The sequence below is a fragment of the Quercus robur genome, chromosome 6 (genome assembly GCF_932294415.1).
Source record: "Quercus robur chromosome 6, dhQueRobu3.1, whole genome shotgun sequence".
NCBI classification, from domain to species: Eukaryota; Viridiplantae; Streptophyta; class Magnoliopsida; order Fagales; family Fagaceae; genus Quercus; species Quercus robur.
The window spans coordinates 15,444,267-15,588,445 of record NC_065539.1 but is presented as its reverse complement, the minus strand read 5'-3'; the positions used below and the strand labels follow the sequence as shown (position 1 = coordinate 15,588,445).

General features: G+C 34.8%; 12 protein-coding genes and 2 long non-coding RNA genes across 18 annotated transcripts in view; 8 read left to right on the top strand and 6 right to left on the bottom strand.

Moving 5' to 3' along the window:
• LOC126732967 (uncharacterized) overlaps positions 1–4,971 on the top strand; it is a 13,624-nt gene extending 8,653 nt beyond the window's left edge. The window contains exon 10 of the mRNA XM_050436059.1: positions 4,456–4,971. Within this exon, the coding sequence (XP_050292016.1) occupies positions 4,456–4,595 (140 nt within the window). The 3' untranslated portion in view covers positions 4,596–4,971. The remainder of the gene's footprint in view (positions 1–4,455) is intronic.
• Positions 4,972–17,526: 12,555 nt separating this feature from the next.
• On the top strand, positions 17,527–18,003 carry LOC126689899 (pathogenesis-related protein 1A-like). Its single transcript, XM_050385063.1, has one exon. It carries the CDS (start codon positions 17,527–17,529, stop codon positions 18,001–18,003), a length of 477 nt encoding a protein of 158 aa, XP_050241020.1.
• A 3,353-nt stretch (positions 18,004–21,356) lies between these two features.
• On the top strand, positions 21,357–28,898 carry LOC126732966 (protein CROWDED NUCLEI 4). Of its 2 annotated transcripts, none has more exons than XM_050436056.1 (8): positions 21,357–21,857; positions 22,635–22,844; positions 22,957–23,210; positions 24,792–25,062; positions 25,162–25,245; positions 25,461–27,319; positions 27,463–27,839; positions 28,314–28,898. In XM_050436056.1, the coding sequence occupies exons 1-8, from the start codon at positions 21,621–21,623 to the stop codon at positions 28,334–28,336; spliced, it is 3,315 nt and encodes a 1,104-aa protein (XP_050292013.1). In that variant the 5' UTR covers positions 21,357–21,620; the 3' UTR covers positions 28,337–28,898. The 2 variants fall into 2 exon arrangements, with proteins under 2 accessions (XP_050292013.1, XP_050292014.1); XM_050436057.1 differs by having other exon boundaries at positions 21,359–21,857; positions 27,463–27,808.
• Positions 28,899–33,127: 4,229 nt separating this feature from the next.
• On the bottom strand, positions 33,128–42,599 carry LOC126732965 (tryptophan--tRNA ligase, cytoplasmic). Of its 4 annotated transcripts, none has more exons than XM_050436052.1 (12): positions 42,215–42,599; positions 41,997–42,116; positions 41,210–41,395; positions 40,677–40,794; positions 40,070–40,156; positions 38,933–39,025; positions 38,504–38,584; positions 37,722–37,793; positions 37,202–37,270; positions 36,935–37,045; positions 34,304–34,372; positions 33,128–33,405 (listed from the first exon to the last, which is right to left on the bottom strand). In XM_050436052.1, the coding sequence occupies exons 1-11, from the start codon at positions 42,463–42,465 to the stop codon at positions 34,322–34,324; spliced, it is 1,239 nt and encodes a 412-aa protein (XP_050292009.1). In that variant the 5' UTR covers positions 42,466–42,599; the 3' UTR covers positions 33,128–33,405; positions 34,304–34,321. The 4 variants fall into 4 exon arrangements, with proteins under 4 accessions (XP_050292009.1, XP_050292011.1, XP_050292010.1 ...); XM_050436054.1 differs by having other exon boundaries at positions 33,128–33,399; XM_050436053.1 differs by having other exon boundaries at positions 33,128–33,356.
• Positions 42,600–56,591: 13,992 nt separating this feature from the next.
• On the top strand, positions 56,592–65,457 carry LOC126732964 (branched-chain amino acid aminotransferase 2, chloroplastic). The gene is made up of 11 exons (XM_050436050.1): positions 56,592–56,917; positions 57,006–57,094; positions 57,437–57,611; positions 59,325–59,501; positions 59,592–59,723; positions 61,382–61,480; positions 62,870–62,986; positions 63,242–63,337; positions 64,056–64,168; positions 64,441–64,554; positions 65,114–65,457. The coding sequence occupies exons 1-11, from the start codon at positions 56,780–56,782 to the stop codon at positions 65,115–65,117; spliced, it is 1,254 nt and encodes a 417-aa protein (XP_050292007.1). The 5' UTR covers positions 56,592–56,779; the 3' UTR covers positions 65,118–65,457.
• Positions 65,458–67,174: 1,717 nt separating this feature from the next.
• Positions 67,175–75,102, bottom strand: LOC126689898 (uncharacterized). The gene is made up of 3 exons (XM_050385062.1): positions 74,902–75,102; positions 74,572–74,782; positions 67,175–72,033 (listed from the first exon to the last, which is right to left on the bottom strand). The coding sequence occupies exons 1-3, from the start codon at positions 75,100–75,102 to the stop codon at positions 67,175–67,177; spliced, it is 5,271 nt and encodes a 1,756-aa protein (XP_050241019.1).
• Positions 75,103–81,460: 6,358 nt separating this feature from the next.
• On the bottom strand, positions 81,461–82,981 carry LOC126689897 (uncharacterized). Its single transcript, XM_050385061.1, has 2 exons — positions 82,649–82,981; positions 81,461–81,973 (listed from the first exon to the last, which is right to left on the bottom strand). Exons 1-2 carry the CDS (start codon positions 82,979–82,981, stop codon positions 81,461–81,463), a joined length of 846 nt encoding a protein of 281 aa, XP_050241018.1.
• A 314-nt stretch (positions 82,982–83,295) lies between these two features.
• On the bottom strand, positions 83,296–105,512 carry LOC126689896 (uncharacterized). The gene is made up of 5 exons (XM_050385060.1): positions 105,497–105,512; positions 100,525–105,348; positions 85,143–85,201; positions 83,853–84,078; positions 83,296–83,750 (listed from the first exon to the last, which is right to left on the bottom strand). The coding sequence occupies exons 1-5, from the start codon at positions 105,510–105,512 to the stop codon at positions 83,296–83,298; spliced, it is 5,580 nt and encodes a 1,859-aa protein (XP_050241017.1).
• Positions 105,513–109,972: 4,460 nt separating this feature from the next.
• On the bottom strand, positions 109,973–112,463 carry LOC126732963 (uncharacterized). Its single transcript, XR_007659582.1, has 3 exons — positions 112,292–112,463; positions 112,048–112,146; positions 109,973–110,043 (listed from the first exon to the last, which is right to left on the bottom strand). It is a non-coding gene; the product is annotated as an uncharacterized LOC126732963 (long non-coding RNA).
• A 4,130-nt stretch (positions 112,464–116,593) lies between these two features.
• Positions 116,594–117,611, top strand: LOC126732961 (vegetative cell wall protein gp1-like). Its single transcript, XM_050436048.1, has 2 exons — positions 116,594–117,420; positions 117,533–117,611. Exons 1-2 carry the CDS (start codon positions 116,606–116,608, stop codon positions 117,534–117,536), a joined length of 819 nt encoding a protein of 272 aa, XP_050292005.1. The 5' UTR covers positions 116,594–116,605; the 3' UTR covers positions 117,537–117,611.
• Positions 117,612–120,741: 3,130 nt separating this feature from the next.
• LOC126689895 (dynamin-related protein 3B-like) lies at positions 120,742–122,944 on the top strand. Its single transcript, XM_050385059.1, has 4 exons — positions 120,742–120,873; positions 120,973–121,110; positions 121,964–122,050; positions 122,329–122,944. The coding sequence occupies exons 1-4, from the start codon at positions 120,742–120,744 to the stop codon at positions 122,467–122,469; spliced, it is 498 nt and encodes a 165-aa protein (XP_050241016.1). The 3' UTR covers positions 122,470–122,944.
• A 330-nt stretch (positions 122,945–123,274) lies between these two features.
• LOC126732962 (DNA topoisomerase 2-like) lies at positions 123,275–123,995 on the top strand. Its single transcript, XM_050436049.1, has 2 exons — positions 123,275–123,813; positions 123,906–123,995. Exons 1-2 carry the CDS (start codon positions 123,406–123,408, stop codon positions 123,939–123,941), a joined length of 444 nt encoding a protein of 147 aa, XP_050292006.1. The 5' UTR covers positions 123,275–123,405; the 3' UTR covers positions 123,942–123,995.
• Positions 123,996–128,599: 4,604 nt separating this feature from the next.
• On the bottom strand, positions 128,600–130,048 carry LOC126689894 (uncharacterized). The gene has a single exon (XM_050385057.1). It carries the CDS (start codon positions 130,046–130,048, stop codon positions 128,600–128,602), a length of 1,449 nt encoding a protein of 482 aa, XP_050241014.1.
• Positions 130,049–140,370: 10,322 nt separating this feature from the next.
• On the top strand, positions 140,371–143,846 carry LOC126732960 (uncharacterized). Its single transcript, XR_007659581.1, has 3 exons — positions 140,371–140,627; positions 143,169–143,214; positions 143,451–143,846. It is a non-coding gene; the product is annotated as an uncharacterized LOC126732960 (long non-coding RNA).
• The last annotated feature ends 333 nt before the right edge of the window (positions 143,847–144,179 follow it).

Sequence of the window (144,179 nt, the reverse complement as noted above, 5' to 3'; positions counted from 1 at the left end):
GAAAAGTGGAATTTGTGGGTCTGTGAACAGTGCACTGTGCAAAAGTCAACAAATGCGCGCTGAACCAAAAAAAAAAAAGAGAAAACCGCAGAACAAAAACGCAGACGCCAGGAAACTTTGAATCCAAACGGGCACATTGTGCAAATCTATGACCAGGGCCGGCCCTAGGCTTAGGCCAATTAGGCCATTGCCTAGGGCCCCCTTACTAGAGAAGGCCCCAAATTTGGGGGCAATTTTTTTTTTTTTTTATATATAAATATTTTTGGGAGATATTAAAACATTTTAGTTTTTTTTTTTTTTTTTTTTTTTTTTTTTTTTTTTTTTTTTTTTTTTTTTTTTTTTACTATTAAGAAGGCTCAAAGAATTAAGTAATACTAGAGATACATATAAGACCAATTTAAATAAATAGGTCTTACAAATAGACGTGTTACTAGTTACAAGTAATTTAAATAGGAAAATGTTAAAAATACTATAAATTTTACTGCATAACTTTTATTTATTTAATTATTTTTATAAAATATAAAAATTATACTCTAACCTAATCTAAGTGTATATGTATGCGAAACTCTCTTCTAGAGACTTAAATCTTGACCATTACCCCCCATCCCACAAGAGCTTATACTTGTGGAGTAATCACTGCACCAAGGGTGCGTGGTGGTCTCCATAACTTTTATAATTTGATATGACAATGAATATGATAAGTAAATTTCAACAAACTATTAAATGCATTTTTGAATGAATATTTGTGATTGGTGATATATCTTTGTAATTCTCATGTTGTAAATTTTATAATATTTCTAGTATTTTTGTAAGCCTCATATCATTGATCACATTCATTACAACACCAGTTTATAGTAAAATTTGTTATAACTTTAACATTTTCTAAAAAAAAAAAATCATATTAAAGAGTAAAAAGAATGAATTTAAAAAAAATTATTATGTAAAATACTAATTAAATATTATTTAAGTGATAACATAAAGACCCCATTTGAAAATTTCGCCTTAAGCCTCGGAATCGCTTGGGCCAGCGCTGTCTATGACTAGTGTAGACTAAAAGATCAAAGGCTGAATCTTGCTATACACTCGGTACACACTCCCTATAAAATCATGTTTTGAAAACACGGCTCATATGGCAGTATGTGTATGATGAGTATGCAATAACCAATGTGTGATAATCATTACTCAAGATCAAATATTACGTGTCCCAACTCGCTATGGAACAATTGTGTGATTTGCTACAAACCTCAAATTATACACCCTTAATCCTAAAGTTTTCTAAAAAAAAATAATTTATACATTGATAGGCCAAAAACGTATTAAACCCTTGTGATAAATTAATTAATTAATTAGCCAAGTTTATTAATTAATCAAAGTAACATGCAATGTACGTGATAACACAAACAAATCACCAATTAAACTAAGTATGCAGCGGAAATTAAATTGACACAGTGATTTGTTTACGAATGGGGAAAACCTACATGGCAAAAACCCCACCTGGTGATTTTAAGATCACCACTCCCGAGAATCCACTATTATCACCACTCCCGAGAATCCACTATTATCACAACAAGCGGTTACAAGTAAAGGAATCCTAATACCTTATACCAACCTACAATTAAACTTTTACCTCAATACCTAATTGGACTTGTTCTGTAGTGACTATTTCTCCTTTTCAATACACGGATACCAGTACATGACTAATCAATTGCACGGATCCCAGTACGCAACTTCAATCACCAACTAGAAAAGGTTGTTGGCTGTAAAGTTCTTCAGTTCATCACACAATGAAGATCAAAAAGTTCCTTGGTTACAAAACCCTACGGTGCACAAACATAGCAGCTTCTTCACAAGAAAGATGAACTAGGACAAATTTTGTCTCCGGTCACAATTTGCTTAAACAAACTTTACTCAATTCTTGTGCAACTTGTATCACCTTTGATGGCCCTTAAAATAATCCTTTTATATGTTTAGGGTTGTGAGAAAAGAAAGCTCAAGCATACAATCATGAACTGGATGAAAAACAAACCAGAAATTCTGAATTTCATAAACCTTAACAGATACACGTCTATCGAGCAGCTGTTGAGCCACGGGCTAGAACAACTCTTCAAGTCTCAATAGATGCTAGCTGTTGAGCTAGCTGTCGAGTTTTAATGAACAATACTTTTCACACTTAAATCTTGGACAGACTTGCATGGCTTTAACACTTAAACTTGAAACCTTATTTCTTGTAGTATTAAACACATCCTAAATCTACCAAAATATAAGTAAAGTGCATTTTGTCAAAGAATTAGCCAATTACATAAAATAGTGACATATGGTCCTAACAAGTGAATCACATATGTCCTAACAATCTCCCCCTTTGGCAATCCGTGACAAAACCACAACTAACAAATGAAATATGAGAGAAGTCATAAATCACTCAACTCATATTCACTTGTTGAATACAATAAAATCTATCCTAATACAAACTCTTGAAAAACTTTGCAAGAAGATAGTCTATGGCAAGAAAGACTTTGACAACCTGTATTTCTGAAACACTTTAAACAAAACTCATCACAGAATCTTAGTGTGAAACAGAAATAATAAATTGCATACATAAAATAAGAAACATGTGTATAAAGAAAGAAAAGAAATAACACATGGAGAGATAGGTGAAAAGAAAAACATACATCACTATATAAGGAATATAAGAACAATGTATGTCAATAATGGTCACAAGACCCATGTACAAGAATAATGTATCTCAAATAGAAAGAAAAAAGATACATCAAGTCCTCACTACATCACTTAATGTGCACTCTCCCCCTAACAAAAATCTCCTATACTAACTTTCCCCCCTAACTATGACTACTCTCATAACCAAAACTACTCCCCCTTTTTGTCACGAATGACAAAGGGTAAGAGTGTCAAGTAGACATCTCATCAGTGCCAGAAGAGCTAGCATCTCCATCCTCATTATCATCATCGTCGTCGGAGTCGGAGTCGTCCTCGAATATCTTAGATGCCTCAAGAGGAGGAGAAGGAGACTCCACAAAGCCACTAAGGTGAGCCTGCTGTCTAGCAATACGGCCAACACGGATGTTCATCTGATACAACTCAGTAGAGAGTGTATCAAGGCAAGCATCCATGCGCTGAAGCTATGCCATGATTGCATCCAAAGTCACACCTCCCGCTGAAGTAGAGGGAGCGAAGGTGGATGGAGCAGAAGGAGTGGGAGGAGCTGTCGTACCAAACCGCCTTGAACGAAACTGCGCCTCGCTTTGTTTAACGATAGCAGCATCAATGGCACACATAACATGAAAGTGGTCGAAAACGGGAAAGGGAACTTAAAAATTGCTTAAGATCCTCGTGATAGTCGAAGGGAAGATGAGCTTATCATAGGACGCCAAATCCCTAGAGGCATCTATGATAGAAAAAATAAAATGAGAGGGAAAATTTATAGTGAGATGCTCTAACAAAGAAAGCAAAAATCGAGCATGAGCTCGGTAATTGAGTTATAATGAGAAAGGGGATGAAGAACAAAAGTCATAACTATGTTCAAAAACCGAGGGCCTTTAGCAAAGGCCAAACAGTAAGTGAACTGACGCTTACTCCAATCAGAAGGGCGCTCACAGAAAGCAGAAATAAGCTCGTCTTTGGACACAATCCTTAGACGCTCACAATTGGGGTAGTCAGGATGCTCTACCCTCGAAACATGGAGCACATCGGATACAATATCCGGTGTGACAACTATGGGCGTACCTCGAACGCAAGTAACAAAAAGAGGTACTAAATAATCATATCCATGTATGTTGGAGTAAAACTCCTGGATCAGCACGGATGGACAGGTGACCAGGATGTCACACAGTGACTCCCAACCTCGACTGTGAATGATAGTGGGTAGGTCAATGTCGGAGAAGTCCGACAAAATGACTTGGCATTCCGAATGAACACCTCGTCTAGAAAAGTTCTCCGAAAAGTCCTTTTGGGCTTGCTTATCACAAAACCGAACAAAAGAGAGGGTGGGATCAAAAGAATAAAAAGATGCCCCGGAACGAAGAGGGTTCCGGGACGGAGTAGACTTACGTTTTGGTGCCATGACACACTAACGTAAACTAGAGAGAGAGGGGGGGAGAAAGAAACACTCAGAAAAGTCCCAAAACAGTTCAAATATATAAAAATATATTGAAAAGAAAGTACGTATGCATGGGAATACATGAACATGTGACATGCAAAGGAAAATTGCATCATGGGCTCAGCCCAATCCAATCTACTAGCACACAATCAAATAACATATATAACACACATCTAAATGCATGAAAATATAATTATAATGCTCATGAGATGCAATGTATGAAGTTTTTAAGATCAAATCTTCAAAACCCATCCCAAAAATTTTGCAAAAACCTCTTTGATTTTCAAAAACCCCAAAATTTTCAAAAATCCCAAAAACTTAGGTTACAATCTCTATGTCAGGTGCCCATCACGTAGATTTACGTGCTGCAACTGCAGAGGATCCTGATTGGTTGGTAGAGCAGAGGGCAACTGAAATCAAGTTGATTGAAGGCTGGATAAATAACTACCATCAGGAAAGGAAAGTGATTTTCAATATGTAGAGGAAAGCTTGGTGGATGCAGATCTTTCTGCTAGATACTTCTTTAATCTTATTGTCTGTGTTAACCCTGCAGCCATCACCAGATGAACAGTGTAAGACTTATCTTTTTCTAATGTCAAGGCCATCATGTTCATCCTTACCACTTATAAACCTTGTCTGCAATAATTATGTATGTAAAAGGTTATGAATTGGCCCAAGAGGCCTAAATGTATTACTCAGTCCATGCAAACCTAACCCTAGACCCTACAGTTATTATATAAACCTAGTAGGGTCATTGTAATTTAATATATTGTTAATATCAAAGATGTAGCCAATAAGGACTTTATCCCATGAACATATCATGTAATTCCCTTTGTGTTTTATCTTTCTTTCTTTCTCTTGTTGTCTCCGCATCTCCTACAATATATATATATATATATATATATATTTTTTTTTTTTTTATTTCAACTATTCATTTCAACAATGTAAAAAACAAAATGTTGTAAATAAATGCTCATTACGATATGGCAGTTAAATTGAAACTGAATTTTTAGTGCACCAAACTCGAAAGAGATGCCAATTAGTACTTCGTGATTTTCCTGTCCGTTAACTGTCTTTTCCTCGTCGAAAAGCAAGCTCTGGGAGAGCTGATGATTGGAGATCGCAATGGATAGCAGTACCTTGAAATATTGGTTTAAATAGTTGCGTATTGGGTTGGCAAATGGGAAGCATGCAAAGATTTGAAATGTGGATCATGGTTCATGAAGTTTCCGGCTTCCTGCTCAGCTGTGTCATCTCAATTACTTTTCCTACGTTGATGAACTATAATATTGTTGACAATTTAAAGAGAATAATGAAGATGGCTCAACTGGTGGCCTTTATGGCTATTTCTAAATTTTTCTTTCACTGTTTAAAACTTACGTGCATCTGATTTGGTTTTGCCCATGCGGCTCCTTTTTGCCATGTTGAAAACTTGAAATTGTTGTTGGGAGAGCACGCATAAGATCAATTAATGGCCTTGATCGGCTTACATCCAAAAAAAAAAAAAAAAAAACGAGATATGTATCTTTGCTCAATAACATCTATGTTTGCATCCCAAAAAAAAATCTATGTTTATAATGATGGGTCTATATAATAGATTAATCCTAGCTAATCATCATATGGCTAACCTTAGATTTACAAAGGGCTGGTCCAACTTTAATTCTCTAACATCCCTCTTAAACTCAAGACGGAAGCTTGATGACAAGTTGAGTTTGAAAGGAAATTCTTCCAAATGGCAAGATAATTGGGAAATCTCATGAGGTGCATGGAAATGCATAATGAGCTGACCAACACTAAATTGAGTGAAGGTGTACGACCAAGAAAGGAAAAGAGTATAAAATATGCGAGTGTGTCCCCAACATGTGACAAAATGAGTTGCATAGAAACACAAGGTAGATAAGTAAGAGCATCACTATTGGTGGTGGTAAAATAGCTTTTTAGCTATTTTACCACCTCAAACTCCAATTAGTGCTCAACATTGGTGGAGCCAAAGGCAAATTTTTTGCCTTTTTGCTGCCGTGAACTACCAAGACTAGCCGTTCATTGTAGCAAGGAAGGCATAAAAATTTATTATTTTATCACTTATTGGGTTTTGTGGCAGAGAGGAAGAGACAAAGAAATAAATAAATAAAAATGAATAGTGTTAACTAATGGCAAAAATAAGAGTATTGATACAGGGTGCATTGTGAAATTGTGTGTTAAAATAGATAAAGTTGTTATTTGAAGTATTAAATGCTAAAATTTTTAGTTCTACCGATATGGATGCTCACCACCGAGTACCGAGATCAAACCTACATGTAAAAGCTTGTAGTTGCGGATGACACATGGAATGCGTCTCCAGAGTTGTAGAGAAGGTGATGCTTTAGGATGCATTAGATTACATGAGAATGATAAGGTGATGCACGTCGATGTACAACAAAACAAAAATAACTAGCTCTAGAAACATGTTAGAAAATGAGAGACATGGCTCATATACTTCGTTAAAAGTTAGGATTAGAAGAGAGAGAAAACACAGTAGTAATTACTGTGATTTGACTTCACAATCTACATCTATCACAAAATATCCTACCAGGTAGGATAGTTTTTGGTTATCACTTGTTTGACCTAGCAAGCCCAACCTCCTCCTTAGTTTCTAAACTAGCATAATTGTGAGACATAAAAGTAAGAATAAATTTTAAACATAAAGTAAAAATAAATTTCAAACATACTTTACATTATTCATAAAATATCTTGCCTCCTAGCAAGCCCAACCTTCTCATTAGTTTCTAAACTAGCATAATTGTGAGACATAAAAGTAAAAATAAATTTCAAACATACTCTACATTATTCATAAAATATCTTACCTCCTAGCGAGCCCAACCTTCTCCTTAGTTTCAAAACTAGCATAATTGTGAGACATAAAAGTAAAAATAAATTTCAAACATACTTTACATTATTCATAAAATATCTTGCCTCACATAATAATAAAATGTAAAATACATTATATTTCCTTTTAAAAAAAAATTATAAAAATTTAAAACACTTTCTTAATAATTGTATCAACTATACTTTATTAGAAAATAATCACATCATTTTAAAAAGAGTTTAGAATTAACACTTAAAAGTATAATTTAATATTTTCTTTTTTCACTTAACAAAAAAAATTCGTCAAAATTTTTCTACATATGGGTCCGTTTGGATTGAGCTTATTTTTGCTAAAACTGAAAACTGAAACTGAAAACACTGTAGCAAAATAATTTTTAAATATGTGAATAGTGCTGTGGGGTCCATTTTTAATGAAAAAGTTGCTGAAAAGTGGAATTTGTGGGTCCGTGAACAGTGCACGAATGCACTATTCACTGTGCAAAAGTCAACAAATGCGGGCTGAACCAAAAAAAAAAAAAAAAAAAAAAAAAAAAAAAAAAAAAAGAGAAAACCGCAGAACAAAAACGCAGACGCCAGGAAACTTTGAATCCAAACGGACACATTGTGCAAATCTATGACCAGGGCCGGCCCTAGGCTTAGGCCAATTAGGCCATTGCCTAGAGCCCCCTTACTAGAGAAGGCCCCAAATTTGGGGGCAATTTTTTTTTTATATATATAAATATTTTTGGGAGATATTAAAACATTTTAGTTTTTTTTTTTTTTTTTTTTTTTTTTTTTAATATTAAGAAGGCTCAAAGAATTAAGTAATACTAGAGATACATATAAGACCAATTTAAATAAATAGGTCTTACAAATAGACGTGTTACTAATCACAAGTAATTTAAATAGGAAAATGTTAAAAATACTATAAATTTTACTACATAACTTTTATTTATTTAATTATTTTTATAAAATATAAAAATTATACTCTAACCTAATCTAAGTGTATATGTATGCGAAACTCTGTTCTAGAGACTTAAATCTTGACCATTACCCCCCATCCCACAAGAGCTTATACTTGTGGAGTAATCACTGCACCAAGGGTGCGTGGTGGTCTCCATAACTTTTATAATTTGATATGACAATGAATATGATAAGTAAATTTCAACAAACTATTAAATGCATTTTTGAATGAATATTTGTGATTGGTGATATATCTTTGTAATTCTCATGTTGTAAATTTTATAATATTTCTAGTATTTTTGTAAGCCTCATATCATTGATCACATTCATTACAACACCAGTTTATAGTAAAATTTGTTATAACTTTAACATTTTCTAAAAAAAAAAAAAAATTATATTAAAGAGTAAAAAGAATGAATTTAAAAAAAATTATTATGTAAAATACTAATTAAATATTATTTAAGTGATAACATAAAGGCCCCATTTGAAAATTTCGCCTTAAGCCTCGGAATCGCTTGGGCCAGCGTTGTCTATGACTAGTGTAGACTAAAAGATCAAAGGCTAAATCTTGCTATACACTCGGTACACACTCCCTATAAAATCATGTTTTGAAAACACGACTCATATGGCAGTATGTGTATGATGAGTATGCAATAGCCAACGTGTGATAATCATTACTCAAGATCAAATATTACGTGTCCCAACTCGCTATGGAACAATTGTGTGATTTGCTACAAACCTCAAATTATACACCCTTAATCCTAAAGTTTTCTAAAAAAAAAATAATTTATACATTGATAGGCCAAAAACGTATTAAACCCTTGTGATAAATTAATTAATTAATTAGCCAAGTTTATTAATTAATCAAAGTAACATGCAATGTACGTGATAACACAAACAAATCACCAATTAAACTAAGTATGCAGCGGAAATTAAATTGACACGGTGATTTGTTTACGAATGGGGAAAACCTACATGGCAAAAACCCCACCTGGTGATTTTAAGATCACCACTCCCGAGAATCCACTATTATCACAACAAGCGGTTACAAGTAAAGGAATCCTAATACCTTATACCAACCTACAATTAAACTTTTACCTCAATACCTAATTGGACTTGTTCTGTAGTGACAATTTCTCCTTTTCAATGCACGGATACCAGTACATGACTAACCAATTGCACGGATCCCAGTACGCGACTTCAATCACCAACTAGAAAAGGTTGTTGGCTGTAAAGTTCTTCAGTTCATCACACAATGAAGATCAAAAAGTTCCTTGGTTACAAAACCCTACGGTGCACAAACATAGCAGCTTCTTCACAAGAAAGATGAACTAGGACAAATTTTGTCTCCGGTCACAATTTGCTTAAACAAACTTTACTCAATTCTTGTGCAACTTGTATCACCTTTGATGGCCCTTAAAATAATCCTTTTATATGTTTAGGGTTGTGAGAAAAGAAAGCTCAAGCATACAATCATGAACTGGATGAAAAACAAACCAGAAATTCTGAATTTCATAAACCTTAACAGATACACGTCTATCGAGCAGCTGTTGAGCCACGGGCTAGAACAGCTCTTCAAGTCTCGATAGATGCTAGCTGTTGAGCTAGCTGTCGAGTTTTAATGAACAATACTTTTCACACTTAAATCTTGGACAGACTTGCATGGCTTTAACACTTAAACTTGAAACCTTATTTCTTGTAGTATTAAACACATCCTAAATCTACCAAAATATAAGTAAAGTGCATTTTGTCAAAGAATTAGCCAATTACATAAAATAGTGACATATGGTCCTAACAAGTGAATCACATATGTCCTAACAATCTCCCCCTTTGGCAATCCGTGACAAAACCACAACTAACAAATGAGATATGAGAGAAGTCATAAATCACTCAACTCATATTCACTTGTTGAATACAATAAAATCTATCCTAATACAAACTCTTGAAAAACTTTGCAAGAAGATAGTCTATGGCAAGAAAGACTTTGACAACCTGTATTTCTGAAACACTTTAAACAAAACTCATCACAGAATCTTAGTGTGAAACAGAAATAATAAATTGCATACATAATATAAGAAACATGTGTATAAAGAAAGAAAAGAAATAACACATGGAGAGATAGGTGAAAAGAAAAACATACATCACTATATAAGGAATATAAGAACAATGTATGTCAATAATGGTCACAAGACCCATGTACAAGAATAATGTATCTCAAATAGAAAGAAAAAAGATACATCAAGTCCTCACTACATCACTTAATGTGCACTCTCCCCCTAACAAAAATCTCCTATACTAACTTTCCCCCCTAACTATGACTACTCTCATAACCAAAACTACTCCCCCTTTTTGTCACGAATGACAAAGGGTAAGAGTGTCAAGTAGACATCTCATCAGTGCCAGAAGAGCTAGCATCTCCATCCTCATTATCATCATCGTCGTCGGAGTCGGAGTCGTCCTCGAATATCTTAGATGCCTCAAGAGGAGGAGAAGGAGACTCCACAAAGCCACTAAGGCGAGCCTGCTGTCTAGCAATACGTCCAACACGGATGTTCACCTGATACAACTCAGTAGAGAGTGTATCAAGGCAAGCATCCATGCGCTGAAGCTATGCCATGATTGCATCCAAAGTCACACCTCCCGCTGAAGTAGAGGGAGCGAAGGTGGATGGAGCAGAAGGAGTGGGAGGAGCTGTCGTACCAAACCGCCTTGAACGAAACTGCGCCTCGCTTTGTTTAACGATAGCGGCATCAATGGCACACATAACATGAAAGTGGTCGAAAACGGGAAAGGGAACTTAAAAATTGCTTAAGATCCTCGTGATAGCCGAAGGGAAGATGAGCTTATCACAGGACGCCAAATCCCTAGAGGCATCTATGATAGAAAAAATAAAATGAGAGGGAAAATTTATAGTGAGATGCTCTAACAAAGAAAGCAAAAATCGAGCACGAGACTCGGTAATTGAGTTATAATGAGAAAGGGGATGAAGAACAAAAGTCATAACTATGTTCAAAAACCGAGGGCCTTTAGCAAAGGCCAAACAGTAAGTGAACTGACGCTTACCCCAATCAGAAGGGCGCTCACAGAAAGCAGAAATAAGCTCGTCTTTGGACACAATCCTTAGACGCTCACAATTGGGGTAGTCAGGATGCTCTACCCTCGAAACATGGAGCACATCGGATACAATATCCGGTGTGACAACTATGGGCGTACCTCGAACGCAAGTAACAAAAAGAGGTACTAAATAATCATATCCATGTATGTTGGAGTAAAACTCCTGGATCAGCACGGATGGACAGGTGACCAAGATGTCACACAGTGACTCCCAACCTCGACTGTGAATGATAGTGGGTAGGTCAATGTCGGAGAAGTCCGACAAAATGACTTGGCATTCCGAATGAACACCTCGTCTAGAAAAGTTCTCCGAAAAGTCCTTTTGGGCTTGCTTATCACAAAACCGAACAAAAGAGAGGGTGGGATCAAAAGAATAAAAAGATGCCCCGGAACGAAGAGGGTTCCGGGACGGAGTAGACTTACGTTTTGGTGCCATGACACACTAACGTAAACTAGAGAGAGAGGGGGGGAGAAAGAAACACTCAGAAAAGTCCCAAAACAGTTCAAATATATAAAAATATATTGAAAAGAAAGGACGTATGCATGGGAATGCATGAACATGTGACATGCAAAGGAAAATTGCATCATGGGCTCAGCCCAATCCAATCCTACTAGCACACAATCAAATAACATATATAACACACATCTAAATGCATGAAAATATAATTATAATGCTCATGAGATGCAATGTATGAAGTTTTTAAGATCAAATCTTCAAAACCCATCCCAAAAATTTTGCAAAAACCTCTTTGATTTTCAAAAACCCCAAAATTTTCAAAAATCCCAAAAACTTAGGTTAAAAATCATGAAATGCATGAATATGAGGGATTCAGATGCTTATCAGGTGAAAAATAACTTGATCTAGGCCGAAAACACCTTGAGGAAGAGGTTTGGGAGGTGAAAGGACAAGGATAGATCAAAAGAGATCGGGGAAAATGAATATCGAATCGCGCTGACCCTATATATAGGTGTTCAATAATTCTCAACAGATAGCAGGTGTCGAGAGGTGTCGAGCATTAAAAGGCTTCGACAGATCCAGCTATCGAGCAGGTGTCTAGAGGTGTCCACAGCAAAACAAGCTCAATGGATTGAGGTAGCTGTCGAGGAGCTATCGAGGGGATAGAAACTTTCTCGATCGATCCACCTAGCTATCGAAAGGTGTCAAGATTGTGAAAAAAAAAAAAAAAAAAAAAAAAAAAAAAAAAAAAAAAAAAAAAAAAACTAAAGAGCTCAATAGATAAGCCAGGTATCAAGAGTTGTCGAGGTCTTTAAAACAGTTTTTCAAGAAGAGAAACATAGATATGAATGCAATCAAATATACAACACAACCAAGAATCCAAACAACATTTTGACCTCTCAAAAACGTCTCTCAACAAAAAAAATGTTAAGCATTTTGATCCCAAAACACACACACACACACTAAATAAGTCTAACAAATTTTATATTTCAAAAACAAGTCAAGACAATTTAGTGAGCATACATTAACACATGTAAACCTTGTGATGGCCAAATCACATTGTATCTGCACATGTATCAAGAGTAATAAAGAATATTGTGTGTTATGTGTGAAAAACATTGCAAAATTACATAAGTGTCTACATGTTATGATGATTTTAGATATGAGAAAATCACTTTAACTCACACACAATCATAACTGTTTGATGGTAACTATCACCTTCGAGGGATATCTTATAACTTCTACATCTCCTAGAATACACGCTTGTAATCATATTTAAAGCATTTTATTCTTTTTGCTTTTTTATTTTTCTTTGCATATTTTTCTTTTAAGCAAATCATGCATGAGCATATAAGAGATAAAAAAGAAATACCCAATGATGTTAAGCTTTTGATATTGCATTTTTGCTATGCCGAAGCATACATACGTCATTTCATGATTGGCGGGCAACAGTGGTGAGATGGTTATTAATGTATTTCTCTTAGGATTTTCTAGTCCTTCCTGTCAAAAAGAGTGATACGAGTGTTAAGTATTAGAGATCACTTAACTTTACTCAGCACAAACACGAGCCACAAAGCTCACCATCTTAGTTGTGTATAAAAATGCTCATCTAAACTACAAAAGATACAAAGTTTAAAAAACTTTGTTTCGATGGCCATTCAAAGTACACAAGTATCAATGTACACATACACACTGTTTTTGTATTTTTCAATTTTTATTTATTTTTTTTATATGAAAAACAAAATAAACCAAAACTGAAAAGAAAACAAACAAAAACAAATTAAACAAAGCAATGCATAAAACTAGACCAACTCAAAATAATAAAGCAAAACACATAAGTAATGCAAACAAAAAAAAGAAGAGGAGAGAGAAAAAGTGACAGAATCACTTGGAGCCCTTTTCCTTCCACACCTTGGAAGAACCTTTTCGTTTGGCGAACCCTTGATCCGGTGGTGAGGGGAAAGAATTGAAACCATTCAAGTTCGAAAGGAACATGAGGGTTTTGAGAAGATCTCCAAGAGGAGCAAAAAAGGATGGAAACTAATTCTGGTTTCCCGATGCAATCATGTCGTTACTCTGTTGAGTGGCTAACCACTTATAGCAATTAGGTCGAGTATGACCGGCTGCTCCACAATGATGATAGAGATGCTACTTCTTCTATTTAGACTTTTGAGAGTTAGCCTTCTTAACCCTAGGGTTTTTAACTTCTTTCTTTTCTTGCTTAAGGGGTGCTCCTAAAATAGATTTACTCTTATCTATGTTCTCACTAGCTAAGTCATTTTTAACAACATTGTTATCAGTTTCAATATTATTAGTAGGAGGAACAAAAACAGTAGTATTAATAGAAGCAATACTAGGAGAAGAGAAATCATACCCTAAACCTATTCGATCAGAAGCAAATTTCTGAAGACTAAGCATCTCATCAAGTTTTGCACTTGAAATCCTCTCCAATTGAGCTCTGACTTGAAATAGCTCCACTTCAAGTTTCTTGGTCTTCTTGGCTAAGAAATTATTCTCAAATCTCAGTGCTCCAATAATCTAATTGACTTCATCAAACTTTGTGGAAAGCTCTTCTCGTTCCAGCTCTACATCACTAAGCTTCTTGGTGGTCAATCTATACATCTTCTCATACTTTTTTGAAACATTGTATAACTTTGCATAGGTTGTGTGAATGTCATCTTATTCATCCATCTTCTCAAATTTGGACTTCACCAATTCCTCTTTTTCATCCGCATCTTCAACAATCCCTTCAGTAGTATTGACAGTGGTAGTGAAGGCATTTAGGATTTTGTCATCCTCATTGTCGGAATCATCCTCAGGCTCAGTGTCACTCAATGTAGCAGCAAATGTCTTGCTCTTCCCAATGGTCTTGAGATATGTGGGGCACTCTTGTTTCATGTGACCAAAGCCTTGACACCTGAAGCACTTTGGTCCTGAGGGAACAATATGCTAACCGCCATCCCTAACATCATTCTTCATGAACTTCTTAAATTGTCTTGTAATATAGGACTTCATCTTAGAATCTTCATCGTCTGAAGACTCATCAGTATCACTACTCTTGGCCTTCAATGCCATGCTCTTGCCCTAACTCGACTTGCCAATTCTTGTTAAACCTAACTCATAGGTCTGCAGATTACCAACCAGCTCTGTTAAAGGAATCTTGTCGATATCCTTTGATTCCTCGATCACGGTGATCTTGGCATGGAATCTCTCGAGTAGAGATCTGAGCACCTTTCTCACAATCTTGGGTTTATGAATGGTTTCCCTAAGATTGAAAGCTGAGTTCACTATATTCTTGAGTTTGGCATAGAACTCATCGAACAACTCATCCTCCTCCATCTTGATATCTTCGAAGCTTGTAGTGAGCCTCTAAAATTTCGAATCCTTGACAACCTTAGTTCCTTCATAGGTTGTCTAGAGGATGGTCCATGCTTCCTTTATAGTTTCAGTGGAGGATATCTTCTTGAATTCCTCATTAGTGACTGCACTGAACAAAGCATTCAATGCCCTGCTTTAGAAGTTTGCCGTCTTGATCTTGGCATCATCCCAATCAACTGGCACTTCTTTTGGCTTGGTCCAGCCTATCTCCATAGCTTGCCACACTTTCTCATCTAGAAACTGCAAGAAAGCTCTCATGCGTACTTTCCAGTATGCATATTTAGTGCCATCAAATAAATAAGGTATAATGAGAGATTGTCCTCTATCCATGACAAACAGGGATCAATAGATCACACAGCAAAGATTAACCCTAATCAGAGTGTGTCTGCTCTGATACCACTTGATAAACCAAAAACGTATTGACCCCTTTTGATAAATTAATTGATTAATTAGCAAGTTTATTAATTAATCAAATTAATATACAATTAAACTAATCACCAATTAAACTAAGTGTACAGCGGAAATTAAATTAACACAGTAATTTATTTACGAATGGAGAAAACCTACATGGCAAAAACCCCACCGGGTGATTTTAAAGTCACCACTCTTGAGAATCCACTATTATCACAATAAGCGATTACATGTAAAAAAATTTCAGTACCTTATACCAACCTACAATTGAACCTTTACCCCAATACCCAATTAGACTTGTTCTGTAGTAACAATTCCTTATTTTCAATGCACGGCTCCCAATACGTGACTAACTAATTGCGCGAATCCTAGTACGCAACTTCAATCACCAACTAGAGAAGGTTGTTGACTGCAAAGTTCTTCAGTTCATCACACGATGAAGATCGAGAAGCTCCTTAGTTACAAAACCCTACGGTGCACAAACACAGTAACTTCTTCACAAAAAAGATGAACTAGGGCAAACTCTGTCTCCGGTCACAAACTTTACTCGAACAAACTTTACTCGAACAAACTTTGCTCCACACTTGTGCAACTTATATCACCTTTGACGGCCCTTAAAACAATCATTTTATATGTTTAGGGTTGTGAGAAAAGAAAGCCTAAACATACAATCACGGACTAGATGAAAAACAGACAAGAAATTCTGAGTTTCATAAATCTCGATAGATACCTGTCTGTCGAGCAGCTGTCGAGCCACGGGCTGGAACAGCTCTTCAAGTATTGATAGATGCTAGCTGTCGAGTTTTAATGGATCGCACTTTTCACACTTGAATCTTGGACAGACTTGCATGGCTTTAACACTTAAACTTGAAACTTTATTTCTTGAAGTATTAAATACATCCTAATAGCCTTGTGGATGCTCCTTGGTTTGCACAAGTAGGAACCCTTAAAACATTTCTCTGCAATAATCCTATTTCCTGCATCAGTCAGATGATGATCATATCCCATAATAGATTTGCTTCTCTCATTGTGCATGTACCTTCATTCGGGATGCATAAACCTAATGCATCATGTCCAACAGCACAACAAGGATTCCTCATTCCTATTTCCTGCAAACCAAAGTTGTGTCAAATTTTGGAGTATCACAGTTAGTTACTCATTATAAGTATAAATTAAACCCTCTACCCTTAATTTATTTGAATTAAATCATTGCAATTATGTATTTGAATTTAATTGAAAAATCTAATATATTATGTAAATTGCATTTTTTTAGAAACAATGTATATTGCATTTAAAGTACTATATCTAAGAGTAATGTTTATTACACATTTGCACATATAAGAATTGCATTGAAAACGTAAATTAAAGTCATTATTTTCAAGTTTAAAATAGAGACTTCAAAGTTATGATTTTAGTGCAATTTTTGGGTGTGTACAAATTTGTTTGTAACAAGGTATTTGCATCAATCATTTTCCTTTACTTAATGGGCAATGTTTACTACTGCACACACCGTCCAAATAAAACAATTAGAAAAACAATTTCAAACTTGAAAAATTATTTTGGATAATGTGTATTTGCACATATATACAACGGGTTTTTCCTTTACCTCATGAATGACAGCACCCTCCTCATTTCAGCACACCACTGCATCAATGTTCCATTTTACCTAGCCAGTTTCAGGTGGCTTCCAACCACAAATTGTAACCAAAACTGTTAAGAATATGTGTATTGAGCATGAACCTCTCTAAAAACAAACCAATCAATGAAGCACATTACTTAGTTTCTTTTCTCCTAATTAATTAAGACAATTAAAAAAAAAAACAATTGTCTGATATATATTTAGAGAAAATTCAGGTGGCTTCCAACCACAAATTGTAACCAAAACTGTTAAGAATATGTGTATTGAGCATGAACCTCTCTAAAAACAAACCAATCAATGAAGCACATTTACTTAGTTTCTTTTCTCCTAATTAATTAAGACAATTAAAAAAAAAAAACAATTGTCTGATATTTATTTAGAGAAAATGCAGCTGAAACTGTAGAGAATGTATGTATTAAACACAAATTAACTTACTAATAAAAGCACATATACTAGCTACAGCTAAGTTCTTTTTTCTACTTTTAGTAGTTGTAAGTTATTACAGATGCTAGGCTAGAGTTACCAACATTCATATCTACATATATTTGTGCTTGAAAGAGAATGAGTAGCCTGGTTTGCAACGTACAGACAAAAATATAGGATACCATGTCTAAGAAAGTTTTGCTTTGTGTTCTGGGTCTTGGCCTGGCTCTTATTTGCCATGCCCAAAACAGCACTCAAGTCTTCCTTGACCTCCATAACACCGCACGTAGAGCGGCTGGGGTTGGTCCCTTGCAGTGGAACTCAAGCCTAGAAGCATACGCTAGGAAATACGCAAATCAGAGATATGATTGCCAGCTGATTCACTCAGAAGGGCCTTACGGTGAAAACATCTACTGGGGCTATGGTGAGGGGTTCATGGACGCTGAGGCCGCAGTTAGATATTGGGTTGATGAGAAGGACTATTACGATTACAACACCAATTCTTGCTTGAAGGGCAAGGACTGCTTGCATTATACCCAAATAGTATGGAAGAATTCTAAAAATCTTGGTTGTGCTAGTTCCCATTGCTCTAATGGAGGAATGTTCACCACGTGTAACTACTATCCTCCAGGGAATTATGTTGGAGAAAGACCATATTGAAAAGAGCCAATTATGAAGCATACTGATGCTTCTACTATTTGTTTGATGAATAACAGCTAAAATGTTAATTGATAATGTGATGTATATTTGTTGTTTAAATTCATTGTTGGTATAGAAAGGCATATGACAATTTAACCTGTTTTTGTAATCATTTATTGAGTCCCAGACATTAATTACAGACTCCATAATCCAAATTTATTTGAATGCAATGGGTGGAACCAGCTCTTATTTCTCTGTGAATGCTTAAAGCTGTGAGCTTGGTATGATGTCATTGGAATTAGGTTTGCAACTTTACGTGAGTTCATTGGGCAAGGGTGTGGTTTAGCCGTTTAGGAAAGCCAACGAGAGGAGGTGGTATTATCTATTATGAGTGTGTTTGGCATGAGCTTATAAGCTCAGTTTTTAACTTTTAGTTTTTTAGCTTTTTTGTATAGTTTTTTATAATTTCTTTTTTTTTTTCGCATTTTCTCACATTTTCAATTTTTTTTTAAGGTACAAACATATTTTAGCACACTTTTTAACCTTTTTTTTGGTATTAAAGCAAAAATTTTCCTTTATGTGTAACTGTTGAATGCAACATCCCAAACTTTTACATAGAGGTTGATCCTAGTGTTGCATGCAATTATTTATATAAAATAATCAATCTAACGAGAGGATGTGTCCTGCAAATTAAAATGTCTTTCTTATGACTTATGAGGGACGGAATTATCAAGTAATCAAGTGGGACCATGACCCTTTTGAAAAAAATTATAAATGGTGTATTTTAATATATTTATTGTTTGAAAATTTTGGCTAAAAATTCATACTTGGGCCTACCTCCAAATGAAAATTAGTTCCTTCAAACCCAAAAATTGAAGTGGCCATCTATCCCATATATGCATGTGTTTGGTGGCCCTCCAAAACAAAAACATAAGATCCATTTTTCTTAACAAAACATAAACAAATCTCTTGTAAAATAAAATATAAAAAAAAAAAAAAACCCTGTTAAAAAAAGAAGAAAAAGAAAACACAAATGACTATAACTATGTGTTTTGTATGACATTTTGGTTATTTTCTTATTTGGAACCCAAATTTAAATGTTTGGGACTTCGAGAATTGAATGTTGTCGTGCTCTTTAGCTTTACCAAAAAAATTGTTTTTTTTATTATTATTTTTTAGCAAAATAAAATAACTTTACAACTGAGCATTATAATTTTCTCACATCATATTTTTCCTTAACTGGTAGAATAGATAATTCAATATAAATACACAATAATAATAAACACTTATCAATAACTACCACAATTATCAAATTTTATATTTAGACAAAATTTAAAAAATAGAAAAAAAAATTTGAACAATCACCATGCATTACATGGGTTACTTACTAGTTTTTAATAAAAGGGACGTCTTCTCAAACAAACAATATAAATTTTTAATAAAAATGTAGACAGTACAAACTCTGACAAACAAAGTGTAACCACTTACCATATAGACTATAGATACTTATATTTTGTTTGGGAGTTCATAAGGAAATGAAATTGAATGATACGAATAAATTATAAATGAGTGAAAATAAATGGAATAGAATGAAATGTATTTAAGTAATAGAAAAGAAAATAAAGGAAATTAATGGAATGAAATTAAAAAAATATTGTTAGGATTTTTTTTTATGAATGTTAGGATTTTTTAATATAAGTGAATGGAATGTTAGAAACCTTGTTTGTAAGTATTATTAGAAGGAATAGAACAAAATCATTTTATAACAACATTACTATTATATACTTATTTTAAAATAAATGGCTAAATGAATTAGGGTATTTTGAGAGTTTTAGTGAAAATTTCATTAAGCCTAATTTTGTTCCCTTTGATTCTTCCCAATTTTGGGGGAAATGAAAATTTTAGGTTTTGAGAGAAAATGGAGAAATGAGTATTCTTTCATATCCATTTCATTCCTCTACTTAAACTCCCAAATAAAGAATGATATTTCTATTTTTCTATTAAAACTCTCAAACAATGAAATAGAATAAATATTACAAAATAATTCTTTTCATTTCATTCATTTTCCTTCCTTTCCCTCATTGCACCCAACAACATGATGGTAACAAAAGGACAAATTTGATCATTTCTCAATAGTAATATATATTTAATTTCAAATAAAAACAAAATGAGATTTTTTTTTTTTTTTAAAGAGAGTGTGGGATTGTTCTATTTTAATCCAAAATTGAAGGAGCATTAATTTTGGATTTTTCTTAAAAGTAAATGTTAATTATTTCCTTTTACTCTAAGATTTGAAGATAAGGACATAGAATTAGGCGGGTAGTTGCTATAATTTGAAAATTAGTCTTCTTTTTTTTTTTTTTTTTTTATACATCAATATTTGGAGATGTAAGAATTTGAATCTTGAATGTATCCGTTGGAAATACCACGAAGTATCCTGTGAGTTTCAAGTCTCCTAGCATAACTAGGATTATTTTAAGTACAAATTTTTTCAAAAGTCAATTTATGGAAAATATATAATAGTAACCTAATGAATTATTTCAAAATCATAACTAAATATGGAAATTCCATTTAAAGTATGATACAAAAGGTTGAAAATATTAATAGCAACCATTATTTAGGTGTCCAAAACTTAAAAAATATATTCCATTTAAAGGAACCCATAATTGGGATACATGAATTATAAGAGGAAAAAAAAATTTTGGGGTGCATTTTATTTATTTTTAGATAATTGGCTACATTCTGGCCTACCATATATTTTCCTAAAATGAATTTTCAACCAACCAATTTATCAATATCAATCTTTTTTGTTTTTTGATAAATTTGATAAAATTATGACACTTAGTCTATGATAATTTTTTATTCAGCAACAAAAGACTAATTGGAACTCAACTTTACTAATTAAACAACTTAGAACCCAACAACATCAATCAATTCTAACACCTTTGAACATTTTATAAATTTTTTTATTTGTTAAAAATCTAAAGTAATGTAAAAAAATTGGAAGATTTTTTTTGTTTTTTTTTTTTTTGGGTGGGAAACTAATCAAAATAAGCTCAATAAATCACTAGGATTTTATTTTTATTTATTCCCGCTTGCCAAACGTAACTTTGGTAAGCTGACGTGGAAGGTTGACTCTCACCCTAGAAGCTTCCATGACAAGACTGGGTACTCTTTATTTTTAAAAATAAAAATAAAAGTTTAAAATTAAAAGGCGCAAAATTCCATTTCTACCAAACTCCAATGGAACGACGTCGTTGGCCAATTTCCGCTTGTTAAAAAAAAAAGAAAAAAAAAGTCCCAACTCATCAGCCAAATTCTAGTTTAATTTTGTCAGTCCCTAGTCCCTACACACTGCTACTCTTTAGTCTTTACACTCCTTCACTCTTACACTTTTATTTGTATAAAAAATGCGCTTTCATCGCAACAACAAAAGTTGAAAAAGCAAAAAAAAAAAAGCATACTCCGTAGTGACTCACACACGAACTGCGTTCACAGAATCAAATGTTGAATTGATTGGTGAGAAACAAAAGTGCCTCAAAAAGCAAGAAAAATATCAGATCAGATCAACAACAGCCAAGCACCGAAAACAAAGAAAAAGAGAGAGAATCTTATTAGGGTTTGAGAAGCTGGCGGAGATGGCGAGTCCTCAATCGGAACGACTCGCGATCGCTACTCCGACTACTCCGAGTTTTACAAGTATTACTACTACTACTAAGGCTTTGTCGATAACGCCTGGTTCTAGGGTTTTGAAAACCCCTCTCACTGACGAAGACATCTGGAAGCGCCTCAAGGAGGCTGGTTTCGATGAAGAATCCATCAAACGCAGAGACAAGGCTGCCCTCATAGCCTATATTGCAAAGCTCGAAGCTGAGGTTTCCTATTTTTCCCCAATTCTTTACAACTAAATTTTTTACTTTTTGTGCTTCTTGTTTTTTCAGAATATATGTAATTTTTGTTTGATATAGGCTTGGTTGGAATTTCTTGATTAATTAATAAGATGATGTATGAATGTGTAGAAATTTTGAAATTCTAATTGGTTGCTTTGTACTTTTAGAATGCATACTATTTGGACTAGTTGAGTTGATTTTTTTTTTTTTTTTTTAAATCTTGATATGTAAATAACTTTTTTAATTATATGATTTAATCATTCATAATAAAAGGAATGGTGTAATTAAGTGTAAGGTTTTCGTCTTTAATAATTACGAGGATAAGGAAAGTAATTATCAATGATATTAACATTGTCATAACTCTTATGTAGGACTTAATTTAATAGTTCTTGTTGACCGTAATTGTCAGTGGAAATTAATTTATGTGTGCTAGAGTGGGAATTTATTCACATTGTCTGTTTGTCTGACAGAGAATCTCAAGTGTTTTGTATTTTCATTTTGATTTTTTAGAGTTACTTTTGCAAGAATAAGAGTATCTTTTGATTACATCTCATTGATTTCATAAGAGTGACGATAAAGATGGTGGTATTTTACATAGATTATTCACATATATTTTATAATTGTGTTGTATTTTTGGATTTGGGGAAGCTGAATTTAGATCCCTTGCCTGGCACTAAATGTTGCCAGTGTACATAGGCTTTAATATATCTCTCCCATGTGGTGAATCCTCGCAATACCCATTTATAATTCTCTTTTATGTAGATCTTTGACCACCAACACCACATGGGGCTTCTCCTTTTGGAAAGAAAGGAATTAACTTCCAATTATGAGCAGATCAAAGCTTCTGAAGAAACGACTGAAATAATGCATAAGCGTGATCAAGCGATGCACCTATCTGCCTTAGCTGAGGCAAGAAAACGAGAAGAGAGGCTGAAGAAGGCTATAGGAGTCAAGGACGAGTGTATAGCAAGTGTAAGCTTATCAATTATGGTCATCCTTAAATTAAAGAAAGTGTGCCTTTCCCATATGACCCTATCATTGTAAATTTATCTTTTCTCGGGGTTTGTTTGATGGATTTCTGTAGCTTGAGAAGGCCTTGCATGAGATGCGTACAGAATCTGCTGAAATAAAGGTTTCAGCTGAGAGTAAATTGGCTGAAGGACACATTATGGTAGAGGATGCTCAGAAGAAATTTACTGAGGCTGAAGCAAAGCTGCATTCAGCAGAATCTTTACAAGCAGAAGCTACTCGGTATCACCGTGCTGCAGAAAGAAAGATGCAGGAAGTTGAAGCACGTGAAGATGAACTCAGGAGGCGTCTCATATCGTTCAAGTCTGAGTATGTGCCTTACTCATTTATAACATATCTTGTTGAAACCCACTTCCGTTAGCTTCCTGTGTTCAAGTTGGATTGGTTAATTTTAATTAGGAATATGTGCATAATAAAAAAAGGCTCAAAGAGCACCTTTTCTCATGAGATCCCTTGGCTCCTTTTTATTTATATTTATTTATTTGGTATTATGCTACATGCAGTGCAAACTTTAAAAGATTGGAAAGCAGACTGCATGATGGTTTTTTTCTTTTTGAACTTCATGGCTAAGCTCATTAATATGTCTAAGATAATCTACTCAAGTTTCATGTTACCTCTCCTTTGACTAGGATGGGCGACACCTAGGAAGTCTTTGTGTTGCATTTCTTTCTATACTTTTATATATATATATATATATATATATATATAAAATGTTACCTCTCCTTTGACTGTCTTGATCTATGTTTCCCTAAGAGTTCTCAATGAAGCATTTTGAGTAAATGGTATCTTTTGAACTGATCTAATACCTCCTAGGTCAACCCAAGGTCCTTAGACTTCGCTTGTTCAAGAGTAGAGAAAACAACAACAACAATACTGAATCAGAAAGAGGAGAATTAAGTTTTTAAATTCCTTTTTCACCCTTCCTTCCCTCAGTCATAGACCAAACAACTGACATAGGATGGAAGCTTGAATGAGCTCCCAATTTTGATGTAGGATCTTTAGGAATTCAGCACTTAATCAGATTTGTTGAACGGTTCTTGAATAAGGATTGATGTTTAAGGGTTTAAGTTAAGGAAAAATTGAATCTTGAATATGTTGATGGTTGTTTGGTGTTAAAACAGGGAATAGAACAAGAAATAAGATAGATAAAATGCTAGGCAATCACATCTAGGATTTCCTAAGCAATCACACTTAGGTAGGAGAAGGCATTCACACTCTCAATCCTTAAATTGAGCTGTTGGAATTTTATTAGAATTAATCTCACTATGACTATTATTGACTACAATAAAACCTTTATATAGTCTATTGTTAGATCCTTTTCTAGGACTAAAACTCTAAATAACCTATCCCTAGAAAAGGACTCTAAACATAAAATAAGACTCATGGGCCTCTAGGGCAGCCCATTCCAGAAAATGTAAAAATTACCAAACTACTATTTAAAAATAAATAAATAAATAAACCAGCAACTTTCTAACCTAAAAAAACTTAATGCTAAGACTCAATAATAACTAAAATAACCTATGAGATGTGCCAAGAAGGCCCTGCATCAAAACTAGACCACAATTCTCTAGTAACTCGACATTATTTTAATGTGAAGATTTGGCTTGTGCCTTAGTTCCAAGCCTTTCATAATGTAGTTCAAGGGAGAGCTACATGCAAGGTCATGAGATTGCTCTTCTTTTGGACTTGTTGTCTTGATGGTGAAACAGACCAAAACTTGTGAACATGCCTTCTTGCAATAAAAATTATGAGTTGTGCTGAATTCCATTATTCTGTTAACACCATGGTCGCCCAGTGATCATTTCAGAAGCTGCTCCTATAACGTATAAATTTTCAGGCAAGAAACCTGGTTGGGTAGTTTTGTAATGCCGTTGTTTTCTTATGTTTTAGTTGCGATGAAAAAGAGAAAGATATTATTCTTGAGAGGCAATCTTTAAGTGAAAGGCAGAAAGCTTTGCAGCTTGAACATGAAAGGTTACTTGAAGCCCAAGCTTTGCTGAATCAGAGGGAGGAATTCATTTTTAGTAGATCTCAAGAACTAAATCGAGTTGAAAAGGAGATAGAGGATTCAAAGGTGACTATTGAAAAGAAACTTAGAGATCTAAATGATGAGAGATTGAGTGTGGATCTGGCCAAGGCTTCCCTGTCAAAAAGGGAGGAGGTTAATTTCTTTGATTCCCTTTTTCTTTAATTGTATATAAGATTTTTACTTTGTTTGCAAGAAACTTTATTCATGTAGTTTCTCTTGTGAGTTTTGCAGGATGTCATTAAAAGGGAAGCTATGCTGAATAAGGAACGGCAAGACCTACTTGTTCTACAGGAAAAACTTGCAAGCAAGGAATCTGTGAGTTGTTTTTTCTTAGTAGCATTTTTTTTCTAATTAAATTATGGAGTGGAAGATGGTTTCAGCTAGGCCTTAGGTTTATCACCATTCTGAGAATGGCTGGTTACTTGGATCCTTTCAGCCAACTGCTACTAATATTTTACTATTGGGAAACTTTATTCTTCATAATTATCTTGTTGGTTTTTCTTATTTCATCTTTTGGATGGAAAATGCAGGATCAAATCCAGAAAGTTATTGCCAATCATGAAACTGCTTTGAGAACAACAAAGTCCGAATTTGATGCTGACCTGGAGAGGAGGCGAAAATCAGTTGAAGATGAAATTGAGACTAAGAGACGGGCTTGGGAGTTGGAGGAGATGGATCTTAGGCAACGGGAAAACCTAATTTCGGAAAGGGAGCATGACTTGGAGGTTCAGTCTAGGACATTAGCAGATAGGGAGAAAGAAGTGGCAGAGACATTGAATTTAATTGATGAGAAAGAAAAACGCCTAAGGGCTACTGAAAAAGAGTACGAGTTGAATAAAGCACAATTGCAAGAAGAGAAAGAAGAGATCAGCAAAATGAAAGTAGAGCTTCAGAATTCATTGGTTTCATTGGATGACAAAAAGAAGCTGGTTGATCAAGCAAAGGAGAAGCTAGAGGCCATGAAAACTGAAACAAGTGAGTTATCAGTTCTAGAGATGAATCTTAAAGAAGAAATAGATACGGTTAGGGCTCAAAAATTGGAGGTTATTGCTGATTCAGAAAAGTTGAAAGTAGAGAAGGCCAAGTTTGAAGCTGAATGGGAGTTAATTGATGAAAAAAGAGAGGAGTTACGGAATGAAGCAGAACAGGTAGCTCAAGAGAGAGTGGCCTTTTCCAAGTTTATTAAGGAAGAGCGTGACAGCCTTAAACTGGAAAAGGAAGCAATGCGAGAGCAGTATAAACAAGATGTTGAGGCACTTAGCCATGAACGGGAAGACTTTATGAATAAGATGGTACATGATCGTACTGAGTGGTTCAGCAAGATGCAGCAAGAACGTGCAGATTTCTTACTGGAGATCGAGATGCAAAAGAGAGAGTTGGAGAACTGTTTTGCAAAAAGACGTGAAGAATTAGAGAGTGATTTGACTGAGAGAGAGAAAGCCTTTGAGCATGAAAAGAAAAATGAACTTCAGTATATAAGCTCTCTTAAGGAAAAAACTGATAAAGAGTTGGAACAGGTTGCTTTAGAAATGAAAAGGCTCAATGCTGAGAGATTGGAGATAAATTTGGAACGTGAGCAACGAAACAGGGAGTGGGCAGAGCTAAATAATTGCATTGAGGATCTGAAGGTCCAAAGAGAGAAATTAAAAAAACAAAGGGAGCTATTGCATGCAGATAGAGAAGAGATACTTGCCCAGATTGAAGACCTTAAGAAGCTGCAGGATTTAAAATTTGCCTCAGATAGTATTGCTGAGATGCAGAAATTCGATTCTGAACTAGGCCAGCGGAAAGTTTCTGCAAAAAGAATTTTGAAGCAGAAAAGATTTATACCAAATGCGGAGGATTCACAGAAAGTGGTAGATATTACTGATGTTAGCAATAGGCTCAATTCTCCATCTATGCATAATCTGGATAGTGCTTCTCCTCATAGCTCTGCTCGATTTTCCTGGATTAAACGATGCGCAGAATTAATATTCAAACATTCTCCCGATAAGACTCCAATGAAGTATGAAGAAAGGTCTTTGTTATCTGACCCTGATAATGCAAGCAATGGGCAAAAGGACTTGGGAGAGGAGAAGTCAAGTAGAATTTTCAGAGAGAGACAGCAGGAGAAATATGCTATTTGTGAACCAAAAGAGATTGTTGAAGTGCCCCATGTAGGTGACATGGCAAAAGCAACACATGATAATGTGTCTGAAATTAAAGAATATGCCAGTGAAAAGTGTGCCCCTTCAATTTCTGAGCAACAGCTTCAGGCAGGAAGGAAAAGAAGAGTAAAACACTATATATCCAATGACAGTGTTAATTTACAGTCAGAGCAAAGGCAGAACAGAAAGAAAAGGAGGCAACAAGAGGATGCCACTGCAACTCAATGCGCTATTACTGAGAGGTAAAGCGTTAAGTTTTCCCCCATTTGATATAGTTTATCGCATTTTGAGTTGTTTAATTTCTGATTTTTGAAATGCACTAGTGGTTCTTAGAGACATAATTAATTTTTTTTTTCCTGGTAAATGTTTATTTATTTGGTTTCAGTGTAATTTCCACCCAAAAAAATGTTGCAGAGGATCAGCATGTATTGTTTTCATCCTCTAAACTTCAAGAAGGTGCTGAAGAGGCTAGTGTATTAGTTATAGATAAAATCATACAGATCTCAGAAGTGACTCATGAGAAAACTGACACTGACAACTTCACAAATGAAGACAAATTAGACTGCTTGTTAAATCCTGTAGCTGAATTGCAGCAGAATATTCTTCTTGGTAAAGGACTAAATGGTCGTGCAAATTCTTCACCTGTACAGAATGATGCCTTATCCTGTGGCACCAAGGAACCAGAAAAGCTTCTAGTACACAACGACGGAGAAGTTAGTGAGCATTATCAGGTGACTGCTGACTGCTGTTCGCTCAAATCTTGTATGTCTTGATGTTTTTTCATGTGGGTATATAAGATTGCATTATGGTATTTGTTCACTTTTAATCGTTTCTGTTTCATGTTCATTATTTTCTTTTTCATGTGGTACTGCAAGTATTTGTTCTTCTTGATGGACAATATTGTTTCCCAATCTAAAAGGCTTTTTGTTCCATGGCTAGCTGGTTATAGTATTTTGCTTTCTCTTGTCATTTTCAATTTATTCTCCTTTATTTGCAATTTGTTTGCTTTTTCCTGGTTATGGTATTTTGCTTTTTACTGCTACATGATGTGCTTTCCTTGACTGATGGCTTCTGCAACTGGTAAGAGTTGTGTGGACTTTTGAAGGGCTTCAACACTGGGGTCCCAATTTACAGGGACATAAAGCCCACATTCGATATGATTATTGCATGGTTGAGTAATTATCCGTTTATACTGCTGCCTTCTATTCTTTTCTAAATGCTTGTCTTGATTTGCAGACTCAGTGACGAGATATACCTAAATAGAGTAAACAAAAAGTTGAAGAGAATGGTGCTGCCAAATCATAATGAGAAGGTTAATTGAAAAAATTCAATAGTGGACAAGGTCAAAACAGAAGTAAAAGATTTCTAGCTTTTGGTTGGATGCACCTACAGTTTACCTACTGCAATGGACACACTGGCTTCACTCCTTTTGAAGTAGTTTTTGGCTGGTGACGTGTTTTTAAGTGGGCTAAACATGTAAATGACTGCTCACTGTGTTCTTATGAGAAATTTGTAAATGTTTTGTGCATCCTTAATTGCCTTTATGTGTGTAGATTTCATTAGGTTTCAGTAGGTCTGGTGATTGTTGCCAGTATTTGTTTTGGCATGGGGTGGTGTTTTAGCGTTTGTAAGATGGTATCCATTAGCATTTGTGGCTTTTTTTGGGTTGTCTGCTTTGCTTTATGATGAACTGTTTGTGAGAGCAATTTTAAGTCTTCATGCTATTGGGGGGTGGGGGGGTATTCTCACCTTTGACTAGTTTGGTAACTTGTAATAGCTGAAATTGTGAGAGTAAATATGTCCAATGTGCATTTTTAGTGACGGTTGCCTTGTTCTTTTCCTGCATACCCTTAACTAGCGGACAGGATTATCTGAAGGGGGAAGCGCACTTCATCGTGGTAATATATGCATGTCTGTCTAGGGCTTCATGACAGCTCTAATGAGACAAGCTGAATCTCAAGATTTGACTACAGGGGTGGCAGTGTGTAAAGGTAGTCCACAGTTTCTCATCTTTTATTTGTTGACGATAGTCTTATTTTTTGTTATGCAACCACTCAAAGAGGGAAGAATGTACTTGCTCTTCTAAAGCTTTATGGAAATGCCTAAGCCCACAAATTTATCGAGAGCAAAACTATGGTTTTCTTTGGTAAGAACGCTATGGTTGAAACACAAGGCCACTCAGAACTTCTGGGTTTAGAGAGTATACCAGTATATTACACTTCGAAAAGTATTTGGGGCTACCCCTATGGTTGGTACTTCCATAGGGGTAGCTCCAAATACTAAGAATCTACAAAATAGAATATAGGACTCGGTTTAATCTTTTTTTAAATAATATGAATCAAACTTTTTTAAAATAATATGAATCAACAAAGCCCCCTCTTTGATGAATGCAGGGACTTGGTTGGGGTACAAAAATAATACGAATTGACAAAATAGAAATTGATGAGTATTGAAAAAAAAAAAAAAGTAGAAAACATACAGGGTGTCAGGGACTTGGTTTGGGTACTTGGCAGATGTCATATGATTCCTCGTACCTCTGCTCGGCAAATGGGATTCATATGAAACAAACATCTTAGATTGAATACAATATATATATATATATATATATATATAAAATAAAAATATTTTGAAGAGAAAGGCAGAAAGCAAGAATAGAACAGAACAGACCGTGAGTGTCATGCGAGAGTGAGTGACAAAAAGTTTAGGCCAATAGTAACAGCTTGGGCTGGCGGTAAGATGGAGAGTGAGTGAGAGTGTGAGAAGAGAGTGAGCTGAAATGAGAGGGGCGGCTGGTGAGTGTGAGCTAAAATAAGAGGATTAATTTTAAGGTGTGTTCTGAGTCTTAACATAAGGGTCATAAACTAAAAGGGCCCTCAAAGATAGGTAAAGCCGAATCCGTAGGCTAAGGCCCACTTAAAATGAGTAAAAGGAGGTCCAAACCCATGAATGGACAAGCTTTGGGCCTCAAAAAAGGAAGGAAAAGAACAAAGGAGGCTTAGCCCAACCTTTATAAGGAGACTTTCCTGAGGAGCCCAGAAAGGGATTGGACCAGAATATCTTGGGACTGACCGAACCATGGGATACTCAGAAAATGCAAGAAGGGATCAGCTGGGATTTAAACAACTTAAGGGAGCATGCTTATGGACACAAGGAACGAAGATAGGCATGTCCCATCAGCCACCTATGGCTCAGAAAAAGGCTGATGACCTAGGAATAAGCACTTGATAAAAAGAAGTCTAATACCTTGGGAAACGCAAGAAAGTGGATCATGAAGGAAGGTGACTGAGGATCAGCTTGACAGTGAGGAATCTACCCATTTAAAGAAAGTGACAAAAGGAGAAGCAACCAAAAGGTGGGTCTGAAAATGAGCATTTAGAAGTTTTGGGAAAAGAGGATTGAAAGTCGGGCCTTAGGACCCCCAAAAAGAGAAAGGTCAGCTAGGGACTTTATAAAAGGAAATCTCAAAAGGAGAATATAGTGAGAAAATAAGGAAGGGACCAGCCACCAATGTTGTTGACACAACATTGGTTCTGGTACCCAAGTTAGCAAATGGAGGGAATCAATGGTACACCAAAAACTCTAGGAATGCACTATAAAAGGAGATGAAGCCATCAACAAAAACCATTCAACAATAACTAATCAAAGCTAAAAAGGCCCTTGAAAGACTTCTTTAAAATTCAAAAAGGGAGAAAAGAGGGAAAACACTGTGAGGGATCCTGAAATAAGCACTAGAGATACACTTGGATTCAAGGGGATTCAAATCTCACAAGTCTTAGAAGCTCATAAAGAGTGATCTAAGTCTGTGACTTTTGAACTTATTTAAACCTTGTGACATATCCCAGTGAAAAGGACCCAGTGTATTAAAACTCAATATAATGAAATATCATTTATTTTCTGAGGATCCTTGACATCCTTAATTGCTTTTTCTTTATTTCTTTACTGTTCCTTAGCTGTTTGCTTTGCAATATATATATATTTGCATGTATGAATGTTTATGTGTTGTAAGATCTATGTTTTGTGCACAACTTGATTCATAATTAGCTCAACACAACTGCGGTGAACCAATCCCAGTCCACCAAACCACAAGTACAAAACTCTTTGGGGGCCCAAGTTCCTTGATTCCACTTAGGCCTGAGTATTGTCCAAAAAAAAGAACACACACACATATATATGAGGGTTTTTGGTAATTTAACATGTAATCGGGTCGAGTCAAGTCCGGGTTTTACCAAAACTCGGACCCGCTTTTGGTTTTTTTTTTAAACCCAAACCCAACCATATTCTTTATTAAGCCAAGTAAAACCCGACCCATTAGGTTCGGATCGGGTATCCGCGGATTGGACAACAATTGCCATCCCTAGTTAGAAGAGAACGTAAAAGAGCTTTCTCATAAATCAAAGAAAGAGTTTGGGAGAAACTCCAAAATTGGCAAACTAAAATTCTTTCGCATGCCAAGAGGGAGATTCTTATTAAGGTAGTTGTCCAAGCAATTCTTACTTATTATTAAATCTGAATTTGACTTTTGAACATATGATTTGGCAAGAGACTAAATATTAATGAAGATAATCAATTAGCTAAGGTCTTCCAAATCAAACAAAGAATCCATTTAGAATAGGAAAGTTTGGATTGTCTTTATCTCTGAGCTTACATGGTTGTTTCACTTGCCCTCACATGCTAACATGCTTGGATGACTCACATGATTTTATTTCCTTTCTTCACTTCCTTTTATTTCACATACATAACATGCTTTGGTTGATTTACTTTCCTTTTGCTTGCAAAATCTAAACAAAAGAAAGGATATGAATAAGTGTTTTATAATACATTTTATCATGATAATAAACATGATAATCTCATATTTGCATATACTATTCAGGATTACACTCTTAAGTCCAACGAACCAATATCAATTTCATTGATTTTAATTTGTCAAAATTTTGTATGATGATATTCAAAAGTTGGGATATCAACCATTATAATGGTTGTTAAAGTTGCATCATCAGAATTGATTTTTGAATTATTTGCATTTTTTTTTTTTTTCAAAATTCAAATACTGTAGTTGGTTTTCCAACCATATTCAAATCAAATAAACTCTTATTTATAATCTTATCAACTATCCCATATCAATTACTGTTGCCAGGTGAAAAATAAATAAATAAATCCAAACACGTTAGTCCTTGTAGTGGTTGCCCGCTTCTGTAGCACCTCGACCATGGACAACCTACTAGTACTAACTACTAAAGTGGCAATAAACGGCAATTGCAGGCCCACAACGCTTATGGATTAGGGGAGAGTTTTTGTTGGTGTCAAGCTTTTATTAGTGATTTCTTTCTCAGGATTTATTAAAGGACAAAGTTTCAACCTAAACAGCTTAAAGCTACAACTTTACTCAATATTTTTTTATTGGATGTAAATTTTGACAAATTCATCATTAAATTACATTTTTTTCTTATATCCTCCATGTTTGCAAAATTCTTAGAAATTCAAAGATCAATAGTTATGTAATCAATCAATTGTTTAAATTGCAAGTTTTTATAGTCTAAAATTATTTATAAAAAATAACATCCAATTGGCACAAAATTTGAAATGTATATTAAGAACGTAAAAAACATGCAATTGAAAGCTACAACTAAGTTTGCAACCAAATTTTGCCCTTAAAGACTTTTTTTTTTTTTTTGAGGGGGGGGGCGGGGGTTGGTGTTAACATATATGGATCAAATTTTTTAGGCCTCTTCGGTTCAACATTCATCTCTATGATATTTTTGGATCCAATTTTAAACTTTCAGAGGTATAATAGATGATTTAAAAATAAAAAATTTAAATTGGGGGAGAGGGTCATGGCCTCCTTGCTCGTTAAAGAACCTTGGTAATATCATAAGAGCCCTCCTTATGCGAAAATTATCTCCTACCTTTGTTGCATGCAGCATGACTCTTACAGTACGTGTGGAATCCACACACCTATAGGACTCATGCTATGTGAGACCTACTACAAATATGAGATACCCCCTTCTTATGTAAATCTTTAAATCTTTAACCTTCTAGTGGATGCAAGATCATAAAGTGCAATAATTATCTCATCCATCCAGAATATATATCATCAATCTCAAAACCTCTTTAGAATTGCAACAAGATCATTTATGTTATGGCTCTCAACAGAAACAATATATTTGAGAATAAGCTCGAATAGCTTACAGCGTTGATCCAAAACGACTGAGCAGTGACCACTGACCATTGACAGGAACAAAAGACTTTCTGAACCACCTTGCAGATATAGTTTTGGTTGTTCTGGAGACATTACCATAAGAAATGGCAACATAATCTTCAGGGCCTGACTCTAGAATAACATAGATTTATATTTTTTTTTTCATTTGTATAATACAATAGCTAAAAAAGAAGAAGAAGAAGATGATGATGAAGAAGATGACCGTGGAACCTTGAAACATAAAGAATCATTGGCTCCACGTGCATTTAGAGAAAAGAGGGGTTAAAGATTCAGAGATCGCCACGCTCTCTTCCTCTGAGAGCATGTTCAATGTTTGATTGTTCATTTGAGGTAAAATCTATATTTTCATTTTTCATGTAACACTCCACAACTAATCTAGAAGAAAATGTCTAGAAGAGAAATATATAGGCTAATGTTTTAAAACTTTATAATAATAATTTTGTGCTTCATACTTTGTCAGAGATATTTTTCATTCTTTATCATTTCATTTAACTTCAAATTCATGTGATGGTAATTATAAACTCCATAAAAAAGGTAGAACCCTTTCTATGTCAAAAAGCGCAAGTTATATCTCAACAAACAAAATATCACCTTATATGAAATTAAAAGAACAGTATAATTATGACCATTTAAATTTTTAATATGTATCTCAAAAAAAAAAAAATTTTAATATGGATATTTAAGTATCCTTTCCAACTTATATTGCTACTCATCTAGAATAGCTGAAAACACAACCAAATGATAAACACAATAGCTAGTACTGCAAAATTCATATGACTCTTTTTTCTAAAGCTGACCATACTCACCCCAACAACTAATAAACTTGCCTTGAAAGACATTCTAGTGAAAGTTTTTAAGTATTATATATTTTTTGTTGAAATTTGTTTGACAAAGTCGAAACACTTCCCTAGTGTGAAATGAATGAAATTCAAGTATCTTGAAGTTGAGAAATGAATGTTATCCAAGGAAAAAGGAATTTGGGACAAAAACTTGGAGAGATCATTTTGACCTGTTCTACGTCTCAAAATTAGTTAAACATATTGGGAAGTGGTCTCACTGCCATAAATGCATCCACCATCTGTAAGAAGAAGAAAAAAAAAAAAAAGAAGACTATCAATATTATTCATTCACAATTTTGTACAGTATCAAACAGTACCAACATACAACAGAACAAGGGAAAAGGACAAAGATAACAACGGTTTCTGATAATCACAAATAAATTCATAGTCATCTTATGTAAAATTTAGAGCTGCATAAACTGATCTAGGTGTTAAACGGCACCAGGTAAATTAGCTTTATTATAAACGGCACCAGGTAAATTAGCTTTATTATAAAACAATTTATCCTAGAAAAATGACAAAACAGATATACACTTTTTATAAATTTTTAGTGAAACTTCAAACAGAAAAGAAAATGAACAAAACTTGCAGATAACTCAATTATCACCAGAAGAAAAGATGGAAAAAAATCTGTATAAAACAACTATGAACTATCGTATTTTGGAAAGTCAAAAATAATTGTATGACTTATGAATAATCAAAATAGTTGTTCCAAACTACATTTGATATTCTTTAGTAGGAGTGTATACCGAAGGTGCTTCGTTAACTTAAAGTAAAACCTTTTAGCTAGGAATTTTAAAGACAACAATGACATCTAGCTATAATATACAAATAAGCAGTAAGTGTATCAGAAAGAAGTCAGGAGTTTAAACTTCCTGAGCATTAATTATACCAGGTCTGAGGAAGATCATCTAGGGTACAGATTAGAAGGTTTAAGTCCTTTAATTGTTTGCTTATGAAGGAAAGTTTCATATTTCATATCCAATAAATGGATCTGAATACCATAAAAGACATCTTACAGTTTCTCTTAGCCCATTTTGAAATTTAAATGTACTTTTGAACCATACACATTTCTAATATACATTTTTGACAAGCAAAAACAAGATTGAGATAATAGGAATATAAACATTTCTAATATACATGTGCAGCTAATAAATCAATCGTTATGCATGCTGTTTCACCAGCCACTTTCCAGACTTCAATCTTTTCTCAAGTCCAAGCACATTATCATATTATTGTTTTCAGGTCACTAATTGGAACTTAATTGATAAATCTATTGTTAAGGAAAATTAGGGCTAAGGATGGCAGCAAATTGAGAAGGTGATATTGGGTATTGCAAACCCAGGCATCACAGCTAAGGCTCTTAACATCAAACCCAAGAGATGTATGCAATCTTTTTCCTTTTTCCCCCCAGAAAGATTATGTGACTTACACAGACCATTACCAACCAAACTAGGACTAGTTGGATGAATGAAGTGATCAAACTACAGCTGCTCAACTTTTCACTAACCAATCAATATTTTCATATCAAAATATTGTTCTTTGGTGCCAGTGGAGCAAAAGAAGTGCAGGACATACTAATCGTATCTACCCTAGAAATAAATGAATAAATCCATTGAATGAGAATAATATATGCACCACAGTTGTAGCAGGTTGTCGATCATTTGACAAATTCACACCATCCATTTCAGGTGAATTTTGTCCCACAGACACGCAAGCATTCAAACCCATAGGATTCTTTTATAGATATCCAGATAATAAAGGGATGGCAACAGGGCAGGATCCAATCAGGGGTGCCCCATTCCCACCCCGTTCCCTCTTCGGGACAAGAGCAGGGCAGGTCAAGGTCAGAGCGGGTTGGAGGGACTCTTCCATCGTTAATGAGATGGCCTCAATATTAATGAGATAGAGATGAAAGACAAAGAGGAGGGACAGTCTTGAGAGGATGAAGAGAGAGTAAACAAGTGTTTTGGGGAATGAAAATAGAAAATGTACAAAAAATAAATTATTAAATAGGATATATTTAAAAAGTAAAATTTTATATATATAATTATATATTAAATAAAACCATATACATACACATTTGGGGCAAGGCAGGGTGAGCAAAACCGGTCCCCTCCCCCCATCACCTCTACAGGGCAGGGAACTGTTTTTTGCCATCCTTGGTTGATAATAGCGAGATCTGTGAAAATTATAACCTAGAAACTACCAATTTTTGGATTTTTTTGATCATAGCATGATGGAATTGTAAACACAAAAGACCAAGAAAAAATTACCCAACTTGAGAGATAATGCTTAGAGAGAGAGAGAGAGAGAGAGATAAATAGGGCAACTATGCAGCTACTTGACCAAGACTGAGAAACCAAAATAACCCAAATAAAAAGAAATGTAAAAATACCCTAACATCCGCAAACTGCAGAAATTTTTCCAGTTGTCCTTGTTACATACTATGTGTCCTAATTGATGTAAAATGTTAAAGGGAATTTCCAAGTTTCCCAACTTTGAGATGAGAGAACCTTTCTATAAACATCATTCATTTCATTTTGCTGTTTCGATGGCCTTTTAAATTCAGCATCAGTCATTGTAAATTTACTGATAAAATTAAGAAATTGAGCAACATAAGATTTGTGGTGGTTTGCAAAATTATAGATCATAAGATTTGTGCTGGTTTGCAAACTTATAGATCCAGTCATCCACCGTATTGCCTGACAATCTAATTACAAATAACCTGCAACTAACAATGTCTATATCAAACTAAATAACTTAAAGCATCAATTTAGCAAACAATGGAGAAAGCTTACTTCATCAGTCACAGCAGCTCGAGCCCTACGATGTCTTTCTACCAATTTAGTTAAAACTTCAATAAGACGCTGCTTTACCTCACCTGTAAGCATCCGTCCAGCACCATACTCCTGTAAAAGGACAACACAATTATTCTTCAAAAATAACCTAAGCACAGAATTAATTTGTGTTACTTAGAAATAATTAGAAAGATGAAGATACTTGTATAAAACAACCAAAAAAATTCACCAGAGTAATAGTTAATCAACTAGAAAGAGAAACCTGACCTTTTTTGTGTGTTCAAGCTCAGCGTCATCCTCCAGGAAAAAACTTAGGTATTTAATTGGTATATCAACCTGGATAATGACCAAAAAAAAATTCCTTATCTATATACTAAAAGGTGTACACCACCAACAACAACAAGCCTTCATCCCAAATTTTGGGGTCGGCTACACTAAAAGCTGTACATTCACAAAGAATTCCTAACATAAGAAATCAAATTCAGCATTGTCCACTACAATATCATGCAAGTGCACTGAAAGATTAGCAGAATTGCCATATACTTTTCCCAGATAAATAAATAAAAACACCACCTAAATTTTTAATAATTTGGGAGGAAATGGGTAAGAACGGAACACTTTTTTTTTTCTTTGATCAGTTAAGAACGGAAAACTTATAGCAAGTAATCCATAAACTATTAGGGAGAAATACTTCAGAAACTATATGTGAAGCATAAGGGTTTGCTTGACCTTAAAAGCAATCTACTTCACATATGTTAGCAAAAGGGATGAACAGGAAACATAGTACCTCAAGATTAGCTCCAAGTTGGCGGTGTTTCTCTATTGAATCTTGGCCACCAGAGAATGCATATTTGTTTATCTATAGATAAAAACACATGTAATGTAAATGGTTAATATACTAAGAAGGGTTGCCAAAACCATTCATCAAATCATACAAATATAGCAGAAAAAAGGGATTTTAGCTCATCAAAGAGAGATCAAAGTCAATAAATATCCAATTGATAAATTACCGATTGTCCCAAAATCATAAACTATTCAGGAAGTGGTGAATTTAACCATTTATTCCTCTTTCTCCAAATACTCCACATGGACAAAAGTCCAGACAATGAGACAAACAAAAGATTATGTGGAAGCGGAACAAGAGAAAAGAGGCTGGAGCAGAGCTCAATAATTCCCATTATATTCAGATAAATAATTGGGACAGGAAACCTGATAAATGCCCACTGCACATACATTCAATTCTAAGATATTAATGCCAAAAGTACTATGTTTCTCACACACTCCTTAATACAGGAGTCAATTAAAGATATGCGTCTTATCCAGTGCATAAAAGTTAATTTGGGCAGGTATTGTCCTTATATATGTTAACAATTGTAGGAGTATTCAGTGTTAATCAACAATTTGTCCAAAACACCATGTGTCAACATGAGTATAAAGTCATGATGCCCACTGACAGGGATATTACGCATATATAAATTCTCTTGAACATTCATTGTCCATCATGGTGTGTCCATAAATGGATGTGATTGTCATTTTTAAACCAGCAAACTGGAATTTTCAGAGGCTAACCTTATTTTTTATGTCCTTCTCAGAATCAGTGACATATATGGCAGAATTTGGATCACTAGCAGACATTTTTCCTGTCTCCCCCTGCATGTAACCAGTTTCCACTAACAATCAGTTATGATTTCTTTGTGAGAAATCAATCATAAGCAGTATGAAGCAGAGACCTTAATCAGGATGAAACAGAAACCATACTTAGGTGTAAGAAAGGAAATTCCAGTAATAATTCTATTGCTAGACATCATTGTCTTCTGATCTTCAAGTATTGCATGGTTAAGATATTTGAAAATATAATTTAATAAAAAATATTGAATAGATTAATAGTCTCAAACACTCATTACTAGAAAAGGCAATCAACAAAACCCTTCTTAGAAATCATTGTCACTCCTTTATTCTTTAGTGCACAATTGGTTCTATGCGAAATCATATAAATACCTGCAGGGCAGGGAAGAATAATGACTCAATCAATGCAGGCTTGTGATATCCGATTCGAGGAGCAACGTCTCGTGTCATTCTAAAATAAGGATCCTGAACAACACAACAAAGAAAGCATACTATAAAAACAAATAACAGATGCACACACTGTAAACGTGCATAGAATTATCGTAAAACCATAAAAATATCCAACCTCATCACAAAATACAAAGAACAAAACAATCATAATCATATGACATGTATGAGAAAATTAAATTGAGCAGAACAAAAAGATTCCCTGTATTAACCTTCTTAATGATCACATGCATAGATCAGATAAAGTATATCATCAAGCTTCCAATAAATTCTAATATTTTATTCAAATTAAAAACTTACAAGCATTTCTAAAAGAGTTGTCCTTATTTATTTTCTATTGCTGAAGATAAAGATACTTTGTGCATTCTTGTTTATATTTTACTAGGATGGAAAGGCCTGTTCTTAGAATCTCAGGTTCATCCATACATTTCATTACTGGAAATTATAGGCAGTAGATTCTCTTTCTGATTTGCAATATTCTAATCCGCAAACAGAGATTACAATGGAAACTGAAACACGGTGGTCAATTTAACATTTGCTCTTATCATGACACATTAGGAAGTCATAATTGACACGATGGTCAATTGCATTTGGGACTGTTTCTTATACTTCTCTTGTAAACTTCATTGAATACCTTTGATTGTAATTCTTTAGAGGGTTCTTTTGCATACTTCCTGTATTCTTAGTTCTCTTCTTTTATTATTATTATTTTTTAAAACAGAAAAGCTATATTAGAAACTTGTTCACAACAAAATATACTTTTTAACATTTCAAAATGGAAACCAAATTATCGAAGTCTAATAATAATTTGCTATGGCCACTAGTAAAATATTTCTATTCCTTGTTTGTAGCTCCTTAGATTTTCAGCCCTCCAACAATTCCACTAATACAAAGGAAAATAACTAAGTACATATTACCAACTGAAAATATTCAGCTACTCTAATTAGATTTATGGCTCTAAATAACTTACATATGAAGCACACAATATTTTCATAAGCTTAAATAAATTAAATGCAAATTTAGAATGAAAAAGAAAAACAATAAACTATGATAGGAGTTGACCTGGTCAATTGCACAAGGAATTAAGCAACGGAGATTGTCCTTGCCAGAAAATAGGTGCGGAAATGAACTAGGAAATGAGGGAGCTGCCTGCAATAACACACAGTGAAGCATGTTGTATCACTTTCAAGGATATTCCAATGGTCTCTTAACCAACCATCATAGTGTCAAACAGGGATCTAACAACCACAGATGAAAACTGTTGCAAATTTTGCTAAATCTATAATTATATAGTATAATGTATATTTGCCTATGTGGATAAGGCAACGCATAAATTCCCATAATATATTCTCACTGTTAACCACACAGGCAATTTATGCTGAATGGACAGCTATTCAACTACGAACTATAGAGATCAGATTTCAAAGGCTAAATATAACCTGTAAAAGGTAATCTTGTCATCAAATACATATACATACATACATATATATATATATATATATATATATATAGAGAGAGAGAGAGAGAGAGGTGTTCAGTTGAGAACAAATATTTAAATCATGAACTGTTTTTGAAATGCACAAAAAAGTAATGACATAAAATATAATAGTCGACACCATGCACATGCCATTCACATGGTTTATGTCAACTAAGCAGCAAAGGTCTATACCTGTACAGGTGGAAAACTATATTTTCCAATATGATCTTCACCAATAAAACCAAAAATGCCCACAACTTGATTACATGTCACACGCTTTGAAATTTCCACCATATTCCTATAGAATGCACTGCACCCAAAAAAAAAAAAAAAAATCATAACAATCAGTGTGAGGATTCTAACTGTGCATGTAATACGCATGAAAAATATATTTTTTTCTCACTAGCATTGAAATGCTTGTCTAAGATTTGAGGTGCATAGCATAACCAACGCAGAACTGATATAAATCAATTTTTTTAAAATATCACTTAGAAAATATCACCAACAATAATAAAACTAATTCCCCTAAACTTTACTAATATTTTTGAAAGGTTTTCAAAGTATACTTTTGATATTAGTGGAGCACTTTAACTGGAGAAACCTGTGTATGCAGATCAACAACAAAAAGAGTTCATTGTGTTATGAGCTCCATCATGTCTAATCTAATACTAAAAACTAGTTTTCTTTTCTTTTTTAATTCATGTCAAAATTTATGTATTACTCACCCTCCAACATAATCAAAATCAGAAAAGATGAAGGTTCTCCTAATGTCAAAACCACAAGCAATGATGTCCTTAGCATTCTCCCTCGCTAGTCTCCTGCACTCCTCCACCGTCAGATTTTTCCACAGGAACTTCTCGTCATCAGTTAATTGTATAACAAGTGGAACCTTAAAGACCTCTTGCAAATATCTGCAGCCAAAATCACACACACACAGAAAATTTTCTCAATAAGCCTAACAACAATTACAATTTGTTCTAAAAGATATAACAAACCCATACATTTGCATCTCTGTACAGGCGTAAACTAGTAAAAATTAAGCAGTAAATTATTATTTTTCTTTTACCTTCAACTATTAATAACCAAACTGTAAAAGAAGCAGTAAAATTATTTGTTTGATGCCATAAAAATAACAAAAGGTCTTTTTTTTTTTTTATCTTATATTTTTCATGCACTTTCTCAGCAACAACAACAACAACAAAGCATTGGTTCCAAATTTTTTGGAGTTGGCTATGAATCCTCAACAGATTAGTTAGGGTCGAACACATATATTCTTTTCATCTATCTGCAGTCATACTCTTTATTACTTCCTTAATTGACGTGTTCACATAAGCTCGGTATATATTCCATTTAGTGGTAGTTAAGTTAAAAATAAATAAATTACTTTCCAAAAACATAGGAAGCAAAACAACAATAACTAATGCAGTATAACATTTAGTTTTTTTTTTTTTTTTTTGGTTTCAATAGCATTTACAAAGTTTCTCGGGAAACAAACAGAGTGGACATACTTACTGAGTGAACATAAAGGGAATCAAATGCCCTAAGTGCAAAGCTTCAGAGGAAGGTCCTCTTCCCGTGTATAGATAAAACTTCTCTCCCCTCTCGAATGCATCCAGTATATCATTGAAATCTCTGAAATTTAGTGAAAAAAATCCAACCGTCAAATTCCAAATTTACCCTCAACACATATATTAGAGTGAGTTAGAATTGGGAGGTAGGGGTAGGGGTACCGGTGGGCAAAGAAGACGCCGCGGCGGAGGAAGACGTGGGCGCGGCGGGAGGTGAGACGCTCGACGCGATCGATGAGGGAAGGGTCGAGCCTTTGACAGCCAAACTTGTCGATGAGCTTGTCGTAGTCGATCTTGCCTCCTTCTTTGGCCGAAACTTCCCATGGATTCACTACCTGTTCTTCTTGATCTTTATCTTGCTGCGTTTCATTTTCATTTTCTAATGCTCCTATCTCCGCCGCTTTTCTATCCATTTCTTTCTTTCTATTACTCTGATTTGAAAAACCAAACCGTTGCAGAAAATCGAGTTAATATTTAAAGGGTTGGACTCGGAGTCGAAGGCATGGACACGGTTGTCACTTTTCAGGATGGGTTGCCGCTTTTTTTTTTATTTTTTTCCCGGGTTGGAGTCTTGGCTATAGCCTATAGTCTATGAGTTTTAGGTTAGCCCAATTGGGGTTGGTCTTGGGCTTGAGCCTAGAAAGACCCAACCCAAGGGGGCATCAATAAACTTTTATGGGGGTGTGGTTAGTTGTGCACCAGTTCATATTACATACGCAATTAGGCATACATTAATGGACTGTTTGGATGGAGAGGGAAAAGAGGGAGAGTGGAGAGAAATAGAGTAAAGTCGGATAAAAATAAGTTAATTTTATGCTAAATCTACTCTACTCTCCCTCCCTCCCCCTCAATCTAAACGAATCATAATTGTTTTTCTAACTATCTAATAAATATGATATATAAAAATGGAGCCCTTAACCATTAATTATGCTCACTTATCCAAAAAATAAACATTAATTTTGCTTGCATCCTATTGGGCACCACAGATCCATTTCCTCTAATTAAATCATTTGCAACATGTGCTAAGGTGGAAGGTTAAATGAATAGTACTTATTTTCTTTTCAAAGAAGAGTGATCCATAACACTAATTAAAATATAAGGCGGAATGTTAAATGAAAAAATGCGTCACATGATAAAATCTCTTACTTTCACGCTTTAGATTTTTACTTTGTCTATAAATATATATATATATATATATATAATTGAAAATGTTGCTTTCTTAGTTTATTAGGGGTGAAAATGGTAGATTCAAATTTTTATTTCCTAGGGTCATATACAAGACATGTGTTTGTGGTTGTAATCGAGCTAAGCTGAGATAAGTAGTAAATGATTGAGTAAAGATCAACAATTAAAACAAAATGTTTATACTCAATATGAGCTTTAGTCAAACCTATAAACAATATTTGAACTTGAACTTGTCAAAAATCCCAAAAGGTCAAAAACTTTAACCATATTTGCCACCTAAAGGTGGGTAAGAAGAAGAGCTGCAAGGGGTAAAGTTTTATCTTCTTCTCGCTAATCCATTACATATTTTCTCAACATCAGTTGATGTAACTTGAAAATGTCTAATAACTATAAAATAGGTAGAAGCTTCAAGAAATTTAATCCAAAAATATAAATTTAAAGAAAGATAAGTTTATTTTGCTGGCTGTGGCCTGTAAGTGAAGATCGTGGCTTTATGAATGGCTTGAAGCGAATTAGGTGAGATTACATAGGGGGTAGATTGAGTGAAATCAATTTTCTTAGCCTTAGAGAGAGAGAGAGAGAGAGAGAGAGAGAGAGAGAGAGAGAGAGAGAGAGAGAGAGAGAGATTATCCTTAATTATGATAGAAAAATTGAAAGAAGATTGAAGATGAGGCTTATCAAAGAAGCTTTTGTAAGCATTTGTGAGCTTCTTAAGGAAGCTTACAACTCTAGGCGGTAAAGTGTAAACACTAGACATAGACACTTGAGGGTGACTACCTGATTGGGTAGAGGGAGGAATGAACAAAACATCATTGGAGGGGGGGGGGGGGGTTATTTTTATGGCATGATAAATGAGATTCAATGGTCCAAATGGGGCACATGGAGGAACAAACAAAACATCATTGGAGAGGGGGGGGGGGAGGGTGGGGTTATTTTTATGGCATGATAAATGAAATCCAGTGGTCCAAATGGGGCACATGGGGGAATAACAAAACATCATTGGGGGGGGGGGGGAGGGGGTTATTTTTATGGCATGATAAATGAGATTCAGTGGTCCAAATGGGGCACATGTATGATAAATTATGGTTTTATTATTCAAACTCATATCAAACCTAAACCCAACTTCTACTTCTTCTTTTTTCTTTTTTTTGTAGCAAGTTGTAATGTTCACAACTTTGTTCAAGTTTGACTTGTTTATATGAACAAAAAAACATAAATGAGTATTTAATAGACTCATTTTAGGAAAACTTTATCTAGTAATATTATCTATCTATCTATAATCTATAATCAATCAATCAATATATATATATATAAGCAAAGACCTCATGCGGGAAAGTATAAGGCTCTACCAAATGACGCTCTGATTTTGCATTTAGCTTTTTTTTTTTTTAACTCTTTTATTAAGTTTTTTTTACTGTTACACAAAAGTTCATATTAACTTATTTTACTATTATCTTATTAATATCTCATTAATTGCCTAACCTTACCCCACACCTTTCTCTATTTTTCATGTCTTTTGACATATCCACCGTTTTAGTATTTTTAAAAAAGCAAAAATAATAATAATAATAATAATTAAGGACTAATAGTAGTAACTAACCACATAAAACCTTGAAGAGAGATAGAAAGACACAAAAATGTTATAGATTGTTAAATAAAATGCATTGTTTCACTATATATTACCAAAATAAAAGACTTGAGACTGACAAAACTTTTGAAAGAGAGAGAAAAAGGAATCTGAGGGGTTACCACCTCCGTTATACTGGCCTCCCACCACCATCAAGGCGCCGAAACCCCTATGGGTAATTTTTTTTTTCTTTTTTCTTTTAAAAATTAGGGGCTTAAGTATGATTTAGGTTTAGGTAATTTGGTTGGATAATTTTTGTTTTGGGTATATAAGTGGAGAGAATATTTGGTGCGTAATGTAAAGTCATATTCTACCATGGTTTAATTTTAAATCATCTATAAGACACATGAATACACACTTGCCCACATCATGTCTTAATGTCGCACTATCGAAGAATAGAAGACCATGAGAGAGTTGGACATACTTTCATTTCATGGTATAAAATATGTGAACACAACACAAATTAGTTGATTTTTATGGTCCCGTTACTTTTTGCATTTATCTTTGGTTTCATGATTTTTTTTTTTTTTAAATTACCTTAAGAAGACTACAAATATACAATGAAGCTACTAAACTAATTTTTAATATTTCAAAATGCATATGTTTTTTTACTCTAATTTAGTTTACTTTTTCTTTATAATATATGTATAACATTATCCAAAACCGTCTTACATAAAATATCACAAAATTATCCGTGCATCACACGGACAACTTACTAGTATAATATAATAGATCCCAACACTAGAGGATGCACAGTACAATGCCATGTGTTTCTTTTTAAGCATACTATAAGGACTGGATTTGGATTGGACCCAATATAAGATTGAGTTTTAGCCCAATAAGTCCAAACAATGAATTTGTAGAGCGTGGGTGAAAAAACTAGTTCTAGTGAGTAAGAAAGATAGTATCCATTGTATATTTAGGAGGATCAAACACAAGTAATATAAGAAAATTTGTCCTCGGCACAGTCCGAGGAGCTCTATTATAAGGTCAAGTTGATGATCAAGGTTACAAGAGTTTAAAGGATTATTACAAAGATTTCTTTTTCTCAATCTACCTCTTTTTTAGGCCACATTTCCATGCTATATACTATAATTTTTGGTATCATTCCCACCATACACGTGTAGGTTAGGTTCTAGGAACTCCTTCTTGTCCTATCCAACACCTCCCAAAACCTTCAACTAGCAGCTGTAAGGTTGTTTCACCACTGTTCAGGTATCACCTCCACATTAATGCGGCTAGAGAGTTAGCTGAGATGTATTTAATGTGGAGGTAGCAGTTTTTGTAGATATTTGTTGCCTTCCTCTACTTCTCTTTTATCCAATGTCTGACTTCTAACTGTGATGCAACCTTGAAAGATGTTCAGTACGATAGGACATTCCTATTGACCTCGGATCCACATTTCCGATATGACTTTTCTCCTCGGACATATTTTGGACTATTATGTACAATCCTTATCTCTTCCCCTTCTACCATTCCCATAATAACATTATTTGATCATTCTCGGACAAGTAAATATCCTCGGACTGAGCCATAGGCCCAATATGTACAATTTTGACAGTACCTTCTGGCTAACTGGCCCCCACACATACCATAATGACATGTGGCAAATTCTTAATTTTTTTTTTGGGGGGATAAAAGCAAATTCTTACTTTTATTAACATTATATGGAAAATCTATAATCTAATACTATATATAAAAGCATAAGCATTTTTCTGCAATTAAGGAGGTGCTGCCATGTAGGAAAATATAAAATAAAAGTTAGATCCCAACACTGGTGGATGCATCGTACAATGCCATGCGTTTCTTTTTAAAGCATACTATAATGACATGTGGCAAATTCTTACTTTTATTAACATTACGTAGAAAAATAATGCCACATGTCAAAATATTATTTGTACATGTCAATATGGTGGTCATAATGTTGGACGCGTGCCATATAATTAAAATTTCTGAATAAAGTAAATGCATTTTTTTAATATGATATTTATGTTCATGTTTTTATTCTTATTTATGACTTCTTTTTTTTTTAATACAAGATAGAAATTTTACTCTAACCTAATCTTTTTTTTTTTTTTAGAGAATTTCAACCTATGGCGTCCGCTCCTGATGATAGCTCTTTATCATCAGACCAAGACACCAATCAGTATTTGGTATAGGCGGGGATTGAACCCCAGGTCTCTTATACAACCATTAGAGACTTTACCAGTTGAGCTAACTGGAACCCACTACTCTAACATAATCTATATGTATATGTATGTGAAATTCACTGCTGAATAATTGAACCCTGGCCCTTGCCCCCCACACCCCACAAAGCACTTATACTTGTGGATTGCTTCCTGCACCGCACCAAGGGTGCGCGGTGGTTTTATGACTATTAATTCTTAATTTGTCTTTCAACTTTTAATTTTACCAACCATTCACCTCCCAATGACTATTCAAATATTTTGTTGAAAATCATTTAATTAATAATACATGTGCAAAAAAAATACATAAAACTTGGAGTCTTAAATGCCTAATTATAAATTTTTTAAAAAAATTGGAAATGGAAATAAATACAACTTAAATAAAAGTAAAACTAACAATAAATATGGAAAGTGTCAAAATTTCCATAAAACTATAAGGCAGTCCAAAATCCCCCTATGACTTGCTATTATGCCACCACATAGTATTTGATTAGTTTTCAATTTTTTTTAAATCCTATCAAAACATACAAGGTCTCCTCTTCCTCCTCTTTCTTTTTTGATTCTCCCAGAAAAAGGAAAGGAAATGTCTCCTCCTTTTCCCCAACCTTTCCCCTCCCTCAATACCTCTTTATTATAATTTCTTTTCCTCCCTCTACTTATTTACATGTTTATGTATGTTCTCTTTTTATCTCTGTTATAACCAACAAGCTTAGTAGTTGTGATGGAAAAAATTTATTTTCCATTGCATTTTTGTTCTTAATCTCTACTATTAAAGGTACTCTCTCTCTCTCTCTCTCTCTCTCTCTCTCTCTCTCTCTCTCTCTCTCTCTCTCTCCATTTGATTTATCTACAATCTTAATTTTTTACTTGTTTTAATGTTTTGCATTTTATAAATTGCTTTCTTTGTACGTATATGAAAATTCAGGTTGAATGATTACTTAAAATTTCCACTACATTTTTGTTTTTGATCTCTACTATTAAAGGTACTCTCTCTTTCTCATTTCAATTTCTCTATAATTTTGATCTTTGATTTTTTTTAATTTTTATATAGGAATCTTGATCTTTGATTTGTTCTAATGCTCTGTGTTTTATAAATTGTTTTCTTTGTATACGATCATTTTGCAGCTAAAGATCTCTCTCTCTCCATTAATTTAAGTTTCCATTTTCTCTTTATTAAGACATTAATTTGAGTTTCCATTTTTATTTAATTCTTTGGCCATCCCACATCTCTATTTTTCCCTATTATAAAAGACCTTAATTTCCTTTTTCTTTTTTTAATTTGTTTTTTTTAGAAAAAAATTTAATTTGATCCTCTCCATGGTTAATTGACATGAAATAAAAGGAATTTTAATTTTAATTCAACCATCCCACTAATTTTTACATAACTCTAATTTCCTTTAGTTTTTAAGCATTCAACAATATGGAAGAAAACATTACTTACAACTTTCAACTCTAATTATTTGTTCCTAAATTTATGCAAAGGAGGAGAAGAATGAGAAATTATTAAGTCCACCAGAAGGATTGCTGAAGTGGTCTCCCTAACCAATTAAATAATTCTATTTATGCAAATACGTGAGTCAGATTCCTGATCACCTCATGAATTAAAAATAAATAAATAAATCACTAGGTGATGTCATGTTTGCATAAATTACAGCATTTTATTGGATAGAAGGACTAAGAGGACCATTTCAGCAATCCCCTCAGTAGACCTAATAATTTCTCGAGAAGAAGACTAAGGCAATAGTAAGACTAGAATAAAATTAGCAATCTCTCTTCAAATCTCTTAGTATTTCTTTTCCTTTTGATTTCACATTTAATTTGCATGCTCTATTTTCAGGCTTGAAATAATCATCACTCAAGAATGACGGGGAAAAAACGCAAATTCTCTACTTTCAAGGTAGAATGCTTTTAGTATTCTCTCTTCAATTTCAAATATATTTGTAATTAGTTAAGACTTTGTTTCTTTTTTAGGTGAAAATATGTAGAGGATAAAGATACTGTTATAATGATTTTCTCAAGATAAATTGTTAAAGTTAGATTCTATCAATAGTTAACTTTCTTATTGTTTACATTATTGTCATTTTCATTCATATAATTGGTTGATTTTATTTGTATTATTGATTTCAAATGTCAATATAACTTGAGTCTTATTTTTATTCATAGTAATATGGGAGGTCACTTAATATAAGACGGTTCTTCCCTTTTCATGGATTGGTACTTTGTTGAAGCTATATGTAAATGAATGGTCTAATATTTTCTAATGTATATTTGATAGATTAAGATATTGAATTGGTATGTAATTTCCTAATGTTCAATTTAAATATTATGCAAAAGAAAATTAGAAGTATTTTAGAATTGCTCTCTAATTTTTAGGGCTCCTTTTGCAAATTCAAGAATTTTAAAAGTAATGACAAAATCCATGTCATATGAAGATCATGAAATATAGAAATATTATTTATTTATATTAAAAATTGTAGAACTATAATTTAATACAGAAAAATACTAACAAAGTTTAGTGGTATATAATTTTGCATATCATTCAATTTAAACAAACAATAAAAACAATATTATTAACTTTTTTACATTTTATTATATTGTATAATTTAGTTATCAATAATAATCCATCATTTTGCATTGGAGCCATGCACATAATTAATATATATATATATATATATATATAAAGAGAGAGAGAGAGAGAGAGAGAGAAGAATAGAAAATTAATGCAATAAAATTCAACTTTTAGAAAATACTTAATATATTTCTTGGGGTATAATTATTATTTAAAAGAAAAGGAAAAATAAAACGCTAAACGTTTATAGACTAATATTTATAAATTTATAAATAAAAAAATCCGTGTAATGCATGGGCCAATAACTATTTTTAAGAAAATTTTAATACTACTTTTAAGGGAAATATAAAAAAATATCAAAAAAAACTAATTGCTTTTTTATTTTTCCATAAAAAATTTCATAAACCAATGCTTTAAGGTATCCATTAGCATTTTCCTATTAGTATTAAATTATAGAAGTACAACGCTTATCCATATCTCATCCCACGTTATCTTAAGACATTAGAAAAGACTTAGCTTACCTAAACCTTAGCTAGGCATGGCAATTTTGCCTTGCCCCGCTTGACCTGCTCCTCCCCGCTTCACCTCACGCGAATTTTCCTCGCCTCGCAAAGGTGGTAGGATGGGGATGGGGCGAGATTTTAGCCCCGCACCACGGGGTAGGGCGGGGATGGATTTAGATTTTTTAGACCCAACCTGCCCCGCCTTGCCCTATCCCTGCCCTGCCCTGCATTGATAAAAGTTAAATTGTATATTTTTCATACCCTAAAACCCTATTATTTAAACAAAAATATCCTTAACTTATTTTATTCTACTCAATAAGGCTTTTAGCCTCTCTTTTTTCTCTAAGAAAGTTGGAAATAAGGTACAAATTTTAACATTTTCTTTTGTCTTTATTATAAACAAATTTATATCCTATCGAATCATTGATTTTGTATTATGAGATTTTTGTTTTTGTTGTGATATTGTCTTGTTAAACACTTTAATAATATTATTCATTTTTTGCTAAAAATTATTTTGATTTGATCAGATAAATTTATTTGTAATTTCAAGTATATTTTTACTAACGAAATAGGTTTTATTAAAAATAATTGTAATAGATGTGGGAAAATTAACGAGAAGTAGAGTTTTATGGGGTGGGGCGGGGCTTCGCAGGGCCCCAAGGGGTGGGGAAGGGGCAAGAAATTTTCCTCCTCATGCGGGGCAGGGCGGGGATGGGGTAAGACAAAACCACGCGGGGTGGGGGTAAAAATCCCATCCTTCAGACCCACCATGTCCCATTGCCATCCCTTACTTAGCCCATAAACTTATTTTTTGTTTGCTTGCTAAATCTTATATGAAATAAAAAAAAATAAAAAAATAAAAACAAAAAATTAACATATATGGATAAAAGTCAATAAAAGGCTATAATTTTTGGCTAAGATCAGGTGCTTTGTCTGATTTATTATAGCCGCCTTTTTTTGACTTTTAACCATATATGTTAATTTTTTTATTTCTTTTCTCCCTCATTATGTGCTATTTAATTTTCCTTTTGTTGATGATCTTTGAGTCAAATAAAACTTCTAAATTCCAACCCCATAAGTGTGGATTGGCAATGGGGCGAGCGGGGTTGAAAGATGGGCTCTTTGCCCCCGTCCCTGTCATGTATGGTTTTGTCTTACCTCATCTCCACCTAGCTCTGCGTGCTGGAAAAAATTTTCTCGCCCCATCCCTGCCCCTTGGAGCTCCATGAAGTCTCGCCCCACCCCATAAACTCTACGTCTTGTTGATTTGTCCACAACTATTATAAAATTTTTTAATAAAACATGTTTCATTAATAAAAATATACTTAAAATTACAAATAAATTTATCCCATCAAATTAAACTAATTTTTAGCAAAAAATGAAAATATTATCCAAGTGTAGGGGTAAAATTCTCAAAGTCAACAATGGGCCTGGGGCCCCGCACGAAACCCAACCATGACCCAAAGGGAAAAGGGGGACCAAAAGACTTCTGACCCAATCTTGTTGAGCTCAGTTTGTTTTAAAAGACGTCCGAGGAGGAATGTCTCCTCGGACACACAAATATGGGCCCAATGTGCGTCCCCTCCACAGTGAAGAGTCATCCCAGACAAACGTGGGTAGTAGGATGAGCCTCACACAGCAGGAAATAGGAAAATGTAAGACGTCCAGGGAAAAGCCACACTGCCGCATTAAATGCAAGGAAGCTACTTTTTTAGCCGCATTAATGTGGAGAAGACAGGCGAACAGTGTTACATTGGCCAGTGCAACTCACAGAAAGATAAGGAAGATGTCTGATGGGACAGGCACTCAAGTAAAGGTCCAGATGGTTAACAAGTGTAAGGTCCTTATCAATTCAAGGAGGCTATATAAGAGAAGGAAATCCCCATGAAGAGGGGATCGGAGAATTTAGAGAAAAGAGAGAGAGAGAAGTTAAAGAATTCTGTAGTTTGTAACCAGAGCAAGAGGTGCATTTATACGTCTCCTCGGACCGGTATCCTGTGAACTTAAATGGAATATTCTCACGTTCAGACTGTTGCATGGCATACATTTAACTGACATTCACTTCGTCCAGCCCTAGTTCTGTAACCCGCTCTCTACAAATTCATTGTCTAGGGACTTTTGAGCCAGAACCACTTACTTGCTGGGCCTGGACCCCAAAAACCGCCCCTACACCAAGTGTTTAACAAGACAATATCATAATAAAAACAAAAATCTCATGGTACAAAATCAATGATTCAATAGTATATAAATTTGTTTCTAATAAAGATTTTAAAAAAAAAAAAACGTTAAAATTAGTACCTTATTTCCAACATTGCTAGAGAGAAAAAAAAGACAAAGAACCACGACATGGCGGGGCGGGGCCGAAGGATGGGATCTTCGTCCTTGCCCCGCATGGTTTTGTTTTGCCCTATCCTCGCCCCGCCCCACATGATAGGGAATACTTTCTCACCCCATCCTCGCCCCTTGGGGCCCCATGAAGCCCCGCCCCACCCCGTAAAACTCTACTTTTTGTTAATTTGCCCTACAACTAGTACAATTTTTTTAATGAAACTTATTTCACTAATAAAAATATACTTGAAATTACAACTAAATTTATCTCATCAAATCAAATCAATTTTTGGAAAAAATTGAATAATATATGCAAGTGTTTAACAAGACAATCATAAAAAATAAAAATAAAAAGCTCATAGTATAACACATAACAAAATAAAGGTAGAGAATCACATTGGGTAGAATAAAATATGCTAATATTAATATGTTTGTTTAAATAATAGGGTTTTAGGGTATGAAAAATTTACAATTATAACCCTTAATTAGTAACACGGGGCGGGGCGGGGACGGGGAGGGGTGGGGCGGGGTGGGTCTAAAAAGTCTAAACCCATCCCCGCCCCACCCCGTGGTGCGGGCCTAAAATCTTGCCCCATCCCCGTCTTACCGCCTTTGCGGGGCGGGGAGAAGCGGGGAGGGGCGGGTTAAGCAGGGCGGAGAAAAATTGCCATCCCTAAACCACGTCAGGTAGAATAAAATAAGCTAATAATATGTTTGTTTAAATAATAAGGTTTTAGGGTATGAAAAAATTACAATTTAATCCTTATCAACGCGGGGCGAGGTGAGAATGGGGTGAGGTAGGTCTAAAAAGTCTGAACCCATCCCAGCCCTGCCCCGTGATGTGGGGCTAAACCTTGCCCCATCCCTACCCCATCACCTTTGCTGGGCGAGGAAAACCCGCGCGGGGCGAAGCAGGGAGGGGCGGGGCAAAATTGCCATTCCTAATCGGTAGGTGAGGATAAGTGTATGCTCAATATAGATCTAAACTAGCCTGGTATATTTGCATCAAATATATTCCAATATATTTCAAATCCAATCTAACTTAAGGTCTTCAAATTTGAGACTAATCTAAATTTATTTGGTCAAAACTTATTATTGGTTTAAGTACTAATTTTTATGGGAAAATTACATTTTATCATCCTAACTATACCTCATATTACATTTTGCACCGTAAACTTTTTGAATGCACATTTTGTACCCTAAACTATGACTTTTGTTACACTTTGCACCCTGACGTTAAGTTTGCTATTAACTTGGATGAAAATTCAAAATTTAGGGTGTAAAGTATAATTAGGAGTATAGGTCAGGGTGGTAAAGTGTAATTTCTCCTTTATTTTTAAGATATTGAAAAGATGAACAATTAGTTTTTTTTCATGTGGTGCCATATTTTTCCATATAAGTTAACATTAAACTTAATGTTAGAGTGCGTATAACAAGTGTCATAGTTTAGGGTGCAAAATATAATTGAAAAGTTTAGGATGCAAAGTTTAATTAGAGCTATAGTTTAAAGTGGTAAAATGTAACTTTTTTTCAATTTTTATTGACAATATATTGTTCCAAATAATGAACCGTGCATTTTTCAATATATTTCTATGATGATGATTAAGTTTTAATAAAAATGGAATACAATTTAACAAAATCCATTGTAACAACAAAAATCATCTTAAGACATAAACTACGTAATATAAATAGGAGAACAAACTACCTTTTCTACAACTAAAATTGAGCAATCTAGAATGAACAATTTGCATATTAAAACAAATGGTATCTTCACATAAGTTTTTTCAATAATTGAGCACACACGTATTATTGGCGTTTGCCAAAGTATTGGTTATGTTCCAATACTGATCTCCGAAGGAGAACCAAAACAATTTGCATATTTGTTTTTGTTTTACGATTTATCTGGCATGTACTTTGAGAGGCTTATGCCTTACTTTGTTCCTTAGGTTTTTTTTTTTTTTTTTTTTTTCATTAATCTAATTCCTGATTTACCAAAAAAAAAGAAGGATATTGAAGAGGACAAAAATTGAGGTTGACAGACCCGTTCAAAAAAACTTGACAGTACTAATAAATTAATGGGTTATCAAAGATTCAAAATAGGACGACGACTTGAGATATTGGACGGAGAGATTACATGATGGATGGTCCCATATCATAGACGGATGGTCCTCCCACATGGATGGATTCTAGGTATGTGGGCCCGAGGCCGATGGATACTGAGACCACGTGGCACCCACATGGCTTAAGTAAACTCCAAGGAATCCTAAATGGAAATATCTTGAGCCCTATGATAGCCTCTGTTCAATAGAGTCCCTATATGGAAATGATCCCGCAAAATACGTACATTTATTAGAACCTTTTCTATAAGTAGAGATCTTTTTGCTCAAGAAACAAGAGTTGATTTTGTACTACTATAAAAGCCCCAAGCCCTCAAAAAACAAGGTACGCATAATTTATCCCAGCTCTGGCACTCTAAAGTTGTGAAAGTTCTCTAACTTAACCTTCGGAAGGTCAGCCAGGCTGGTATCACACCAGTACTCTCCTAAGGTCTTCTTTTTCTGTGTTATGCAGGTATTGTCATGAGCACGTGAGGACTATGTGACTTATTGACAATTTTCGGCATCATCAGTAATGTTCCAATACTTTAGTTTATTTGCATACTGTAACAAATCATCTATGTCTTGTTAGATAATTTTAAGTACCCAAATCAGTTGTATTAATCACTCATTGCATATTGATCATCACCCTTATTAGTGAGAGTTATATACAGACTCGATTTAACTCATAATCTTATCTTCTATTTCTTTGTCATGCTTTATCACTATAGCGGAAATGCCAATTACGTTAAAGTTATTTGGAAAAAAATTTCCAAGTAATTTTATTGGTTAGTGAAAATGAAATTTGTTTTCACCCTCAATCATACAATGCATTAACCTATCCCAAAAAAAAAAAAAAAAAAATAAAAAAAAAAAAATTCATATAATGCGATTTCAACCTTTAACTAAGTCAAAACATAATATCAACATTATATACATAAATTATTTATGAAAACAACCAACACATGAAGTCATTATATCAAATGCCATTAATCTACATGCACACATCTTCCCTTCATAAAGAAACATATTAAAGTATTTATTCTAAAGCTTTGATATATTGTTTAAATGTTAACACTGTTTTCTCCGCACACAAAAAAAAAAAAATTATTATAAAGAAAAGTAAACCCATCCTATAAATACTTATAATAAAGCACAAATATTAAGATGATGTGTCTTATGTTGTTAATGCATCATGAATTACATTCATTGTCACATTATTTATAAAATTTTTGTAGTAAAATAGTTTTTTTTTTTTTTTTGAGGGATTGTAGTAAAATAGTTAGTAGCTTTAACATATTTCCATAATAATATGTACCATTTATCCTATAGGCATAAGTTAATATGATAATGAATTTAATAAATTAACTATTTATATAATACTTCAAATAAAATGATAAATATATTACAAAATTTACCATGTAATCTTTATAAATTAATATGACAATGGATGTGGTTGGTGGATTAAAAAACATAATAAATGAATGTTTAAATTATTTTTTTGTAATTAGTGACACATTAGTTTGTAAATATTTTATAATAAAATTTGTAGTATTCCTATTATCACACGTATTTCAAAGTATGATAAGAAAAACATTAAATAGGAACAATAGTGCTTTGCTACATACTTTAAAAATAAAAATTGAGGGCATTTCATTTTCCTCTCAAATCTCATTTTTATTTCATTTATTATAACTATTACAAATTATAAAAAAGAAAAAGAAAAAACATTTATGTTGAGCACGGCCATTCTCATTAAACTGATAAATAACAGGGAGTAACGCTCGAATTACAATTTTTGTTAGAATTTTTGTCACAATTTATTCAGTATCATATTGTGATTGGTGAAATAAAAATGATGGGTCCACAATTTTGCTACTCATGATGGCTTACAAGCAGTCGTAACAAAAGTTGTGTTCGAAGAATTTTCCTCTTTTTTATTTTTTATTTATTTTTTTGATAAGCTTAGAATTTTCATCATTCGGGGGGTTTGGCAGGCTTGGTAGGCGTAGAATCTATCTATTTAAGTAGCTAGGTTTTATAAAAGTCAGCATTTAACAACAGCAAACAAAAACTGCAAGCAGTATCCCTTTGGATTGAGAATCCTAGCTCACAATAAAAAAACGCTCTTACCTTTGCACCCTACTACATTGCCCCCTTTTACACAGAGAGAGAGAGACACACACACACACACACGCAACAGAGCCGTTGGATAGAGAGAGAAAGAAGAGAAATGGAGAGAAGCGCCGCCTTGGGAGGGCTTCAGCCAAATTACCTCCTATGCCCCTCCCGCCGCTGCCCCTCCTCCCCTCCTCTCAATTCCTTACCACTACCCTTCGCCGACAATACACTTTCCTCTCTCAACTTCAAGGTACCCCTTTTCCCTTTCCTCTTTGATTTTTATTTTGGGGATAATTAAAATTAAATATATTTTTTTTGACTTTATTCATTTATTGCAGCTCCAAAAGAGGCTTCCTCTTGCTTCTCGAAATGTTCAAGCGGCTTCTTCTCTATTCAAGCGTGATGCCATTTTATCTGATACTTACAGGCACTTTTCTCTACTTTATTTTTGTTTTTTAAAATTTTTGCTCTCTCTATCTAAATTTTTGGGCTTTGAAATGATTTGTGGTGCAAACATATACATTTTCAGAATGACCCTCTTGTTATTCAAAATGACATAAATTAAAACTATTTAAATTTTAAAATATTTACAAAAGTTGCTGACTTTAGTTTTGGGGTTTATCCCAATGTAATTCAAGAATTAAAGAATTAATCTAACATGTAACAGTTATGTAATGATTGAAGTTTAAAAAATACGCGTATGCTGCTCTCTGAGTTGAATTTTTTTTTTTTTTGGGTATATTGATATTTTTTTGTTGAACAACTATAGTGAAACGGCTGAATTAGTTGACATGGACTGGGACAACCTTGGATTTGCGTTTCTCCCTACTGATTATATGTATATCATGAAATGTGCTCGAGGGGGGGACTTCTCTAAAGGGGAATTACAGCGTTTTGGGAACATTGAAATGAACCCTTCAGCTGGAGTCTTGAATTATGGGCAGGTTAGAACTTAAACCTTGATGGGCTTATCCCATCTTGTCTTTACTGAATCATATTATATCAGTTTTGGAGTTTTGGGTATCAGCTATTAATGCAAAATGTTTACTGGAATTTTGGAATTCATGTTTTTTATTTATTTATTATTATTATTTTTTAAATATTTATTATCCTACTATTCATTCTTATGAATTACATAATTATTTAAATTCTGATGGAACATTTTTTCCTTTATCAGTAAAAAAGTAAAAATTTCATTAAACTGAAAAAAAAGAGGTTGTAGTACCTAAGGAGTATACTATGGAGCACTCAAACAGAGAAAAAAATAAAAACAAGTCAACAAAGAAACATGCTATCTCGAAAAGACAATAAATTAGAACCGCAGTCAGGGTAAGGAGAGAAAGCATGGTTCCATGCGAATAAGTTCCTGTTAACTGTAATTTATTAAAAAAAAAGTTCCTGTTAACTGTGAATTAAGTTGGGGTACTGAGTAATCTTTATCTTCAAAATGCGAAAATTCCTCTCTCCAAACAGTCCCCATCAAACATGATGGAATTGCACTCCAAATTTCCAATCTGTTGTTCTTAACAGGAAGACCAGCCCAATACAACAGCAAAACTGATACCCATCTAGGCCACTGCTACACCCAATTCACACCAAGAAGACACCACATGAAACCCTATACAACAATGTAGAATTAAGTGATCGATTGTCTCCCCGACATACATGTGCTACTCCAATCAGAAAGAACAAGCCCCGTCTCTTTAAATTATCAGTTGTTAAGAGCCTGTCTTTCAAAGTCACCCGCATAAGGAAACCAACCCGAGGTGGAGCTCTCCAAATAGCTCGCCAGGGGAAAGAGGAATCCCCACTTGTTTGCAAAGCATGGTAGAAAGTGCTAACTTTAAATCCCTGAGCCTTAGGCAAACTTCAAGCCATCCTATTCTTGATACTAGAAGAACTAAACGGAGTACAAATTATCTAAAAATGAATCAAATGATTCCAATTCCCAATCATGTGCATCTCGAATAAAAATTGGGTGCCAATGAAGGGTAACATCTACACAGTCAAATAATCAGGCACTTTTGCCTCTTTATCTCTTGCAATCAGACACCATAGGTCTCTCCATAGGAGCTGAGCACCAACCACCCTATGAAAGCCCCATACTTAGTGGCTTAATTGATGGACTTGAGTGTCACTGGTATATGTGGCGTTTTCAATTTGTTTGCATGCAACTACACTTTCCCTATTATTTGTATTAAACAAAGTAGCTAAGGAATTCAACACTAGTTTATAAAATATTTAGATTCTCTAATATAATCTCTTTCCGGGACTATTCCAGTAAGCCCTTCTATGATGAACAAGGAGATAGATACTACAGAAAATTTACAAGTGTTTTGGTAAATTTTGAATGACCTCTGCACTGTTTTTGGACATGAACTGAAAGAACAAATACAAGAAGGGATTAGAAGAGTTGGAATGCTTCTATTGATTGAATATTTGGATAATCCAATCTTGGACTAGCTAGATAAACATCAAATTTGTGGATACTTAATATAATCAAATTTATTTGTATGTATATTAATGACGCTCTATCATCATTCGTCCTTAGGGTCCTAGTTATTTTTCATTGTTGTTTCAGTTGCATCAGTTCTGATGACAACCCCCCCCCCCCACCCCCCCCCCACCCCCCAAATTTCTCTCGCTTTTGTCTCTAGGGATTATTTGAAGGTTTGAAGGCCTATAGGACAAAAGATGGTAATATTCTACTTTTTCGTCCGGAGGAAAATGCAATACGGATGAGGCAGGGAGCAGAGCGGATGTGCATGCCATCACCAACAGTTGAACAATTCGTGGAAGCTGTAAAGGCCACTGTTTTAGCAAACAAACGTTGGGTAAAATGCTACCTAAATCTTAGTATATCCTGTTTGTTAATGATTGGCAGTACATGTCAGATTGGTAAGTATTTAATGTCTCATTTTCAGGTTCCACCTCCAGGTAAAGGTTCCTTGTACATCAGGCCATTGCTAATGGGGAGTGGAGCTGTTCTTGGCCTTGCACCTGCTCCAGAGTATACCTTTCTGATTTATGTGTCACCTGTTGGCAACTATTTTAAGGTTTGTAATCTTTAGGTGCATAGTGATATCTACCCGATTATGTTGCCACTTCACGATATTGTTATCACTTTTATTTCGATGTCTTATCCCTTGTTTTTCTTCATTACTTTCTTTTGGGATGCATAATTTTGTTAAAGATATAATATGAATAATTTTGAGATACTTTACGCCAATGAGCTCTAGCTCAAACGGAACTTCCTCCCTTGTAAGATCAAGGTTGTGAGTGAGGTCTTGGGTTCAAAACTCATTTGTTGTTTGTGTACAACCACAACAAGCCTTGATCCCAAATTCTTGGGGTCAGCTATTGAACCTCAACAAATTAGTTAGGGTTTGCCACAAGTTTTCTTTTCCTCCTTTCTATTCTATCTAAAGTCATATTGGCTGTTGTGAAACTTACCAATAAAAAAAGAAAGACAGTTTGATACTTTACTAATTATGCCTTTCTTGCACTGTGTAATATAATTAGTTTGATGTTGTGTGTGGAAATTCTTATGAGATGTTGCCAATAATGAGTCATAGCAGAGAATTCTATGACAAATTATTGTCCAACTCTTTATGAACCCTTGACAGCACTGTTGGAGTCGACAGGAGGTGCCAACTGAATCAACGGGTCATTGGTTAATACTTTCAAGGATATGGTTTATCAGTTTGATTTCTACCTTCTTTAAAACTATCAATGACCTGTCAATAGGTTGACTTATGTGTACAAGTAACTAGGATACCAATTTATGTCCATGTCTCACTGGCCAGTTGATCATGTTGGAAGCTTGTGGCTAGAGAAAGATCAGTGAGGTGACCAATGAATTGCAAAATTGTCTACGATGCATCTCTTGGTCCCTTTATATGGAAAAAGAGTTAAATAGTTAAGCATAATGATTTTTGGGATTGAATCATTTCACAGTTGACATGACATTCAGCCTTTTGGATTGTTTTCATTTTTCAAGTAGTCTAATTGCGAGTACATTTCCCCACTGGCAAAATTTTTCCTGGATGAACTTTTGTTAAAAATTTTATATAACCATATTCTTCTATTTGTCAGCATTATTCTTCAATTAACATAAATGATCTTTGGACTAAATGGCTACTCCTCCCATAAAAAATGATTGAAGGGTGATTGCACTTCAATCCCATATGGTTGCGGGAGTTGCTTTAACATACCCAAAAAAAAAAAAAAAAAATCTTCAATTTAAAATTATTTGCTCCTTGTCAAGTGGTGCTAATATCAAAATTTTGCCAAGCTGTTTCATATCTCAGTTTTTGTTAAAACAGAGCTATGGAGTTGAAAACATGTTTCATTTTAATTTGAATTTGAAATATGGTGATTTCTGTGCTAGGTAAAGGGTCTAAGGGGATAACACTCCTAGGATTTGAACCCAAGCTCTCCCCATGGGGATTTGAAATTGGTGATTATAACTTGCAAGTACTTTCTGGCAACTAGGGGCCATGGGACTATCACTTTATGTTCTACTGCTTATGCAAGAGAATCAATTATTTGTAGTAGTTTTTTGCTTTATTTGTTTGTGCATGATTTTCTATGTTTCTTGATCTTGGTGATCATATTTGATTTATTCCCTTATGTAGATATGTTGTCTTAATGTTTTGGTTTGTTCCCATCCTGCAATTACTGGATGTAATATCTTTTATCTGTCTGATGCCAGGAAGGTGTGGCACCAATCCATCTGATTGTTGAGCATGAATTGCATCGTGCAACTCCTGGTGGTACTGGGGGTGTAAAGACCATAGGGAACTATGCTGCAGTAAGTTGGCCTTGCTTTAATTGTTATATGTTTATATCTATGCGGGGGTAAAAATCCTGTCAAGGTTAAATGGTTGTATGGTTTCAAACTGTAGCTGTCTTATTTTCATCACTATTTTTTGTAATTTTATTATTCATCACACCTTTTCTCTTTGTAAGAACAAGGTGGGAGGTGAGGTTATGACGTAGGACAGATTGGAGTGGATCTGTTGGCATGTATTTCTGGTGATTTTAGGGTTAGGAGAATTCTTTTTGGGATTCTATGGTTTAGAACTTTAGAAGAAGAAGGGTTAGGGTTTAACTGTTTAAGAATGAATTTAGGGTTTTGGTAGGTAAATGAAAATATTTGATTCAAAATTACAAAAGAGGTGAGGAGGAACTAAAATTGAATTTTTCCTCATGTTATTAACTATAGTGTAAAGAATGCATGTGAATAGTAGTGTAAAGTGTGGCCAATGAGCTCTAACTCAACTGGCACACTACTCCCCTTATAAGTGTTCAATGGAGGGTGAGGTTTGGGGTTAAGGCCTATCAGGGTGTAAAGAATGCATGTGAATAGTATTGTGATCTGTGAATGGTATTGTGAATAATGATGGAGTGCTAAAGAAGAATAGAATGGGATAAAAGAACGTACCAAGGGCAACATGCCTTAATATTGATAACACTTAATTTTTCTATTAATTATCTCTCTTTTTACTCGAGTACATTATATAAATTATAGATTTTAACTTTCTCCAAGTTGGTTTATAACTCCTACTTTGATTAGGAAACAAACTCTTAATTGAATTGGACCAAAGCCCACAAATGAAAGTCCATAAATTAAATAAGACTTCCCTATTAATACAATAGAACCCAAGGCTCAAAACTATGACCCACAACTGACAATTACAAAATTAAGAAAATACCTTAGCCTCTAGAAAAACCAAATAATACATAAAATAAAATATTGAACTAATTATCTATCATGGACATTTTTTTTCTTGGGCTTTGCCGTAATCTTAGCCTTCTAGAGAGGATATTTTTTCTCTTCCCATCAAATAGTTTTGCCATCAAGTTGTGGGTTCAAAACGCACTGGGTGCATGTGTAACCTGGATTAAAAAAAAATGCATCAAGGTTCCAGAAGCAGTATCTATGTCAATTTAGGTGTAATAATTCTTTTCGTTTAAAGCTATGATTTGAAGAAGGCTTTTTTGTGCATACAGATGGGCAAATGAAAATTATGGGTTTTCTTTTAATTTGAGCATTTTGATTGAACTCAACCAGGTGCCAGCCATGCGTGGGCAGCATGCTGCCTGAATTACCCATTACCAGCCAGTATTTGTTTGGTTTATGGAACTCAGGAAATTTTTAGTGGCTAAATTATCTCTTTTCATTAAAATATTTTTCTAGGTTCTGAAGGCTCAATCTGCTGCAAAAGCCAGAGGTTATTCTGATGTGCTATACCTCGATTGTGTCAACAAAAGATATCTAGAGGAGGTTTCATCTTGCAACATTTTTGTTGTGAAGGTATAATGATCGATGACTTAGCTGGTCTTTATTGTTCCTTTTATGATTATGATTTGTTTCATTAAATATCAACTCCCAGTTGCAGAATTATGCATCTACATTATCTTTTTATTTTTTCTTTAAATGCTATACACCCTATTGTATAGACAAGCAACTGCAAGACTAATATTGTTTCTAATCATCTGAACTGTGAAGAAGAACCATGTCATTAAGGGCAGTTACAGCTAACATATTCTCATTTTCATGTGCCCTTAGGATAATGTTATCTCCACTCCTGCAATAAAAGGGACAATTCTACCAGGCATTACAAGAAAGAGTATAATTGATGTTGCTCGTAGCCAAGGGTTTCAGGTATTCAGTAAGTAGTGATGGATGTTGATGAGCATGTGATTGAAAGACATAATTTAGTCATCATTCATTTGTTATTTAGCTTGTCAATATTCTTTACTGACTGTACATGCCAAAATAATGCTACTTATTTCGTACTACTATTATTTATTGAAAGGAGGGGTAAGAATTCTTGCTATGTCCCACATTTTAGATGGCATACGTCCTGTTTGGGGCACTGAGCTCCTTGACTGACCAATATAATCATTGTGTCATCCTTGGTTTTGATCCGCATGTGATCCCCTAACTACCTCAGTTGTTTGACCCCCCATACTTCATATTTTGCATAAATTACACACCTCCAAAGCCGTTCCCTTTCAACTCCAAAATATCTATAACCATGTCCTGGAAGGGCTTGATTACATGCTCTGTTTATGAATTTACATGTTATATACAGGGTAAAGTTCGAGCCTTTATTTTTACCCTTGGGATAACTTTAGCTCCACTCCAAGTATGAGTCAGTGTTCTTTATCTATATGCATACTGGTGGAATAATTTTTATGCTGACATGACTTGGACCTCTAAAAGGGATATCTTAATTAGTTGGTTGTCATTATTGGTTACATAACTTAAACCAACTTATCAGAATCACTGATATCTGCTGAATTCTGTTGCATTAGTCCTTCAGTGCCACAATTTATGGCTTTTCTCTACTAGCTAGATTACAATAATGGGCTTGCAGGTAGAGGAACGCCCTGTAGCAGTAGATGAATTGCTTGATGCTGATGAAGTATTTTGTACGGGAACAGCTGTGGTTGTTTCACCAGTGGGCAGCATTACATATTTGGGCAAAAGGTACTAATATAATAATGAAAGTTTGACCACCGTTTTCAATAAATTCTTGGCCAAGAATTTATTTTTTTTTTACCTATAAAAAAAAATAAATTCTTGGCCTGGTCAGACTTTGATCACCGGGACAATAATTTCCTTCTAATATAAGCTTGTGCAAATAATTGATTGTGTAAATGACAAACATATTGATGAAAGTGGCTTATTGTAACATGATCAAATCAATTGTAGAGAAATAGTGAATATTATTCTCATACTTGTAATCTTTTCTTTGTCAGGGTATCATATAAAAATGAAGGTATAGGTGAAGTGTCGCAAAAACTCTACTCTGTGCTTACCAGACTACAGATGGGACTCATAGAAGACAAGATGGATTGGACTGTTGAGCTGAGGTAGGTGTTTTCTGATGAACATATCTAGATTGTGGAATGACAAACATATTGATGAAAGTGACTTTTTTTTTTTTTTTTACTTATCAAAAAAATTATCTAGTTTGTGACCTCTATACTATAGAGGGCAGAATTGTCAAGTTTGCTTTGGTAAAAAGTGATATTTGGAATGTTATTCACTATGGAGTTGTTTCTCAGTTATTCTAATGTGTGATCATGACTGCTGAAAGTGCCTCAAAATGTTCGTTCATCCAATTTTCTTATGTGCATTTTTTTTCCTCAATTCTGCTCTGAGGCATATGAAAATATTGAAAAGTAGAGCAACGGTTTTTAAGGGCTGCAGTGGACCTCATATCTGGTTTAAAATGCCACACCTATCCACTATAAGACATGATAGAACTACAAAGGAACTTTCTACTTTTCTGCAAATCTACCTCAAAAATATATCTTAAACCAATGGATCTAAATGGGACATTTGCAAACGTTTTCCATTTAGGAGAATGATACTAGCATGTAAAATATAGTGGACTAACCTTACTCATTATGTTTTTCTTTTTACAAGATAAAATGTTCATAACCCCAAGTAAGGGCAGCCTGCGATGCAAAATCAGAGCAAAGGACTGGCTTTGCTATTATTGGAGCTCGGCAGCTCTTTTAGCTTGCTAAAAATATTATTTTGTGCAAGTTGATCTCGTTTGCTAGGTTGTTAACAGGGGAAGATGTGGTACTTTGTTGTTTTTTATGTTTCTTATTCTGTCAAGGGTATTTTCAGTATTTCTCTTTTGATAGAAAATTGTTGTGGGAGCCTTGTTGCAAAAACTTTGAACATTGCTTCAGTGCAAACTGTCATTTTGTTTAAGCATTTTCTATTAATGTCATCATGTGTAATGGGTTTATGGTTAGGAATTGAAATGTTTTTGTAAGTGTTGGGTTTAATCATCCTTAAATTATTGGGTTTACATTGTAATTTATCCAAGTTAATATTATGTAGCATTTCGGCTGCATTGTGGAAGACAAGATTAGGTTAAAAACAAATATGCTTGAAAATCCGAGTAATAACGAAATCTTTGCATCTCTCTCTCTCAAAATCTGTCTGGGTTAATGAGAAAAATTCAAGTGACAAGAAAATCTGTTGGACAAAGCCGTTGTCACATTTACCCAACAACCGTTCTCTGAGGTGGGACCCCCTTTGAACAGGGGGAGCATTCTTGTTTGTCAAAACCAGGTTACCTTAATCCTAAGGCTGTTTCCACGTTGAATCAGGCAAAAAATTTGATGCAAATTTGTAGCTTCGAGAAGTCTTTGGCCCCTCACTGGAAAGCCAGCTTCTTCACTCCATATTTGTAAAGTTGTCTTTGGCCGTTCGGTTTTTGTAATTAAGATTTGGTGTAACATTAAATATTATGTTTTCTAAAAAATGAATTATTTTTTCAGAAAGTATTTTTGGAAAAACTATCTAATTTTCATTCTTGTGTTGGTAGCGAACTTGAAAATAAACTAGAAAACTATCTTTTGGCTTCTCTTGTTTTGTGCGATGTGAGATAGAGTTATTTTTCGAAAAGTTGTAGTAGATAACCTCCTCTAAAAAACAAATAATACTTTTAATAGGGTTTTTCATTAACCATGGATAATTTTGTTTCATTTTTTTAATGCTACCAACAATAGGGAAACACAATTATTTTCGCATAAGATTTTTCATCAAAGCAAACAAGATCTGCAACCACTCCTATTGCTTTCTGGAGGTTTGAGCTTTGAGTAGTATAAGACTATAAGTTGAGCTTGCCTCCCCAAAAGGCTTGATTAATATGGGTACGGGAATTATTGATTAATATGGGTACGGGAATTATTGTTATATTCGCCCAAAGGTTCTCACAATAGTGTAAATAATCCAATTGATATAGTAAGAACGACAAGCGAACATAGAAACGTAGCTAGGAAAAAGGTTATGATAAATTCTCACATTGCTGATAAATCATCCTTGCTAGCGTCAAGCTATAGAAACAATCTAGGATAAAAATAAAAAATGCACAACGTTTTCACTTCCACAAGCCATAGACCTTTAAAGATACATGAAAGACATTAAAGCCTAGGCAAGGATCATCATGTACTGCAGGATTGAAGAAGGCCTAATCGTAGCAAAATTACCAACATTAAACATGGTTATCAATTACATGATCAAAATCACCACTCCTTTTTTATTTTTTGAGGTAAGAAAAATCACCACCCTAAACAGTAGAAAAGCAAACCTGAGGCTATCACCTCCCACAGGCATTTTAGTTTAAATTATGGTCAATTCAGTTTTTACTATAAGTCAAAGCCAAGGTGCCTATCAAAGAACATGCTTCTTCAATCTATCCATAATAAAGTACAGCTACGGTTACTTGCACATTATGTCGTTCCTGCGATTACAAGACAACAGTTGTAGAGTATTCAATATACAGAACCACCAAAAGGACTTCCATTACAGCGAAGTTGAGAACATTTACTTGGTTATATCTTACATGTTGCATTATTATATTTACAGTCAGTCACATATCATACAGCAAAAGGAAGTCTAGTTCCATTTCTATTTACAGTCGGTCACATTTCATACAAAGCAAAAGGAAATTTAGTTCCATTTCTGTCAAAGCCGCCTCCTACAGGCTGAACCATTTGGAGTTGAAGGCAATAAGGGGTTCATAGACAGGCGCTTGCCCAAAACAGGAGAGGACTTACCAGAGGGAAATGAACGATCAAGGAATTCCTTGTCCTCAACAGATAGTTCCAAATTCTCTGTCCATAGCAGGTAGTCCACTGCATCTTCCTCTAACCCAAGTGCCATGCCCATTTGGATCATTCTGCAAAGTGTGTCCATTTGATCCACACTGTTAGGTAGAACTGCTTCCAAGATGGCTCGTGCAAAAGAAGCAATGAATTTTATATCTTTCTTTCCTTCATTCCAGGTTGATTTATTGACAAGCAGTCTCTGTGAGTTCTTCTCCCAAAGCACCATTTTTTTAATTTCTACTTCTAGCCTCCTTTTCTGCAAAGGTAACTGTAAGGCATACCGGACTGATATTGGGTCTTCCGTGCCATAAACTGAGAGTTCAAGGAGAGATTTTGCAGTCTTGTGTTTTTCTTCCATTGGCATATTTGCGAAGGCCAACACCAACTTGATCAAAGCTTTCCCAATCAGGGAATCTGTATCATCAATAATTTTACTTGCAGACAAAGTACAATGTAGGTCAAACTTCACAGCTTCAGATATTTTTCGAACACCAAGACTCGTGTAAATTTCTAGCAATTTAGCTGGAGATGACAAACACTTTGGTGGGAACCATACAAACAGTGGATTTTCACTAGCTTCAATAAATAAATTTTTCAACTGCAAATCATCAGCAATAAAAACTTCTTCTTTCATCACAAACTGAACTGCTCCTGAAGTATTGGCCGCTGGAAGCATGGTGCACTGTCTTTTGAGGATACTTCTAGTGTCAGAATCCCAGTTTTCCCAATTTTCTGATATTTGCCCGAAGAAGGAGCTTAGCTTAGCAGTGGAAACTTGATGCGAAGCCTCCCAGATATTCCAGATATCTAAATAATCATATGGTGAAGGAACTTCGCAAACCCCAAAAGCCCTTGACAGAAAAGGTAGCAATTCCTTCTCATAGTATTTATCAAGAGCATGCAGACGAGTGTCAAATAGATTATTCTGGTCATGGAGTACACAACGCCAATTTTCCACCCATTTTCCTTTACCCATTTGTTGATCTGGGATCCATAACTGAGAGGAACGTGTGTCCTGCATCTGTGGATTCCAATTAAATTTGTATAGGAATCTGTAGATTCTCCTGACAGCAGAAGTTTGAACATGGGATGTAAGAGCATGGGAAATAAGATTGCAGGCTTCCTCAATATCCACCTTCACACCTATGGCTTTTAGATCTTCTTTTTCCAGAGAACTAAGAGTTACATAGAACTTCTCATCAATGAAAGGCCCATCATTTGGTGTTAAATAACATTCCCAATCTGGATTGAACAGGAGACATTCTTGTGGGAACCTGTAGCCCATGTGTGTTTTTAGCCATTTGCTTCCTGTTAATTTGTTGAGCAAAATCTTAAATGTAGAGTGGTCAGTTGACTTGCAACTTTTTTTGAGGGATGTGGCACACTGAAGCAGTGAGAGAGCACCCTCTGGTGCTAAAGATGCTGTTTCTCTTGGCAACTTGAGACCTCTTGCAACAAAATGAGCCCCTTCACTAAAATTAATCACAACGCCAAGCATATTCAATTCACATTTATATGAGTGGATGCAGAGACCGTAGAAAGCCTCATCAATGAAAGGAAGGTCCACGAACTTGGAGACTGTTCCCCATTTCTGATCAAACAAAATAGATTCTGGGGCAGATTTATAGCCATGACAAGTCTTCAACCACTTCTCCCCTGACAAGCAGCTAATTATATCAAGTAATTGTGTCTGCATTATCTTATTCATGCACCTGATGCAGTTGAGTAAGGAGAACACATTGGTGCTGGTTAAACTGCTTGAAGACAATGTTGACTTGAGTGTAAAGGAAAGCATTTTACATGCTCCATTTATATCTACAACCACCCCAATTGCCTCAAGTTCAGTTCTGTATGAACCAATTCTGCTTCCATAATATTCTTCATCAACAACAGGCAAAGGAACAATATTCAATAAGTGGTCCCAATTAAGACCTGGCAGAAGGGACTCTGAAGGGCATTTGAAACCAGAGCTAGTTTTCATCCAGGGTTGGTCTTTAATTTTCTGCACAAAATTGTTACCTGCAAGCCCCAAATGCTGGATGCATCCAAGCAACAGAAAAACACTATTTTTTGTCAAAATTGAAAGATCTTTTGGAAATTGAAAGTGCTCTGGTATTTGTTTATAAACATCTTCCAGATCGATGACAACACCCAGAAACTTTAGCTCCTCCTCATAACAATCAAGTTGGTTTTCATAGTATCTTCTGTCAACAACATGCAGATCTGTAATTTGTACAAAACCATCTACCATATCAGGCATCAGATAGACAGTTCCTGGAGGAGTCAAATACCCCTGGTTTGTCTTCAACCATTTCCCTGCTTTCACAGATTTTAAGAAGTCTTCATCAAGTTTATTTTGGTGATTTGAGTACCTTATAAATCTAAGCAGCAAAATTGCAAAAGGTTTGCTCATTGATGAGGAAGCAAGATGCTTAAGGTGGTCACTGATAAGCTGATACATATCGTCAGAACCAATCCGCATTCCAATGAAAATCAACTCATATTTATAAGCTCTTATCCTGTCCATATAATACGCTTCATCAATATCTGATAAAACCTTTAGAGTTCTTCCCATCTCCAAGAGAGTTGATACCTCAGTTCCATCACAAAGAAAGCACTGGGAAGGAGTATTAAATCCTGAAGATGTTTTAACCCATTTCCCGTTCCGTATGCTTTGGATGAACCTTATAGGTAATCCATATTTCTTAGCTCTCAAATTTTGGATCCAGGCCAGAAGCATTAAAGCCTCCTCACATGTTAGTTGACTAGAAGCAACTTGCAACGCCATGTCCTGAGGTATTATGTCTGGCAAATCAGAAGTTTTTCCATGCTTTTTGAAAAATTGCAATAGTTCATTTGCTGGAGTGCATTCTCCAGCAAATTCGGCAGCTTCAGCATATACCACCCCAAGTTCAACATACTTGCAATTAGCCTTTGTAAATGGATTAGATCCAAACAGTTTTATCCATTTGCTACTGGAAGCCAGAACAAGAGTATTCTTGCACAAAATCACATTTCCACATTCATCCACGACTGGCATGAAATGAAAAACATTACAAATCTCTCTCTCTCGAATGTAGTTTCTTAACCATGTATGATACATGAAATGAGAAAACAAGACAACAAGTTTTGGGTCTTTCTTTATTTCAAGAAAACAACCAAGTTGTGAACAATATTTAGAAACAGTAGTGACTACCAAACCCACGTATTTGATAAACCATTGCTTCAAGTTGTATTGTCTTTCACACCCTACCAGAGCAGCCACCAAGGTATCAGGGAAGAAGAAACGGTCATATGGGCAACCCATCACTTGGTTCCATTTGTTTAGCCAGGCATGTTCTTGTGGCTCCCAGACAATATGAATCTTTAGACGTTCCTGCTTAATTGCTTGTAAACTACATGACTTTATTTCTCCATTCCAAGTAATGTGTTTGAAAAGGGGTATGCTATTGACACTCCTTAGTGGAATAAATCTCCATTTTTCAGCAAGAAAGCAAAGAAGATCCACATACTCTTCTGTAGAAGCTCTACAAGTGAGGTTGCATTCTTGAATGCATTTTCCATACCAGTCATTACAAATACCTGCAGGAGCAACTTTGAGAAAGTTGCAGGAATCGTCATATTCTTTGCAGTCTACTGAATTATGCAACACAAACTTCCCCTGAGCAGAAATGGCATGGGAAAGGACACCATGTTCTTTAATACGCCGCATGATTTTCCTGAACTCAGGAAGGACTCTTATCACGTTAGTTGGCTTGCAAAAGACTATCTTCTCATCAACAAATGTCTCATAAGGAACAATACACTCTTCCTGCAACAATATCATGATAAATTGCCTCACTGTATTTAGCTCTTTGTATGGACACACTTGGCAAGGCAAGAAATGAAGTACTTGAGCAACAGAAAAGTATTTTTCAGTCAATGTGGACTTCATAAAAGCAGTAAAAGCGCTGCAAAAGGAGCAAGGCACTTGGTCCAGGATTCCAGAGTTCCACTTGTTATCCAACAGTATGGTTTCTCTAGAAGATGTAAGTATGAAGTCTCCCTGGATTATAAATGGGAAATTAGTAACCATTGCAGTAGGTAGGAAGGCAAAAACACCAGTGGAAGAAGTCCCCCGCTTCAGTCGCTCACCAGATGGAAAAGCCAGAGATATCACCCATTCTTTTATATCCTTCCTTGCATCCACCATATTATTCGGTTTTACAGGGAAGCATTGTCTCCATACATAATAAGGGCATGTGGTCTCGGTCGCGTCCACTTCCTCCTGAACTGAAAGATGGACTACACGGCAGTTTGCTCCCTGAGTCTTTAATGAGACAAGGTTAGTCTCAGTAGAGATAGAAACTGCAGAAATAGAGTCTGCAATGCAAGTTTTACTGCTGGTTTCTCGTATTGATAATCGCTTGATTTTGTTCAAAAATAGCAATACTTCAGGATGAATTTCTGATAGTTGTTTCTTCACAGCTTCCACTTTCTTAGGCTTTAAAGGGAGAATAATCACAGTATTTGGCAGAGCCTTGCCAGACCCATAAATGGCCCGGATGTCTGAATAAGTTGGGTTTGTGGAAACCCACTCTGGGACAATGTACCCAATGGCACAATCAGGATTTGGAATTTCACTGAACCTGATTTGGTATCCGTTGCTAAATACGTGTGGCAGTCCACTGACAAGAAACACGCTCTTGAATCCTATTCCTGTAAGTTGCCGAAACCCTATGTCAGAAAATTGGAGATCTTGACAACATCCTTTAAGTTATGCGAATATCAAGTAATGAACCTCTTAGAAGGCCAATCAAATTAGCAGATATTTCCACAGTTGTAGACTCACTATGAGCATTTAGATGAGTAGGGTAATGGAGATGTGAAAGCACTGCAGAAGGATTTTCTTTTTTGTTGATCAGGACATTTTAATTGCCAAGAAAAGCCAGTCCACAGATAGATGTACATTCAATTCACAAGGCAAGGCTTCTAGAAGAAGAACCAGGTTTTGCACATGAGATCACAAATGTGTACAGTCAAACATTAGACATTCACTATTTACATTGATAGAAGAATAAGCTGTGAGAAGGGTTCATCAATTTGGAAAAAAAAGGGCATCAAAAGACAAAGACATGATATTCCTTTCACTTAAATTCATGGTCGAATGAGGCAATTTCTAAATAATAAAAACATAAACAGATGTCTTTTTTCCTCAATCCAACACACATGCCATAGTTTAGATAGGTTCATCTTCTTTTAGATCAGACGGACACACATTTGGAAAGAAATCAGAATGTTTTGATGCGACTTATGATGCTTTTGTCAGAGTTTATTTGATCAATTACTAATAACAAGTAGCAGCTATTTCAGTGTTCTTTTTAGTTTTTAATGATTCCTCTCTCATTTAGATAAGATGTCTGCTTGAAAAGTTTCCTATTTTCAGTGAATCTATAATGCCAACCCTAGTGCAGTCCTTATTTAGCAATAAACAAAGGAGAAATCAATAGAATAAAAAACCAAAAAAAAAAAAAAAAACTTATAGACCCAACTAGGTTTATCAATCAAAGGATTGAAGCTATTCTATGTAGACGGATAGAACAAAAAGATGGCTGGTTCAGCTTCAGCTCAATCAGCCACTCTCAACTTTGTTCCAAAACTCCAACCCTATGTCCCTATCCTATGCTATCAGAATTATGTGAATTTCTGATGGGTCCCCTATTAGTCACCTTGAATGTATTTTACTTTTTAAACAACAATTTTCAATAAAATGTGTTCCATCTATCAAATAGGTAATAATGAAAATTGAAAAGGATAGCAAGAGTAAGGTATGATAAGGAAGAAAAGATTTTGAGGGGGCGGGGAGAAGAAAAAAAAACTACATAAACGTAACAAAAGATGAATGCTCCATTTCTAATAGCTGCAATCTTGATTATAGACCATAGAGTGGCAAGTGTTGTTCATACTTTGGGTGAAGTTATGGCCAAGGTGAGAGAAATGACATCGTTTTATCACTCTTAAATGAGGCCATGCTAAAGGGACATGACAAGATGTTCCTTTTTCTTTTAGGCTAAAAAACATGTCATTTCATGTTGACAACGAGCTGTGGCAGCCAAAGCCCCAAGACCTTGTCAACCCCACAAACCAAGGCCGTTAAGGGCAACCTTCCCAAAACCATTTAGGAAAAAAAAAAAGAGAGCTCCTTGCTGTTTCCCACAAATTGAATCCAGGGCGAATCATGATTTGGCCAAGGAGGTGACACAGTTTTATAAGTTTAGTATGGAACTAACTCTCTTTTTTCCTAGTTGCACAAAAACAGAAGGATAAATCATAACTTGTTACAGTGGACTTTATATAACAACAATTATTCCGATGTTACCTGTTCTATTCATTTGTTAAAGGACTACTAAAATTAAGTCAATGCAATATGGAATGCTCATAATGCATCAGAGTCTTCTGGAATCTTCAGTTTGTTGACATCCTCCTTGTGAATTTCTAATGCTCTAAACGCATACAATTGGTGCCATTAACTTAGGCAAGGATGTTATCTAAACAAAGGGATTAAGTGCTTTAGAAATATAAACTTCCTTCTTGAGATACAATAATTATTGCATATGCATATAATCTTTCTCACAGCAGGTGGATACCTTATCCTCAAGACACCCCATAGCTTTAGTTTTTGTTAAATTCCCATTTACATCCTACAGGTGGACTGAGTAATAAGGATAATTACTGTCTCACAAATGACAGAAACCTTGTACAGTGTAGACTTTCTGTCTCCCATCCAAGAAAAGTCTAGGACCACGTAATTTTTCACAACTTCTTGCCACAACTGTGACGTGGCAAAGTGTGATTGGTAAGAGAAAAATTGTGAGTCCATGTTCAAATGATAGTTAACTACTCACAATCTACCACGTTAGAGTAGTGGCAAAAAAGTTGTGGAATAATTTGTGGTCCTAGAACTACTCATGGATTTTATTCATGAGTAGCCCCAGGGCCACAAAATACATAAATCCCATAGTCCTACACACAAACTAACTATGCATATCAAGAAACATTCTCATCTGATATAAAACAATTGATGTACAAGCAAAAAAGACAACAAAATCTCAAATGAATTTATTTGCAACACAAAAAAAATTCCCAATCCATCAACTATCAACAAATTTGCTCCTAAAACAATCATTACTAGACACAGATTTAAAATGTCGCCCTATAATTTATGGAACATTGACCATGAAATAAATTCGGAAATCTATAGAAAATGTTGTTTACCCTTTTCTCCGATGAAGCCTTGGTGCCTCTGGCCCCTCTTGGTGGATCTTCCAATGCCACAAAGGGAATCAATGTTGGTTTTAGAGAACCCAACTTCATTGTTAAACACCAATAGAGTCGCTAGTGCACCGATTCCTGTTATATCAGCTGTCGTCAGTACAAACTCTAGCGTCGGCTTCACTCCAGCTAAATACTCGTTGTCTTCAGCATTCTAACCCAACACGAATAAACCAACAGTTCCAAACATATCATCGTCAAAATAAAACAACTTTCATAACCCAAAACAAACTTCTTCAAGCACACACAAAAAGACTTCAAAAAGAGAGAGACCTGAATAAGCTCCATAAGGAAATGGACATCTTTGGTATAGAGCTCGGAGGAGAGGTTGGCCACAGCATTTTGAAGATCTTCAGTTAATGGGTTTGGACGACTCTCACCGATTGAGAATTTGCGCTTCCTTATATCTTCTATATGCAGCTTTGCTGCTATGGCGTTATTGTTTTGGCTGCTAGTGCAAATATAGCTATCCATCCAGCTTCTCTATATTTCTAACAGAAACATTCAAACACTTACCAAAGTCTCAAAGCTCAAAGAAGCTATATATATAAAAGGAAGACTAAACTGAGCACTTACGAGTTACCAAAAAGAGAAGAAGGATGACCTATACAGTAAAACCTATGGCCCCACTGTTCTGGTGAACATAGCTGTTATCCATTCGGCTTCTCCATATTGCTAACATACAATTATCACAGCCTCAAAGCTCGAAGAAACAGACAGAAAAATACGCTGAAAGCTGAACTGAGCGGTACTTTTTACCAGTTTCCAAGACAAAATAAGGAAGAAGTAAAAAGTGACGGTGTGCAAAAGTTATGGAAGTTGCAATTTATGGAAGCATTCTGTTGCAGGCTTTGCGTATGGCATGCAATGATGACAATAGATTTTCGTCAGAAATAGCAGATTTTGATAGGACAGTTTGATGGACAAGTAGGCTACACTACAGAGACGCCAGTCATGGGACCTGAGTTCGGTTTTTAATTGGTTTGGTCCTGTGCAGTTCTAAATAGTTTGGAACAGAGTCTTTGGGCTGGCCTTGCACTCGTTATTAATTTCGATTGGGTCTTACTGGAATAAGATTTGTACTTAAAATTGGAACTTAATAGTGCCACCATGCCAGTATATTGGGCTGAACTTGTTGGAAATTTAGGAGATGTTTTGTTTGTTTGTTTTTTTTTTTTTTTTTTTCTTTTGAGAAACAATTTATAAGGTGTTTGATAAAGTAGTTTGAGTAATGTTGTTTGTAATTTTTTAAAATATGTATAAATGAAAAAAATATATGTAATGTTATTTAAAAAGTAAAAAAATTGTAAATTTGAAATTGTATATCAAACATGTCCTTATGTAGTACAAATTTGCACGCAACCCAAGTTTGCTGATAACTGGTAGTCTCAAATGTTTGTTCCCAAGCACTTTCTTTCTTCTTCTTTTTTTGAGCCAATGTTCCCAGCACTTTCTTGGAGTTGGAAAGGACTTTTTTTATTTATTTATTTTATTTATTTTTTTTTTTAGGGTCCATTTGGATGGAGGAGTGGAAAAGTGGGAGGATAGAAAATTGTGAGAGGATGGAAAATATTTAGTTTTCCCTCTTGTGTGTTTGGTTGGAGGGGTGGAAAAGTGGGAGGGTGGAAAACTCTTTTGTTTGGTTGGAGAGAAAAATGGAAAGATGAAAAATGTAATTTATATAAATTGACTATTATACCCTTATTACATAATATGTAAGAAATAGATTTATTTGTACTTATTACATAATATTAAATTTATCACATCATATATATAAATTTATATTATTATTTTTATTATTATAATATAAAAATTAGATCAGGTCATGTTGAAAAAAAAAAAAAGGTTCACATCACACTGAAAAAAAGAAAAAGAAAAAGAACGTTTCAGGTCACGTAAAAAAAAAAAAAAAAAAAAAAAGGAACATTTCAGATCTCGTGAAAAAAAAAAAAAAAAAAAAAAAAAAACAAAGAGAACGTTCAGGTCATTGGAAGGGCATTACTGTAAAACTGCTTCAGTGCAGTTTTTCCCCCTTTGTTTTCCTCTCGATTTGGGAGGAAAAAATTTGTGGGCCTAGGGAGAAAATTTTCTCCCTGATTTTCCACTCCCCCAATTTTCTTCTCATTCCCAAACAGAGGAAAACTCAGTTTTCCACTCTATTTTCCTTCTTACATTTTCCATCCCTCCTAAAATCTACCCATCCAAACACAGTGTTAGGCTCGTTTGGATTATGTTTGCGTCTATGGAATTTGCATTTTTGGCTTTTTTTTTACCAATGCTTCTTGTATTATTCGGATACTGTTCATGTGTGAACAGTAATCGAAACTTTTTTTTTTTTTTTTTTTCATTTTTAACAAAATAAACGGTATTCAAACGCACTCTTAGTATAAGAATGAAGAACTTTTTTTTATTACAAAATTATTTTTAAAGATCATCATTATCTATTTATTTGATTAAAATATCAATTTATTTAATTATTATTTTTTCTTCATGCACAACAATTATCATTCACTTTCTTTATTTATCTATCTTCGACATACATAAAAAAATAATAAATAACTAAATGAAAAATGAATAATATATGTATAAATTTACACGGTTACTTTTGTTGTGGATGAATTTTACACAATTTACATAGATTAATGTGGAAGGTTTTGGGGGTCAATTTGGCAAAATGTAAGGCTTATTTTATTTTCAAAAACTGGTGTGAATGCTCTAAATTTTATTTTTACTTTTGTACAAAAATATATGTATTTATTTCTATGACTAAGAAAAGAGAAGGAAAGTTTTCTTTCCTACAAATATGGTGATCTTTGATGAGTCCATACGACTAGGTTGGCAAACCATGACCATATATAGCCAAATTCTAGTAAACCTAGTAGGTTACAAGTGAGATTGAATAATATTTCAAGATCAAGATAGGTTAGAGTTTCAAGTGGTGAAAAGAGCCAAGTTTTTTGAATGTCGACTCTAACTTAATTCCAACTCGCTCATTGAGATTTATTTATCTCAATTAATTGGGGTTCATGTAAATTTGCATATCACATATATATATATATATATATATATATATACACACACAATCATTTGACATAGGGTTTCATGTTTTCCAAGCCACGGATAGAAGCAAATTTACAGCATTTTTTCTAAGACTTTTGGTGAGCCTGTTTTGTACACAAGCATTAAAGATCTTCCAAGCTTTCTTAAAGCATCAACAAGAGATCCTATTCAAAGTTTTGAAGATCTAGTGATCAAGATGAAATTGCTGCAATTTGGTTAGATCAAAGTTGTTAGAATGAATCTTCAAGTGGGCACTCCAAGTCACGAGTAATGCCGATTCAAAGCATTTTGGGACCTAAGGTGACAACTTTAAGGAGATCATTTTTATAATTAAGTATTAATTAAATAGTATTTATTTAACTTTTGATACACACACATAAATTTATAGACATATATATATAATTTAAAATATGGTTTTCTTACTTTTCGAGATACAAAAATACTAATTAAGTTTTTGAAATCAAATATCTCTAATTCTTTTTAATTGATAATATGACTAATCCACTTAATTACTCTTGTAATATAGTTAATTTTAATTTTTAGAATATTATTTTTACAGAAGAAATTGTAAAATATATTTTTAGTAGTAATTTTTAATTTTCTCCTTTTTTATTATATATTTTTCATATCTATATGGATTATTTTTTTCAATAGATATTTTAAAGAAATGCCTCCTACATAGATATTTAGTAAAAATACATATATTAAAATTTTAATTATTAAATTTCATATTCTTTATGTTCTTAACACGCATATCAAATTTCGTATCAATCGAATGTTGTTTATTATTTGATCCATAAAATTATTTTTTTATGCATAATTTTAGACTACAAAAACTTAAAATTTAAACATTTGATTGATGACATAGCTATTGATTTTTTATCTTCTTAAATTTTTGTAAGCGTGGAAGATGTAAGAAGAAAATATAATTCCATTATAAAAAAAAATAATAATAATAATAATTCAATGGTAAATTTACCAAAATTTACATTAAATAAAAAGATATTGAATAAAGTTGTAACTATTGACTAAAACCAAGTTTGTAGTCAAACTTTTTCCATAAAATAATATTTAAAGTGCGGAACAATAAATCTAATTTATTAAAACACTATTATAGCTTCACTTAAACTTAGATATTCAACAATTTCAACCTTAACAAGTAAAGATGGGGTGATTAAAATAAAATTAATACACCGCGCATCCTTGGTGCGGTGGTCACTCCACAAGTATAAATGTTTGTGGGGGTGTGGGGGGCAAGGGCCGAGGTTCAAGTCTCCAAGAAGAAGCTTCACACACATATACACTTAGATTAAGTTAGAGTAGAAATTTTACCTTGTATATATATAAATAAATAAAAATCAAATTAATAATGCAGTTTTTTACTTTAATTGTATATAAAGCGTAAGATATAAAGAATACAGAAAACTTATTTACCTTATATAACTTTTGATTGTTCTAAAAATAAATAAATAAAAAAAAAAAAAAAATATATATATATATATATATATAACTTTTGATAATGACTTTAGGGGTAAAAGGGACAGAGAGTAGTTTGTCAAGAGATACTTTTTAGAGAAAAAGATTATTAAAAAAAAAAAAAAAAAGAAGGGTTTCTTCCATTTTTTTTTTAAACAACTTGAAAAAAAAATACATAAAACATATTTTATTTATTTAAGTTGCTATACATAAAAATAAAATTATGATATCATAATCAAAATTATGGAGTCTTTTTACATTTGGAGGCCTAAAACAGTTGCCTCCCAATGGTTTTTACTTTGGGAGGATTGTTCAATTGGTTTTTCATTATAAATTTAAATCTTTCATTTAAACCTTGACATATCATATTATAGTGTAAGGAAATGGTCTCAACCAATTAATTTTTTTTTTTAAAAAGTATCTTGTGTATCATATATGTAATCCAAGATTAGGAAGGCTTGGTAATTGCGTCTCTATCACAACAAGTTAATCAAGCCTTTTCAGCAGTCAAGATTGAAGCAATGGCGGCGACACATGCACTAGAATCTGCTTTGGAGGTTGGTATTGATTGAGCTGTGGCTAAGGGAGATTCAAAGATGGTGGTGCAAGCTTTGATGTCGAAGAATTCAAGTTTGGCCTCTTATGGTTGTCGGGGGAGTTTTTGCGTGTAGCTACATGTCTTCCGTTGGAGGTGTGACTCTGCTAGATCCGAATTTGTTTTGGGGAGTTCAATTCGGAACTCGTATTGACACCCCATTTTGCAACCCGCATTTAACCTCACATGGAGGGTAAAAGGGTAATTTCACCTTGAAAATATGCATCTTTATTCTGGTCACTAGATCATTAATTTCATTTTACCAAAATGATCTTGATGTTGTAACGATCAAATCGACTGGTTATAAGCCCTAATCAGACCATCAGATTGAAAGTTATCATTAAATCAAGTTCTAATAGCCGAGATGCACTATCACAAATTGAGTCCAACTATATGTGATTATGAATAATTGATTTCAATTGGTTATAAGTATAATCAATTTGAGAATGATAATGTATCATAATTTGATTGGTTAAGACTACATTTTATGGTAGGGTTGCACACATCTAATTAACTAGATAGTTAAACATTAATTATTCAATGAGTAATTTGTGCAATTATTTTTTAATTAGGATAAATTTGGAACCAATTAAGTCTGAAATGGGAGTGATTGGAGCCATTTAATGTTGATTGGGAGCTAATTTGAGACCTATTAATATTAATTGTGCTGAAATCATTTTCTAACAAATGACCTCTACTCACCATTTCATCGATATCTCTTAAAATATTTTGAATCTATGAATGAAGTTAATTTTTCCAGAAACTAGACATCCAGGGCTTTAATTTGAGCACAAGAACAAGACAATTCTGATCATAATTGAGTTAGATATGATTATTCGAAATTGGCTCTACAGGTTGTTACACAGTTACAGGAAAACCGAATTTTGGCTTGCTCCTCACTCCCACCAATCTTTCCATTTAGGGTGTGTTTGGTTGTTGTAAAATGTTTTTCGGAAAATACATATTTTTCGGAAATGCTAATTTCCGGAAAAGGAAAATGTATTCAGGTTGTTTGGCTGTCTCGGAAATCGTTTTACGGAAAATCAATTCCGGTGTTTGGTTCGTCCAAACATTTTACGGAAATCGTTTTACGGAAAACCAATTCCGGTGTTTGGTTCGTCCAAACATTTTACGGAAAATACTTTACGGAAAATCAATTCCCATGTTTGGTTCGGTCAAACATTTTATGAAAAATAAAATTCGTTTTTTACGGAAAGTTAATTCCGGTGTTTGGTTTGTGGATCATTTTACGGAAAATATGAAATGTGTTACAAATTCAAGCACCTGCATTATCTAGATAAACCTGTAACAGTACAAAACTAATCATCCACTTCAACATAAAAAATAATCATTCAAATTCAAGAACCTGCATTGCCTAGACATATCTATAACAGTACAAAAATTATCATCCACTTCAGCATCAAACATAATCATTTGAATATACCCATAATATTTATATAAAAACAGCCACATCAATCGTTCACCATTGGCATTACACCTCCATGGTGTACAAAAATGATACCTATTCGTGGTATCTGAACAGTACAAATACATAATTTGGACAATTATATCGTCCTAATAATACAAAAGAGTACATATATAATACATTGGTAGGTCAATACTAATACTACAACAAAAGTTAATTCCTAAATCTACCATCACAGTCAACATGAAATAAACAAATCAAATTTGTGAGAACAACTAACCATCTAACCACAGCTTCCTCAACCTAGCATTCTTGGCTAAAAATCCACGTGCCGTCTTCTCATTTTCACAAAGATGGTCGAAGGCAGTAGCGAGCATATCTTCGCTATATCCATCCGCCATCATAGCCATTACCTCATTGTACAAAGTTGTGTAATCCACCGGGCCCCGATTGATTTCTTTCAGAGTGACAGCTATTTCCTTCAGCTGATTAGACAGATCAGTCAGCACACTATCATCAACATTAGAAGGTGCATGCCCTCTTTTGCGGGACTTGGAAATTCCTGACCCAGTGGTGGATGATTCAACTACATTCTTCCCTTTCTCAACCACACATTCCTCCAAATTATCTGCAACAAACTCCACACTATCCCCATTGTCTGACTCATTTTCAATATCCACATAGGACTTAGAAAAGCCACCTGTGGCTGTGTCCTTCCCCACAACAATCGCTAATTCATCATAAAAGTCAATTTTTTTGTTCAGATATTCTGCATGCTTTCGATGTGCCTATAAGGGAGAAAGGAATGTATATAACAATGCAATAATAACTTCACTCATAAATTCAATATAAAAGGCTATGAAATAACAATTAAAGCAAAGACTCCATACTTTTTCCTACATTTTCTCAGTAATCAAATAAGTAATGCAAGAAAACTCTCAAATAAGGATTGAGCAAGTCAATACATTGTGTTACTATTATGCACACTTCACTGCTGAGAGAGCCCAATTAAAAAAAAAAAAAATTACAACAGCAAGTACAAATCTTTTGGTCAAAAACTTTGTTTTCTTTCCTTCACTTTTTCCTGGCAACCAAATAGAAAGATCAAAGAAAACAGTGGGTCCTTAATTTCCTATTATTCCCAAGTCATTGCTGAAAAAAACCCACTAAAAAAATAACCTTAAAAAGAAAGTATCAATTTTTTCTTTACTTTCCCAACATTTTATTAGCAACCAAACAGAGAACCAAAGAAAATTGTAGCTCAGACACATATACACATATAGATAGATGAAAACACATAGGTATGTATAGATATAATACATAGCTAAGGTGACATGAAAGTTATATTTGAAAAACCTTATAAAAGCAATAGAATCCTAAAAAGAATGACACTATAAATTTCATATAAAAGGCAAAAACATATATTATCATCTATATTAAGAAAATATAGTTGGAAGTCATACCATAACTTCTTCTTGGTATGTTTTAGCGTCGCAAGTTATCATTTTCAGATTTTTGTCCCAACCAAATCCACTCTTCTTTCTAAGAGTTTGAATAGTGGACCACATGGTCTTTAGAGTTCGCATCCGGTTGTCAACATAGGACGGGTGGTACTCAACCCTGAATTGGGCCGTTATCTCCTTCGCTACAAGAGCAAAGGAGCCGGCCCTAAAAGTACTAGAGGGCTTATTGCCCTTTGCAACCTCCTCTGTAAGTATCCTAAGTATCATTTCATGTATGGGTGGCAACCACCTAAATTGCTTGCTGCTGCTAACTTTCTCTTTGCCCTTTGACATTACTACATATGAAAATAGTATAGTGAGAGTAACATTTAAAAATGAGAGTAGCATTTAGTAATTACGCTTGGAATATGAACAACAAATCAAACACATATACAACCACGCTTATAAATGTGCACAACAGAATGAAACATGCTAACTATGGAAATGACAATGTAATACCATCAAATGACAATGTAATACCATCAAATAACAATGTAATGCTAAAAATACTTTTTCATTACACCACCAAAAGTCTATAGTAAATACATTGTCTTTACAAAAAACAAAAAGAAAAAACACATTACAATCATAGAAATCTAAATAAAGTACTACTCTCCACTCCTGACATAATCAGACCACATGGCTTGGCATATCTCATCTCTCTTAGCATTCCATGATCTACTATCTTCGACGGACTCCTGACGTGATTGTGTTTCTTGTTGGTGGTCACTAGACTCTATTTGGTTCATTGCATCTTCCATAATATGGTCATTTGGTTCAACCCCCATAATGTGATTATGAACCACACAACACGCTAACACTACTTTTACTTGGGTTGGGAAAGACCAAAATGGTTCTGCATCCAACGCTCGAAAACGTTTCTTCACCACTCCAAACCCTCGCTCAATGGTAGTTCTCAATGAAGAGTGTCGGAGGTTGAACAATTCTTGCGCATTCTCAGGAGGACGATCACTAAACTCTTTCAAGTGATATCGCACACTCCGATAAGGTGACAATATTCCATTTTTATTACCATACCCAGCATCACTAAGATAATATTTACCTACATATATTAAAAAATAAAACCAAATCACTACTATGCTTAGGAAAACGCACAATATTTATTAAACTAATAAACCAAAAAGGTAAAGTAATCGTATAATACCATCGGGAATTGAAAATCCCCCTGGCCTAGCAAATGCATCATTTAACACACGTGAATCATGTGCACTGCCTTCCCATCCAGCCAATACATAAGTGAACTTTAAGTCAAAACTAATGGCAGCTAACACATTTTGCGTGGTTCCATCTTTGCGACCACGAAATCTTCCTTGTATTTCAGGTGGCACAGATGCACGAACATGTGTACCATTTATTACTCCAACACAATCCTAATTTTCGACAGACTTAATGGTTTAAAATTACATAAATATTCACAATTTACAAAAATACACAAGTCGTAATATTTACCTTAAAATATGGGTAAAACCTTCTGCTATTCTTTATCTCTAGGGGTGTATCTTCGCTACGCAGTCTTATTAAAGTTCTATATAATTTCAGGACCCCCCTAAGGATGACCTTGAAGTATCTATGAACAGTCTCAGTTGATCTATAGATCCGACTACCCATTACACGAAACCTCACATTATGACCAATAATGTATAAGAAAATGAATACTTGCTCCGTAACAGACATGTGAATAGTCGGGCGTACGTGCTCCCCCTCAGTGAGGATGTGACATAAGTGGTGGAAAGCTATAGGTTTCATCCTAAGTTGATTCACACAATGTCTCTCAATTCCATGCAGAACACTATTTATGTATTCCTCTCTCTTGGCGGCATGGTTAACATAAGGCGCCCTAGGCAGTTGTCTACGTCTACGTCTCAATTTCCTTAACAATGCAACCCCCATAAGAAGGACAGATGCAACTGAGGCAAGAATTGCGGCTTTGGTTTTTTTCTTCATCTAACAAAATCACAAACAGAAAACATCCAAACCACATTGATAACGAGTACCAAATCACATTGCATTCTATTTACACTATCACAATATCATCACATTGATAACTGCACATTGATATATCACAATACCATCACATTGCATTCTATTTACAATCAATATTTACACTATCACAATATCATCACATTGATAACTGCACATTGATATATCACAATACCATCACATTGCATTCTATTTACAATCACCTCTATATACCCAAAGCACCTTCAATTAAGGTTTAAACACACATATTCTACTGTAAGAACATAATAACACCAAGCATGGGTCAAGTTCCAAATTTTCTACACATAACCCAACTAGTCAAATTTAAATGAAAAATAAAATCACAGCAAAAGTTCTACACATAACCCAACTACCCAAATTCAAAAAAAAAATCACAGCAAAAACCAATCATGCATAACCAATTAAGCTCCAAAATTCTAAAAAAAAAACAAACCAAAAACCAATCCTGAATAACCTGCAACCAGAAAAGCTCCAAAATTTCATATGCATAACCTATAAATACACAGTTTAATAAAACATGGATAATTAAAAAAATTAATAAATAAAAAAAAGTAAATAAATATATAAATATTTATATAAATAAATATATATATATATATATATATAATGCAGAGATCGGATCGGGAGGTGGGTCGGGAGGATGGGTTGGACTGGTGAGGTGAGTGTGTGGATCGGACGTGTGTGGGTCGGAGGTGAGGTGAGTGTGTGGACGGTCAACCGGTTCCGAAAAACTCACCATGAGTCAGTGTTTGGCTTGGTGATCGGAGTGGCTAGACTGGTGATTGACTAGTTGAGCTGGATCGGGTGCGTTGGTCTGGATCGGTGTGAGTTTGAGCTCTCACTCACCGTGGGTCTATGGCGTTTGGCGCGGTGATCGTCTGGCTGAGCTCGGCGTGAGGTAGATCGGTGTCGGTGGCTGGATCGGAGCTCTCATTCTTTCTCTCACTCGTTGGCTGGATTAGAGCTCTCGGTGGCTGGATTGGAGCTTTGGTTCTTTCTCTCACTCGTTGGCTGGATCGGAGCTCTCGTTCTTTCTCTCGCTCTCTCTGTGTTGGTCTTTCTCTCACTCTCTTTGCATTCTTTCTCTCGCTCTCTCTGTGTTGTTCTTTCTCTTGCTCTCTCTGCGTTCTTTCTCTCGCTCTCTCTGTGTTTTGCGTGACCCAGAAATGATTTGAAGTGAAAATGAGAGTGTAAAATCATTTTCGGGTCAAAGGCGTAAATTTCGGTCAACAGGAAGTGAATTTCCAGAAAATGAAATTTTTCGTTGCTGCCAAACATGCGGGTTTGGGGGAAAATGATTTCTTGAAATCATTTTCCCCCAAAACAAACGCACCCTTAATGCACTATATTTCTCTCAAGGCTAAAATGAGGTCTAGGTTCATGATTCTTTGTCAACCCTCATTAAATGTCATTCCATTCATATTTTCTCCACCACTACTATATAAACCCCCCATTTTTTTCATTCCAAAACATACAAAAAATCCCCTCTCTTCCCCTCTCTTGAGTTCTAGTGAAGTTGAGTAGTCTTATCATATCTTGGTCTTCTTGAGACTCAAGGTATTGAGTGAGACTCACTCTTCCTTTCCTAACTCTTCTTTTCCTCCACCTTTAGGACCTTTACCAAGACTCTCCTCCTCTACTATATGGATCTTGTATGAAGGTATAATCCCTTTCCCTAACCTGTTTTTTATGTTGCCACGATGAGAATTTAGGATTTAAGCATGATAGTAACTATTAAAATTCTCTTGAATATGTTTGAATGTTCTTAAATGTTCTTATGTATTCTTTATATGTTCTTGGTTGTTCATCACATGTTCATGCATAACACTAGTTTCGATCTGAAATCAACATCAAAAAACATGAAAAAGATGTTTGTTTAATAATTCTTTTAAATTCTTGAATCTAGGATATCACCATCCATACACATTCACTAGAGTTTATTTTTCAATCCAAATGTCATGCTTAATAAATTGAATTAGGGTTTATCACATGCACACACATTAAATTCAACATGCAAATTAATTGATAACATATTAGATGATGTGATATGAATGTTGGCCACCATAGTCTAGAAGACCGGTTTCACCGGGTAAGGTGGGTGCTTAACACCTTCTCATCTTGTAACATAACTTTCAAGCTTAGATTAAGGGTTAGTAGATCAAATGCTTATCCATGTAATTTTCGATTTTTAGATTGTAACTAGGAAACAAAGTCATGCACTTTATCTTAGATTGTATCTAGGACCAAAGCCATGTAATTTTCCTATGATCAATGTAAATTCAATTACAAATTAATAAAATGAGAAAATTTTCAATTTTGGTTTTCTTATTTATTCCAATAATTAAATAAGTGGTGACTCCATTGTAAAACTCTTAATCTAAAGGGAAAATATAACTAGATGAACCTCCATTTTGAGAGGCAATAACATGACTCCACCCATTCATGTGGGTTTGGCCCAACATCCTATAAAACGAGCCGAGGGCGTGGTCTCTCACAACTAGACATTGGGCCGTATAGACCAATGGTTTCCGATGCATTTTTAAACCTACAAAATAGATAAAACTCAAAGTCTTAGAATCATTATAATGGTTGAAATAAATAAATAATTTGTTTAGCATAATAGATTTGATTAAATAGTGAGTTGAACGTTATTATTATGTGTGTTAAGTGATGTCCATTAGAATGATTAATTAATTGTCATATGTCCAATAATGGGATGAGTCCAATAGTCCATATCCAGCTGTGGTATAGTTCATGTCCAATATAATAAGGTATGTCCAGCAATGGTCTATGTCCAAATAATGTTTGTCCAACAATGGTTTATGTCCAAATAAGTTCTTTCCTTTTACTTTTTCCCCTAATCTTTAAGTACCTCCGTACTTGACATCACATTCTAAAAGAAATTTTATTTCATAAAGCAAGAAGTGAAAAGGGTTCATAGTAAGTTAGTGGCTAGTAAGGAGTATTTTCAAGAAAAAAGGGGGAGACAAACATGGAAGTAGGTAAAGGTGCCATTAGAGACTCTAGTGTAATGAACATCTCACTCATAAGCATAGCTTTGGAGGCAACTAATAATAATCAAATTAATATTGAGCTTAATTAAATGGATTAAACAATTGTGAGACCTATACCATCAAATGATAGTGTGTGCATAGTTTTATGTCAAATGAACATTGAATTGGTGACCATAACAGTCCAAAAGCTTTGCTTTCTTTTCTTTTGGGTTTATTTATTTATTTATTTTTATGAATATAGTCCAAGAGTTAACAATTTAGAGATTATGGATAATGAATCTTTTCTATTTTTCTTATTCTTCAAATTAGTTAGAAAAAAAAATCATCAATTTTATAACTAAATAATTAGTTTTTTTTTTTTTTTTTTTCTCTTACAACAAGTGAGGAAGGAAAATTTGAACCTTAATTCTTTTTATTGAGAGAATGCTACCGATTTTCAAGATTCATAATAAGAAACTTGGATGAAGTGTGGAGTACATACTATCTGAAATGTAATCCCATTATCAATAACATCCACAAAGTCGGGTCATGAAAGTGAAGTCTCTAGCTATCTTTCAAGATGAATATTATTTTTTAAATTATAAAATTCAAGCTAGCTATACCTTTTGTTAATCAAGAAAAGTAATTGAGACACAATTCACATTTCTTGCCATAAGATGTGTCTATAGCTTTATTGAGTCTCTAGTCAATTTATTATAAGTATTTGGAAAAATTATATTTTAAAGCTCCTACTTTAAGAGAACAAATTAGACCCACAATCCATATTAAAGCCCAAATACAATATAGTTCCACTTAACTGGGTAAAGATTAGATATATATATATATATATATATATATTTTTTTTTTTAAACTTTTTGTCGAAATTATAGAGTTTGATTTGATACACTTTCAAACTATATGAATTAAAAAGCAATTTTCCCTAATAATGAACACCATTGTCATGCCACCATCATGCTATCATATATGATGGATAATTCCCAAGATCTTTACTCCATTTCTTTAGTATTGTTGATTAGGTACAATGAGATTAATTGAATGTGAAGCATTAAAGTTGGGGTAAAGAACATATATCATTCAGGTGAATGACAAGCATGATTATTAATTTTGTCTAATCAAGCAGAAAAAAGTTGGAAAGATTTTTCTCAATCTTTTCTTGTTCTCATGGGTTCTAGTTCTTGTAGCCAGTCTTGATTATTTAATTCATGACCTCACCAATTATGACCATCAACTGTATTTTACATGAATTTGTGTCCTAGTTATGCATAAAACCCAGTTCAAAACCAAACCCAACAAAGCTAAAACAACAACAATAATAATGAATAGAGAAAAATCTAACAGAGAAAAACTTAAGAAGCCACACTCAAATCAGAGTACATGCACAAGCCACACTTAACTCATATTAAATGAAAAGGGAAAAAAAAAAATTAAACTCAGCATTTAGAAATTACCTTAGTACGTTTCTAATCCTTTAACTCTGAAGATGGATTGCGTTGAGCTTCGGCTATGGTGAGAGTTTTAGGTGTGGGTTTGGGTTGAGCTTCGGCCTACGGGTAGAAATAAGAGAACTTGAAAATGTGTTGAACTTGGAAAGGGTCTACTCTAAATAGACTGAGGGAGACTAAACAGATTGAGGGTCGCTATTGATTGGACTGAGGGAGTGAGACAAACTGTTTTGGAGATGTTACATTCAAAATTCCATTTTATTCTGCATATAACTCGGTTTCTACAATGCCGAGTTCTGAACAGTAACGCGGGAATATTTTATTGTGGAAAAGCCACGGTGGCGATCCAGCGTGGCAACAACCTGCCCAAAACTCGGCCTTGTAATAGTTGAGTTCCTTATGTAACTCGATTTTACGTTGATCGAGTATCAAAATAGGGACACACCCCTAAATAGTTTTGAAACAGGGACATATTGCTTGATTTTTTGCTCAATAGGGGCAAAAGCTTAGAATCTCTGAAGTATTAGTGAGATCGTGTTTTATTAAATAGTGAGATGATATTAAAGTAACTTGCATCCAGCGGTGCAATAATAATAAGTTAACATATACTTAATAATGTAATTCAAAGATGGAGAAAACATTGACTTATCTTTTATGTTTCTGACTCTAGCTGTATAGCATCACTTTATTCTTTATATGATTTATGGCTCCAGCTATATAGTATTAGTGAGCTGATAACATTCTAGCGGCATAATAACATAAGTCCAGCGGTACAATGATAATGAAGTAAAATATATTCAATAATGTAAATTTAGAAATAAAGACATAATGACTTATCTTTATGTGGTTTGTGCCTTCAGCCGTATGACATTAGTGGACATAACATTTCAGTGGCATAGTAAAATGAGTCTAGTGGTATAATATGATATTATGAGTCTTTTCATGATGACTTCATGATTGAAGGGAAAAAATGGGTGCAACTGGAGGGAGAGATAACATGTCTAACTGTGTGCATAGGTTGGTTAAGTTTATCTCTTTTATCTTGCACTTAAATGATTTTCTCCACGCAATACTCTTTTAGTTTTTAGTCAAATATGAGTAATATTGCCTTCCATAAAAAGGGCTTTTAATATTATAAGTTTGTGCCTTTCATAAGAAGGACCTTTTAGCATTATAATTATATGCCTTCCATGAGAAGGGCTTTGTAACATGTTCTGGGAAGAGTATTTGATATCTTTTAAGGTATATGAAGATGGTGAGAAATATATATGTTTTGTGAGATAAGGTGTTTGTAAGATGTATTAGAAATATATGTAGATACTTTGTTGAATATGGATCTTGTATATAATTACTTTGTGAGACATAGAGTTTAAAGATATATTAGAAGTATGTATGGATATATTGTGAGGAATGTGTTTGTAAAATATAAGGAAGTATGAGAGATATCAAGGTTAAATATAGTAAATACATGAGATTATAGTTACTGTTGGAATGACTTTTGTGTTATGATAATGAGTTATGTTTCTTTCTAAGAGAAGAGATTTTGTAAGAGAAATGGAGAAAGAGATGGGGCTGTGTTTATGGGCAGAAAAATATAGGCATTTTCTGAATATGGAGGGAAAGAGAGAGTAAGTATATGATGGGGTAATGGTGTGGTGTAATAGGTGTGTTGTAATTGTGTTATCTAAGAAGAGAGATTTTGTAAGAGAAATGTAGAAAGATATGGAGATGTATTTATGGGCAGCAAAATAATGAAGTTTCAAAATAAGAGAATGAGAGAAAGATGGATAATGGTGTGTTAGTGTGTGGCTTGGTCCTCTTTATATAGAGCCAAGTATGTAATTAGATTATAATTAGTTGAAGGGAAATTTAACAAATAAGGAAAAGTCTTTGACAAAGTAAGTGATTTCATTAGTGAGCTTTTGGTTTTTAGCCAAAAGAAGAAAGTTTGAAACTTTAAGGCTGCTATTGTAGTTGTACAATAGCTGACACAGCAGTATAGCAGTAGCCGTTATAGCTAATAGCTCTATAGCAGTAGTTGTCCTAACACAGTTGGATGATGTCAGCTGTGTGAGATCTTTTGCTGGAGAAAATATTTTGCATTAAATTCATGAGTTTGGCTAAAAATGGTAAGATAACATTTATGAGATCTTTCTATTTCTAGTATTGCAGCTAGAGGCTAAGGATCTTAGCTTAAAATTGTAGGACTTCTTTTATAGGATATTTGCTTCTTTGGGTATAGCAGTAAGCTGCTGGGAATGGGCATTAAAGGGTTGATGAAGTCACTTTGGACATATGTTAGTTGCCTAAACTGCTGCTGAAGCTATTGCAGTTGTTGCTGGAGCTGTTGCTGTTTCTGCTGGAGTTGTTGTAGCTTTTGCGAAAGTTAAGACAGTTTCTGTTGGAACTATTCCTGGTATTTTTGGCTAAGTTGCCTCTTTTGGAAAATTATATGTTTAGTCTATGGTTTTATTACAATATAATTTTGATAAGTAATAGACTAGTTGGTTGATATTTGATGAAGTTTTAGAGATATAATTATGGTCTCTTTGTGTTTTGACCAAATCTTGGAGAGTAAGGAGAGCATTTAATACTAGATATGAGATATTAATATAGATTTAGCCATGTGCTTGGGATTGATTTAAATAATAATATAATTTATATGAAATAGTATAATTACATTTTTTAAACTTATATTATATGATGAACATTAATTTTTATGTAAAGAGCATGGGGAGAATTATCATTTTAAGTATCATGTGATATGAAAGGCTTACTAGATGCTACTTATTGTACACTGACTCGTTAGAGTTCAGGAAATTAGGGAGGACATGCCGAACAACATGTTTCCTTTATCAACTTTGAACCGCTAGAGTTTTACTGAACATACTTGTTAGGTTCTAAATGTTTAGAACAATTGGCAAATTGTGAATACAAACTTATCTAGATATAGATCTTAGAGTTTATAGGTTTTATTAGACAATGCTCAATGTGATTCAAGTCAAGATTCAAGAACATACAAGCTGCAGGAAGAAGATTTTATAATCTGTCTGGTTCGATCGATCGAAAGACAGGCTCGATCAATCGAAAGCCGTATCTGCAGAATTTTAATTAAATCCAAACAGCAGTTCAAGCTCATTAAGCATTAGGGTTTCTAATCTACTTCTCCCAGTATATAAAGGAAACCCTAAGCACGTTTTTATGTAGCTTTTTAGAGAGAGAAAAGTGTGCCTCTTTTGTATTTAGGGTTTTGTTCCTAAAGAGCTCTCTCATATCTTCTACCGGTGTTATTACTTGAAGAATCTCAAGATCCGGTATTGTAGAAGTTGCTGCCTTCTCTAGTCATCAAAGGTGCTGATGATTTAAACTTTCAAGGGTGGTTTTGGAGTCATAAACAGGAGAGTTTGTGTTGCTAAACCTTTAAGTGGGATCTCAAAGTCACAAACGGGGGTGTTTGTGTTTTGCAAAGACTAAAGAAAGAAGGAATCCGTAGATTCCGAGCTTGCACGTAGTCGTGTCAGTAAGTTCTACTGGTGGGTAGCAATAAGAAGTCGAGCGTGGGGGCTTGTAAGTGTTATTGTATGAACTTCGATTCTTTCTAGTGAATTTGCTTTTTATCTTGAAGATAGCTAGGTTAAATCCTCCCCAGGTTTTTTACCGGTTTGGTTTTCCTGGGTTATCATATCGTTGTGTTATTTATTTTTCTGCTACTTTGCATGATATGATTGTTTGATTGTGATAACCTAGATTTGGAATTTGGACTAAGTAACAACTTGGCTAATTACCTAGGTTAATCCAATTGTGTTTTAAGGGGTCTAAAAACCAACAAGTGGTATCAGAGCGGGTTGCTTTTTTGTTTTAGATCTTTTGATCTAAGAGCTGATCCTTGGCCCCTGTTGTCATGGATAATTTGAAGTGTCTTTCTGATCATGTTTTTGCTCATGCTTCTGTTGATTTTATTGATGCCTGTGAAAATCTTCGTAAGGAATTATTGAAATCCATGAAAATTGCTAAGAAATTCAAGGAAGAGTTAAAATTGGCTAAACTTGAAAAAGAGGAATTGGTTGTTAGATTAGATGAATCTAATAAAAAGAATGAATTTTTGAGAAATCAAATTTCTTCTCAAGATGAGAAGATGAAAAGCTTGGAACAAGAGTTAGTTGAATTTAAAGTTAAAATTGAAAATTTGACTAGTACCAAGTTTGCTGTTGATAACAGAAGTGTTTCTGTTTCTCTTAAGCCTAAAACTGAGAAAGTTTATATCCCTCATTTTAAGAGGAATAATAAAGAAAAGGCTTATTTTGCTAGGTTAAACAAATGTAAAAATTCCGATGTTGACGCTGAAGTTTCTAAACTTATGTCTAAATCTACTGTTAGAGAGCATAATAAATATGTTTTTGTGCCTACCTGTCACCTTTGTGGTGTTGTTGGTCATATTAGACCAAATTGTTCTTTGTTGAGGCAAGAACCAAAGCTTGTGACTGGAAACTCCCCTAGGAATACTGATGTTCCTAAATTTGTTCCTATCTGCCATTTTTGTGGTGTCCGTGGTCACATTCGTCCTAATTGTCATAAACTGAAATTTAAGCATTCTGTGTTTCAGTCTAAGATTTGTGATGATATTTCTCCTACCATAAATTGTTTCATATTCTTTTGAAAAATTTGAGCTTGTTGGCTTGTGAAAGGAATTTGCAAGATTTCAGTCTTTCTCAGAAGATTAGTGTAATTCCTCAAATACACTCTGCTTCTCATGGATTTTCACCTACAAAGCCAAAGACTCGTGCTATATGGGTGAGAAAAAATTCTCTAAGGTGAGTGTTGCTGACTTGTCCCTGATTTAATTCTTTCAATTGTTTGTGGACATGTCTTGTTTTTGTTTTTGGTTGTTTTGTTTCTTTTAGAATTTTTTTTATTTAATAAAAAAAATCCAAAAACATTGAAAAATTTTCAAAAAAACAAAAATATTTTATTTTGAGTCTTGTTTTATTTTTCTTGAGGATTACATGAATTATGATATCTCTCTTGATTTAGAACATACTTGACATTGTGGAGAAACTTGAATAGTATGTGTTATAAGTGCTAAGCTATTTTTGATTTTGTATAAGTATGTATTAGTTTGTACATGTACTCAAGGATTAATTAAGAAATTGATTTTTCTTGTTTGCGTACCCTCTATAGCTTAGTTAAGCACTGTCATGCATTGCATTTGCATTGTTCATTTAGCATAATGTGTGCTTTTTGTTTTTTGTTATAATTTTTTTTACCAAAAAGTTTTTTGTATTTTGTATTTCACATCTTGGATTTATAATCAAGGATTGACCATATTATCTTTACATAACATGTTTATGTACCTTATTTAGCTTGGATGAGCTTCTTTTATTACACTTTACTAGTTTAAACTTTGTAGTGCATGTTGTGTGGGAGATGTTTGTAACTTTTGATCATTTTGTCTTGATCTTGAAGTCACACGTCTTTGACTGTCGGACTTGAACCTTTTGAGAAAGGCATAAATAACCATCTCACCACTGTTTACTAGCCAATCATGAACACCTTAGTGCATATCGTAAGATTTTGTACTCGAGAAAGTGTAGCACATGCACAAAAAGAACATAAGATGTAGCCTCGGTTTAAATGTTAAAATTGGTGTATACATTATTGGACTTAATGTTAAATCAATCAAATAAAATTGGTGTGTACATTATCCTGGCTATTTTAATAAGTTTCTGCTCAAATAAAATTGGTGTGTATATTATGAGGCAAATCAAGAAACTTACATGATTGCAAGCTTGTTTTCTAGGAGATGTGGAAGTTATATGATGTAACTCTTTAGGTGATAGTCTCTTTCAAATTCTACGTGATGAATTTTATAGATTTTATGATTGATTTCTATTTATATATCACCTCACATGTATCTCAAGTTTTTGTTAGTTGCACACACTACACAAGTTACTCTTTATTAAACTTGGTACATTATATTGTGTGTGATCTTATTGTGGCCATCCAAGATTAAAAGTTCCTTGATTTTAATGCAAAATGTGTTTAAAGTTTGAGATTTGGAGACAAATTGGTTGAAAATTTTTTTTTGGAAGATCTGGGTTGAATTCAAGTTTTTTTTTTTTAAAAAAAACTTTTAATCTCATACTCATACATTTCATTCATGAAATATTGTGCTTTGAGGAGTTTCTGTATTAAATTGCTCTGTTTTTCAAAAATTTGATTTTTCCATGCATCATTTATGTTTAGGATTCACATGTATTGCATTGTTTTTTTTTCTATCCATCTTGCAGTTTTGTAGTCATATCTCTCATTGTTCACACATAACATGCATACACTTTGCTAAATTGGGTACTCAACTTGATTTAAAAATTGATTGATTAATTTTTGAGTTATGTACTTTCTAGTATATGCTATTTTTATGTGTGAATTATAGAAAATTATTTTCTTAAGAGTTATGATGGATAATCAATATGCAAATATTTTCTTTACTTATGCAACTGTTTATGGGTCACATAGTGCCATGTTTGCATTTTATTGAAAGAGAGAATTTTTTTTTTTCATATGTATCCTCAACTTAGTTTTTTTAAAACTTGGTTTGTGTCTTTTTATTTATCCCCACCCCCTTTATTTTTCCCCAAAATTGTTTTTTCCCAAAACTTGTTTTGTTTTTTCTATTTTTATAGGGGGAGAAATTTTTTTTAACCTTTGTGGTTCTTAGGGGGAGTTGTCGCTCTTCATAGGGGGAGTTGTCTCTATTTTCTCTTACTCTATTGCGTATGTTTTCTGTCTACCTTTTGATTAGGTAGACTTCGTCAATACGTGACAAAAAAGGGGAGATGAAATATGAGAATATGTGGGAATCTTGTTTGTTTTGTTTAGGGGGAGATAAAATAGTTTTTCAAAGGGGGAGAATATAAAAAACTTTTTGTTGTATCTAACTTAGGGGGAGAGTTAGTTTATTTTTTTATATATTTTGTTTTCATATTATTGTTTATATGTCTTTCTTTCCACACATGCGGTGATGAGTTTGTTGAGTGTTTCAGGAAAGACAGGTGCATTCTGATCAAGACCTTCTACCTCTTCTTGCAACTTCTATTTTAGGAGTTTTAGATTGGGATTTGTGATGTAATTGGGCATTTTATTGTATTGGGTTGTTCTTGTATTTGAGCATTTCATTTTGTATGAAAGTTTTGTCACGAATTGCCAAAGAGGGAGTTTGTTAGGTTCTAAATGTTTAGAACAATTGGCAAATCGTGAACACAAACTTGTCTAGATATAGATCTTAAAGTCTATAGGTTTTATTAGACAATGCTCAATGTGATTCAAGTCAAGATTCAAGAACATACAAGCTGTAGGAAGAAGATTTCATAATATGTATGGTTCGATCGATTGAAAGACAGGCTCGATCGATCGAAAGTCGTATCTGCAAAATTTTAACTAAACCCAAACAGCAGTTCAAACCCATTAAGGATTAGGGTTTCTAATCTACTTCTCCCAGCGTATAAAGAAAACCCTAAGCACGTTTTTATTTGGCTTTTTAGAGAGAGAAAAGTGTGCCTCTTTTGTATTTAGGGTTTTGTTCCTAAAAAGCTCTCTCATATCTTCTACCGGTGTTATTACTTGAAGAATCTCAAGATCCGGTATTGTAGAAGTTGCTGCCTTCTCTAGTCATTAAAAGTGCTGATGATCTAAACCTTCAAGGGTGGTCTTAGAGTCACAAACAGGAGAGTTTGTGTTGCTAAACCTTTGAGTGGGATCTCAAAGTCATAAACAGGGGTGTTTGTGTTTTGCAAAGGCCAAAGAAAGAAGGAGTCTGTGGATTCGGAACTTGCACGTGGTCGTGTCAGTAAGTTCTACTGGTAGGTAGCAATAAGAAGTCGAGCGTGGGGGCTTGTAAGTCTTATTGTATGAACTTCGATTCTTTCTAGTGGATTTGCTTTTTACCTTGAAGATAGCTAGGTTAAATTCTCTCCAAGTTTTTTACCGATTTGGTTTTCCTGGGTTATCATATCGTTGTGTTATTTATCTTTCCGCTGCTTTGTATGATATGATTGTTTGATTGTGATAACCTAGATTTGGAATTTGGACTAAGTAACAAATTGGCTAATTACCTAGGTTAATCCAATTGTGTTTTAAGGGGTCTAAAAACCAACAATACTTCTTGGCCCTCCAAACCATGACTCCCAAAGTTCCCCCCAATAAGACTCATGAACTTGGATCATGAGCCGAGAATGAAATGTTGTGCCATGAGCTTGAACTATGGGCTTTGATGAGATAAATATCGCCATGAGTTTTGGACCATGGGCTTCGGCGTCATTTTGTGAATATGGGCTTTAAAAGAGGTTTTCCCTAAGTCCATAATTTATTGGTGTGGTGCGAGTTGCCAATGAAATAAATTCCATATGATGTGAAAATTTTGTCCTTAACAATGGTTTTCTGGTACAAGATGCCTGTGTTTTTGCAAGAAATTTTTCTGAATTATCCTACTCTCATACAAAGAGAGAGGGCAACAAAGTAGCGCATAATTTGGCTAAGTTAGTTGTTATATTTCCAAATTGTGTTGTTTGGATGGTAGATGTTCGTTTCTCTTAGAGACTTAAACCTCGGCTCTTACCCCTTACACCCCACAAGCACTTATACTTGTGGAGTGACCATCGCATTTATAGTTATTTGAGATCTTCTTTCTTAAAAAAAAAAAAAAAAAAGTAATTGTTAAGAAAAAAATACAGTCATAATAAATGTCAATAGATAAAATATTTAATTCCACGCATAACTGCAATTGTAATAAAGACCTATTCTATCATAATTAACAAATTTTATATTTTGAAAAAAATAAAAATTATATTATGTTAAAAAGCAATCTGGTGCATTCCTCGGATTACCGACCAGTGATTGAATTAATAATCAACTTGGTTTAAATCCTTAACAATCCCATTCACAAATTCTAGCTTTATTTTACAAGGGCAAGATCATTTTTCAATTGTCATTACATGGATTGTTGTTTCAGTTGCATCAATTTTGATGACTTTAACCCTCCATGTCTCTCACTTTTGTCTCTTGTGATAATTTGAAGGTTTAGATGCCTATAGGAAAGAAGATTGTAATATTCTACTTTTTTGTCCAGAGGAAAATGTACTGCAGATGTCATTGGAATATTCATGCCATGCAATCCTAGGATGCACGGACATGGACATGGTATTATACGCACTCAAATGAAGTGGCCATACATCCTCGTCTCCTAGATGCCATCACCAACCGTTGAACAATTTGTGGAAGCTGTAAAGGCTAATGTTTTTGCAAACAATTGTTGGGTTAAATACTACGTCAAATCTTGCAGTATATCCTGTATGTTAGTGATTAAAAGTACAGTACATGTCAGATTGCTAAGTCTTTAATGTCTCGTTTCAGGTTCCACCTTACACATCAGGCCATTGCTAATGGGGAGTGGAGCTGTTCTTGGCCTTGCAGCTGCTCCATACTATGCCTTTCTGATTTATGAGTCACGCTTTGGCAACTATTTTAAGGTGTGTTATCTTTGCTTGCATATTGATGTCAACCTGATTTTGTTACCTCTTCAAAAAATTGTAGCCACTTTTTATTACGATGTCTTATATATTGTTTTTGATTCTCTGTTAATTAACTTCTTTTGGGATGCATAATATTGTTCAAAATATATAATGACTAAATTATGTTACCATACCGTTTACACGAATGAGCTCTATCTTAGATGACATTTCCTCCCTCCTTATAAGAGTAAGGTAGAGAGTAAGGTCTTGGGTTCAAAACCCATCGGTTGTTTGTGTATTTTACCAATAATAAAAATGAATTAAGATTCGGTGTCACATGATCCATGTGACTATGTTTTTTTGAAAAATGAATTATTTTTCAAAAAATATTTTCTTAAAAACTATTTCATTTTCCTTCCTGTGTTTGGTAGTTAACTTGAAAATGAACTAGAAAACTATCTCTTGCCTTCTTTTGTTTCGTGCAATGAGGTGGAGTTATTTTCCAGAAAATTTTAGTAGAAAACCTCCCCTGAAAAATAAATCATACTAATAATATTGTTTTCCATTAACCATGGATAGTTTTGATACTTTTTTTAATGCTACCAATCACAAGAAAATGCAAAAAATTATTTTCTCATAAGATTTTTCATCAAAACAAGAACAGCCGGTCAAAAAAAACATTTTTTTTAATGACTTCCACTTATCGATCTTGGCCTAGAAAAGTGAGCGACCATGGCCCTATTGATGAATGAAAGAGTGTTTATGAGTTCTAGCCCTCTAAGGCCACACCCGTGTAGAGTCTTACACCGTGTAGAGTAGATCATTCAACACTAGCGGCACAAACCCATTTTTGATCTATTGGTCCCAGTATCATACGCAACCGAACAGCCGCCTACTAATTACTAGACCAACCTGCTATAATAATTCCAAAGCGAAGATCTACAACCCCTCCTATTGCTTTGAGCTTTGAGTAGTAAAAGTTGAGCTTGCCACTCCAAAAGGCTTCATTAAGTTGAGTTTTCCATGATAGTTAAGAGTTCATGGAACTCGAGTTACATCAAAATATTTCAAAATTTTTTCATGGTACTCAAGTAGAAAAACTCAATTTTCACAAAATCGGGTTTTAAAAAAGTGATAGATTGCTAAATATTTCGCAAACAGTGGTAGATTACATTATATTTTTTTAAAAAAGTGATATTTGGCCATTTTGGCCCAACCTTTTCACATCCACAAGCCATAAACCTTTTAAAGATACATAAACGACATTAAAGCCTAGGCAAGGATCATCGTTTATTGCAGAATTGAAGCCCTAATCGTAGCAAAATTACCAACATTAATCATGGATTACCAATCACATGATCAAAATCACCACCCCTTTTTTAATTTTTGAGAGAAAGGTAAGAAAAATCACCACCCTAAACGGTAGAAAAGCAAACCACCACCCTAAACGGTAGAAAACCAAACCTGAGGCTATCACCTCCCACAGGCATTTTAGTTTAAATTATGGTAAATTCAGTTTTTACTATGAGACAAAGGTGCCTATCAAAGAACATGCTTCTTCAATCTATCCATAATAAAGTACAACTACTGTTACATGCACATTATGTCGTTCCTGCGATTACAAGACAACAGTTGTAGGGTATTCAATATACAGAACCACCAAAAGGACTTCCATTACAGCGAAGTCGAGAACATATACATAATTACATCTTACATGTTGCGTTATTGTATTTACAGTCAGTCACATATCATACAAAGCAAAAAGGAAGTTTAGTTCGATTTCTATTTACAGTCAGTCACATGTCATACAAAGCAAAAGGAAGTTTAGTTCCATTTCTGTCAAAGCCGCCTCCTACAAGCTGAACCATTTGGAGTTGAAGGCAATAAGGGGTTGATAGTCTTGCGCTTGAGCAAAACAGGAGAGGACTTACCAGAGGGAAATGAACAATCAAGGAAATCCTTGTCCTCGACAGATAGTTCCAAATTCTCTGTCCGTAGCAGGGAGTCCACTGCTTCTTCCTCTAACCCAAATGCCATGCCCATTTGGATTATTCTGCAAAGCTTGTCCTTTTGATCCCAACTGTTAGGTAGAACTGCTTCTGAGATAGCTCGTGCAAAAGATGCCATGAATTCTATATCTTTCCATCCTTCATTCCAGGATGATTTCTTGACAAGCAGTTTCTGTGAGTTCTTCTCCCAAAGCACCATTTTTTCAATTTCTACTTCTAGCTTCCTTTTCTGCAAAGGTAATTGTAAAGCATACCGGACAGATATTGGGTATTCAGTGCCATAAATAGAGAGTTCAAGGAGAGATTTTGCAACCTTGTGTTTTTCTTCCATTGGCATATCTGCAAAGGCCAACACCAATTTGATCAAAGCTTTCCCAATCAGGGAATCTGTCTTATCAATTTTTTCACTTGCAGACACAGTACAATGTAGGTCAAACTGCACAGCTTCAGATATTTTTCGAACACCAAGACTTGTGTAAATCTCTAACAATTTAGCCGGGGATGTTGAACACCTTGGTGGGAACCATACAAATAGTGGCTTTTCACTAGCTTCAGTAAATGACTGTTTCAACTGCAAATCGTCAGCAATAAAAACTTCTTCTTTCATCACAAATTGAATTACTCCTGAAGTATTGGCTGCAGGTAGCATGGTGCACTGTCTTTTGAGGTCACTTCTAGAGTATGAACCCCAGTTCTCCCAATTTTCTGATATTTTCCCCAGGACGGAGCTTAGCTTAGTGGTACACACTTGTTGTGTAACCTTCCAGTCATTCCAGATATCCATATAATTAAGTGACGAAGGAACTTCCGGAACCCCGAAAGCCTTTGACAGAAAAGGTAGCAATTCCTTCTCATAGTATTTATCAAGAGCATGCAGACGAGCATTACATAGATTATCCTGGTCATGGATTACACACTGCCAATTTTTCACCCATTTTCCTTTACCCAGTTGTTGATCTGGGATCCATAACTGAGAGGAGCTTCTGTCCTGTGTCTGTGGATTCCAATTAAATTTGTATAGGAATCTGTAGATTCTCATGACAGCAGAAGTTTGAATGTGAGACGTAAGAGCTTGGGAAATCAGATGGCAAGCTTCTTCAACATCCACCTTCACCCCTATGGCTTTTAGACCTTCTTTTTCCAGAGAACTAAGAGTTACATAGAACTTCTCATTCATGAAAGGCCCATCTGTTGGCGTTAAATAACATTCCCAATCTGGATTGAACAGGATACTTTCTTGTGGAGACCTGTAGCCCATGTGTGTTTTTAGCCATTTGCTTCCTGTTAATTTGTTGAGCAAAATCTTAAATGTAGAGTGGTCGGAAGACTTGCAGCTATTTTTGAGCAATGTGGCACATTGAAGCAGTGAGAGAGCACCCTCTGGCGCTAAAGATGCTAGTTCTCTTGGCAACTTGAGACCTCTTGCAACAAAATGAGCCCCTTCACTAAAATTAATCACAACGCCGAGCATATTCAATTCACATTTATATGAATGGATGCTGAGACCGTAGAATGCCTCATCAATGAAAGGAAGGTCCACAATCTTGGAGACTGTTCCCCATTTCTGATCTAACAAAATAGATTCTGGGGCAGATTTATAGCCTTGACAAGTCTTCAACCACTTCTCCCCTGACAAGCAGCTAATTATATTGAGTGATTGTGACTGCATTGTTTTATTCATGCACCTGATGCAATTGAGTAAGGAGAACACATTGGCACTGGTTAAACCGCATGAAGACAATGTTGACTTGAGTGTAAAGGAAAGCATTTTGTATGCCCCATCAAGATCTACAACCACACCAATTGCCTCAAGTTCAGCCCTGTACAAGCTAATTCTGCTTCCGTAATATTCTTTATCAACAACAGGCAAAGGAACAATATTTAATAAGTGGTCCCAATTAAGACCAGGCAGAAGGGACTCTGAAGGGCATTTGAAACCAGAATTAGTTTTCATCCAGGGTTTTTCTTTAATCTTCTGCACAAGACCATTACCTGCAAGCCCCAAATGCTGAATGCATCCAAGTAACAGAAAAGCACTATTTTTTGTTAAAGTTGAAAGATCTTTTGGAAATTGAACATGCTCTGGTATTAGTTTATAAACATCTTCAAGATCAACGAGAACACCTAGCAACTTTAGCTCCTCCTTATAACAATAAAGCTGGTATTGATAGTATATTCTGTCAACAACATGTAGATCTGTAATTTCTACAATACCATCTACCATATTGGGCATCAGATAGACAGTTCCTGGAGGAGTCAAATACCCCCTGTTTGTCTTCAACCATTTCCCTGATTTTACAGTTTTTAACAAGTCTTCATCAAGCTTATTTTGGTCATTTGAGTACTTTATAAAGCTAAGCAGCAAAATTGCAATTGTTTTGCTCATTGCTGAGGAAGCAAGACACTTAAGGTGATCGCTGATAAGCTGATACATATCCTCAGAACCAGTCCGCAAGCCAATGAAAATCAATTCATCTTTGAATGATCTTATCCTGTCCATATAATACTCTTCATCAATAGCCGATAAAACCTGTAGAGTCCTCCCTATCTCCAAGAGAGTTGATATCTCAGTTCCATCACAAAGAAAGCACTGAGTTGGAGAATTAAAGCCTGAATATGTTTTAATCCATTTCCCATTCCGTATGCTTTCAATGAACCTTACAGGAAATTCATAATTATTTGCTCTCTGATTCCGGAGCCAGTCCAGAAGCAATAATGCCTCCTCACATATTAGTTGACTAGAAGCAACTTGCAACGCCATGTCCTGAGGTATTATGTCTGGCAAATCAGAAGTTTTTCCATGCTTTTTGAAAAATTGCAATAGTTCATTTGCCGTAGTGCATTCTCCAGCAAATTCAGCAGCTTCGGCATATACCACCCCTAGTTCAACGTACTTGCCATTATCCTCTGTAAATGGATTAGATTTAAACAGTTTTATCCATTTGCTACCAGAAGCTGGAACAAGAGTCTTCTTGCACAAAATTACATTTCCACGTTCATCAATAACTGTCATTGAATGCAAAATTTTAGAAATTTCTCTTTCTCGAATGTATTTTTTCAACCATGTATGATATATGAAATGAGAAAACGAAACTGCAAGTCTTGGGTCTTTCTTTGTCTGGAGACAAAATTTAAGCTCTGAACAATATTTATAAACGGTAGTGACTACCACACCTACCTTTTGTATCAACCATTGCTTCAGGCTGTATTCCATCCTACAGCCTACCAGAGCAGCCACCAAGGTATCAGGGAAGAAAAAAATGTCATCTGGGCAACCCATCACTTGGTTCCATTTATTTAGCCAGGCATGTTCTTGTGAGTCCCAGACAATATGGATCTTTAGACGTTCTTGTTTGATTGCTTGTAAACTACATGACTTTATTTCTCCATTCCAAGTAATGTGTTTGAAAAGGGGTATAGTATTGACACTCCTTAATGGCAAATTTTTCCAGTTTTCAGCAAGAAAGCAAAGAAGATCCACATACTCTTTTGTAGAAGCTCTACAAGTGAGGTTGCATGCTTGAATGCATTTCCCATACCAGTCATTACAAGTACCTGCAGAAGGAACTCTGAGAAATTCAAAGGCATCATCATATTCGTTGCGGTCCACTGAATTATGCATCACAAACTTCACCTGAGCAGAAATGCCACGAGAGAGGACACTGTGTTCTTTAATGCTAACCAGGATTTTCCTGAACTCAGGCAGGACTCTTATCACGGAAGCTGGCTCACAAAAGTATATCTTGTCATCAACAAATGTCTCATAAGGAACAATACACTCTTCCTGCAACAATATCGAGATGGATTGCCTCACTGTGTTAATTTCTTTGCATGGACACTCTCGGCAAGGCAAGAAATGAAGTACTTGACCAACAGAAAAGTGTTTTTCAGTCAAAGTGGACTTCATAAAAGTAGTAAAAGCACTACAAAAGGAGTGAGGCACATTGTCCAAGATTCCAGAGTTCCACTTGTTGTCCAAGAGAATGGTTTCTCTAGAAGATGAAAGTATGAAGTCTGCCTGTATTATAAATGGGAAATTAGTCACCATTGCAGTAGGTAGGAAGGCAAATACACCAGCGGAAGAAGTCCCTCGCTTCAGTCGCTCACCAGATGGAAAAGCCAGAGATATCACCCATTCTTTTGCATCCTTCCTTGCATCCACCACGTTATTTGGTTTTACAGGGAAAACTTGTCTCCATACGTAATAAGGGCACATGGTCTCAGTCGTGTCTGCTTCCTCCTGAACTGAAAGATAGACTACACGGCAGTCTGCTACCAGAGTCTTTAATGAGACAAGATTAGTCTCAGTAGAGATAGAAACTGCAGAAATAGAGTCTGCAATGCAAATTTCACCACTGCTTTCTTGTATTGACAATCGCTTGATCTTGTTCAAAAAGAGCAATACTTCAGGATGAATTTCTGATAGTTGTTTCTTCACAGCTTCCACTTTCTCTGGCTTTAAAGGGAGAATAATCACAGTGTTTGGCAGAGTCTTGCCAGACCCATAAATGGCCTGTATGTCTGAATAACTTGGTTTTGTGGAAACCCACTCTGGAACAATGTACCCAATGGCACAATCTGGATTGGGTATTTCACTGAATCTAATTCGGTACCCATTGCTAAATACGTGCGGTAGTGCACTGACAAGAAACACGCTTTTGAATCCAATTCCTGTTAGTTGCCCGAGTTGAAGTTAGAAAAACTTGCATGCGTTTTCACAAGTAATATAATTAACAAAAGCAATGTGGTGTATAGTATATAGATCAAAACAGTTAAAAATAATCCTTAAAGACCTGTATAAATTTTGTTACAAGTGTACCATAAGTCTTAGCCATGTCAGAAAACTGACAACATCTGATTACCATTAGTAGATTAAGCCCAATATCATGACAAATGGAGATATGGTAAAACGTCAGACTATACACTTACATTAATTACCTGCAATATCATGACAATTAGTGTTCTGAATTCATAAGTTTGTCAGGAGGATTTCTAAGGCCGTCCTTGGCTTCTTGACTTATGAATTCTAATGATCTAAACACATGCAATTGGTGCCATTAACTTAGGCAAGCATGTTATCTAATGAAAGGGAATAAGTGCTAATATATGCTTCCCCCTCAAGATATAATAATTATCTGATGTATCTAGCATATGCATCATATTTCTCAGAACATGTGGATACCTTATCCTCAAGATACCCCTTAACTACCAGTTCAGAACAAAATGGACCCGTCTGCATCTAAATTTTTCATGAATTATCATTTACATCCTAGAGATATACTGTCTTATGAATGACAGAAACCTTGAACAGTGCAGACCCTCTCAATGGATAAAACCAAGATCAAACTTCGAAGCCAAAGGGCCACACAATACAAAAACCCTGTAGGCCAATACACAAACTAACTAGTAACAGCACATATCAAACAAACATTCTCAAATGAACAATTGATGTACAAGCAAAAAACCAAAAAAATCTCACACCGTCAAACATGAAATACCATTCCTTCAATCAACATTAGCATCAACAAATTTGCTCCTAAAATATTCATGGAAATTTTCGAACATTTATAGAAAATGTGTGTACCTTTTTCGCCTATAAAGCCTTGGTGCCTCTGACCCTTCTTGGTGGATCTTCCAATGCCACAAAGTGAGTCGATGTTTCGTTTAGAGAACCCAACTTCATTGTTAAACACCAGAAGAGTAGATGGTGCACCAATTCCTGTTATATCAGCGGTTGTGAGTACAAACTCCAGAGTCGGCTTCACACCTGCTGAATACTCGTTGTCTTCTGCGTTCTAATCCACCCAACACAAAGAAACCCAAAAATTCCAAACATGTTACCATCAGAATAAAACAACTTTTATAACATATAACAAACTTAATTCCTCACACAGAGAGAAAGACCTGAATGAGCTCCATAAGGAAATGGACATCTTTGGTATAGAGCTCAGAGGAGAGGTTGGCTACTGCATTTTGTAGATCTTCGGTTAAAGGGGAACGAAATGGGAAAATAGCCATAATTTCCCAACAATCTAGTTAATAGGTCCGGTTTTGAAAGTAATTGGGTTAGTAACATCTCGACTTTATGACAGTCGATTTTGGGATGTGTAAATCGACTCTCAAAGAGTCGGTTTTGATAATCCGTGACATCTGATGTGGCGTTATTGCCATGTGGCAGCCATCTGAAAATCGACTATCAGAGACTCGATTTCCATGGTGGTGTCACGTGCCGTTGACGTGGACTGACGTGGACCCACTTGGAAGCCACCTGGAAACCGAGTCTCTTATAGTCGATTTCTAATAGGATATTTTTGAATTTAACGCTCTCTCTTTCTTCAGTCACCCACCCACTCACTCTCCCTCATACGCCTCTCTGTCTCAGCACACTCTCACTCTCCCTCATACGCCTCTCTGTCTCAGCACCCTCTCACTCACCCTCTCCTTCTCTCACTCTCTCAGCGTCACCGTTGCCAACGACGGCCCTTCAGTCACCCACCCACTCACTCTCCCTCATCAGCCAAACGCGACACTCTCACTTACCCTCTCCTTCTCTCACTCTCTCAGCGTCACCGTCGCCGACGCCGGCCCCAACCCACTCACCCACTCACCCTCTCAGCCTCACCGACCCAGTCTCAGTCACCCTCTCACTCTCTCGCTCACCTACGCGGTAGCTGAAAGAAATAGAAGAAAAAAAGGTGAGTCTTTATGTATTTTGCAATGTAATCAGTTCGTTTTGTTTGTTTGTTTGTTTGTTTGTTTTTTTTTTTTTTTTTGTATAAGGAGCATTCCATGTTGGTGTCTTCTTCATTCCCAGATTGTTGCTTCAATTCCTTCCCATTTTTCAAGTATGCCATTTCTCACTTAGTTTTTTAGATTCGAATTTTATGTTCGAATGAAGACAAATTTCGAAGACACATTATAGATAACATCAGTATTTTTTATTTTTTTTTGTTTGAGAAATGTAGGTTTTAGAAAGACCATAAGAAATGTAGGTTTTAGAAAGACCATAAGAAATGTAGAATGTACTGCTGTGCAGATAAACACTTAGAAATGAAATAAGACAAATTAATAAGCAAAGCACTTAAAAATCCAAATTTGTCTTTGACAGACCAATATATAAGATGCTGGTGTGTTCGTGTGTGTGCGTGTGTGAGAGAGAGAGAGAGATGCATTTGGCTTAGAAATTGAACTGCAACATGATGAAATATCAATGTGGGTATATTGGGAAGTATTCCTGAAATAAGAAATATAGATAGGGTCAAAATGAAATCTTAGTGTGTTATAAAATGATTATTATCAAGTAGTTTTGAATGGGGCTTTCGATGATATTGAGATGCATAATTGAGCTAAATGGATACATTCTATAATTTGGTTTTGATAACATAGCTTTTAGTTTAGTTTGCTAAAGCAGCAACAAAGAATTGGATTTAGTTTCATTTCTGGTTTTTTGGTTTTTGTGCCTGTCGATGAATTATTTGAGAATCTAATGACTGAATTATTTGAGAATTTAATGACATTGAAAGGCTCAATTGAGAATTGTGATAAAATAATTCTAATCAAAGAGTTTTTAATGGGTTTTGACGATTTTGAAATGATTGAGCTGAATGGATACATTCTCTCTAGTTGGGTAGATTGTGGTATTTGTAGGTCAATTGTGTCGCATTTTTAGTTTAGTTTGCTTTCATTTTGTGGTTTTAGATTCTATGCCTGTTGATGAGCGTCTTTTGAATTTAATAACTTTGAAATGATCCGTGTGGGTAATGTAAATGCCATATTTGTAGTCCTTGGGTACTTGGAAGTATTGCTGAAATGAGAAATGTGAATGGTTTGACATTTTTGTGCAGTATGGCTGCTGCAAATGCTGGACAGATTAACCATGCGCAGCCTGGCCCCATTGACACGTCAGTGTTGACGTTGCAGCCCAACCATCGATCAGAAGCCATTTGGAATGGGCAGGTAAAACACACCACTAAAGATTTCATTTTTTTTTTTGTGTGGTGAATTTTGTGTGTGGTGAACTTAATTACCAAATACCCTTAATTCACAGGGATTGCTGAAATTACAAATCTTCCTCCTAATTACAAAATTAACCATAACTAATAGAGTTAAAACCCAAATCAGAAACTGTTTTATCTCTAAAACACAAATATTAGAACTTAGGGATTTGTAGTTGCTGTTGTTTCTTACTGGTTGTGAAGTTTTTAAAACAATTTCAGACAGATGAGGTTGATCAAAACCATTTGGATTGGACGGGATTAGTTTTTTCTTGTTGAATAGTATATGGGTTTGAAGAATATTTCAGTTGTTGTTGCTGCTGCTATTTCTTTACTGGTTGTGAAGTTAAAAAAAAAAAAAAATAAATAAATCCAGATATATGGGGTTGATGGAAAATTTCAGGTTGTTGTTTTGACTTGCTTTTGCAGGTTAAGAGTGTCTTGAATTTCTACTGCTTTTGCAGTTAAGAGTGTATTTTATATATACATAGAGAAGCATGGATCAATGAGATGTGTATTTTAATTGATTGTTGTTGGATTGAAAAACTGAATGAGTTGAACCCAAGCTTAGTGCTCTACGAAATCCTTCAACTAATTAGGCTTTGTTGTATTACTTAGACTTTAGCCTCTGTAACAGCAATTTCTGTAGCTTTAGAAGTGTACCAAGTTCTTTTCCACGAATTAATGCAACTCTTTGAAAGTGGAGATTAAGAGTAAATATATAGAAGATAGTTAGGATCAAGCCATAATACAATCACTGTTCTAAGCATCAGTTATGATTTTGGGGAGATTAACTGGTTTTCAATTCCCAATTTCATTTGTTTTCTGTTTGGAATTAATTAGATAATGAAGGGATTGAACTTGAGTAATTGCTAGTTTTCAAGGAACTTAAGCTCTAGATTTTAACTACATATGATTTGATCAAGACATGGGTTGTTAGCTGATGCTGTTAAAGGGGAGTTGGTTACTCATATACTTTTTCAGTTTTTGGCAGCTTAGAATTATAGTCTATTGTGGCTTTGGTGTTTGCTCTCATTGGTTTAATTGTAGATTGCAAAGATCTATAAATAACAGTATTGGTTGCTGGAAAGGGTTAGGGGGAAGGTTGCTCTCATTGGTTTAACTGCAAACTGCAGGAGCTGCCATTTAGGCTAGAGCTTATGGCCCTCTTTGTCTAATTTATGATATCTCTAAATTGTTGGACATGGTTGCTGTAGCTGGTTAGTAGCTCACATATAGAACTTATGGTGTTTGTTTTGTATTGAATTTCTTTTTAAAGCTCTAAAAGAAGCTTGTCTTTACCTTCAAGATAATCTCTGGTGGAATACAATTGACAAGTAGCTCATACAACTTCCCTCGAACCTGAAACAGCCTACAGAATATAGAGAAATGATTAATTAAATGGTTTAGAGCAGGGTGCATATCTAAAATGGTAATTAATCAGAATTTGAGCAGTTATAAATTGCATATGGTGCCCTCCAAAAAGCAGAATCAGATGGAAATTGTCAAAAGCTTCCATAAACTATAAACACAAACACGCCACTGGTCCTTTATCCTCATCCAATCACTTTGTCACCCTCCAAAGGAATAAGGGATATCACAAAAAGACTATAATGAAGTACAAATTTGAGCCTTACCAACTCTAATCTACCATATCTCAATAATGAATGATCCTTGCAAATATTATTACAGTAACATCCCTTGAACTTACCTCATTTTCCACAAAACTCATCATTTAAAAAGGTAGCCATTTGTTAGACCAAAAAAAATATAGGAGCATTTCATCCCAAGTCAGTGACAAGCAAGGAACAAGTCCCTTATTATTTTATTTTATTTTTTAAATGTTGAGATATTTCTAACCCACAACAACCCGACCTGCCTGCTTATACACACACACACACACACACACATATATATATATATATAACTTTATTATGTTGCAAAACTCTTCTTCACATACGCACCCACTTTATTTCTCTCATCTCTTTCTCTTTCTTTTTATTTTTTCATTTTCACATTTTTTTTTCTCTAATAAACTCCAGCCACTCTCTCTAAGATTTTGTTATTATTCTCACTCTATGTACACATCTAATTTAAGATTCTGAGATGTTTTTATTTTCAGTCATTCTATTAAAAAATTCTAATATAAAATAATATAGTATTTGTAATTATTTTTACTAAAGATTGCAGTTTTTTGTTTCCTTTTTTTTTTTTTATTTTTTTTTTTTTTTTATTTGAGGAAAACAATTACCTAATTTAATTGAAATAATTTCATTTAGCTAATTGCATTTGTCAGCCCGCCCAACCTGCTCAACCAGCCAAGTTGAAGATTTTCAACCGATCTGCCAAATTTATAGATTGGTGGGTCGGTGACTCGGCAGCAGAATTGGAATTTTCCCAACCCACCATTGGTTGGTTGGTTAAAAATATTGACCTCCACCTGACCTGACCAATCCAACCTGTGCACACTCCTATTTCTAAATAGAGCCAATCAAGTTTATTAATCCCTAACATACGTTTACTTTAAATATAAGTGCATCTTTTTATTCTTATATAATTATCTGAAGCAATATTTTTTAAAAACTATTAAATATGAAGTATTAGAATTATTAATTAGATGGCATGCAATGAAGTTGGTTCCTTAAAAAATTATTAATTTTAACAATTGCTAAATAAACATAATATCTATAAGTGTCAACTATCAACTATGTGTTAGTTTGGAACAGTGGTACAAGAGAAAGAACTGTAAGAATGATAGACTGCCCAGGCCCGCCAAATACAACAAGCCAAACACTCAATTGTAGTGGGCCCACTTTAACAATGACTGAGCCACCACATTCAGGGAGAGTATAGGACGGACTGGGCAAGGCCACTGATGAGGATTAAAACCAGATCAAATCCATGAGTTTAGCCTCTGATAGTAATTGTTAAGAAATACCGGTTGATATATATAGAATAGTAGGGATTGGACAAAGCATGCATCAAGATACTACAAAAATAATGAAGGATGCAAAATTCAATATGTAATGGCTAAATGAGTAGTAACTTACAAATATATAAATACTCTGAATCTGATTTGTGGTTTAGCTTTGGATTGGTTGACTTTTAGAAGAACAAAAATTCAGTTCAATTTTGGATCTAAAGTTCAGGGGTTTTCTTGCATTTCTCCCTCAATAAAAATATCATTTATTATTTAGAGATGGTATCAAAGAAACTTAATGGTGATGGTAATGACAGCAGAAATGATAGATATAAAATCTGAATGTTCAGAATACTGTTATAACATTACAATACAGTATAATGCATAAAAACCATCTTAATAAGTATTCAGTATACTGTTATAACATTACAATACAGCAAGATGCATGAAAATCACCTTTTAGGACTCTGCTCCTTCATTATGTCAGATGCTAGTTCAGCAACATATTCCTCCCAATCCATTGAGGATATTACTTGTTTGCTTGTAAAGGGATACCTATATGAAAAATTACATTACACAGAAAGAACATAGTTATCAGGAACCATGAGTGCTATCTTTTGAAGCTGTGCGATTGACAAAAAGGTAAAGAAGAACAGCATGACAATGCTACTGATCAATGAGTAGAATTATGGAGCTTAACTGTTGGACACGACAAGTCTGAAATGACAGTATAGCTCTCCTTAAACTCCGATTTGACTTTTCTGCTATAAGAGCAGCAAATCCAGATGGAAGTTGTAGTCCTTCTTTCTTCCCAATGAGTTCCAATACCTTAACAATCTGGCAGAAATAGTATCACTGTAAAATATCATACTCAATTCGATAAATTGTTTGATCTTAAAGGGGATCTTCTATAATTTCGCACGTGAAAGGTTATTTCTTGATTTCTTCCAGTCATTAATAACTAGATTATTTTTAGACAATAATAATTTTGGTAGATAAAGATAAGTTTGGTAGATAAAGAAATGTCGTGAGTTGGAGCTAGATAGTCGAAAATGAAAATATTTGTATTTTAATTAGGGGGATCCTTCTAATAAGTAAGTCTTTTTTTTTTTTTTTTCTTTTTTGGGTTTATAAATCATATTTTTAGGAAGGCTAGTGTTTTTGCCCATCAAATGGAGCCAAATGAGAGATTTAACACTATCTCTTCCTCACTAAATTTTCGTTTTAAATCACAAGATAGAGAAGGGATTAATTCCCTCCCCCTGTGATTTGTTTCTAAGTCTTTTCTTTCTATGAATATTACATGTTTATTTAGAAAAAACGAATGTTAACATTGATGCCAATAAGAGATTTTATGACCTAAATATTTTGAAAGTATAATTTTCTTAGTTAGTATCAAGTCATTAACTAGCTTTTAGAAATTAAAAATAAGTTGTATGTTTATAAGTTGTATGTTAATCCATTGCCCCGTTAATCCATGGTGGGTGTTATAAATACTATAAACAACTTCTATTGCACTCAACTTGCCCCGTTAATCCATGGTTATGTTTTGTGCAGGATCCAGGGTCCCTTAAATGTCGTGCCCGTAGTGAAGAGTTCTCGAATCGAGAGCCAATGGTGGATGATCGAGTGATTGACATCATTAAGGCACTTGGTTTGGAGGGACTTCTCAGGACTCCGGGTAGAGAGATTGATCATGGCCTGATAACGGCCTTAGTGGAGCGATGGCGGCCCGAGACTCACACATTCCACATGCCGCATGGTGAGGTCACCATCACATTGCAGGATGTGGAGGTTCTGCTTGGACTTCCTGTTGATGGTGACGCTATAACAGGGAGCACACAAAAAATATGGGAGACTGTGTGCGATGAGTACCTTGGCTTTCGACCTGCCAATGAAGACCATCTGGAATGTAGTGGCCAGAGGATTCTCATCAAACGGCTTTTGGAGCAAGTTGCCCATCCACTGCCGCCTAATGCTGAAGACGATGAAGTGCATAGGTACGCACGATGCTACATCTTAGCACTATTGGGGGACACAATCTTCATGGACAAATCCGGTGATAGGGTGCATCTAATGTGGGTGCAGCAGTTGGAAGACCTTCGCAACCCACGAAGGTATAGTTGGGGAAGTGCTTGCCTTGCATGGCTGTACCGACAGTTATGCAGGGCAAGTGATAAGAAAGCCAGTCAGATTGGTGGGTGTTTATTGTTGGTCCAGTATTGGGCGTGGGCCAGATTCCCCTTTTTGTGCCCGGCAGTTGAGCGTGGCCCACCAGTGGGTGCTTATGGTCCTCCAGTGCGTGGTCCACTGTCCCTTAAGTAAGTCTGTACCTTAGTAACTTCATTTACAATATGTGATCATTACCTAAGCTTACAATCATGTAACTTAAAATTTAAATTTAAATTTTTATTTAAAAGGGTTGTACGAATCATTTATGTCAACATTAAAAAATGTTAAACACATGTTTCAATATATATGATTACGAATCATTGTACGAATCATTTATGTCAAGTAAGTTTGTTCCTACTTCAAGAAGAGTGTTCAAAGGGCTAAAGGACTATGGAAGGAAACTTGTCAACCTAGAACTTTTCACACAATGTCTTGTGGATTGGGTTTCTGAGAAATCATGTGCAGATTATGTGGATGGCTTTTGGAATTGCAAAAAAGTAACGTCTTTTGCTTGTCTTGGTTTTGATAGTTGTTTTTTCATTCATTCATGGAACTGGGTTTGAAATTATGGTAAAATTTTAATGTTTTTTTTTTTTTTTTTTTTTTGGATTTATCTATATGGGTCTATAACTTCTACTAAGGCTGGGAGTGCAATGTTATTTAGTTTTCAATTTTTTGAGTTATATGTGAGGTCTGGTAAACTGAGTGCGATTTAGATTTGCTAAGAAATTGTTTGATGAAATGTTTGTGTGAGTTGTATATTTTAATGCATGAGTTTTTTGTCTGAGATTTTGAGCAACTAAAATGTTATTGTGACTGAAACCTAACTCCCTATTAATCTAGTGAAATGGTTGGATTGGGTATAGTAGGGATTGATGGGTTCAATTTATTTGAGTAAATGTGATATGAGTATCTAATATAAATATTGTCATTGACATTGGTTCCAGATTGTGAATGACTTTCAGTTTTAGAATGCTAATGTTTAGATGTCATAATGTAGGAAAATTTTGGGTATAATGTAAAAGTAGAATCTTTATCTTTAATCTAATTTTTACTCTTTCCAATTATTTGTTATTTGGTATTCTTTCCCTTTTGTTATTTGTAAGTAAACTAAAGGATCAACTTGGCTTTGTAATATTTTATGTCTACTACCGTTTCTAGTACCATTATCTAGTGAGGGATTGGGATCCTGGTGATGGTGATGGTGATGGTTGATGGGTAAAATGGCTTAAACATTGCAGTCAAGTTTTTCCGGAACCATCATTTTATTCTGCTAAGCAATCAAGTTGCTAGCTAGTTTTATTTTATGTGTGAGTAGTTATGGAAATGTGCTTTTAGAGCAATCAAGTTTTACAGCTAAGCCTTGCCTATCACTGGTCCGAACAGTTCAAAAGCTAATGCGTGGAGTTGTAATGACAAATCCTCAGTATATTTGATATTACTTATATAGCAAATATGAGGGTCTTTTTGGGATGGTCTGCTTTTAATTAATCTTTGTTGGGTTCTGAATGTTTACATAGATAGATATATAGATATTTATCTGCTTTGTCAATATGTGCTTTGTTTGGCTTAAGGACTTTTTTTATTCTAGTGATATTATTAATTCAGTAAATTTCTATAAGATTCTATTAGTAGTTATATCTGATTACATTATAGTTTTAATCATAATATTATCTTACTTCGGAAGTTGTAGATATTGATCCCCTGTTCTTGATTGTAGGTGGGTGTGGGTCCCAAACAAGAAAAATAGGCCCGCCCAGGTCTTTAGGGACAGGTATCGGGAGCAAATAGCTTTAATGTTGCCAAACCAGGTATTATGTTTATGCTTTGTTCAACATGTTCAAGAAGAAGATATATATTTGCTGAACTTTGAAATAGAAAGATAGTTGCCTAATGTGTTGCATATTTGTTTTTGGGCTGTTGTAGGTGGTGTGGCAGCCGTATGAAGATGAATACGAGAACCTTCCGCCGTCGTGCGTTGCAGGGAGGGCAGTGTGGACGGCAATGGTGCCGCTTGTATGTTTCCATCTAGTAGAGAAACATACACCGGATCGTGTTGTGAGGCAATTTGGGATGATCCAAGAAATTCCCCGCCATGTTAACACGGACTCGGTGCTTCATGACATTGATTTGAGGGGGAAGATGGGTGTTGATTGGGTGCGGAGACATGCTATGCATCTCACGGAGTGGGGTCATCGCCTTCAACATCGTTGTGAAGCAGTGCTTGGTGATATGCCTCTACACCACGAGTACTTCGATTGGTTCACAAGGATAACTCGAAGGTTTATCGATATCCCCGGTGCTAGATTCATTGTATTGGTAACTTCTCCATGTGTTCTACATTTTACCGTACTTGTTACTTAGTTTACCACTGTTTAGAGAACACACCTTATGTGGTCCAATGTTTGCTTAGCATCAAACCTCCCTTTTAATTTCATTTGCTTAAGATTGCTTATAGACAATCTTGTTGATTTACCTTATAGAGAACTTTGTTCATATACAAATGTAATTTGGGATGCTCTAAGGTCATATCTTCTATTTCAGCCTTTACAGTTATGGTATACATTCTTCTTTCCATTTTTATTATTTTTAATTTTTTTCCTCATTTGAATTTTTAATTTGCATTTTTGAGAACACAATATCCGTTAACTATATCTTTAATAGAAAAGTTAATTTCAATTTAGTCCAATGTAACAGTTGGTGTCCCTATAATTTCCAATTATTAGTTGTCGTATCAATTTGGAACCAACCTTTATTATACTATTGATTGGCTTTCTTCATTTTGATATTGCATTATTAATATACTTGGTTTTTCTATGTGCAGATTGAAGGATATGTCCGTATGATGCGCCGTCACCCAGTGGGCACGGAGGCCCACAATGACATTATTAATGTGCTGGAGGCAGTGCATGAGATTGGCCGTGTACGACCTCAGGAACCTGAGGCCCCGAACGAGGAGGCAGCTACTCCTGCGGCAGCGCCTACTCAGAGGCCAAGCACTACTGAGAGCCCAAGCACGAGCACAGCTCCTGCCGGACGTTGCTCTCGTTCGCCTGTTGCTACCCCTCAGGTTGTCCCTACCCTCGATCCCTCTCCATCCACCGCACATCCATCCCTTAGCCCCACCATCCCTTCACCCACCCCACATCCATCCGTTAGCCCCACCATCCCTTCACCCACCTCACATCCATCCCCTACCCCCACCATCCCTTTAGCCACTCCACATGAGTCCCCTGGTCCCACCATCCCTCCACCCACCCCACATGAGTCCCCTAGTCCCACCATCCCTCCACCCACCCCACATGCCTGTCCTGGGTCTGACATTCGTCCACCCACCCCACGGTCATTTCCTGAGCTATCACCTATTCCATCATATGACCTGGGTCTTGATCAAACCCCTCCTGACTTGCAACCCCTCCCACCTTCCCACAGTACGTCCACTGGCCCTTCTTCAGCCGTTGACCCACCACATGTGCAGCCTGAGCAGCCTGTTGGGTTAGCTGCAGCGGCAGAAGGTCGACCAAAACGCATATCTAAGGCACCTCCTTGTGGGACAGGGGGGCACAAACATGGACACAACGCTGGGCCCGACGCATCTGACGAAGGACATGCAAGACCTCCTCCTTATTATACGAGAAAGCGTAAGGTTCAAAAAAGGTAACTCAAATGATACCTTATTCCTTTAACTGGACATTTCAAGCTGGTGTTGAAAAGTTCATGAAATTATATTTGTGGCCAAAATGGTTTTAATGTACATTATTTGAACTAGGTGAAAGGTACAGTTGGGACATTAGCTGGAGGTAGATATTCATGTGTTTGTGAATAATACAATTCTTGTTGCTGTTATCTTCGAGGTACATATTCATGTGTTTGTGGTTATCTATGGTTCTCTTGTTATTAATGAAAACAAGTTTAATTCCCGCTTCCTTGTGCATGCATTAACAAGAACTAACTATCTTGCTTTATGTTCTGTTTCAGCAGTAGCTACAAACTTGTTGCATCAATGCTTCTTTGATGACAATATTCTTCTTGTTTCCTCAGCTCTTATGTTTATTTATAGTTTCTCCATTTCGTAAGGCAAGTGACTATGTTTTGAGGTTTTTTGGTTATTGGCAGTGTATAGAGATTTTCAACTTGTGATGCTAATGGTTAGTGAACTTTGTGCAGGTATTGAAGAAGTTGCTCAAGGATGATGCCATATCCAAAGCAAGGATTAATACTGAGGTTGGTTACTTCATACAATTAAATTTGTAAATGGTTCGTGGGTGTGTTGTTTTCCATGGCATGACTTATTTCTAATAGGTTTCTAATCTTTTTTTACTGAAAAGTATTTTCGTCAAAATGGGCTTAAAGCTTCAGGTCGTGGGTTCACGTCATAACCCACGACCTGAGGCATAGATCAATAATGGGGTTCTCAAAGTTACTCACAAGTACATCTTTTGGAGGTTCATATGGAGGCATGTTTTCAAGTTCTGCTTCTGCAGCAGCAAGAAAAAGTTAGCTTTAATTATTCTATGTTCCCGAGATTCTTCTTGCTTCCTCAGGTCTTCCATTTCTTTATATTTTTTCCTAAGGGGTATTAGAAAGAAATATAAAGAAGTGGAACACGTGAGGTTGCAAGAAGAATCTCGGTAACAAAGAATCATTAAAGCTAACTTTTTCTTGCTGCTTGTAAAGCAGAACTTGAAAACGTGCCTCCATATGATCCTCCGAAAGATGCACTGGTGAGTAACTTTGAGAACCCAATTATTGCACCTGATCGGAGTTAGCTCTCAAAACGGCATGGTGCAACTTCTGCGGCTCAGGTAATTAATCTTTATTGCTTGAATTTGTACTTCATGCAGAAGTTGGGCTTATGCTCTGCTTTTCGGTCATTAGCCTTTTCTTGTTAGCCTATCATTAAATTTTTTTTTGTTTTGTTTTTTTCAATATTGAGTATAAGTACATAAATTGGTGTTTTTTGGCAAATGGGTCTTCCTTGAATCTCTTCAATTTCACAGCTACAAACAAAGGAAAAAAATGGGTTTTTTGAGTCTTTGAGAGCTCCCATCATGGAATTGTTGCATTTTGTTATTAAATTAACCCCAAGGGTAGCACAATCGGCTAGGGACCATGTCACATTAGGCAGTATTCACTAGTTCGAATCTTCCCTTCTCCCTCTCTTGGGGCCAAAACTTATAAAAAAGAGGCTGATTAATATTAATTAGGGGTTACTGTTAAGCTTAATTTCATTTAGCTTTTGAAAATTGTAAATGGTCCCATTGGTGATGCAGACAGGAAACAGCTGAGTGCTTTTCTTTTCATATAAATTACTAAATGCATAGCGTGCATGAGATGATATACTTTTTACTAATTACACTTTTTAGATATTGGAGCAATGGAAAATGGAATGGTTGTGATTCTGTTTCCCTTTCTTATTTAGACAATTTGTTGTCTTTATTAATTTTTTGTTCTGTTTTTTGACTGGTCATTGTTGATTTTGTTTGTTTTCTATTCAGATCTCTTACTCTTGATTATTTTTCATTTCTTTTTTTCTTTTGATTTTTCATTGTTGATGTTATTTGTTTCCTATTCAGATTCTGGAGCAGCATATCAGAATGGTTCTCCCAGGTTTGAACGCTGAGTTAAATTTCCATATGATGAGTATTGTTAAAGAGTTGCGAATGTATGGAGAAGCTATTGAATCTAAAGTAAGTTACGCAGTATAAAATATGTGAGTTGCTAGAATATTTTTAGCCTTCTTTGGTGCTTAAATGTAGTTTGCAAAGTTTGGGGGAACTGGTGTATTTGCATATATGATGCCATAATTGTACTAGAGTACTAGTAAGATTGGATAATCTTAAGTATTGTATCCATGTATGATGCCATGATTTCTTCATGGAATCTGATAATCCATATTTAGATTTATATATATTTTTTATAAGTGTATATTTAGATTTATATTCTACTGGAAACTGTTTATTTGTGCTCTATGATGAACAACTATAAGGGCATATGATGCCATAATTGCATTAAAGTACTGGTAAGATCAGATAATCTTAAGTATTGTATCCATGAATGATGCCGTGATTTTTTCATCATGGAATCTGATCATCCGTATTTAGATTTATATTCTGCTGGAAACTGTTTATTTGTGCTCTATGATGAACAACCTTAAGGGCATGGTTTTTTGGTAGATTTTTTATATAAAAAAAAAATTCTTGAGCATTTACGATTCTCATGAGTTTCTAAACTCATGAGAATTTGATTCCTGAGTAATTAGATCTCAATGTTCAGTAGAACTGAGGAATTAGTTTTAGAAATCCAGAGACTATAATGTAGGCTGTATGGCTAACTAGGATATGACACTCTATATACCAACAAATTATTTGCCTTCACCTGGTTTCGGTTGGCTTGGGTGATGCTTAAATCAGTGCTTGATTTGTTAGAATGTTGGGAAGGTGAGTTTCAGTGCCACAGAGGAGCGAACATGTGGTGAGCCTTGCCCTTGTGTGTCATGTGGATTCTGTTGTATGAAAGCTACAGATGAGTCTTTGATGGAGTTGAACGTCCTACTTTTGCAATCAAAAAGCATATTTTGTGGTCTTTGTTTGACAGGATACGTGCTCTAGGAGACAACCACCTTTGTGTCTTTTGTTTGAGTTTATTGATTCTCTGTATTTTATATTTGTATTCTTTGAAAGGTTCATTCAGACAATTATTGTTCTCTTTCCCTTTTCTGTTCCTAATAAATTTTGTACTTATATGTATAAAACATCTTTAAACTTTTTTTTTGTTGATGGGAAAACAACTTTGAACTTGATCCTATTGTTGTGGGCTGGGAATATTTGGGCTATGGAGTTTGTGTGGACTGCTTTTATTTGTATTCTTTGAAAGGGGCGTGTGCCCATGCATGCGTAAGTCTAGTGGGGAGTCTGTGAGCCATCTGTTTTCTTGATTGTTTAATGGTGCATATGATGTATTTGTTTTGTGTTTCCCATGGGTGATTGGATGGTGAATTCTTTATTGGTGTTTCAGGTTCCGTTTGAAGTTTTGATTAGAAGACAAATTGCTCGGTTGTTAGATCCTAGTCTTCAGTGTCTCAGATTTGTTTATGATGAACTGGTGAAGGTGACATATACAAGTCTAGTTTGCTGTGCTCTTATGAGTTCTGCTTTTGTGTTATTGTGTGATGAATTTCAAGATGTAGAATATTTTGTTTCCCTGCAGATGAGCCGTGCTTGTGAGGCAACTGAGTTGCAAAGGTTTCCCTTCTTAAGAAGGCGTATGGATGAAGTCATGGGAAAGTTTTTGCGTGATGGCGTAAAGCCTGCTGAGAGAATGATAGTGAATCTTATTGAGATGGAGGTTATCTAATATCTCCGTTCAATTAAATTTTGCTCTTATCTCTGATGAGTTTTTAGACTCTTTGCACTCGTATCGCTAATCTTTTAGCTTTCTTTTGTTTCTTTCTATTTTTTAAATTTCTGTAGACTTCTTGTATGTGCTTTTCCAATTTTAGTAAATTAAAATTACATATAAAAAAAAAAAAAAAGCTGTGGGCAATGATATTATACTTAAAATCTAGGATGGCACGTAATTAGATATATGGGTGGCAAAGTAGGCACAAAAGTGTTTATAGTTAGAACTTCATATTGCATCTGTGCTAATTGATGGTAAAGTGGAATCACCAAGTTTCAAAATTCATTTGAAATCTGATATTACATATACTAATATCTTTCAAAATGTGGACTGGAATTTTAAAGGCAAAATGAAGGCTTGAAAATTAGGTTTTATCTAAGTGTTTGATTGCTTACTACTAGTCGGATATAAGAAATCAAAAACTTATATCCTGCTATCAATAGAAACAAAACCATGGTGTTGGCTATACAATAACATAAAGAACAGAATATGAAAGCTTGTATCCCGAAATCAAGCATCACGAATTACCGAATTACAATACTTTTGCAGCTTTCAGATAATTTCATTACACCTTTGATGTCCTTGATAATCTGTTGTTTTGGTCACTTGCTGGAATGAAAGGGATTGATTCATTTGCTTTCTTGATTCTTACATGATAAGTGATTGTGCTTTGGTACCAGCAGAATTTCATATGTGATGGCAGTCTTTCTACTGATCACATCTTGTTTTCAATAACATCAAATTTGACACACAAATGCCAGTATTGTTTTCTGCTGATATATGAACTTATTTCATTCAGATGGATTATATAAATTCTTCAAATCCAAATTTCTTAGGCGGGAGCAAAGCTGTTGAGATTGCTATGCAGCAGCTGAGATCATCGCAGGTATGTTCCACCACTTTTGGTTGAACCATTTATATAGGATTAGACAGTTAGCTATGTGATATGTGATAATGAAGTATGTTACATGACTGTCAATTCAATGTGAATATGGCATGATATGAGTTCAGATCCAACTAGATACTCTGAAATTCATGATCAATATGAACATCTGTTAAATAGATTTGAATTCATTGCATATACAATTTTTGTATCACTGATTTTGTGATTGAACCCCCCAATAACAGCCCTACCATATCACATCTTGTTTTTATGCCTGACAGCCATGGAGACTGAAGTGCCCAAAGTACCAGCCAAGAAGAAAGAACCTAGCAAAAGGGCTGCTGCAGCGGCAAAGAAGAGAGGTGCAGCGAATAAGCAGCAGCCTCAGACATTGGCCCAGAAGCTTTGAACTGACATGTTAAAGCCTCCTGAAAATTCCAGGATTTCACCGGAGAAGAAAGTGAGAAAGATGAGGGCATCTCCATTCAACAAGAAAAGTGGTTCTGTGTTGGGAAGGGTTGGTAAGGTAAATGAAGTGACTGAAAATGAAGAATATTCGGGTTCTGCTTCTACTTCTGCCAGTAGTGAAGAAACTATTGAAGTTGCACCAGCAAGAGCAACACCTCAAAGGGTGAACCAAGTTAGAAAACAAGGTATGTGTTGAGTGACTCTGAAAGTGAACATGCCACTGAGGATTCTGAATTTGATGAAGTGACTGATGAAAGTGAAAACAAGGTATGCCACTGAGGGTGAACATACCTCATCTGTTTCACATTGTAGAAAATCCTTGACCGTTAGATGTTTTGCTTAGAAACTGTACTTCATGATCTGTATTTGATTTGTAATTTGAAACTTCATTCCTTAACTGATGTTCTGTCTTTTCTATTCTGTAGAGAATGTACTTAAAGGCAATTAGATTTTTGTTTTCCTGAGCTTGTTTTGATAAATACATGCACTGATGCATCTTATTTCTATAGGTGCATCTATTTTTATTTATTTTTTTCCTCCATGAATATTAATCTCTAGGAAATCCTGAATGTAGTAAGTAAATTCGCTTTTTGGAAGCATCTTATAGCAGACTTACAGTCAAACATATTGGAATCTATTTTGTTTATTATTATTATTTTTTGTATTTTTTTTCCAGAAGAATCTAATTGCTGAAAAACTTTGGCGCTTTAAAAAATTGCAAGCTTCTTAAGCTGCTTCATAGAATTTATATCTTGCCTTTGATGTCATGGCCTGTTGTGTGAACACAAATAGAACACTGATACTCAATAATTTCAGCCATTTCTTAGGGAAACAATTATTAATTGCAGTTTTTGTATTTTGTGCAGAAATTTGTACTGAACAAACGTGAAATGGAGTTGTTGAAGTTAGAAAACAAGGTTAGGTTTATCCTTGCAGTTGTGAAGGGAGAGATCATTGTAAGTAATAGGAAGAGAGCTGATCTGTTTGTTGAGCTGCAAACAAAAGGTTTCAGTCCTTTTCCATTTGGATCTAAAGCTGTTGAGCCAGAAGTTGCTGGTGCAACTGATGATACAGAAGAAACAGAAGTGAAATCTCCTGCTGACAACAGTAGTAATGGGGTACAGATAAGTGATTATGAGTATCTACTGGCCATGGCAATTGGAAGCTTGACCATTGAGAAGGTTCAGGAGTTATGCGCTGAAAGGGATAAGGTCAATAAGGAGGTTGATGATTTGAGAAAGGAAACTCCAAAGTCCTTTTGGAGGACAGATGTTGATGCTTTGGAGGGGCAACTCGATGTATGACTGAAAAATTAACAATTCCTTGTGATGATTTGTTTTTTTTGTATAGTTGTCTATTTGTTGACTGTTTTTAGTTTTATGTCATTTAGGAGCTAGAGAGAAGTGATGTGAGTCAGAGGAGTTAAGAAAGAAAATGAGAGGCAAAGCAAGGGGTGAAGCTGCTATGAAGTCTGCTAGAGAAGCACCCACGAACCCACGGAAGAACAATAATAAGAAGGCAAATAATGCAGAATTTGTTGCAGAAGCTGTCTCGTCATATTCTGTAATGTACATTGCTCAAAATTTTCCATGTTACAAGCACCAACTTTTGTTTCCACTTCAGATTCAGCATCACTAATAATTAGTTTCTTGTGAATTTTTCCATGATCTTTTACCGTGATCATTGGGAATGTGTTGGACTGTTTTTCCTGTAAGTATTCCCACAGTAAATTTCTCTTTGTTTTTATGCCTGACAGCCATGGAGACTGAAGTGCCCAAAGTACCAGCCAAGAAGAAAGAACCTAGCAAAAGGGCTGCTGCTGCACAGAAGAAGAAGCCCTTGGCAACTGTTTCGGAGATATCTGATGATGATGATGATGATTATTGCAATTTTCGGGTTCTGCTTCTACTTCTGCCAGTACTGAAGAAACTATTGAAGTTGCACCAGCAAGAGCAAGACCTCAAAGGGTGAACCAAGTTAGAAAACAAGGTATATGTTGAGTGACTCTGAAAGTGAACATGCCACTGAGGATTCTGAATTTGATGAAGTGACTGATGAAAGTGAAAACAAGAAAACAAAAACAAAAAACAAAAATACCATCACCTCTTTTGCTTGCTAAGCTTAACTTCTTTTTGTGCTTTCAGAAAGAGTATGACAGAATATGATCCGCGTCTTGTGGCTCCAACCTGGTTGTACCTGGCATCAAAAGCAGCAGAAAGCACAGTGCAGGTTGGGCTTCTTGTATTTTACCTTAAAAAATTATGTAATTACTTGATACTAGATTGATTGTATGAATTTCCGCTAAATTCAATTGTTGTCATTCTACATTAGTGTGTGAAGTGCTTACAACATACCTTTCTTGTTTTACAGATGCTGATGAAAAGTATGACTCAATTAACTTGGTAAGCGTCCAATCCCAGCATAGTCAATTTGGTGTGGCTGCTGCCAGCACACATCACCATGCTTCTCAAATTATTTGCTTGCTAATTCCTGTGCTTAATGACGATAAGCCTTTATTATGAACATCGCATTTTTTACCATATAATTAATAAATTGCAATAAAATTTTCGGCAATTTTACCATTATGATTTGGTAGCTTGTAACAAGTGCAGATGCTTATTGATAACCTTTTTTTGATGCTGAGTAGAGATGAAAATGAAAATGAATTGATAACATGTTGGATTACTGTTTTGGTGGAGTTGGTTGTACTTTCTTTTCTTTGACTTTTCTTCTGAAATGGATGCTGCTGTGTTTATGAAAGTTTATTCTTAATAGCACACTAAATAAGTATGGAATGCTTCAATTAAAAATGCAGGTGCTATGGGCCAGGTAGTTGCCCATCAAAGAGGGTCGCATGGGCTAGAGAATTGATAGACGAAGAAGCAGAACAGTTCCTCATGCCTCGTTTCATTGACCCAGATTCAGAAAGACCTTGGCTTGCCCAAAGAATGGCCTTGAGGATACCATATTCTGCGTAAACTTAATGGAAGGAGACCTGCTTATGCTTCCCAGCAACTAATATAAGAGCTGCATAATACGTTTTATTTTTAAGTCTTTGATTGGTCAAGTTATGAGAGAATAGCATGGTGCCTTTTGATGTATGAACTTCCTCTATAGATTTTTTGGCTTATATTTTGTGAACTTGTCCGATCAACTTGTGTTAAGATTCTTTCAAATAGTGTTTGAAAATTTCCAGACTTCATTTTCAGCAATTCGTGACTGATGGTTTTGTACAAGCAAGATGGTTTATCTAAGTGTTTGAAAAACCAGTTTTAATTTTTAGTCACAAGCAGTGAGCATTTTATAGTTGGGCAATAATAGGTCTCATGTTGACCGCCATGAAGATCAAAACTATAAACACATGGGTTATGACTTTATTTACAAGTGCCAACTTTGGCATCAACTTTAGCGCTCGTTTGATCTGGCATATGTATTTCATGCAAGACCTACAAGGGTTATGACTTTATGTTAAGTCCCATTTGGTCCATTTCGGTCTAATTTGGTTCACTTAGGTCCACTTTGGTTAATTCGGTCCAATTCAGTCTATTTGGTCCTTTTGGTCAATTTTGGTCCAATTCGGTCCACTTACGTCCATTCCGTCCATTTAGGTTCATTCGGTTCACTGCAGTCCAATTCGGTCTATTAGGTTCATTCAGTCTATTTTAGTCCACTTCAATCCTATTCACTTGCCTGTTGATTGTGTATGCTTGGGATTTAAAAAAAAAAAAATTCCCCCAGTGGAAGTCGACCATCTTATAGTCGATTTCAACTTGGGTCCATTTCGGTCTAATTTGGTTCACTTACGTCCACTTTGGTTAATTCGGTCCAATTCAGTCTATTTGGTCCTTTTGGTCTATTTTGGTCCAATTCGGTCCACTTAGGTCCATTCCGTCCATTTAGGTTCATTCGGTTCACTGCAGTCCAATTCGGTCTATTAGGTTCATTCAGTCTATTTTAGTCCACTTCAATCCTATTCACTTGCCTGTTGAAATTAGTTCCCAACTGGATTAAAAAAAAAAAAAAAATCCCCCAGTGGAAGTCGACTATCTTATAGTCGATTTCTATAGGAAATCGACTCTCAGAGAGTCGATTTCCATGGGAAATCGACTATCACAAAGTCGATTTCTACTGGGGTTTTTTTGTGTTTTTTTTGTTTTTGGCACCTACTCGTGCAGCAGTAAACCATAATTGGTTTCCCTTCCCCTGCAGCAGTAAACTAGATCCAGAACACATAACATGAGCAGCGATAAACAAGTAGATACAAAGCATATGATACTGGTAAATGGCTCGTACATCATATGCAAACAACTGGATTCAAACAGTTACTATTCATACCCATTATAGGTTCCCTATTAACGGACAAAATACATTCAATACTAGCAACAAAATGCTTCAAAGGAGGGCCCTGTGGTTGAATGTGCTTTAAAGTAGTAGCTACTAATGCCAGCCGTAATATAATTGCTGGCATTAGAGGCAAAAGCTGCACAACGCAACTATAGTAACAAGTACAATAGACAGCAAATAGTTCAATTACAACAACATTCAACAATTACCAAAATAACAACTAATAAATACAACATAGTCCCCATATTTGCCTACCACTTGTCCATACTAAACCATACTGATACAACATACTTTACATAGTCACTAAGCACTTCTCCATACTGATACAACAGACTCTACATAGTCACCTAGCACTTGTCCATACAGAAGATAACCACAAGTCCCACGTACAATGTCACTTAGCAAAATCGAGTTTCCGCTTGCCTGCCAAAAATTAAAATACGGTCATTAGTTTCCAAATGCAAAGAACTATAACAAAATGAAATTCTGAATATATTATATAAAAACAGTGAGGGCACTTGCCTAGTTTATAGCAGTACCACTTGTCGATGCCCCACGGGAATTGGGACAACTTCTACGGTTATGCCCCTCTTGATGACACACTCCGCATCGTTGCCTCGGTTGAGTCTCCCTCAAGTCCGGATCTTCCCTCTGGCTTCCCCGTTCTCGCCGTACCCCATCCATTTCATTCCTTATTCTTGACTTCACAGGACGACCTGTGCCCCGCAACAGCAGTGGGTCAGGCACCCATCGTGGTCCGGAAACGTCCCTCCACTCAGACTCTGACTTTGGTACCACAAAATTATGTGAATATGTGAGAATGGCGTTGTTCAAACTGTAACATGGGTCAATATAGTTGGTCGCATTGAGATGCAGATCTTGAAGAACTTTAATTGCATGTGAACAAGGGATCTTCAAGTTTTGCCACTTTCTGCAACCACATGTTCTAGCAAATATGCGCACTTCATGACTGTGGTTTCCCCCTCCACCTCTATGGTCATTGTATGGGGTAACCACCTGATATACACCCTCTGCATGATTAAAATTCCTCACAGTGTGTCCTGCAATTTTCTGCTCATTTCTGCTATAGATCTCCATTGCATAATCACTCCACAGCTTACCTCGAGAGAGATCAGAAGTAATTTGTTTATGTCGATCGTGGAAATATGCAACAAGTTTGCACCAAGTGAAATGAACCATTGCAGCAATGGGCAAACCGCGGGCACCTTTAAGTACCTCATTAAAGCACTCGGAGATATTGGTTGTCATTGCCCCGTAACGTCTTCCACCATCATGTGACTGGGTCCATTTCTCCACATCCTCACTCACTAGATATGTGTACGGCATATAACGTTCAATCCGCGTATCAGTAGGGTCTACACCCCTCAGTAAATTAATCTCGGCCTCCTTAATGGTTTCCATTATGGACTTAAATTTAGCTTCATTACTCGCATATCCAGCTTTCAAGGCCAATGCCTTTAGAATCGGGTTATCAAAGTGTCTGTTGAAGTTGCTAGCAACATGTCGAAGGCAATATCGATGATATACCTGTTCTCTTCCGTCCTCACGTCTAGGCCACTCTCGAATGGCACATTTAATACCTTTATGTCGGTCAGAAATAATACAAATGCCATCGTTAGGTATGACATGCTCTATGGAAATCCTGAGACACTCTAAAAACCACCCCCAACTAGCCCCTGACTCCTTGTCCACAACAGCGAAGGCGAGAGGCAAAACCTTTTAGTTAGCATCGGTTGCCATTGCAATCATCAATACCCCTTTGTATTTACCATACAGATGAGTCCCGTCAATACTAATCACTGGCCTGCAATATTGGAATGCAGCAATGCATGGAGCGAATGCCCAATATACATAGCGTAGTAACGCAGTACCTTCGTGTGGCCTAGGTATGGTGTGATAGCTGTACTGGGTACCTGAGTCCTCATCCAAGTATGCCAACAACAACTTTCGCAACTTTTGGTAAGACTCCTCCCAATCCCCAAATATCTTAGCAATTGCCTTTTGTTTTGCGTCCCATACTTTATAGTAAGAAAGCTCATGATTATACTTAGTACGTATGATCTCCCATAGGTCATCAATACGTGTAGTGTGATTTTTTTGCAATTTTCCCACAATTTCTGATGCAACAAAATGCGAATCCATCATTCTACCATCTCTTTTTAGGCCAAAGGGTATACAAGTGTGTGGACCCACATAAGACGTAACCATCCACATACCATTGAATTTAGTCTTCATGTATGCCCCAACATACCACATGCAGTTGTCATCAACACATGCGGCGCACAATTTCGATTTGGTCGACCTCCGGATTATAAAATTTCTATTATCCTTTGCTGCGTATATTATCAATGCATGCTTCACCGCATCTTTATTTGCAAAAGTCAACCCTTTAGAAAAATGCATCCCATCTTCCCAAGTAGAGACAAATGGTATCTGAAGACGTGAAGGATCAACCATATCTTCCCAAGTATTTGAGTAGAATGACTCAGCAGGAGGTCTGTAGCCAGTGGTCGTATTTCTATTATACTGGACACCAATATCATCATTTGCATCACCTTCATCATGGTCCTCCATATTTTCCTCTTCAAAATTGGGAACGACTTCATGTTCATCCACATCGTTCTCAAAGTCGCCTTGCTCAATCCTCTCTTCGTACTCATCCACAACCTCAACATTTTCACCATCATTCGCAACATGATCTTCGTCTTCGTCTTCCTCCTCTAAATGTGTCTCTTCACGATAGAGGGTTTCACTAGTATTAGCAACATGATCTTGAGATGGGAGCGTATAACCTCCCATCGTTGTTTCTTGTGTAGTATACCCTCCCATCGTATACCCTCCCATTGTAGTGCATCCATCATCTAGGGCTGTAAATTGTAAAGCCGTAGTTGTTTCTTGCACCACCTCAGTAGTGTTATCTGCAGGCGCCTCCAAACTTACATACAACTCAGCAGCATTTACTTGGGGCATTTTCTGGATCCTATTAAACATCATCTTTACATGTTTATCTTCTTTGATCGCCATATACCCATAATTTATCCGTTCATGAAGGACTTCTTGTGGGTAACGATAAATAATCTTGATGTCATACCAAGCAGGATTCAATTTCAATTCGCCCATTATTTTCCTCTTCAAATCATTCAACGTCTTCAACTTACGACGTAACATCATGTAGTAGCATTCGATACCCTCCCCTCTAAATGGGAATCCGTCAATCCCTTCAGGATTGTGAAGGGGTCCGCCGAAGTATACATTTATATCAATATTCTTCAAAGATTGTGAACCTATTAGAGAGCCAAGCCAAGGAAATTTATGTTAGTGACATATTTTATCTCTTTCATTTATGTTCGAATTAAAAAACCTTTTCTATCTACTCAAAGTACAAAAATTACAAGGGATCTAAAAGTGTAACAATTGCATATACTCACCCCACATCACATACAAACACACTCAATCATTATAATTTCGTACTCAAACAAATAAAAAAACTAAAAACAAAACTCACCCCCATTACAAATTTTAAACTCAGCTCTAACAAAAATATAAATAAAAATATCATCATTCCAGTGCTATGGAAATTAATGGCATACCCTATTACACTACTATTAATGAAATAACATAGAGCAGGGTTCATCAGACAAAAGAAAAAAAAAAAAAAAAAAAACACTAATGTGAATATGATCATGATCAATCAAATTAGACATATCATCTAATTTGAAAATCAAGGCATTAATATACAGTGAAATATACTAGATGTGATATACAAACTCAAATTTTGACTCTAAATCATAAAAATCATACAATAAAAAATCCGTCATGACAGTAAATTTGTTTTGAATCTGCTAATATGTCATCAGCTTTATGTCATCCAGAAAATGGAAAAATGCTAGCTGCTTAATTAGGTGCAACTGGACCGGTGACCCAATTATTTTCATACCTTTTACTGTATTCAATAATGTCTTTCTCATGGTTGGAATTTCATAAAAGTTGGAGGTTGCACAATTCTTTGAACCTGTTTCTTTTTTCTTTCCTTATGTGTCTATTATTTATATATTTATATAAATAAATAAATATTTAAATATATAGTTGTATAAATATATAAATATAAATATATAATTGTATAGATATATAAATATAAATATATAGTTGTATAAATATATAAATATAAATATATATAATTATATATATATATATAAATATAAATATATAAATATATATAATTATATATATATATATATATAAATATAAATATATGGTTGTATAAATATACACATATATTTATATTTATATAAATATATAAATATAAATATATAAATATATAAATATATAAATATAAATATATAATTATATATAAATATATAAATATTTATATATATATATATATATATATATAAAAATATAAAAATAAATATAAATATAAATCTATATATTTATATAAATATATATTTATATTTATATTTGCATTTAGTTGTATAAATATATAAATATAAATATATTTATATAAATATTTAAACATATAGTTGTATAAATATAAATATATATACACATATTTAAACAACCAACTAATATACATAAGGAGCCCTGCCTGGGCTTCCACGCTGGTTACTCAAAAAAAAAAAAAATATTATGAAACAAATATACATATTTAATACAAACAAATATCTTCTCAGGAAACAAATATAAATATTTAATATAAACAAATATCTTATTAGGAAACAAATATAAATATTTAATACAAACACTTTTTAAAGCAAGCAACACTTTTTAATACAATCAAGAAATGGCATGACAAATTCAATGCAAGCAACACTCTTTAAAGCAGCTATATACACTAAACAACCAACTAGAGAGTGAGGAGGAGACCCTTACTTGACATGAGGATGAGCAAATATACTGCTGAGATTGTATGAGAGTGAGAGGAGCAATGTTTTGCTGCTGATGTATGAGAGTTTATGAGACTTGTATGATGTTTTGTGAGAGTTGTTGAGAGAGGTTCTGTGATAGAAGTTGCTGAAGGTGTGAGAGTTGTGTGAGAGTTTTTTTTTTTTTCTGACCAATCACCCAAAAAACAAAACACGGATATGACCAATGCCAAAACAGTGCTGCTCAAACTTTGCACATTCAAAATAGACATAAAAATGGGCATGACCAATGCATAGCTGGTCAGATATTCTGCACGCCCAAAGACTTTTTCTTAGCTTTTAGACAAACATTGCACATTCCAAATAAACATAAAAATGGGCATGACATGACCAATGCATAGCTGGTCAGATATTCTGCACGCCCAAAGACTTTTTCTTAGCTTTTAGACAAACATTGCACATTCAAAATAAACATAAAAATGGGCATGACATGACCAATGCATAGCTGGTCAGATATTCTTCACGCCCAAAGATTTTTCTTTATAAGCTTTTAGACAAAACATTGCACATTCAAAATAAAACATAAAAGACATGACCAATGCCTGGCTGGTCAGATATTCTCTGCGCCCAACAGACATGACCAATGCCTGGCTGGTCAGATATTCCATGTGCGTCCAAAAGAGACAAACCAAGAGGTGGGGATTCTGAAAGTGTAAAAATCGACTGTCTGAGACTCGGTTTAACCTTTAGGAAACCGAGTCTCATAGACTCGATTTTTGCGTGGAGAACACGTAGAAATCGAGTCTCTGAGACTCGATTTCGACGTGGAGTACACGCGGAAATCGAGTCTCAGACACTCGATTTCCTCGTGTACTCCACGTGGAATTTTCGCATGTTAACCCAGGTAAACCGAGGCTTAGAGGGTCGATTTAGAGGCCTAAATCGACCCTCTAAGGCTCGAGATGTTACAACGACAAATTGTTTGCAAACGGGTCCAACTAACTGAATAGTTAGTTTTGTAATGCTAGTTTCCTACATTTCCCGTTAAAGGGTTTGGACACCTTTCACCGATTGAGAATTTGTGTTTCCTTATTTCCTCTATATGCAGCTTTGCTGCTATGAACTTTCTGATTTGGCTACTACTGCGCATATAGGTAGACATTCGGCTTCTCTAAATTGCTGACAGAAACATTCATACCGTTACAACAAAGTCTCAGAAAACCAGATAAAGAAAGCTGAACTGAACTGAACTGAAGCACTTACCAGTTACTAAAAGAGAAGAACGATCGATGATCTATAAAGTAAAACCTATGGCTTCACTGTTTCACATAGCTGCTACCCATTCGTCTTTCTCTATATTGCTAAGAAAAACTTGCATACCATTGCCAGAGTCTCCAAAGCTCAAAGAAGAAACAGTAGAGAAACTGACCACTTTGACCAGTTTCCAAAACAAAAGAAAGAAGAACTAAAAAGTATCTAGAAAGTGACGGCGTGCTATAATTAATAAACTTGAAGTTGCAGCTTATAGAAGCGGTCAGTGAGTGAGTTGCAGGACTTTCGTATGGCATGCATTGATGCTGTAGATTTTTGTCAGAAATAGCAGATTTTGATATGACATTTTGAGGGTTCGGTTTTTACGTGGTTTGGTTCTGTTCTGAAAACTAAAAAGTTTGGAAAATGGTTCATTTGGGCTGGGCCTACTCTCGTTTGATTGGATCTTTATCCTTTGCCCAACGAGGAGGGAGAAGGGATGGAAAATGGAGTAGAGTTGACTTAATTTCCCGTAACCTTGTTCTACTATTGAGTCTTGATCTTAAAATTAACTAGTTGTTAATCCGTGTGATGCACGGGATTGTTTTAAATTAAATCAAATGTTAACATGTTCAGATTTAATCATTTCTCAAATTTCAATTATTGAAAGCTAAATTGACTCTAATATAAGATGAAACATGTAATATTATGAAGTAATATATTGCTATAATCATAATGTGTTCTTACATTTGGTTTAATAAGTATTACAAAAGACCTAGTAAATAGAATAAATATACAATTGTGCTTACATCTTCAAGCTTTATTCAATGCTTTTCAAGAATGTATTTCCTCCCTTTCTTAAGCTCTTCTCAACTTCTTTAAGCTACTTAATTTTTCACTAAAAAAATTTTCTAAAATGGTTTACTAATATATACCCTAAAAGTATATTTTAGTAAAACCCAATTTGTAATATCCCTGACAATTTTTTTTGTTACACGTATCTCATCTCAAGTACTGCAGTACCTAAAAAAAAAAAAAAAAAAAAGTACCGCAGCACCTAACATTTGACAGCCTTTTTTTTTTTATTTTATTTTTTTTTTTTTAACTAACGTTTTTTCACCTCCACTCATTCTTTGTTGCTTTTAGGTTTTATTTATTTTCTTAATCTTCATATTATCTCCTCCACATGTTCTCTTCCAATATGTACTTACATTTCAAAATTTACAAACCCACCATTCACTGTTTCTTGGACAAATTTCAGTTGCTTCTCCTTTGATTCAAGAGAATCAGTGCACTCTTTGACGGACTTTTCTACCAAATAAAGTTCCTTCTCCTTTGATTTTTGTTCCTTAAAGCATTCCACAATTGCTTTCTGAATTGATCTAAGCTCTTCCTGTTTTGATTTGAACTCCTTGTCACACTCTTTAATCAAATTCTATCTAGAATTCAGTTGATTTCCTTTAAATTCAAGTTCCTCGTTGAGTTCTTCAATAGATCTTCGGATTGCATTATACTCCCTTTGTTTTAGCTCAAAATCTTCACAAAATTTTCTATACAATTCTTCGACTGAATCAAGTTGCTTCTCCTTAGACTGAACTTCTTTAGACTGGTCTATCAATTTCTTCTCTATCAAATCTAATATCTTCTTTTTTGACTTAATTTTTTCTGAACTCTCTTTAATGCAACCATCAATAGACTCAAATTCATTCTCTTTCACTTTCAGCTCCATTGTCCGCTCTTTGATTAACTTCCCTATTTCATTCATAACTTGATAACCCAAAGCAAAACTCAAAAACCAATAGAGAGAAGCAGTAACCAACAGAGAAAGATCTGATAGAAAAAACGAAGAAGACCGAGAGCAGAGGAACACGCAGAGACCACAATGAAAAAATTGTATTGCAAAGCTCACAAGAAACAAAGTAGAAGAAGAGAAGAGACCATGACACAAAAAGAGAAGCATCAATTTGGCAGATTTGGGATAATTCTAAGGAAGTATTTCTGGCTTCTGAAGTTGTCGAAGAGTTAAGAATTTATGAAAGAGCATAAGAGACGTTGGACAGAAAAAAGTCGGGTTCGCGCAAGGGAAAGGCAGAGCATCGGGTTTTAGAAAACTTTTATTACGTTTTTTTTTTTTTTATGCTTTTTTTTTAAATATTATGCTGATGTGAAAATTTGTGGGAGCTCCAAAAGTTTCGGTTTTATATGTATATATAGACTAATTAAGTGTGCATTTGGAATTGGTTTAAAAGTCAGTTTTTTTACTATATTTAGTTTATTTTTGATACTATTTAATTTATTTTTGCTGTAATTTATAGGTCTCATTACACTTTTTTGTATTATTTGTGGATCCCATTGTACTATTTCATCTACTTTTACTTTATCTACCATACTTTCAATAAAAAGTTTTCAGTTCTAACTAAATAAGCTGTTTCCAAACTGATACTAAAGATAGTGTGAAAATTTGATTTCTTTGGTTCATTCGTATTTTTTTTTCTTCAATAAAACGTTGTTTTCTTTGTGATTTTATGTATATATATGATATATATTAGGCTTTCAAATCAAACCCACACGTGATTCCCTATTGTTTTCAAAGTATGATATATTTCTTTTATTGTACACTAGCATAGATTATAGTTGATCGTGTAGTCATTCAGCTGGGAAACTTTTAATGTGGGAGAAAAAAAGCTTAAAAGGTAAAAGTTGAGAGGTTTAATTTTTTTTTATCCAATGTTTGAGATTAAAAGTTCAATTTCAACTCTTAGGGAAATTTCATGGTGCACAATAGTTCCTGTTGGTTATTGGCTATTGCATCAAATCTCAATCCATGTATATATGCATCAAAGTTAATTGAAGTTTACCACTCTTAATTATGTTTTATTTATGATGTGCGCTCTAATTTTTAAAAAATTGCAACCTACACCCAAATTCAACATTTGTAGTGAATTCATCATCATCCAAATGAGTTTATATGTACCAAATTAATGAGCAAATTAATCTCAAATTAATGTACTGGTTGCAATATTTTTTAAGTTTAAGTTCTCATTATAATTTCTCCCATGGGTTAGAGTAGGTAACTATATACAAATTAATTAATTTAGATACTGATTTGAATGATGGTCCATTCGATCCAGGTCTGTCAACTTATGGCCACTTTGGTCAATTTCGGTCCAGTTCTTTCCATTTTGGTCCATTTGATTCAGTTTGGTCTCATTCAGTTCATTTGGTTCAATTTGGTGCATTACAATCCATTTTGATGCACTTGAGAATGGAAAAAGATGTTTCTCAAAACAAAAACAAAATGGAAAAAGATGAGTTTGAGTTGAAATTACCTATTCTAAATCTGAATTTATTAAGAAATATAGATGACAAAATGCAATATTATTATTTTTAATAGTTTAATTTAATGATTTTTTGTATTATCTTTCTTTATATATATATATATGGGGGATAAGTATGAGTCACTCAAACTTAAGTTGCATAAAATGCAACTTTTTAGCTATCAAAAATCCTCGTTGAATGAAAAGGTAATATCCAAGTTTATAGATATGGAAAGCATAATAATATCAAAAGTGTATTGAGCAATTTTTGGACCTATTGAACCATATTTAGATGCAGGTATAAAAAAATTATTGAAATAATTAACGAGTTTGCAATACAAATGATAAATTGGTATAAAAAAACTGTTTAATTATCGGTGTTTGTTTTAATTAGTATATATTTGTTGCTTCATATTGCAGTTTAATTATGTAGTTTTATATTGAATTTCGAACGTTCTCTTTGAAATACTTTTGTGTCTTTTATTTAGTTTTTTCTGATGTTATTGTATTAGATATTTATAGAGCAAGACTTAAGTACAATACTTAAGTGCTGTTCCTTATATTTCTCTATTAAGATTCTGTTATGTGGTTTTTTTTCTCATGAATAGAAGTGTATTTTTTTTAAGTTAAGTAGCCACATGACAAAATTTTAAGAAAGAAACCTAAGGAACAACATCTAAGGTACTGTATATAAGTTTTGTCCATATTTATATATTGTTTGTGTTTGGTTTATATAGTTTCCAATGTAGTTTAAGAGTTATCATAGTTGTCATATTATAATTACTAAACATATATGGATATGGATATATGATTTGTAGCAAGTTCTCTTTGAAATATTTTTGTGTCTTTTATTTAGTTTTAGTTTTAGTTTTTTTTTTTTTTTTTTTTTTTTTTTTTTTGTATTACATATTGTTTGTGTTTGGTTTACTTAGTTTCCAATGTAGTTTAAGAGTTATCATAGTTGTCATATTACAATTACTAAACATATATGGATATGGATATATAATTTGTGGCAAGTTTTGAAGGTATTATGTAGTTGCATTTAAAATTGTTTCCTTACATTTATGATTCAAAAAATTAAAATTTCATTTATATGAAGTTTTTAGAATAAAATGCTAACTAATATCCATTTGTTATCAATTTTTTTTTTTTTACCATAAAGAGATATATGATCATTTTATTCAAATCCCATGACACAAATATGCCTACAACACTAAAAGTCCCCATATTTTATTTTATAAAAAAAAAATCCAAAAGAAGATTGAGCTAATAATTAAAAAAAATACCAAAAAAAGTTCAATGATTATAATATGTATGCATTAATTTCCATAGCAATGGTACTCGATCGACTACTCGGTAATTCTCATTAAATGCATAACAACTAAAAATTACAAATAATAATAATAAGGGTCCCATTAATATATGCCCTAAGGGCATACATTAGTAAAGCCCTAATAATATTACCAAAAATGTTATTTTGACAACAGAATATCCAATAATTACCAAAAAAGAAGGTGAATTGGCACCTCTCCATGCACAAAATGCTTGGGATCTAAGGAGGAAAGGGTTCGAGCTGCAAGATTAAAAGCATTTTGTAATTATTTATAATAAAAAATAATTACAAAAAAAAATCCAAAAAGAGAGATGACTCAACAAACCAATAAATTAAAAAAAAAAAAAAACTACAAACTATTTAGTCAATTTCAATTCACATCGATCCATTTTGGTGCATTTACTTAAGAATGAGATAATGCACGTTTTGTCTTTGGCAGGAAGGGCAGTGCTCATCCAAGCTTCTTCTTTGACCATACTAGCTTATGTTATGCAGTGCAATATGCTTCTTAGAAAGGTTTTGGAGGGGATTGATAGAGTTAATAGAAACTTTTCTTTGGGGTTCATCTGAAGATAGAAAAAAAAAATGCATTGGGTGGGTTGGAGGAAGGTAACAAGACCAAAAGAGCATGGGGGGCTGGGATTACAAACGGCCAAAGGAAGGAACACGACTTTGCTTGCGAAGTTGAATTGGAGATTTCATAGTGAAAAGAATGCTCCGTGGGCAAGGGTCTTAAGACTGAAATATTGTAATCATCAACGAGTTAATTCGAGGAATGAGAACCAGCTGTCTAGCTCAAGAATTTGGAAGGGTTTGAAAAAAGGAGAGGATACTTTTAGGAAGGGTGTTAGATGGATTCCAAGGTCTGATAGTAACCTTGACTTTTGGCAAGGTCAACTCTCAGCCCCTTAGACAACCCATCTAAGGCCCTTTGACCCGTGAATCATTGCATCTCAAGATTAAAGATGTTGGACATCCAGGGGGATGAGATTGGTCAAACATCCAAACAGAACTGCCAAACAACATTAAAAGGGTTATCCAAGCTACCCCTATCCCTCTAGTTACTAGATCCGAAGATAAATTGGCTTGGAAATTGTCCCCTAAAGGTGAATTTGACATGAAATCAGCATACCTTTTAATGTTAAAACTTGATATTGAAGCTCCCTTCAGGGGGAAATGGATTTGGAAACTTAAAACCTTGCCTAGAATCCAAACTTTTGTATGGAAGTGTATGCACAAAAGCATTGGTGTGAGGGAATGTCTCTCGACAAGAGGGCTGAATTTGGACATTGTTTGTCCTACCTGTCAGGTTGGTTCTGAATCGATTTTACATGCTTTGGGTGACTGCCCCTTGGTCAGAAATATTTGGCAACAACTTGGTGTATCGCCAGCTGATCCATCCTTTTTTACAGAGAGCTTAGAAGATTGGCTTACCTCCAATTGTAAGGCTGATTCCAAGTTTGATGAAGGGCAGCCCCAATGGCATCAAATGTTCCTATTTGCTACTTGATTGATCTGGAAAAATAGAAATCAATTTGTCTTCAAAGGAAGATCTCAATTTCCTAATCTTGTTAAAGAAATAAAGGCCCGAGCATTGGAATATATGCACTATGCGTGTAGCTTTACATCTACCAAAAAATGGGTTTTGAGAAGTATCCGGTGGGAGAAGTCCGATACTGGATGGATGAAGCTTAATACGAACGGAGCATCAAATGGAAGTCTCGGGTTGGCTAGAGGAGGAGGTGTAATTAGAGATGAGGAAGGGAATTGGGTCATTGGCTACGCTAGGAGGATTGAGTCAGCAAACAGTTTTATTGCTGAGCTGTGGGCTCTTCAGGATGGCCTCTTCTTATGCTTACAAGCTCACATCCAAGCTGTAATCATTGAAATGGATGCCAAAGCCATTGTAGATGCATTCTCTCATCAGAAAAACTCTAATTCTATTATTTCCTCCCTCATGGATGATTGCAGGCAGTTGGTTTCTTAGAACCCTCAGTCAAGATTTAGACATGTCTATAGAGAAGTCAATAGATGTGTAGACTATATGGCTAAATTAGGCACTTTTATGGGTGCTGATTTTACTGTGTTCTCTAGTCCACCTGTGGAGGTTATTCCTTTCTTTGAGGCTGATAGCCATGGTCTATTTGCGAACAGGCTGTGCCCTGAAGCTTTACTTTCTGTTTAGTTTTTGTCTTTCCCTTGTTTACCAAAAAAAAAAAAAAAAAAAGAGAGATAATGCACGTTTGGGTTGAGGATACCAATTATAAATCCAAAGTTATTAAAACCTATAGATCTCAAAATCGTTCCAAATTCTATTAAATTTTAGAAATTTAATTTCAAATATATTTATTAATGAATCCAAACTAATTTCAAACCCACTATTTATTTATTTATTTTGCTTAATCAAAAAGAGACTAATTTAATTAAGTTAAAAAATACTATTGATCATATTCAAACCTTCAAGTCACTCCAGAGACCTGATATATATTGAGTAATATCAACCAATAAATATTTTTTGAAAATTCTATGATTATGTTTTTGTATACAAATTACTATTAGACTCCCAAGTACTTTATACATAGGGAGGTGTCAATTCAGCTATAAGACCTTTGAGTTATATTTTAAAGAATTTTAATCTTTAGCTTACACTCCTAATGATGATTTTTATAATTGGACCAATACCAATAAGTTTTTGGTCTTGTTTAACCGCCAAACATACGATAAAAATGCAAGGTGTAGAGCTGTTTCTTTTTTCTACTCTTGCAGGAGAACTCTTTCCAAAAACCTTTTCCTTTCTCTCCCCAGTTCCAATTCCAATTCCTCCTCTTCCCTCTTCCCTTCAATTCATCTCTCCCATTCTCTCTCTCTCTCTCTCCAAACGCTCTCTTTCCCACAAGTCCCTTTCCTTAAACACTAAACAACAACAACGAAAAGAGAACGAGAACGAGGAGGACGAGCCAAATGTTCCAATCGAAACTATAAATGTCAGTAACCATTTCTCATTATAAAGTTATTTACTTTGTTAAGGTGTGAATAAGGTAGTGGTTTATTGCTAATGTTGTTCCAAAAGCAAATTAACTTGTAATTGGATTTGGTGCTAAGAATGAGCAATTCTTGTCCAGTTGATAAATAAGTAATTCTTGGAAGACATTAAGGAGTACCCAGAAAGCTTAACATTGCATTTATTGAAATCAATACACAAAGAAAATGGTTTTCTCTTGATCTGTGTCTAGGAAATGTAATAACAATCGAGATTGGGGTCACATGAATAAGAATTCTTTGACAGACTTTGCAGGTTTTGAAAAGAGAAGGTGAAAGACTAGAAATTTAGAAAATAGAGAGATGAAATTCAAGTTTGTGCACCGCTATATCGAAGTAATTTTTCCAAATGTTAGGACTTTATATAGAATGTTATGTCCCATATTCCATTTGTTATGGTTATTTTTGTGTGTGTGTCTGTGCAGTGTTGTCTATTACTAAATATATGGTTATGGAATGTGTAGTATGATTTTTGTACTTAACAGAATCGTCCATATAATCAGGTTTATAGGATATGCATGGTGGACTTAAATTTCTTTTTTCTTCACTTATGTGGTTCTGTTATAGAGTGCACCTCACTTTTCTATTGATCAATTGGGTTTTCACCACTTCCAATATCTGCTGTATCGGGAATGGAACTGGAGAGCTCCTTGATCTTGTTATTTCAGGACTTTAAAAAATTGAGGTTTTTATATCCAAAAATTGAATATCTACTCTTACAGAGTTTTTGTATCAGTACTGCAGGCGATGAAATTGGCAACCTACTTAACTGAGCTCTGTTGAGCTTGTTGATATTTTCTCAAGTCCTTTATTCTTCCTAATTAGGCAAAATTTGCACTTCTGGCCATTATCAAGCATACTGCACACATAAGCATGTTCATTTCTGGTGCTTTTAAACTATTGTTTATTTAATTTTTTTTTGCTTATAAATAGGGTTTAGAGAATTGTGATGAAGAAGAAGAAGATTATGTTCTTGCCATTGCCATTGTTGGCCGACCAAATATTGGTAAAAGTAGCATTTTGAATGCATTGGTTGGAGAGGATAGAACAATTGTTAGCCCAATCAGTGGCACTACTCATGATGCCATTGATACTGAATTTACTGGATCAAATGGCCAGGTTTAATACAGCATCAATCAATAACAATAATGTTTTGTTTTCTGTGACTATTCACCATTAAAATTTTACCTAGTGTTTCTATTGGAGTAAAATAAAGTGATATTTTGGGATACCTTAGTACTATATATGCTCTGCCAAGAAAATGGTGCTCTCTGTAGACCCCCTCAAAGCCTCATACTATGACGGACCTTCAAGTCTTCCTGTTTTCAATAGTGTCTAGAATACTTGATCCTCACCTTGACTAGATGAAAAATTAGAATATAATAAATAAGAGATTTTCCATATATTAGATTTCACAATCTTAAAATGACCTATTTAATTAGTGATTCCAGTACCTTGTTCCCGTATCAGCTCTATTTCCTAGATGAGAGGCAACTGAAGCTTTGCAGTCCGCTACCAAATTAAACAAATGAGGGAAAAGGTCCTTGAGATAAAACTCTCCACACCATAAGTCTGACCAAAATCTAAACCATGCCATCCCTAGTGATGAATTTAATATGTCTAGACTCCCGTCCTCTAATACTCTTTCATAAACTCATCCCATGTGACCCCCTAACTACCTTAGTTGTTTGACCCCCATACTTTTCCATATTTTGCATAAAGTACACACATCCAAAACCATTGGCTTTTAACTCCAAATGTTTATTGTTAGAATCATGTGGTTAAATAATTAAATTTATTGTTTCCTAATAGCTTAAGCTTTTAGGATAATCAATAATTTATCATAGTATCAAAGTAGGAGGTCCTGATTCAATCTCTGTTTCTTTTACTCTACATCTCATTTAAAATTCCATGTGTTGGACCTTACTTATGAAAAGGTAGTTTGAACCCGCACGTGAGAGGGAGTATTAGAATTATGTGGTTAAATGATTAAATTTACTCGTTTCCCAATAGCTTAAACTTTTGAGGTAATTGGTAATTTATCATTTATAACCATTTCCTGGATTTGGGCTTGATTAATGTGCTCTGTTTACTAATTTACATGTTATATATAGGGTGAAAAGTTCAAGGCTTTATTTTTGCCCTTAGGATAGCTTTATTTCCACTCTAATTATGAGTCAGTGTTCTTTGTCTATGCATACCGGTAGAATAGTTTTTATGCAGAAATGAATCGGACCTCTAAAAGGGATATCTTAATTAGCTGTTAGTTGTTTTTGTTGGTTATGTAACTTAAACTGACTTACTTGAATCTCTGATATCTCCCCGAATTCTGGATTTTTGCATTAGTCCTTAAGTGCCACAATTTATAGATTTTCTCTACCAGCTAAATTACAAAAGTGGGTTCTTAAAATAACTTGCATGTTGAGGAATTCCTTGTGGTGGTAGATGAGTTGCTTGATGCTGATGAAGTATTTTGTATGGAACAGCTGTGGTTGTGTCACCTGTGGACAGCATTACGTATGTGAGTTGAAGGTACTAATATATAAATGAAAGTTTGACAATCGTATTTAACAAATTCTACGCCTGAACAGCCTTTAATCACCCTAATGAATCTAAGGGACAATAAATTTTTTTCCAATATGAGCTTGTGCCAATAATTGATTGTGGAACTAACAAACATATTGATGCAAGTGACTTATTGCAACATGATCAAATCAATTGTAGAGATAGTGAATGTTATTCTCATAATTGTAACTTTTCTTTGTCAGTGTGTCATGTAGAAATGGAGGTATAGGTGTTGTATCGCAACAACTCTACTCTGTGCTTACCAGACTGCAGATTGGACTCATAGAAGACAAGATTGATTGGACTGCTGAGCTGAGGTAGGCACTTTCTGGCGAACATATATAGTTTGCAACCTCTACACTATAGAGGGCAGAAATTGTCAAGTTTGTTTTGGTACCTACTACCTACTGATATTTGGAAAGTCATTCACTATGGAGTTGTTTCTAAGTTCTTCTATTGTGTGATCATGACTACTGAAAACGCCTCAAAATGTTTGTTCATTTAATTTTCTTATCTGCATTTTTTTTCCTTTACTGATTCTGCTCTGAAATGTGATATTGAAAAAGAAGAGAGACAATTTTAAGAACTGCAGTGGACCTCATATCTGGTTTAAAATGCCAAACTTTTTTATCCTCAACAGTGGATCTTGTATCCACTTTAAGAACACCATAGAACTATAGAAGGAACATTCTACTTTTCTGCAAATCTACCACAAAAATATATCTTAAATCAATGGATCTAAGTGGGATTTCTGTAGATGTTTTTCCATTAGGTCAATGATACTAGCAAGTAAAAAATAGTGGACTAACCATAGTCATTATGTTACTCTTTTACAAGATAAGATGTTCATAATCTCAAGTAAGAGCAGCTTGCTATGCAATGTTGTAGGCTTTGTTATTATTGGAGCTCACTTAGCTTGTTAAAAATATTAT

Excerpts from the sequence above, each read along its gene's own strand:
- LOC126689897 (XM_050385061.1), bottom strand. The coding sequence starts at position 82,981 with ATGTCAAAGGGCAAAGAGAAAGTTAGCAGCAGCAAGCAATTTAGGTGG. Across the intron at positions 81,974-82,648 it reads CATACCAAGAAGAAGTTATG|GCACATCGAAAGCATGCAGA; the intron begins GTATGACTTCCA and ends TCTCCCTTATAG.
- LOC126689896 (XM_050385060.1), bottom strand. Across the intron at positions 85,202-100,524 it reads AACTCCAAATGGTTCAGCTT|GTTATGCATATGAAATTTTG; the intron begins GTAGGAGGCGGC and ends GTGTATTTATAG. Across the intron at positions 83,751-83,852 it reads GGGATTTTCAATTCCCGATG|GTAAATATTATCTTAGTGAT; the intron begins GTATTATACGAT and ends TAATATATGTAG.
- LOC126732965 (XM_050436052.1), bottom strand. The coding sequence starts at position 42,465 with ATGGATAGAAAAGCGGCGGAGATAGGAGCATTAGAAAATGAAAATGAA. Across the intron at positions 41,396-41,996 it reads ATTCCCTTTATGTTCACTCA|ATATTTGCAAGAGGTCTTTA; the intron begins GTAAGTATGTCC and ends TTTTGGCTGCAG. Across the intron at positions 34,373-36,934 it reads GAGCTGCTGTGACTGATGAA|ATGGTGGATGCATTTATGGC; the intron begins GTAAGCTTTCTC and ends TTCTTCTTACAG.
- LOC126732964 (XM_050436050.1), top strand. The coding sequence starts at position 56,780 with ATGGAGAGAAGCGCCGCCTTGGGAGGGCTTCAGCCAAATTACCTCCTA. Across the intron at positions 63,338-64,055 it reads CTCGTAGCCAAGGGTTTCAG|GTAGAGGAACGCCCTGTAGC; the intron begins GTATTCAGTAAG and ends ATGGGCTTGCAG. Across the intron at positions 64,169-64,440 it reads ATTACATATTTGGGCAAAAG|GGTATCATATAAAAATGAAG; the intron begins GTACTAATATAA and ends TTTCTTTGTCAG.
- LOC126689899 (XM_050385063.1), top strand. The coding sequence starts at position 17,527 with ATGTCTAAGAAAGTTTTGCTTTGTGTTCTGGGTCTTGGCCTGGCTCTT.
- LOC126689898 (XM_050385062.1), bottom strand. The coding sequence starts at position 75,102 with ATGGATAGCTATATTTGCACTAGCAGCCAAAACAATAACGCCATAGCA. Across the intron at positions 74,783-74,901 it reads TCCTTATGGAGCTTATTCAG|AATGCTGAAGACAACGAGTA; the intron begins GTCTCTCTCTTT and ends GTGTTGGGTTAG. Across the intron at positions 72,034-74,571 it reads AGGCTTCATCGGAGAAAAGG|GGTTTCGGCAACTTACAGGA; the intron begins GTAAACAACATT and ends TTTCTGACATAG.
- LOC126689895 (XM_050385059.1), top strand. The coding sequence starts at position 120,742 with ATGGGTGATTGGATGGTGAATTCTTTATTGGTGTTTCAGGTTCCGTTT. Across the intron at positions 120,874-120,972 it reads TTTATGATGAACTGGTGAAG|ATGAGCCGTGCTTGTGAGGC; the intron begins GTGACATATACA and ends GTTTCCCTGCAG. Across the intron at positions 121,111-121,963 it reads TGAATCTTATTGAGATGGAG|ATGGATTATATAAATTCTTC; the intron begins GTTATCTAATAT and ends TATTTCATTCAG.
- LOC126732962 (XM_050436049.1), top strand. The coding sequence starts at position 123,406 with ATGGAGTTGTTGAAGTTAGAAAACAAGGTTAGGTTTATCCTTGCAGTT. Across the intron at positions 123,814-123,905 it reads CTTTGGAGGGGCAACTCGAT|GAGCTAGAGAGAAGTGATGT; the intron begins GTATGACTGAAA and ends TATGTCATTTAG.
- LOC126689894 (XM_050385057.1), bottom strand. The coding sequence starts at position 130,048 with ATGTTACGTCGTAAGTTGAAGACGTTGAATGATTTGAAGAGGAAAATA.
- LOC126732961 (XM_050436048.1), top strand. The coding sequence starts at position 116,606 with ATGATGCGCCGTCACCCAGTGGGCACGGAGGCCCACAATGACATTATT.
- LOC126732966 (XM_050436056.1), top strand. The coding sequence starts at position 21,621 with ATGGCGAGTCCTCAATCGGAACGACTCGCGATCGCTACTCCGACTACT. Across the intron at positions 25,063-25,161 it reads CCCTGTCAAAAAGGGAGGAG|GATGTCATTAAAAGGGAAGC; the intron begins GTTAATTTCTTT and ends TGAGTTTTGCAG. Across the intron at positions 25,246-25,460 it reads AACTTGCAAGCAAGGAATCT|GATCAAATCCAGAAAGTTAT; the intron begins GTGAGTTGTTTT and ends TGGAAAATGCAG.